Source organism: Mytilus edulis, chromosome 2, assembly GCF_963676685.1.
Source record: "Mytilus edulis chromosome 2, xbMytEdul2.2, whole genome shotgun sequence".
Taxonomy (NCBI): Eukaryota; Metazoa; Mollusca; class Bivalvia; order Mytilida; family Mytilidae; genus Mytilus; species Mytilus edulis.
This window is the reverse complement of record NC_092345.1, coordinates 94242878-94387056: the sequence shown is the minus strand read 5'-3', so window position 1 is coordinate 94387056 and position 144179 is coordinate 94242878. Positions and strand designations below refer to the sequence as shown.

Below are 144179 nucleotides of genomic sequence, written 5' to 3'. Positions count from 1 at the left end.
CTGTTATTTACATGAGATACAATCAGAACAATATGAATAGTTATCAAAGGTACCAGGATTATAATTATACCCCCGCTTTAAAAAAAAAGGGGGGGGTATACTGTTTTACCTCTGTTTAATACGCCAGACGCGCGTTTCGTCTACATAAGACTCATCAGTGACGCTCAGATCAAAACAGTTAAAATGCCAAACAAATACAAAGTTGAAGAGCATTGAGGACCCAAAAATTCCTAAAAGTTGTGCCAAATACGGCTAAGGTAATCTACTCCTGGGCGTAAGAAAATCCTTAGTTTTTCGAAAAATTAAAAGTTTTGTAAACAGAAAATTTATAGAAATGACCAATTAATTGATATTCATGTCAACACCGAAGTGCTGACTACTGGGCTGGTGATACCCTCGGGGACGAAACGTCCACCAGCAGTGGCATCGACCCAGTGGTGTAAATAGTTATCAAAGGTACCAGGATTATAATTATACCCCCGCTTTAAAAAAAAAGGGGGGTATACTGTTTTACCTCTGTTTAATACGCCAGACGCGCGTTTCGTCTACATAAGACTCATCAGTGACGCTCAGATCAAAACAGTTAAAATGTCATACAAATACAATGTTGAAGAGCATTGAGGACCCAAAAATTCCTAAAAGTTGTGCCAAATACGGCTAAGGTAATCTACTCCTGGGCGTAAGAAAATCCTTAGTTTTTCGAAAAATTAAAAGTTTTGTAAACAGAAAATTTATAGAAATGACCAATTAATTGATATTCATGTCAACACCGAAGTGCTGACTACTGGGCTGGTGATACCCTCGGGGACGAAACGTCCACCAGCAGTGGCATCGACCCAGTGGTGTAAATAGTTATCAGAGGTACCAGGATTATAATTATACCCCCGCTTTAAAAAAAAAAAAAGGGGGGTATACTGTTTTACCTCTGTTTAATACGCCAGACGCGCGTTTCGTCTACATAAGACTCATCAGTGACGCTCAGATCAAAACAGTTAAAATGCCAAACAAATACAAAGTTGAAGAGCATTGAGGACCCAAAAATTCCTAAAAGTTGTGCCAAATACGGCTAAGGTAATCTACTCCTGGGCGTAAGAAAATCCTTAGTTTTTCGAAAAATTAAAAGTTTTGTAAACAGAAATTTTATAGAAATGACCAATTAATTGATATTCATGTCAACACCGAAGTGCTGACTACTGGGCTGGTGATACCCTCCATCAATCAAATCAAATGCACTGTATTGTCATTAAAAATTAACAATATGTTTTGTCGTAGTATAAATTTAAACAAACAATGAAAAGCTAGAGTACAAAATAATGTAAATGTTGGATTAACAATATTTCAATGCTCAATAACCACGTTACAATAAGACCTCTGCCCTCAGTTATACTGATCTGTTAAAATACTGGACTGCAATATGAGCGTAAATGCACTCTGTGGTCGTGAACAAGATGGTCATTAAATGACTTCATGATATGTTCCTTATATCGGAACTACAATCCCGTCCGCTTTTCCCGAACATGACCTGCCAAATAAGACTTATAACCGGGTTTGTACTAAATCGAGTAAGTTTTTCGTCGCGAATTTTTTCTTACATTTTCATGAGAATTTCATGGTCAACACAATTGTTAACCTCAACGCATATAATGTCCAAGTTTCAAGATTTAATTCATCACAAAGTAATTAATTAAAAAGCTGCTAGGCCAGATTGAACCCTGTTGTTCGAAATATCGTCATCGGCCGTATGGAGGCTTGAATTTCCCAACGTGAAGAATCTACATGTGAAACAAGATCTGCTTACCTTTCCGAGCGCATGAGATAATCCCCGGTGTTTGGTGATGTTCATGTAGCTCAGTCTTGAGTTTTCTATGTTGTGTTTTGTGTACTCTGTCTGTCGCAAAGAATCATTTCCAATACTTGGAATGTGCAAGTTCTTTAATTTCAAATGAAGTTGCATAACAATATGAATATAGATATACAGATAGGAGAATATCTGTATTTGAAATACAGTGGTATTCAATATGCAGGTTTCACTATATTCTTTGCAGGCTTTGTCCATAGAAACAATAGTTTCCAAAATAAATGAATGTGTAAACTGTTTTAACAATGTCATGAAATACTGAAGTGAGATATATATGCAATGAATAATATATGATTTTTTCCAGGCTACAATACAAAATAACATAATTCCATGTAGATTCCTTCAGAAAATGCATAAGTTAGCTCACCTAAAATGGCAATTTAAACCAATTAGAAATCAAGCATGAATAATCTACACTTGTAAAAATATTAATATTGTAAAGTTATAATATTATAAATTTGTTTTTTTGAAAGAAACTCACATAGTTATCTACATTCTTGCATCAGGTTTTGCTAACTTGATTGAATTTCTGGACCTTAGGTTCTCTGTTTTTCACAATCCAAGATGGCGAAAGACACCCATATCACCTTAAATTCGATAAAAGAAAGATGAAAGATACAAAAGGAACATACAAACTAACAAATCGAAAATAAACTTCATGACAAACGAAAAAAAATACCCGAGGACAAACAATTTTTGAACACAAACAGAACATTTAAAACTTAAGACTGATGAAATATATGTAAATATCATTAAAAAAAAAACACAAAAAAAACCCTGGATCATGTGAGGTGCTCCGTAAGAGTAAGCTGATACTGCTCGATTTGCTCATGTGAATACACACATTAAACCGATGACAAGTGTAATCCTGTAGGTCACATTCGGAGAAAAGAGAACGACAAGGTTGGTACACACCATTTTCCGTTCATGCATAAGCAAAACGTCTAAATACCAAATTCATTGGATGCTGGATGTATACCAATTGACATTTTAGTATTTGATGGTTGATTTTTGTACTAGTGTTATTTACTTTGGACTATCATTCAGTAATTGTAATTTCTACCATATCTGTACTTTTTGTTGTTGCGATGTATAAGTACCCTGCAACAGCTTGTCTGTGTTTTTGTTAGATGTTTTATTTTGTGCTTAGCATCGATCTGAGAAGTTCAGCCCTTTTCAACTGATTTGTATAGTTTTATCTTTTGTTGTACTGTTACTCCAAAATCCCAGGATAGAAGGAGGGTTCGGCACCTATTGTTGTTAAATATTGCAAAGAGTTGTCTTATTCGCAATGGCTTCACATCTTCTTTTCATATTGAAGACAATAACCAAAATTAACTAAAAACAATGAGACAAATAAGTATTTTATGGTACAGACAAATATCCATATGAGGCTATGACCAATGTTACCTTTTCTTTACGACTGGTTTGCACTTATTCAAATGACAGTTCTTTTTATACTTCACAAACGCAGGAAAAAGAGAGCAACATGTGCGAGAATTTTAAAACCATACTGGATGAAACAAAGACAGCAGATATCCAGGATTTTATAATGAAACTGCGTAAGTAATCATTAGAAAGCTAGGACCATAAAATTTTAAGCTGAAAAATATTACGGCTCATTATTTCCATTCAAAAAGAACTCTTAATATGATTTAACGTTGCTTTACTGAATGAATTCAAATAACAATTTCATTCAAAGAAAAAAAGTATTTGAATTTCTCTCGCTATGTCCAAAAAATCAAAACAATATATTTTCTGTACTTTTTCTCTTGACTTACTCGTAAATGTACTTATCGATACAATTCTTCATTTCTGTTAAATCCTGGTATTCAAGGTGGGAATTTTGTCTAGAAAAAGTGTTTCTTGTCAGCATTCTGTTTCAAGAACTATTCTAAATTCAATTTGTACTGATATCCAGAAATTTCAAGTGATACAATGTTTAAATAACTCATTTATTTGTATTACAAAAGTAAGTTTTATTTGTTAACAAGTGGTGGACTACCGAATCGTTTAGACATGTTTATATTATATATGCACTTCAATGCATACTCGAAATGCAAAGCAGAGGTTGTTGTTGTTTATTTCTTATACTTTATTTTAATATTAAAGATTCCAGTTAAAGTTATGAAGTTGATTGCCTCAATTTTATACTATTCAAAAATGAAAAGAAACTCTCAGTTTGGATGAATTTTCCGAAATGCAAAACATATATTAAACAAGTTAAAATGAAATAGTCTTCTTCAACTTTTAACAGGTAAGTTATAAACTTTAAATTAGAGTTAAAAGTTATGAATTTTTTCATAACCGTGATTTCCTCAATTTTATACTGTTCAAAAATGGAAAGAAACACACAGTTTGGATGAGATTTTCGAAATGCAAAACATATATTTAATAAGTTCAAATAAAATAGTCATCTTCAATTTATTTTGTTTTAAACTATAAATTCCGGAATATAAAACTTAAAATATAAATCTTGTGACTCACAAAAAGTGCATATGATCTTTTTCGCCGCGAATTTTTGCTTACATTTTCATGAGAATTTTATGGTCAACACAATTGTTAACCTCAACGCATATAATGTCCAAGTTTCAAGATTTAAGTCATCACAAAGCAAAAAGCTGCTAGGCCAAGGTTGGACCCTGTTGTTCGAAATATCGAAAGTGAAGAAGAAGAAAATAAAATGCTAACCAGAGCACAATTTTACTACTTTGGAACAGATTCCAGCAGACTTTCTGTACGAAGCACCGAAAGAAGTAGACGACATCGCCTAACGACTTCAGAACAAGATTGGCACAACTGGGTATTTCATCTACGGAATCCAACTGTTGCCGCATCAGCCACTGTAATTTGAATACTAGGAGTAGGAAGAATCAGCGCACACACAGTCCATAATCGACTGCGACAACATAGCATTAAACTCCGAAGACCGTATTTTGGACATGTTTTGAGACCGTCACACAGACAGAATAGAGATGGTACAATAGATTAAATGGCTGGACATAATCTGGTTAAGTGTTGAATTGGATCGAAGAACTCGTGTCTACCGGCTCATTAATTTAAGTTTTTCTTCCTCTTGCGTCCAAGAAGTTGACAGTAAAAACGAAGTAAGTACATGTTCTGTGTAATGTTACGGCTCAAAGGTACAGAGACGAAATGCTTCAACCTCATCATATGCATGTGATTAACCGACATATGAGGTTATTCGAGCAGGACGATGCTAGGCCTCACACAGAGAGAAAAACAATGGACTATCGTTCAGGATACTGAGCTGAATAACACCAATGTGATAATTTGGCCTTCGAAATCACCGGCCACGAATCCTACTGTGAGAGCATCTCTTAGACCAACTGGATACATTAGTGCACCAGTGTCAACCCAAGCTTAAGACCCTTGATCAACTGCGACAAATGCTGCAAAAGGAATGAAGTTCAATTCCACTCAACAGTATTTAAACATTGATAGCATCCAAACAAAGGAGATGCGTAGCATTCTAAGTAGCGAGAAGTGGTTTTACACGATACTAACTTTGGAGGCGCCGGCACAAACTTAAATTGTGATAAATTGAATTTTTTCATCAATCTCACTGGAATTGACTGTCCTCTTTGCAATCAAGCACGTTTTAAGTGAATATCTCTTTTAGCCTACCACTGTTTGAAAGTCATAAATCGATTGAGCGAAAACAAATCCGGGTAACAAACTAAATACGAGGGAAACAAATAAATTATAAGAGGGAAAATACGATACAATGAAACACAAAAACCGACAACACACAATACGAACAATAAGATAGCAACTGCCATTTTCCTGATTTGGTACAGGACATGTTGAAAAATAAGGTGTGTCGAACATGGTTTTGTGACTATCCAAACCTCATGCTTTTATGGTAATGTTTACTATAATATTAGATTACGACATTACATGAAAGGAATACAGTACAAATGAATGCACGAACATTCAGGACAGAGAAACACAAAAATAAACAATACAATACTGTAAACAATAGTACATTTCGACATGCTAACCGCAAAATAAAAATCTACACGTAAAACAACATAGGACAGCACACAAAAACAGCATATGATTTTCTTCTTTTGTAGAGTATAAAACAAATAAGAATGTTGCCTAAAATGTAAAAAAAAAACAAAAAAAAAAAAACGTAACGTAACGTAACGAGGACATACATATGGACAAAAAAATCAAAACTCTGTATTTATCTATACATTATTTATGTGTCATGAAAATCTTATTATGTCACTAGGCTTGGAATAGGAAAATACATTTAACTAATTGTTTTCTCGTTTCTTTAATTGTATATGTACGAACTAATATGTCAACCTATTATGCATTCAAAAGACTTGCCTGTACTGTATCATTTGCGTTAAAAATCTTGAATAGGACGCCAATTTAAATGGAATTTACTTGATTAAGTTTGATTATTATGACAATTTTAATGTGAAAACAAGTTAAATACATTGCCTATTTAACTTGTTATTTTTTTTCAATTAATATCAAAGACAAGTCTGAAATACCATGCAATACGAATTTAAACAGCTAATACGTCTTCTGCTAGTAAAGAAGTCAACGTTATATTTTGATTTTGCAGCAACTTTAGCAAAGGAGATAGAATTAAACCTTAACGTTTTTGGACGAAGCAATCTCCAAACATTAGAGGAAGAAACTTCAGAAGAAAACGGTATACTTTTGATATGTCATAGCACACAATTTTTTGTTTCAACATGTTCTTCTAATTTGTAAAAAAACGTTTGTTTCTTCTGCTCCAAGTCAAATCTTATAGTGGTAGATTTTGTACTCGACTTTATTCATTTTATCTCTAAACCATTCTAAATTGGTTTCATTTTTTATTTGAAATTACTCGAATGGAGTCAACAGCAGCTTGACCGTCTGAACTTGTAATCACTCATCTAAACCATTTTATAGAGGTTGGACAACAGCCGACATCAGTGTGATCCCTACTTGACTCGAGTTAAAGATAACCGACCAATGCCGAACCCTATTCGAAAATAAACTGACTGTCATATTGATGTAATGGATTATCATAAACAATTTGATTTAGTATAAAATAGTTTAAAACTATGTTTTTTAATGATTATGTAGTTCTCTTCCCCCCCCCCCCCCCCCCCCTAAAAAAGCATGAACATTATGAATTGTTAACTCAAAAGGTATAATATATAAACTCATCATAGATACATGGATTCAAATTTTATATATATTTCGTTCTAATGGTCATTAATTTTTGTGAGTTACACAATCAAGATTGATTAAATAGAAATGACCTTGTCGAGTATGATGAAGAATGTTCGACTAAGGTTTACACCATTGGTCGAGAATGATATAACTATTATTACTTGCTTCTACTTCCCGAAAAATTATTTAAAACAGTAGAAATTATTTTTGTTTTCAATAGCATGAACATAAGAATTTACTAATATTGTTCCCTACAAGTTGTTTCAAGACATATTAAAAAAACATGATGCGTCGTAAAGCAATTACCAATCAATCAATATTGAAAAAACACATATTTCAGGAAAGTCCAATAGCGAAAAAATATGTAGCATCTGTTTTTGTCGAGACTACTTGTCATAGAAAGATCGACATAGGGATTGTGACCCGGTGGCGGCGTTAGCTAACTTCTTAAAAGCTTAATGTTTCAGAAGATGGAAGACCTTGATGCTTCATACTTTGTATAAGTATGCCTCATGATACGAAGTTTCTGTCAGTCACATGTCCAATGTCCTTGACCTCATTTTCATGGTTCAGTGACTACTTGAAAAAAAAAGTTAAGATTTTTTGTAATGTTAAATTCTCTCTTATTATAAGTAATAGGATAATTATATTTGGTAAGTGTGAACCTTGCAAGGTCCTCATATCCTTGAGACTACTTGAAAAAAAATTTGTAAGGGTTCCGCGGAACCCAGTGTCTCGCCTACTTTTGCTGTAAATCGCAGGCTTAACAAAAATAAGGAAAAAAATCAATAAAAATATTCCTCTTGATACTATCTTTTGATTGTAAGAAGCTTCTGTCCAAGTTTGGTAAAAATCCAGGATAGTTTATGAATCTAATAAATGTTTTAAAAACTTTAACTGCAGACTGTATGTAATGTTAACTGGAAGAAAAACTAAGTCCATTTATAAGTAAAATACAGATACACAGGTACAAAATATTAACAAAATTTCCTTCTAGATACTAGCTTTCGATCATAAACAAGCTTCTGTCCAAGTTTGGTACAAATTTAAAATAGTATAAGAAATTAAGTTATTAATTTTTTTTTAAATTTTAACCACAGAGTGCATGAATGTGTTGTTTCCTGGCAGAAAATCTAAGTCCATTTAAAAGTAAAATACGGAAAAAATGGATTTATTTTTTTACAAAATTTACTTCTGGATACTATCTTATAATCATAAACAAGCTTCTGTCCAAGTTTGGTGCAAACCCAGGATAGTTTGAGAAAGTTATTAAAATTTTAAAAACTTTAACCACAGAGTGAATGTAATGTTTCCCCGCAGAAAAACTAAGTCCATTTATAAGTAAAATACAGAAAAAAGGAATTTTATTTTTGCAAACTTTACTTCTGGATACTATCTTATGATCATAAACAAGCTTCTGTCCATGTTTGGTAGAAATCCAGTATAGTTTAAGAAAGTAATTCTAATTTTAAAAACTTTAACCACAGAGTGAATGTAATGTTTCCCCGCAGAAAAACTAAGTCCATTTATATATAAAATACAGAAAAAATGGAATTTTATTTTTACAAACTTTACTTCTGGATACTATCTTATGATCATAAACAAGCTTCTGTCCAAGTTTGGTAGAAATCCAGTATAGTTTAAGAAAGTTATTCAAATTTCAAAAACTTTAACCACAGAGTGAATATTTGTGGACGCCGCCGACGACGACACCGACGACGACGGAATGTAGGATCACTTAGTCTCGCTTTTTCGACTAAAGTCGAAGGCTCGACAAAAAGTAAAGGTTTTTTGTAATGTTAAATTCTCTCTTATTATAAGTAATAGGATAGTTATATTTGGTATGTTTGTACCTTGCAAGATCCTCACTTGACCTCGACCTCATTTCATGGATCGGTGAACAAGGTTAGTTTTTGGTGGTCAAGTCCATATCTCAGATACTATAAGCAATAGGTCTAGTATATTCAGTGTATGAAAGGACTGTAAGGTGTACATGTCCAACTGGCAGGTGTCATCTGACCTTGACCTCATTTTCATGGTTCAGTGGTTATATTTAAGTTTTTGTGATTTGGTCTGTTTTTCTTATAATGTATGCAATAGGTCTACTATATTTGGTGTATCGAATGATTGTAAGGTGTACATGCCTAGCTGGCAGGTGCCATCTGACCTTGACCTCATTTGCATGGTTCAGTGGTTAAAGTATAGTTTTTGAGGTGTTTTTTTCTAATACTATATGCAATAGGTCAACTGTATTTGGTGTATGGAAATATTTTATATGTCAGTCACACAGGTTTTATTTGACCTTGACCTCATTTTCATGGTTCATTGCTCAGTGTTAAGTTTAAACTATGAGCAATAGGTCAACTATATATGTTGTATTGGAGAATTGCTAGCTGTACATGTCTGCCTGGCATTGTTCGTCTGACTTTGACCTCATTTTCATGTTTCATTGGTCAATGTTTAGTTTTCATGGTTAATGTTAAGTTTATGTGACAGTTTTATATTTAGGACTATCAACATAAAATCAATGATTAGTAAAAAAAATAAGAAGGCGAGACATTTCGGCATGTACACTCTTGTTATTAATAAAGAATCATTTAAATACTTATTTGCTTGAAGTTAAAAATTTTGATACTATCTTGCAATGTCTTAAAGAACATGCATGTAAAGAACTTTTATTATAATTTTATATTAAAAACATATAGTTTACATTTGAACTAAGTCTTAGTCATAAAAAATTATTAATCTTACTAATGATAGAACCCAGGTGCGTATCTAGCAATTTTTAAACGAGCAACGCAAGATAAAAAAATGTGGTCCAGTCATATGTCTCTATTATGAAGCATTGATCGTAAAAAAAGGGGATTCCAAATCCTTCCAAGGAAGGCCCCCAAAAAGGGAGGTTCTTAAAATGCGATCTGAATTTTTGTCCAGTCGTTGGGTTTTTAATGCAGACACATCTATCCCTAAGCGTGTCCAAATATGAAAGTTTGTTAAATGTTGAGTAGAGGAGAGAGGGGGACTTTTTTTTATTTCAAACTGTAAAATATAAAATAAATTTATGATTACCTTCATTTAACTGATACATGTAAGTACTTTGGTTAATACTATTGCCTTTCTATTAAGTCTCTTCTGCCAAATCCATCGCCTGACTCAAAATACCACCCGTCTTATACCCGTCTTTATTGACAACTGCATACAAGGAACATGATGTATTTTTGTAATAAGGATGCACGATACGGCAAACGTTGACCTGCTACTCACTCGTAAAAGTATGAACGAAGATCGTCAAAGTAAGGTTACTAGTTGGGTTTCGTCTTTTTGTTTTCTACTTAATCATGGTTTGATCTAATTGTCAATAACAATGCTATCCGTTCTTTTTCATTTCATATTCGATATTAACGAATATAGGCCTTAGCATCGGGTGTAAATTAGCTATACACATCGGGGAAAATCTTGTACTAAGTTAGGAATATGACAGTTGTTATCGAATAGTCCGTTTCAATGTATGTTGGAGTTTCTGGTTTCAGGGTTTCTGTTGATCCGTTGTTTTAAAGTTACAACAGATGTGGTCCCTCAATTTAAGTTTGAAACCCGAATTTGTTTTTTCTCAAACGAATTTCGGTATACTACTGTTGCATTTATTGACTGGTTTATAGTGTTATTCATATTTAATTGAAACAATTTCCAAGGCTTTTGTAAGATTTTCGTGAAAGTTGTTTACTGCTATCACGGGGGATACGGGGGATATTGTTTCATATTAACTTGATAAACAAAGTGTAATTTACATCTACATTACTTTACTGAATCGGTTGTAATTTGGTTTGTTTTTGGTTTGATATTTGTGTCCATGCTGATAATCTAACATAGCCAATCTTTCACCCTCATTTCAAATGGTAGACACCATAAGGGCCGTAATAGGAATGGTAGTCTACGACTGAAATTGCTCAATGTGCGTTGTTTTCTCTTTTAAGTGTTGTGAGAGTACTGTGGTATGGATGTTTTCAATTCGTTGATGCTCTTTTGTGATTATGATTTCTGACTTCCTTTTGAAATTGCCCGCCTACCATACATTATATTAATTTGCATGATTAAAGGTATAATGGATTTAACTATTACAACGATGGATTAAAACATCTGTAAGAAAATTGAAAAACAAAATATACAAAAAATACGTCAATTGCGTCTTTTGTTCCATTTTATTACAACACATTGATATATTTCGTTCCATGATAATATAACAAACTAGTTCAATTGTCACAATTAAAGATGCAGTAAATATTTCTATTAACCAGATAAAAAGGATGTGTATGTACCTGTATTATTACATCTGAAGGTACCAACCAAATGGAGCAGAGGTAGAATTAAAGATGCAGTCAAAGCGATGCGGTTACATGGAACATGTGACATGGCTATTAACATCAAAGCTGTTTCGGCTGACGACCTTAACATTGTTGCTGAAATATTAAGAAAAACTCTAGAAGACGATAAAAAATTAGGAGGTGAAATTGAAAAGTTCATTGGAAGTATTTTGTCAGATTCTGAAATCAATGGACATGAATCTGACATGGTTGTTATTGATATGGCAATAGCAAATAAGGATGGTAATTATTGTATTTTGTTTTTAATTCAATACAATTCATTTTCCCATCAATATTAAAATGTTGTAACTTTTTTACACTGTAAACTATATATGTAATTTATCTTACAGTGCTTATCCAGTGACCTTTGGGGTATCACAATAGCAATGGCCAAAACAGTTTACCAAATTGCAGTTAGATTTCTTCTCCAACTAACTGATCAACTGGTAAAATGTTTTAGCAGATTGCTCAAGTGAAATGTTGTCAGTATGAAGTGAGTGCTGTGAAATCAAAAGTAATACTTACCATCCAGATCCAGTTAGTTGATATCTTTGTCATTTGTTTCAAACACAAAAATGACTTACTATAGTATGAGTCACTGAATAAGAAGGTCTAATTTTGAAATGGAAACTTCTATCATAAATAGATTTTATAAATAAATAGTTCAAACCCTTGTTTTGTAGATGTATATTTTATAGCTTTGTCTTCTAAGACAAAGTTATTGTGTAATTATAATTCGTATAATATTTTCTATACAAATTACTGATCTGCTGGCATTAACGGGAAATAATTTTTTTTGAGTTATTGTACACTAAACAATTAATCAATGATACCTGGCTTCTGATTTTGCCTACAATTTTTTTCAAAATTTTAATCATCTTAAAAATAAATTCCATTGTTTCTTTTCAAAACAGAGGATAAAAGTTTAATAATCATTAAAGTAATGTTACAAATAAATTAAATGAGGAAAGTTGATATTTGTCAGACAAAAATTGTGACAACATTTTGCTGATTTTCAGTTATGTAAATTATTTCCCTTTAATGGTAGCAGATAAGTAATTTCTTTAGAAAAAAAATTTCAAATTACTATTATGCACTAATCTGTTGTTGGAAAACGGAGCTATAAATTATAGACTTACACAACAATGTTTTCAACTATTTATTTATAAAATCTATTTATGATAGAAGTTTCCATGTCAAAATTAGACCTTCTTATTCAGTGACTCATACTATAGTAAGTCATTTTTGTGTTTGAAACAAATGACAAAGATATCAACTAACTGGATCTGGATGGTAAGTATTACTTTTGATTTTACAGCACTCACTTCATACTAACAACATTTCACTTGAGCAATCTGCTAAAATATTTTACCAGTTGATCAGTTAGTTGGAGAAGAAATCTAACTGCAATTTGGTAAACACTTTTGGCCATTGCTATTGTGATACCCCAAAGGTCACTGGATAAGCACAGTAATATAACACAAAAGTCAAACACACCTATCAAAGTATTACATTTTTAAAGATCTTTAATAAGTACCAACAGATACAACAAGTTAAGTAACTACATGTATATATTTTGAACATTTTCTCTATTTTTGATTAAGTTGCAATCGCTAAACATAACCAAATTATTTGTAGTCACAAATCGGACCCGGTTATTATATATTTCATCTTTAAAGCGTATTACACCTTTTTTATGTATCAGTTTTTTTATTTATTGTTTCTAACATTTAAACAAAACACTATATTTACTTTTAGTGAACAATTAAAGGTCTCTATAATCATATATTTCTGATCAATGTGATGGTTTCAAAAATTGTACTAATTTTCCTAGTTTTCGAATTTTCAATAAGGATCCAAAAACTATATTATTGCAGAATATGATTTCCTTTAAATGCATGTTGTTAAAAAGTTAGATCATATTTTTCTATTGCAGAATTATTTAATGTTTCAATTGTACTTTTGTCAATATTTCTACTTGGTAAATCTTAAACAAAAAGCCTCAATGAATATGTTTATTTAGTTTAGATGTTAGATTAAAATGTTTTATAACCTACGAAAGACGACATCAAACTTTTTACAATATCATATTATAATAGAAAAAAAAGGATATTGGGTATCCATCTATGTCGCAAAATCAGTACATGCACATTAAAAAGAAAAAACACAAGCACAAGAACAGCGCTTTTATTGCTGTTCTTCATATCAAAGTCAGAATGAGACCCCAACACCGATATAATGCATGTTATAGTATATTCCTTTTTAATAATTAGTTATCAAAGGTACCAGGATTATAATTTAATACACCAGACTCGCGTTTCGTCTACATAAGACTCATCAGTGACGCTCAGATCAATATAATTGTAAAGCCAAACAAGTACAAATTTGAAGAGCATTGAAGACCCAAAATTCCAAAAAAGTTGTGCCAAATACAGCTAAGGTATTCCATTCCTGGGATAAGAACATCCTTAGTTTTTCGAAAAATTCAATGTTTTGTAACAGGAAATGTTAAAAAATAAGTCTGTTTAAAGGTTTTGTTAGCTTTTGAGGTGATTGCCGACATTTTTGTGCTTTGTAAATAATATCACCATAAAAGATTGAATAGGAAATACCTGAACGTAACAAGTTGGTTTATATTTACGAATGATGTCCTTGTACCGTTGATAAAATTAGGTAAATGTTTTGACTAGTTTGTGATATCAAAAACCCTGGTGTTATGATTTTTCAGTATTTCATAGATTTTTTTCGTTATATATATATATATATGTATATGAAAATTTATTTAGACGGATTGCAGTGATCGCTTTAACATACGTTTTGACTGGCGATGAGAAAATGCTTTTCAATAATTTCTTATTTTGTCAGATTCAATATCACAGGAAGAACGCCTAAGGCATGAAAACCAGTTTCATCAGATTGAAGTTCAATTTCTTCGAAAATTTCAACTAATAAGGCCAGCATCGTATGTTACAGCTATGAGGGACTGTGTGGTCACCAACAACATGATTGTGGTAATCAATTGTGACAATGATAATCTAGCAATCTACGATATGGATATCCCCGATGACCCCCAATATATCAAACTATCAAATAAACCATCTGGTGTGGTAACAATACAGGGTGATGATGTCGGAGTGTCTTTCAACCATGGTAAATGTTATATTGAGATTATCGACATCAAGAAACAACAGGTGAAGAAAACTGTCCACATTAATGGGATTGGGAAAATGTCATTTCAAGATGAAATACTTTATGTCGTTATCGATGGTAAAACGATAAAAGGGGTGAATCTTAACGGTAAGGAAGTCGTATCTTTCAGTTGTTCCCTCCCAGATATCACCAATTTTACTACTGATAAAGACAGATTGTTTCTAACGTATTCATGGACAAATGAACTACAATGTTGGAGTTTGAGTAATATGTCGATCATTTGGACGTTCAAAAATGAGAAAATGAGCCGACCATCACATGTTGTAATAGATGCGAACCATAATGTATACGTGACTGGTCAGGGTTCAAAAAATGTCTTAATAATATCCCCTGGTGGACAATTACACAAGGAAGTATTAACATTGAGTCAAACTAAAAAACATAATTTAATGTTTCCGATAACGATACATTATGATGAATCAAACAATAGTATATTAGCATTTAAAGATTTTAATGATACTGCAGTTTTATACAAAATAAGAAATTCAATATGTGGAAACAATGATGTAAATATGTAAAATTGGCATACTCCGACTTGTATGCGAATAAAACAAACCATTCATGATATCAAATCATTGTTGATAATAATGATTGTTCTTGCCATCAATAAAAATGGTCAAGCAAACTAAAAGAATATAAAATGTTTGCATTAAAAAAACAATATTATTATTATTTAATATCAGCTTGAAACACCTTAGTGGACAGGAATATCATGATAAAACAATCAATATCGGTGTACCTTGTATGCAACACTACAGGTTGCACTTCTGAAAGTATAGAAATTGCAATTTCCAGTAGGAACTCCCTTTACGGGTATGAATGTGATACTTTTACTATGAAGTTTCGTAAAATATTTTATCTTAGAACAGAATGTTTATATGCACTGTATTTTCATTATCAAAAGGAAAAAAATAGGGCTGTGTGGTATATTTTCAACTTTTATATGCCCCGAACTTCTAAGAGTTAAAACGTGTATACAATTATGTACTACCCTTACTTTTACCTTCACAGCGGGTCTCCCTCAGATTTCAATTTTCACCGGTACCATGTGTTTTTATAATGGTAACATTCCCAAGTTATGTCTCCATGAGATGAAACAAAGATATCATATCTTGGAACCCTAATGTAAACAAAACACGTTCTCTCGCAATGATACTTATTTATCAATATTACAGCCTGAACGAAATGCATATACTCTAACTTTTCTTTTACAGTAAATTTTAAACCTTCACCCCTGTTTTTCATTTTTTTAAGAAAAGTGGAAAGACCTAATTATAGCCTTTGTATGAGGTCTTTGGCTGATATTAATAAACCTTGGGCTGATAATACATCTGATATGAAAAATTCCAAGTAATAATCTGACAATATTGACCTTAAAGAAGTGTATTGACTGAAGAGTCCGAGGTCGATATACTTCTTTTGGTCGATATATTCTGCATTGACCTCATATGATAGGCTCTTTTTGTTATATTATTAATTTTTGACCATATTTGTATCAAAATTGTCGTTTGATTTTGTTGGAAATTTATAGATATCATATTGTCTCCTAGACAATAGCAACATATTAGCCTTGCTATTTCATTAATTATTAAACATCTTATGTATTTGAAGATTTTTTTCTCCAAATTATCGATCATAAATATTTTTTAATAAAACTTAACAATATCATGATAGTTATCAAAGGTACAAGGATTATGAAATTATTATTAAATTCATTACACGACGTCACAAAGTATATCGGTTTTTAGATATTCTAAAAATAACCGTGCAATATGTCTTTTGCTATCCGCCGTTTTCTGTCTACCTTCGAAAATATAGTTTAACATGTTACTATCCCTGAACGAATCAAATAAGTTAAGATATACGAATTAGATATCTGTTCCCAGATTGCATCTATGACAATTGATGAAAAATTATGATTGTCATAGTTCAACCAGACTTGAGACTTTTAAAGAAGTTCTAGTATTTATTGCACTAAAGGCTTTTCTTTTTATCAAAGCATTGAACGGTATTCTGTCCATCCATACATGGTATTGGTCATGTTTAAAGGAAAATCGTCTATGGAGGAATAAGGATTCCGAAGTTATGCAGGTCCATACATGGTATTGATCATGTTTACCGGAAAATCATCTAAGGAGGAATAAGGATTCCGAAGTTATGCAGGTCCATACATTGTATTGGTCATGTTAACGGGAAAATCGTCTAAGAACTAAGGATTCCGAAGTTATGCAGGTCCATACATGGTATTGATCATGTTTACAGGAAAATCGTCTAAGAACTAAGGATTCCGAAGTTATGCAGGTCCATACATGGTATTGGTCATGTTTACCGGAAAATCATCTAAGGAGGAATAAGGATTCCGAAGTTATGCAGGTCCATACATGGTATTGATCATGTTTACCGGAAAATCGTCTAAGGCGGAATAAGGATTCCGAAGTTATGCAGGTCTATACATAGTATTGGTCATGTTTACAGGAAAATCGTCTAAGAACTAAGGATTCCGAAGTTATGCAGGTCCATACATGGTATTGATCATGTTTACAGGAAAATCGTCTAAGGAGGAATAAGGATTCCAAAGTTATGCAGGTCCATACATGGTATTGGTCATGTTTACGGGAAAATCGTCTAAGGAGGAATAAGGATTCCGACGTTATGTAGGTCCATACATGGTATTGATCATGTTTACAGAAAAATCGTCTAAGAACTAAGGATTCCGAAGTTATGCAGGTCCATACATGGTATTGGTCATGTTTACAGGAAAATCGTCTAAAAACTAATGATTCCGAAGTTATGCAGGTCCATACATTTTTTTGGTCATGTTTACAGGAAAATCGTCTATGGAGGAATAAGGATTCCGAGGTTATGCTGGTCCATACATGATATTGGTCATGTTTACTGGAAAATCGTCTTAGGAGGAATAAGGATTCCGAAATTATGCAGGTCCATACATGGTATTGATCATGCTAACAGGAAAATCGTCTAAGGAGGAATAAGGATTCCGAAGTTATGCAGGTCCATACATGGTATTGATAATGTTAACCGGAAAATCGTCTAAGAAGGAATAAGGATTCCGAAGTTATGCAGGTCCATACATGGTATTGATCATGTTTAAAGGAAAATCGTTTAAGAACTAAGGATTCCGAAGTTATGCAGGTCCATACATGGTATTGATCATGTTTACAGGGAAATCGTCTAAGAACTAAGGATTCCGAAGTTATGCAGGTCCATACATGGTATTGGTCATGTTTACCGGAAAATCGTCTAAGGAGGAATAAGGATTCCGAAGTTATGCAGGTCCATACATGGTATTGATCATGTTTACCGGAAAATCGTCTAAGGAGGAATAAGGATTCCGAAGTTATGCAGGTCTATACATAGTATTGGTCATGTTTACAGGAAAATCGTCTAAGAACTAAGGATTCCGAAGTTATGCAGGTCCATACATGGTATTGATCATGTTTACAGGAAAATCGTCTAAGGAGGAATAAGGATTCCGAAGTTATGCAGGTCCATACATGGTATTGGTCATGTTTACGGGAAAATCGTCTAAGGAGGAATAAGGATTCCGAAGTTATGTAGATCCATACATGGTATTGATCATGTTTACAGGAAAATCGTCTAAGGAGGAATAAGGATTCCGAAGTTATGCAGGTCCATACATGGTATTGGTCATGTTTACAGGAAAATCGTCTAAAAACTAAGGATTCCGAAGTTATGCAGGTCCATACATGGTATTGATCATGTTTACAGGAAAATCCTCTAAGGAGGAATAAGGATTCCGAAGTTATGCAGGTCCATACATGGTATTGGTCATGTTTACGGGAAAATCGTCTAAGGAGGAATAAGGATTCCGAAGTTATGTAGGTCCATACATGGTATTGATAATGTTAACCGGAAAATCGTCTAAGAAGGAATAAGGATTCCGAAGTTATGCAGGTCCATACATGGTATTGATCATGTTTAAAGGAAAATCGTTTAAAAACTAAGGATTCCGAAGTTATGCAGGTCCATACATTGTATTGGTCATGTTTACGGGAAAATCGTCTAAGGAGGAATAAGGATTCCGAAGTTATGTAGGTCCATACATGGTATTGATCATGTTTACAGGAAAATCGTCTAAGAACTAAGGATTCCGAAGTTATGCAGGTCCATACATGGTATTGGTCATGTTTAGCGGAAAATCGTCTAAGGAGAGTAAGGATTCCGAAGTTATGCAGGTCCATACATGGTATTGATCATGTTTACAGGAAAATCGTCTAAGAACTAAGGATTCCGAAGTTATGCAGGTCCATACATGGTAGTGGTCATGTTTACAGGAAAATCGTCTAAAAACTAATGATTCCGAAGTTATGCAGGTCCATACATTTTATTGGTCATGTTTACAGGAAAATCGTCTATGGAGGAATAAGGATTCCGAGGTTATGCAGGTCCATTCATGGTATTGGTCATGTTTACAGGAAAATCGTCTAAGAACTAAGGATTCCGAAGTTATGTAGGTCCATACATGGTATTGATCATGTTTACAGGAAAATCGTCTAAGAACTAAGGATTCCGAAGTTATGCAGGTCCATACATGGTATTGGTCATGTTTACAGGAAAATCGTCTATGGAGTAATAAGGATTCCGAGGTTATGCAGGTCCATACATGGTATTGATCATGTTTACACGAAAATCGTCTAAGGAGGAATAAGGATTCTGAAGTTATACAGGTCCATACATGGTATTGGTCATGCTTACAGGAAAATCGTCTAAGGAGGAATAAGGATTCCGAAGTTATGCAGGTCCATACATGGTATTGGTCATGTTTACAGGAAAATCGTCTAAGAACGTAGGATTGCGAAGTTATTCAGGCCCATACATGGTATTGGTCATGTTTACTGGAAAATCGTCTTAGGAGGAATAAGGATTCCGAAGTTATGCAGGTCTATACAAAGTATTGGTCATGTTTACTGGAAAATCGTCTAAGGAGGAATAAGGATTCTGAAGTTATGCAGGTCCATACATGGTATTGGTCATGTTTACTGGAAAATCGTCTTAGGAGGAATAAGGATTCCGAAGTTATTCAGGCCCATACATGGTATTGGTCATGTTTACTGGAAAATCGTCTTAGGAGGAATAAGGATTCTGAAGTTATACAGGTCCATACATGGTATTGGTCATGTTTACAGGAAAATCGTCTAAGGAGGAATAAGGATTCTGAAGTTATGCAGGTCCATACATTGTATTGGTCATGCTTACAGGAAAATCGTCTAAGGAGGAATAAGGATTCCGAAGTTATGCAGGTCCATACATGGTATTGATCATGTTTACAGGAAAATCGTCTAAGAACTAAGGATTCCGAAGTTATGCAGGTCCATACATGTTATTGGTCATGTTTACAGGAAAATCGTCTAAAAACTAATGATTCCGAAGTTATGCAGGTCCATACATTTTATTGGTCATGTTTACAGGAAAATCGTCTATGGAGGAATAAGGATTCCGAGGTTATGCAGGTCCATTCATGGTATTGGTCATGTTTACAGGAAAATCGTCTAAGAGTTAAGGATTCCGAAGTTATGTAGGTCCATACATGGTATTGATCATGTTTACAGGAAAATCGTCTAAGAACTAAGGATTCCGAAGTTATGCAGGTCCATACATGGTATTGGTCATGTTTACAGGAAAATCGTCTATGGAGTAATAAGGATTCCGAGGTTATGCAGGTCCATACATGGTATTGATCATGTTTACACGAAAATCGTCTAAGGAGGAATAAGGATTCTGAAGTTATACAGGTCCATACATGGTATTGGTCATGCTTACAGGAAAATCGTCTAAGGAGGAATAAGGATTCCGAAGTTATGCAGGTCCATACATGGTATTGGTCATGTTTACAGGAAAATCGTCTAAGAACGTAGGATTGCGAAGTTATTCAGGCCTATACATGGTATTGGTCATGTTTACTGGAAAATCGTCTTAGGAGGAATAAGGATTCCGAAGTTATGCAGGTCTATACAAAGTATTGGTCATGTTTACTGGAAAATCGTCTAATGAGGAATAAGGATTCTGAAGTTATGCAGGTCCATACATGGTATTGGTCATGTTTACTGGAAAATCGTCTTAGGAGGAATAAGGATTCCGAAGTTATTCAGGCCCATACATGGTATTGGTCATGTTTACTGGAAAATCGTCTTAGGAGGAATAAGGATTCTGAAGTTATACAGGTCCATACATGGTATTGGTCATGTTTACAGGAAAATCGTCTAAGGAGGAATAAGGATTCTGAAGTTATGCAGGTCCATACATTGTATTGGTCATGCTTACAGGAAAATCGTCTAAGGAGGAATAAGGATTCCGAAGTTATGCAGGTCCATACATGGTATTGATCATGTTTACAGGAAAATCGTCTAAGAACTAAGGATTCCGAAGTTATGCAGGTCCATACATGGTATTGGTCATGTTTACAGGAAAATCGTCTAAAAACTAATGATTCCGAAGTTATGCAGGTCCATACATTTTATTGGTCATGTTTACAGGAAAATCGTCTATGGAGGAATAAGGATTCCGAGGTTATGCAGGTCCATACATGGTATTGGTCATGTTTACAGGAAAATCGTCTAAGAACTAAGGATTCCGAAGTTATGTAGGTCCATACATGGTATTGATCATGTTTACAGAAAAATCGTCTAAGAACTAAGAATTCCGAAGTTATGCAGGTCCATACATGGTATTGATCATGTTTACAGGAAAATCGTCTAAGGAGGAATAAGGATTCTGAAATTATACAGGTCCATACATGGTATTGGTCATGCTTACAGGAAAATCGTCTAAGGAGGAATAAGGATTCCGAAGTTATGCAGGTCCATACATGGTATTGGTCATGTTTACAGGAAAATCGTCTAAGAACTTAGGATTGCGAAGTTATTCAGGCCCATACATGGTATTGGTCATGTTTACTGGAAAATCGTCTTAGGAGGAATAAGGATTCCGAAGTTATGCAGGTCTATACATAGTATTGGTCATGTTTACTGGAAAATCGTCTAAGGAGGAATAAGGATTCTGAAGTTATGCAGGTCCATATATTGTATTGGTCATGCTTACAGGAAAATCGTCTAAGGAGGAATAAGGATTCCGAAGTTATACAGGTCCATACATGGTATTGGTCATGTTTACTGGAAAATCGTCTTAGGAGGAATAAGGATTCCGAAGTTATTCAGGCCCATACATGGTATTGGTCATGTTTACTGGAAAATCGTCTTAGGAGGAATAAGGATTCTGAAGTTATACAGGTCCATACATGGTATTGGTCATGTTTACAGGAAAATCGTCTAAGGAGGAATAAGGATTCTGAAGTTATGCAGGTCCATACATTGTATTGGTCATGCTTACAGGAAAATCGTCTAAGGAGGAATAAGGATTCCGAAGTTATACAGGTCCATACATGGTATTGGTCATGTTTACGGGGAAATCGTCAAAGAATTAAGGATTCTGAAGTTATGCAGGTCCATACATGGTATTGGTCATGTCTACTGGAAAATCATTTAAGAACTAAGATTTCCGAAAACACTAGTGATAATTGTTATCATGTCATGTCATGTAAATGACATTAAGTTTTAGCCTTACCTTGGCATTATTTATTTGGCAAAATGTGTATCTTCAAAAAACATTAACATTGTGCACTTATCAAAAGAAAAATCAATAAAAAAAAAGTACCTGAAAATTCTAAATCCAAATAATTTAAGAACCACTTAGGGCATAGAGTTTGTCGTAATTGCAACAAAGCTGATCAAAGCAATTAACCTTAATAGATTTTGTTATGTCAAGATTGATGATCGATTTCTCCTTTATCAGTATTGTACATTTTTTGATACTACACAATTGACATGGTTGTTGTAGCATCAAAGTCATTGTCATGGAAGAACACATCATATTGGATTTAGCAATGGGTTATGGAATACCAATTTTGCATAGCATAGACATAAAACTCAAAGCTGGGGGACACCTGACCCTTCCTTAAGCGGAGATGTTAGAAAATACTGAGGATGCCATGAATAAGACTTTGAAGACGTTTTAGAAGGTAAACAGCACTAAATAGAACATTGCATGAGCTTTTCTTTCAAGATGATAATTCCAGAAGTGGTCAATAACTATTTTAGAGCTTACTTTGAAATTTTTTGCTATTTACAGTTTATCTCTATCTAATATTATTTTCAAGATAATACATGTAACAACAAGAGTGCACACACTGAAATGTCTCGCCTTCTTTACTAATCATTGATATTATGTTGATAGTCCTAAGTATATAGCTTTATTACAACTGTCACATATTAACATTAACCAAGATAGCTAAACAAAGACCAATGAACCATGAAAATGAGGTCAAGGTCAGATGAACCATGCCAGGCAGACATATACAGCTAACAAAGCTTCCATACAACAAATATAGTTGACCTATTACTTAAAGTTAAAGAAAAATAGACCAAAACACATAAACTTAACACTGTGCAATGAACCGTGCAATTGAGGTCATGGTCAAATAAAACCTGCGGGACTGACATAAAGATCATAATATATTTCCATACACCAAATATAGTTGACCTTTGGCATATAATATTAGATAAAAAGACCAAAACTTAAAAACTTAACTTTGACCACTGAACCATGAAAATGAGGTCAAGGTCAGATGACATCTGCCCGCTGGACATGTACACCTTACTATCATTCCATACAACAAATATAGTAGACCTATTGCATAAAGTATGAGAAAAACAGACCAAAACACAAAAACTTAACTATAACCACTGGACCATGAAAATGAGGTCAACGTCAGATGACACCTGTCAGTTGGACATGTACACCTTCTAGTCCTTCCATACACCAAATGTACTAGCCCTATTGCTTACAGTATCTGAGATATGGACTTGACCACCAAAACTTAACCTTGTTCACTGATCCATGAAATGAGGTCGAGGTCAAGTGAAAAATGTCTGACGGGCATGAGGACCTTGCAAGGTACGCACATACCAAATATAGCTTTCCTATTATTTATAATAAGAGAGAATTCAACATTACAAAAATTCTGAACTTATTTTCAAGTGGTCACTGAACCATGAAAATGAGGTCAAGGACATTGGACATTTGACTGACGGAAACTTCGTAACATGAGGCATCTATATACAAAGTATGAAGCATCCAGGTCTTTCACCTTCTAAAATATAAACCTTTTAAGAAGTTAGTTAACGCAGCCGCTGCCGTAGCCGCCGCCGCCACCTCGGCCGCCAGATCACTATCCCTATATCTAGCTTTCTGCAACAAAAGTTGCAGGCTCGACAAAAACTGCAAAATTTTCTTAAATTTTCCATTTAGGGGCAGCAACACAACAACAGGTTGTCTGATGCATCTGAAAAAGTCAAAACAGATATGTCTTGACCTGATAAACATTTAAACCCAATGTCAGATTTGCTCAAAAACTGCATTTTACCCTAATATTCTATTTAGCAATTGCGGCCATCTTGGTTGATGGCCAGGGTCATCAGATACATTTTTTAAACTAGATACCCTAAGGATGATATAGGCCAAGTTTGGTGATTTTTGGCAAAGCAGTTTTAGAGGAGAGTATTTTTGTAAAAGTTAATGGACAATTGAAAACAGACAACAAGTGATGAGAAAAGCTCACTTGGCCCTTTTGGGCCAGGTGTGCTAAAAAGGCTAAATAATAGAAAAACAACAAACATTTTTATTTTTACAGAACTTTATCTGTCAAACCAAATCTTACTCTCTCTACAAAACATACAAAATGACTGCCATGATTTAAGTACAATGATAAACATAATTATAGTACTAATCTCATTATTCTGACTTTTTTAGACTGTTTAAAATAATTAAGACAACTAAATAAGTTAATTCAATTTGTATGGCTCTTTCACAAAATGTTTACAATACTGAATTGTTAAATTGCTTGAAGAGGCAATTGTATGATATTTCTATAGTCATATGAGGAGAATCAGATAGAAACTGACCTTATGCAAATGAATATCAATACATCTGTTAACTTATTTCGAGATGAAAAAAACTCTATACAAAGTCTGTAACTGTTTGGAAATTAAGCCGATAAAACCGATCAAAGTCTTATAATGCACATGTATACAATGTCATGGCACTTGCACAAAATTTATTTTTATCCTACACAGCTCATATTCTAAGATGTTTTGTGAAAAGGCCTGCCATCTTATGAAAGTTTAGAAAGAATGACTTTAAAATGATACAGATCTTTATTAAATAAGAATGATTAAAAACTTTACAGCTGTTACCTCTGACCATTATATAAATAACACATAGTTGAGAGGGTGATAGAGTAGAATTTGGTACCCTGAGAAAACATTGTCAACCACGGCGAAGCCAAGGTTGACAATGCTTTTTCTCGAGGTAAATATATGTGTTATTTAATTTATTATACTGAATGTCCTATTTTTATTGTCTTTTACAGATAAAATTTATTTAAAAAGTATTTTCTAGGGACATGACGTACATAACAACGTTATGGGTATCAGAACAATCAACAGAAGTGAAGCAAGATGTTTTATTTCTTTTATTTTGAGTCAAATAATAGAATCTGAGCTAAAATGTAAAACTTGAGCATTGTCTTTAATAACTTGATGTAAATTCACTGCATTGCCCTATAAATTATCGATTTTGATTGGTATGGACGAGAAGGTGACATTCAAAACAAATGTTACCCTCTCAGCCATGTGATAGAGTAAATTAACACCCTCGTATTAGCCAATTAAAATATGGCATTTTAATGTGAAGTATAATAATATAAAATGACACTTTGTTTATGCTCAAAAGATTTTTTTATCAAGGGTTCAGTGGCTATTTTCATGCATATTCAAAACAAGAAGGAAATTAACAATATATCAAATAGGTAGGTTCTGGAAAGTGGATTGACTTGCTGGAATTGTCCTAAAAAAAGAGAGTATGTAGGGTGAGAGCATATATTTGGTCACAATAGGTATCTGAAGGACCCATAAACAGTTGTTGTTTTAAGGGTTCTTTAACATGCATGAAGCATAGGATTCCAAAAATGAGACATCAGATTTAGCAAACTCATCAGATTCACACGACAACTTCACAGAAGTAAAAACATGTATTGTTTATCATGCCTAGATGGTTTGCACAATCACATACTGTACTTTGACAGTCTAAAGCTGTGATCGATTTTTATTTTCATAAAAGAAGGTATGATGCCATATTTTCTATTTTCTAGAAAATAAATACTAGTATTATAAAATGTTAACCATCTATCAAATCTCCTAAATCAATTTGTAATTCCTTTTGATTTCCATGACATTAAAATGAAATATTTCCAAATACAATAGATGAAGAAAACTGAGGATCATTATTTAGTGTTTGATGAATAATTTGATTAACAACAGCTGAAATTTAAGAACACTTGAAATAGTTGGCATTTGAACAACATTTAACTGACATTCTGGCTTTATCAAGTGTTTTCCCAACCAATTACAGTAGTCTGAATTTTCACCCAATTCCAGCATAGATAAAGTTATGAAGCAAATTGTCAGAATGACCTTCTTGAGATAAAAAGCAATATGTTGTCCTGTTCTACCTTAATTTTAAAACAAACAACTTTTTTTTAGTTTAGTGTTAAAATAAAGAACTTCCTTATTGATTTTTATGTAAATTCAATAAGGGTTTGGATCATTCATTCAAACAAACATCTATCACACTGCAACAATATAATTATACATATGTACATAACAAAAACAAGGAGTATTTTAATGGAGGCAAACATTGTTAATTGTGTATATACAAAACTAAATGAATAACAAGGAATGTTAAACTATTCCAATATGGTTAGAACAGTTAGGAACATCATTAATTTGATAACTGTATTTGTTGATTAAATCAAGTATAAATGCAAGCGGAAACTGACATCACTAATGGACAAAGTAAAATGTCAAAATATCTGTAATACTATATCTAAAAAGTTAACACTACAAATATATAGCATAACTTGATGCATTTATCAAAATTATTTTTTTATAAAAGATGTACATTTTTGCATTATAATTCATGTGTGTATGAAAGTTCAGATTATATAACTGATAAATGCAGAAGAAAAAAATCCATGAAATATGTACATCTATTTTGTAGTACTTATATGCACATCCTCTTTAGAAGGCATAATCAAGAAATCAATGAGAGTAAAAAATCAAAATAGTAGTTGCAATTTTCTTCCTGTAGATGTGTCTGTTATTGTTCAATTAATTGTTCTAGCAGGAGATGCACATTAAAGCTGTTTGTACTGTTAGAACCATATAGTTAATCCCTGTTGGTCAAACAGAAAATTCTTTGAAACTGAATTGATGTTTAAACAACATCATCTGAGTTCTAGTGATTCTACTTGCCTGACACTAGCAGACAATGTTAATTCAAGATATCAGTTCTGTACTGTCTTGAATAGCATACTGATGTAAAACTAAAAACTAAATAATAAAGTTAAACTAGAACTTTCGGTGAACTCACAAGAGAATACCACCTCCCCACAAAACTATTACATGTAGCATTCTGAAGTTAGTAAATATGATTATCTCCCCTTAATAGTTTTGCTATGATTATATACCTCTATGCCGGTCTATGGTCAACTTCAGAGCTATAACTTTCTGTTCACTTTTTTTAAAACCACTTTTGGCAGAACCTGTTACAGTAACTTTACAAGGACAGATCTCATATTTTATCTGTGTTTAACCTTTAAACAAAAAGTGAATATTCCATGACTTTATAGGCATTATTTTGTCTCCTGCTTCATTGTTTTCAATGCGATTTTGAAATAGGTATTGGCTTATTGTTAATATAATACAGAGTACTTGGTTCTTAAAACATTACCTGTATATTCACTGTACAACAGTAATTAGTAACATCTAACTGTCGGTAAGTATCAATATTATACAAGCAATCACAATTTCGTCAGTAAGCACTTATTTGTACAATTATTACACAAAAATCAACATTATGTTAAACAATAAACAAAACAAATAAGAAACAAAAACATCAACAATTACAACTGAAACCACACAAGTGTTAACCATTTTTATTGCAAGTGATCAATTAGACTGTTAGTTGTCTTTAAAATAACAAGTATGTTGAAACAAAAATTCCTGAGGCAGATCAAATGTAAGAAAGCAAACATCAGTTGTTTTATAAGAGCAGTATTAATTATATTTTTTTACAACTGTATAAATTGATTTAGATCAAAGAACAAATTACACTGACCAGTTGCAGTAAATTGGTTGATACCTGTTTGTCTTAGTTTGTAAACAACTTTGGCTACTATCAAACAAAAAAACTGGAAGATTGCTAGTCACTCCACATCACTACTACACATCTGTATCTTGTTTTGAACCAACAGTTTTAGAAGTTTTTTCCGCACTGATTGTGGTAGAAACTTCTGATTGGCTCTTTTGAGAGTCTGCATTTGATTGGTTTATATTGTCAGTTGTTGAGCAAGCTCCTAATAGACTAGTAAGTTGCTGATCATTTGTTGATTTTTTATTTGGCATGGCCTTATTTTGACTTTCCACTTTATATGTCTTTGAATCTGTATATGTTTGTTTATATTTTTCTAGTTCTTCTTTAGATCTTCGTATCCATGGTGATTCTAAACACTGGTGATCCTGAAAAAAATCATAAAATAAAAAGGCTTTTCATCAAAATTAACAATAGATGTATGATGAACTGCTATAATATCATTACATGTATCATGTCATACTGCTACATTAATTTGAATTTTATATAGATATAGAAAGATGTGGTAAAAGTGCCAATAAGACAACTCTCCATCCAAGTCACAATTTATAAAAGTAAATCATTATAGGTCAAGGTAAAGGGCTTCAACACAGAGCTTTGGCTCACACCGAACAGCAAGCTATAAAGGGCCCCAAAAATTACTAGTGTAAAACCATTTGTAGTCTTTTGCAAGTTTTAAATTCTTCTGATCAGTAATCACTTCAGATTCAGTTCAGCAGCTGAGTTGACAATGAAATGCATTTGTTTAGATAGCATCCAATTTATCAAGAGTTATTATTCATGGGCATTTTTGTTTATATAATTTACAGCCAAATTATTTTGTTTCTGGCAGATAATTGTCTCATTGGCATCATATCTTTATATTCCTTTTCCTAATATGGTAGAGAATACTTCTTGTTTTTTAAGGCTGAAATGGTTAAATATCATTGATTGGTTCTGAGAAAGGAACCAATAGACATTCTGGTAAAAATCAATATATTTTTTAAACATTATGATAATCACATATGTCCAGTCAAACCTAGTTTGAACCTCAAACTAATTGCAACAGAAAATGTTTAAGTTCTAATTTATAGCATTAAACCAAAAATATACACAGAAACAAAGTCCCATAAAATCTAACTGGAGGAAGCTAAAATTTTGCATTTTTAATTTTTTATGGAGATTAACATTGGAAAGGGAGATAACTCTCCAAAAATGAGTCTTTTTTTTGTCAGTTTTTGGTTGATTTTTTAAAAATTCATGTAAAATTTGATACGTTGATGGGGTTATAAGTTCTTATTTGATTATATTATATAATCTTCTGCTCATGAAATGTACAAAACTGAAGTGTTATGGGTATTTTATTTTTTTTTATAAAAAAGCAAATGTGGTATGATTGCCAAAGAGACAACTTTCCACAAGAGACCAAAATGACACAGATATTAACAACTGTAGGTCACCGTACGGCCTTCAACAATGAGCCCAGCCCATACCACATAGTCAGCTATAAAAGGCCTTGATAAGACAATGTTAAACAATTCATACGAGAAAACTAATGGCCTTATTTATATAAAAAAATGAACGAAAAACAAATATGTAACACATAAACAAGCGACAACCACTGAATTACAGGCTCCTGACTTGGGACAGGCACATACATAATTAATGTGGCTGAGGTTAAACATGTTAGTGGGATCCCAACCCTCCCCCTAACCTGGGACAGTGGTATAACAGTACAACATAAGAACGAACTATAAAAATCAGTTGAAAAAGGCTTAACTCATCAGATGGACAAAAATACAAGTGGAAGTGGCCTTGCACATTTTTTATTTAAGAAATTACAAATTTATGGCTTTGTTCAGCATCTACCTTGTTTAAAGAAACTTTAAACCACAAAAAGAAAAATACATGTTTAATTTTTTTTTTCAATTTGAGATTCTTTACCTTGATATGCTGAAAAATCTAATAAATGGTCAACTAATGAATTATGAAATCTGGGTTGTAGCTTGATAAAAGATATTCTGTTGAATAGAAGCAGTAAAGTTACAATTTTGTATCATTTTTTATTGATATTTCTGCCTATTTGCAGAGTTATCTCCCATACTAATGAAAATCTCCATAAGAATGTTAAAATCATGATTTTTTCCTTAAGTTAGATTTTATAGGACTATTTTCTGTGTACATTTGGGGTATAAGATTAAAACTTAACAAGAATGTGTCCCTAGTACACGGATGCCCCACTTGCACTATAATTTTCCATGTTCAGTGAACCATAAAAATGGGGTAAAGTTTCTAATTTGGCATTAAAATTAGAAAGATCTTATCATAGGGAACATGTGTATTAAGTTTCAAGTTGATTGGACTTCAACTTCATCAAAAACTATCTTGACCAAAAACTTTATCCTGAAACTCGCACTATCATTTCCTATGTTCAGTGGACCATCAAATTGAGGTCAAAAATCTAATTTAGCATTAAAATTTGAAAGATCATACCATAAGGAACATGTGTACTAAGTTTCAAGTTAATTGGACTTCAACTTTATCAAAAAACTACCTTGACCAAAAACTTGAACCTGAAGCTGGACAGATGGACGAACTAACGGGCGACGAACAGAATAACGAACAAACGAACGGAAGCACAGACCAGAAAACATAATGCCCTTCTACTATCGTAGGTGGGGCCAAAAAATCTTCTGTTGCAATTAATTCAATAATAAGGTCAAATTTATGCTAGATTGACCGGTATCTGTTTGTCATACTGACATTTCTAAAAGATAGTGCAAGAAAAATAAAAGAACACTTACATACCAGCCTCTCCTGATATACCAGGTGGCTTGTGTCATTGGCTGTCGATCCTGGACTGGAGATTGTATCATCATCAAACTCACTAATCTGATTATAGTCTGGGGGTGGGGGCAGGTTACCATCAGGGGGCGATTCCTGGGTATCAGACTGGACGTTTTGTGCAGGACCAAGTTGTGTTCGTAATATATCCAATATCATAGCAATATCTGAACACATCTTGTTCTCTAGTCGACTTAGTTGTCTGTAAAGATTAAAATAGAAATAATAGAATTTTTTTTCTAAATATGTTCTCTAATCTGATTAGAAGTTAACAAAAAATGAAAATGTAAAAAAAAAAACAGAATAAAAGGCTATTGTCAAGATCTTACCTGGCCAAATGTATATATGTTACAGTGAATTTGTATAATCAGTGATTATGTAGAATCCCTGAAATTTTCAGGGATTATGTAGAATCACTGGCTAGTTTAGGGATTATATATAATCACTAAAATTTTCAGGGATTATGTAGAATCACTAGAAAAAATGTTAGGGATTATACATAATAACTAAAATGAAGAAATACTTCTACTTATAAAGAAAATGAATAAAAGCCAAAAAATTTATTCTATAAAATTATATTAAAACATCAATATAAACATTTACTGTAACATATTAAGAACAATATATCAAAATAATAATCCCATTTAAAATAAATATTCTAGGCACAATATATTAAAATGTTAAATGCAATATATTAAAATAATATGCGTCCCATCTGTTTCTATCACAATATCCACTTTTCAAAAAAATCCTTTTCCTTCACATATCGAATCAAACTTTTCTACACGCCTAAGAAAAATAAAGTGTTCAGTAAAGCCATCTCAAGGTATCCCGAAAAAAAAGGGAATGAGCAACCTTGAACCTGTTCAAGCAAAATACCATGTTTTGTGGCCATGCAATATTCTTTTTCAGACTTTTTGTGAACAATTGCCAATGATTATGTTTTTTGGGTTTCCCTTTTCTTTTTTCCCTGTGGAATTGCTATGAGAATATTACACCAAATACCAGCTTCCTCTAAATTTTGTTCTATTTATCAATCCTTAGTTTTGCCTGTTTTATCATCATGACATTTAGATGCGTAAGTTCTCGCAGTTGAATTTTCTTGTTCATTTGACAAAAAAAAATAAGCAAAACTATTTCATCTGGCAAGTAATATGAAGGAAAAAAATAATGATTTGTCTATAATATTTATTTTTTAACAAACAAAGGATCCTTACATTATTGATAATCCCTGAAATCATATTAGGGAATATGTAGAATAATTATTAAAATGTTCAGTGATTATGTAAAATCACTGGTCATATTCAGGGATTATACATAATTACTAATGATTTCAGTGATTCTACATATTCCCTGAAAAATCAGGGATTCTACATAATCCCTGATTATACAAATTCACTGTAACATATATACATTTACAAAACAGTATAATTTCCATGATTAAACATGTAAGAAAAGTCTGACCCATAAGTTTTTTTTTAAATATATATTCCTGCTAATTTACTTTAAATGCTGGATAAATAATTGGTTAAAATAATCCAAAATATCACTATAAATTAAGGGTATATAGAGGGCTTTTACCTTGTCAATTCATCAAGCCTTCTTTCCACATCTTGGGGACTTGTATGTCCTCCTCCTGTCTGAAACACCTCTGATGCTGGAATAAACTGTTGTCCACCCTGACATTCCTCAAACTGGGAGTGTGTGGAAGGACTGGAAACAGGAAGTGTCATGGACGAGGTGGACTTTGGCACACTGGAACTAGAGGTCACTCTCCTCTGTAAAGGAAATATATATATAGGTTAGAAAGGGAAGCTGAGGATGTTACCGATGATATCAATTACTTTTATTATGATGAAAGGATTATTAAAAATTGAGGGATAGATGGGTAAAAAACTGTAACAGCTGTAACGTTGTAGCATGGGTTACAACAGTCACAAGTGGCACTCTTCAAGCATCATGCATACAAAAGTTATTCATCCTCCTCTACATGAAGTTTGACAAAGTCCTTACTTAGTAAACAGCCACAAAAGAAGTGGTAACTTTTTTTTTTCAGAATAAAAAACAGATGGAAGCTCAAATCTGTTTTAAAGTTAAACTGGAAAAAGTTGGACTCTTTCTTATTAAAGTCACAATGCCAACATTTTACAGATGGCAAAATGGAACCACTTATGTGTGGCACATTTTTTAAAAGATAGTGTTGCACATTGTTTGAAGCTTGTATTTGATGCATTGAAGGAAAGACAGACATTCCTTTTTCAGGCTGTGTGTAATTACCTGGGTATCAGAACTTTGACTATGTTCCTGTATTGCATTGGTATCAGAACTTTGACTATGTTCCTGTATTACCTGGGTATCAGAACTTTGACTATGTTCCTGTATTACCTGTGTATCAGACCTTTGACTATGTTCCTGTATTACCTGGGTATCAGAACTTTGACTATGTTCCTGTATTACCTGGGTATCAGAACTTTGACCATGTTCCTGTATTACATGGGTATCAGAACTTTGACTATGTTCCTGTATTACATGGGTATCAACACTTTGACTATGTTACTGTATTACCTTGGAATCAACACTTTGACTATGTTCCTGTATTACCTGCATATCAACACTTTGACTATGTTCCTGTATTACCTGCATATCAACACTTTGACTATGTTCCTGTATTACCTGGGTATCAGAACTTTGACTATGTTCCTGTATTACCTGGGTATCAGACCTTTGACTATGTTCCTGTATTACCTGGGTATCAGAACTTTGACTATGTTCCTGTATTACCTGGGTATCAGAACTTTGACTATGTTCCTGTATTACCTGGGTATCAGAACTTTGACTATGTTCCTGTATTACCTGGGTATCAGAACTTTGACTATCTTCCTGTATTACCTGGTTATCAGAACTGACTATCTTCCTGTATTACCTGGGTATCAGAACATTGACTATGTTCCTGTATTACCTGCGTATCAGAACTTTGACTATGTTCCTGTATTACCTGCATATCAACACTTTGACTATGTTCCTGTATTACCTGGGTATCAGAACTTTGACTATGTTCCTGTATTACCTGGTTATCAGAACTCTGACTATGTTCCTGTATTACCTGGGTATCAGAACATTGACTATGTTCCTGTATTACCTGCATATCAGAACTTTGACTATGTTCCTGTATTACCTGCATATCAACACTTTGACTATGTTCCTGTATTACCTGGGTATCAGAACATTGAATATGTTCCTGTATTACCTGGGTATCAGAACTTTGACTATGCTCCTGTATTACCTGGGTATCAGAACATTGACTATGTTCCTGTATTACCTGCGTATCAGAACTTTGACTATGTTCCTGTAACAATGGAGTAGCATCTTGGTCATTCTGTTTGCCTTGGTGTTCATATCTCCCTGTTACAGCATTTACTAAACTGTTAACATTGGCAAAAGCTCCTACAATGAAAAATAAGATCAATTTCAATTAAGTAAATTGTATAGTTTTTATATAAAGAATATTTACAAAACAATACCTGTCTTTTGTTATTTTTTTTCGACTGGGAATTTATTGTTGATGACATACCTATGATATTCTTTGATGTAAGACTTGATTTCATACTGTGTATAGAATGCAAAATTTTAAACGATATCAGATAACTCACAAATTTATTTATAAGTATTAATGCGACTGGATTACAGGTTTCTCTTGTAAGTCTCAGAATCAGACAGGAGTTAATACATGTTAAACAGAAAACGGTTTATCCTTACATTAATTTAACTTCAGAGTGTATGATAGTGCACTATTATAACATTTGTTCTCGTTTCCTTTACCTGTTCAGGTATTTCAAGATATAATTTGGATAAAATGCACTAGAAATTAAAAATTTAGTGGAGATAACTGTAATTTGTTATCATTCTAACAAAAAGTTATCTAGATATTTCTTTAATTACCAGACACACAGAAACAAAATAGATCTATATTTCTAACTCAGGATGAAGGTTGGCTTCAAATTGGATGGTTAGGTTATCTATTCTTTTTTCAGCCATGTTTTGAAATTCTTCTAAATTGTTGATTCTTCCATAGATGGACACTTAATATATTGCAATTCATTCAAATTATGCTGACCCATTTGGTCTTTGTTTAATCAAATCAAACTGTTCAACTTGTCAGTCATGTTGTAAAAGTAAGAAGTGCAAAGTGAAAATGCAATTTTATATTCCAATTTGCAAATTGGGTCCGTATTTCAAATGAACTTCAATAATAGGAAATAAATGATAGCAACAAAGTAACAGTAATCAACTAACAAAAAAACAATAGTTTTTACATAAACATGTATTTCTGAATTTAAGGCATGTCACAACTAAAAAGCAAATACATACAATTATAAGCTAAAAAAGGTAAATTAAATTTTCTAAAAAAAAATCAAAATGACAAGGAGCTTAAAATTAACCAAATTTATAAAAAATATAATATATAAATTAGCTCATATAGATATGATATAAATCTCATCATGAATAAAAGTACATACCAACAAGAGATGAACCAAACCCTGAAGGTCGTTTACGTTCTTCCTTGGATTCAAAGTCATCAAACTTTGCAGGCGTGATATCTTGTCCAGCTTTGGCGGGTGAGAATTCTAAAATTCCTACTCCACTTTCTCTGATGTCTTCATCACTCGATTCAAATGACATTGACATCGTAGGTCCATCCTCTTGACTTTTATGTCGCCGTAATCTTTTAGCCCGAGAAGGTCGGAATTTATATTCTGTTTCATCTATATTATAAATTAGATAATTTGTGAATAATTAACTAAAATTTTATTTTATAAAAATAAGTTTTAAGGCTTTTTGAAGTACATTTGCTATGCATAAATTGCCTAGCTAATAATAAAAATATAAAGAGAAAATGTATTTTTCAGTCAACTTTTCTAAAAACTGTTACAAATAATGGAAAAATTGGACCAAAAGTGACATTACAACTCAAATATTGTATATTAAAGGTGTCAATACTTTGTAACATATGATAATAAATTTAAAATATAAGCTTCCAAAGAATGGAAAGATATATCAATAGCATCTTACTATTGTAACTAGAAGGTTGTTGAGGTTGAAAGAATTTTGTCGCATTGTTGAAGGTCTTTACGTTTACAAACTAATTCATAAATCAACATAGGTCAAATTGTTATAAAAAGTAGTTATCTGAACAAATTGAATATCTTTGAGTCTTGCTTTTACATTCATCAGTCAACCCAATAAGGAACTCTATTAAGACTTGTATGAACCACTTCTATCAATTAAGTTAGTCAAATCTAAAAGTAAACCCTGCTCATTGCTCATTGTTGAAGGCAGTACAGTGACCTATAGTTGTTAATTTCTGTGTCATGTTGGTCTCTTGTGGAGAGTTCTCTCTTTGGTAATCATACCACATCTTCTTTTTTATACCTATACATCTACAATATGGCATTCAAGGGAGATAACTTGCTTATAAACTTTTGTTACCTTGAGATCCTGAGGACGAATGGAAAGACTTGTTAGCTCTTCGATAACGAAGTGTTGGCCTTCGCTGATTTTCACTGTCTGTACGAACAACCAACTCTTGCTAAGAATAGATTATATTTATATGTAAAAAGAATGGTTAATTATGGAAGAGTTATAAAAATTCATTTTCAAGTAAGAATTAATTATGTCCTTTAAATTTAGTTTAGGACAAGTCATTTATGTTTTTGTAAATTGTTTTGTTATACTGTATAGCAGGTTATTTTCGCAGGGTGTAAATTTTGGCTTATTTTCATGGATAGAACAAAATCGGTAAAATAGATTCCCCCAAATTAAAAGTGTTCATGCAAAGGTATTGATAAATGTTTTGAATCCGCCAAAATTATAACCACCAAAATATTTTGTATACCTTATTCAATGAAAATCGTGAAAATAACCTGCTATACAGTATATCAGGCCGTTAGTTAACCCAATTGAAGAATTGTTATTTATTTTTCATGTTGAGCCTTTTACAGCCGACTACAATATGTTTTTTTCTCATTGTTGAAGGTCATATGCTTGCCTATAATAACTTAAATCCATTTCATTTGAATTAGGATCAGTTAACATTATATACTCTAGGTAGTTGAAACCTTGAAAATTTCCATCGCTTGGATCAAATCATATAATCTGATGTTCAGTGGTTGTCGTCTGTTTTTTGATTTTATATAGATTAGACTGGTTTTTTTCCCCATTTGAATGGTTTTGCACAAGTAATTTTTGGGCCCTTTATAGCTTGCTTTTCGGTGTGAGCCAAGGCTCCGTGTTGAAGGCCGCACATTGACCTATAATGGTTTATTTTATGAATTGTAACTTGGATGGAGAGTTGTCTCATTGGCACTCATACTACATCTTCCTATGTTTATATAAGAGATGTGTATGATTGTTCTGCAGATTACTAATTGTTACTAAATAACCTGCACCTTTTGAAACTGTCAATTAAATCAAGGAACTACTTTATTAAGTATCAAAAGCTAAGTAGTGTGGTGGAATCTTTGTATTTCTTTCTCTTCATTGTAAATGGTTTAAACCAGATCACTTTGAATTTACAAATAAAGTAAAATACTTTATTCAGAACAAAGTTTTCTTTTTATCTTCAAAATAAATGTAAACATATATCAATACTTACATCACGGAGGTCAAATGTGACCTCTAAATTCTTGATAAAAAAATCTGAAAACTCTGGATACATATCTAGAATTTCTAGGAGATCATCCCGATGAATTTTATGTAAATCACAGTAAGTCAAGGCACGAACATTACAACTAGACTTCCCTACATTCTTATGTCTACAAATATTTTCTCCGAATACATCATCTTTTCCTGAAATGATAATTTAAACTTATAAATGTTGTATCATATGAAATTATTTAAAATCAGAAAACATTATAGAGTAATTTCTATGTAAACAAAAACCAGTATTGTATGCATCAAATTATTCACACATTTAAGTGAGGAGTACTTGAATCTTTACTACTACTAGAACACACCCGTGTTATCGCGGGTCTGTGGCTGAATTAAAGAATATAACTATGCGTAAGCCTTATTTTAGTATTGGTATTGTCATCTGATAAAGTCATGCCGATTATAAGATGCACAATTTTCTCTGCTTTCAACATCTTTCTGTTTGAACCCGTCGACCTGGAACTTATCAATTATTGGTATTATTAATTTTATTTGGAAAACAAAAGTCCTTGAAAAGGAGTATTTTTTAATCAACAGCATTGTCCTTAATGAGTTAAAAAACCAGTATTGTATGCATCAAATTAATAGTTGAATTCTTTGATTCGCTGTTTTACGTCATTCCGGCTAACAAATTGAAAACTGTACATGCTGTACCTATACGCCTTATTTTAAGTCCAGAATTATATTATTCGTATTGTCATCTTAGAAAGTCATACTGATTAAAATACTACAATCGGGAACAATGTGACAATGATTGAATTTAGTAGTGTCAACCCTGTGATTACGACCCGTGTATATAGCAAAATCCTAAATACAGCGTTTGGTGGTGTGGAACGTACAGATAAGGTAATAGGTAACAGGTGAATATACTATCGGTATCGGATTCGACCCGGAACTTCTTAATTATTGGCGATATTAGATATGTGGGAAACAAAGGGGTCTGGAGTGGTGTAATTTTTTAATCAACAGCATTGTACTATATTAGTCAGATATAAAGTTGAATTCTTTGATTCATCGCTTTTACGTGATGACGGCTGATAAATTGGACCTCAGAATTTTAGTATTATAGATATCTTAGTTCAGGTTATACAACTTAACATAGATTTTAATGATTGTCATATCTGAGTTACTAATCAGCAGAAAACATCATGGTTATATCCTTTAAAGCTGTATTTGAGTAAATAGTACTCAATAACAAGAAAGTAAAACCTGAGGAGGCAACAACACAGTTACAACACTTTGAACACCTTTATGTAATTCGTCATAATTTACTCCAACACCCAAATATGTAAAAAAAAAAAAAAAAAAAAAAGGTTTTGATGTATTCTAGCACATCTCCTTTTATTCATAGTATGGTGCCATTGCTTTAAACTCAATCTATCACTAGACCAGATGCTCCGCAGGGCACAGCTTTATACGACCACAGAGGTTGAACCCTGAACGGTTGGGGCACGTATGGACACAACATTCAAGCTGGATTCAGCTCTAAATTTGGATTGTGATTGAATAGTTGACACAGCATAGGTTTCGGACACAGCATGAATGTGGTCTAATGAACTTAAAATATTTTTTTTGCCTTTTAACAATTCACTTTGCTGTTGAATATTAATCCTCTCAAAAAAATGTTCGAAGAAATTTTCTTTTTATTTATGAAATCTGAAAAATTTACCCCCCCATTTTTTTTTTCACATCCCCCTTTCCCTTTTTCCAAAACTGATCTCAATTCAAATTTCTAATGGAGTTTGCAACAATAACTACTCATTTAAATACATCATAAAATATTAAAATGCAGCAAAGGGTGCTTGTTATCACTGAATGGTAAAGATTGTTTTAATTTATCAGTTGGTAGTAAAAGTGAATATAAATTGTATATTGTATAAAACAATGATTCAAGTTGATTCAACTACTATTCTGGACAAAAAAAGATAACTCCAATCAATTGAAAATTTCTTGCTATTGCACAATATTGTGCAATTAGATATTTCTTGCAATTGCGCAATACTGTGCAATTGAAAATATTTGCTATTGCACAATACTGTGCAATTGAAGATTTCTTGCTATTGCTGAATACTGTGCAATTGAAAATTTCTTGCTATTGCACAATACTTAATATAACAATTTTGGATCCTGATTTGAACCAACTTGAAAACTGGGCCCATAATAAAAAATCTAAGTACATGTTTAGATTCAGCATATCAAAAAAGCCCAAGAATTCAATTTTTGTTAAAATCAATTTTTGACCCTTTGGACCTTAATGTAGACCAATTTGAAAACGGGACCAAAAATTAAGAATCTACATACACAGTTAGATTCGGCATATCAAAGAACCCCAATTATTCAATTTTTTATGAAATCAAACAAAGTTAAATTTTGGACCCTTTGGGCCCCTTATTCCTAAACTGTTGGGACCAAAACTCCCAAAATCAAACCCAACCTTCCTTTTATGGTCATAAACCTTGTGTTTAAATTTCATAGATTTCTATTTACTTATACTAAAGTTATGGTGCGAAAACCAAGAATAATGCTTACATAGGCCCTTTTTTGGCCCCTAATTCCTAAACTGTTCAGACCTCAACTACCAAAATCAATCCCAACCTTCCTTTTGTGGTCATTAACCTTGTGTTTGAATTCCATTGATTTCTATTTACTTATACTAAAGTTATTGTGGGAAAACCAAGAATAATGCTTATTTGGGCCCTTTTTTGGCCCCTAATTCCTAAACTATTTGAACTAAAACTCCCAAAATCAATCCCAACCTTCCTTTTATGGTCATAAACCTTGTGTTTAAATTTCATAGATTTCTATTTACTTATACTAAAGTTATGGTGCGAAAACCAAGAATAATGCTTACATAGGCCCTTTTTTGGCCCCTAATTCCTAAACTGTTCAGACCTCAACTACCAAAATCAATCCCAACCTTCCTTTTGTGGTCATTAACCTTGTGTTTGAATTCCATTGATTTCTATTTACTTATACTAAAGTTATTGTGGGAAAACCAAGAATAATGCTTATTTGGGCCCTTTTTTGGCCCCTAATTCCTAAACTATTTGAACTAAAACTCCCAAAATCAATCCCAACCTTCCTTTTGTGGTCATAAACCTTGTGTCAAAATTTCATAGATTTGTATTTACTTAAACTATAGTTATAGTGCGAAAACCAATAAAATGCTTATTTGGGCCCTTTTTGGCCCCTTATTCCTAAAATGTTGGGACCAAAACTCCCAAAATCAATCCAAACCTTCCTTTTGTGGTCATAAACCTTGTGTTAAAATTTCATAGATTTCTATTCACTTTAACTAAAGTTAGAGTGTGAAAACTAAAAGTATTCGGACAACGACCACAACGACGACGACGCAGACGACGACGCCAACGTGATACCAATATACGACCAAAAAATTTTCAATTTTGCAGTCGTATAAAAACCTGTAGTTATCATCAGCAATCCTGCTTTACCAAAGATGTAAGTTTTTTCTTTCACCTCATCATTTATTTTGCACCCAAGTAAATCAGCCTAAAAAGCCTCAATATGGTTTTAATTAAACATTGTTTAATAAAGTATTGGCTCCATAACCCATGTAAAGCCATCCAAAAAAAGCCTTATTCTCTATATATAAAACCAGTAAATCTACCTAAGGGAGTAAGGGAATTATAGTCTTTATCTTGCCAGTGTCTAAACTGTCTACAAGATAAATGTACCATTAGTTAGTATATTTTAGAGTACACCATCTTGTAATTTTCTATTACCTAAAATAGCTACTACTATATCCTCTCTAAGTATTTCTATAGAGCCTCTAGATATAAAGTACATTGCTGTTAAGACATCTCCTCTGTGTACTAGGGTGTCCCCTGGTGGTACATGGGTAGTCTTAAACTTCATTGATAAAGCTCTCAAACAACCAGGACTGGCTCCTACAAAACAGAAAGGAAAACTTAGTATTACATGTGAACATAGAAATTCTTCATTTTTTTCAGTAGAACTTGTTTATTCTTTTTGCTAACCATTACCACTACTGGGGGTGTTTAACAACCTTGACTACCTCCAAGGGTCTTGCACGGTCATTATAATATAATGGTTACTATTCTCAATGTTTTATTCCAAGTCTCAGGTAAATTCATGACATTACTTATCATGCATATATATCTAGAAATCTTATCTATGTTAGTTTTTTGGGGATATTTTTTTTCTCTCAAACAAAGGTTTTTTAATCTGAGTAAAATTAGTCAGGAACCCAAAAAAATTTGACTTATATTTACTTAAACACTGTAACTGCTTATATGAAGAAATTTTTAGAATACTTTGATTTTCATGACCTAATTTTGACTATCAATGGATCCCTTACCTACATCAATTCATCTTCCTTAAGGTGGTATGGGTGTCTTCCACCATCTTGGATGTAAAAAACAGAGAACCTTAGGTCCAGATTTTCTATCAAGTTACTAAAATTTATTGCAGAAATGCAGATATTTTTATGTGGATTTTTATTTAAAAGGACCAATTTATAAGAATATAACTTATAAATATTATTATTCCATATTAGTATTATTTTAGTAGGTTTCTCTATATGAATTGGCATATAAAAAAGCATATTATTCACCTGAGAAAGTGTTATTCACCGCGCTAAACATCACACACTTTTACATGCAACGTTATAGTAAAATGTTTCATGTAAAAAAAAATTTGGTATATGTTTGTCATTAAATACATTTTCTTCTCTCGGAATATGGAATAAAACGATTACTGTCTTTTGTTTCGGTAAATATTATACAATTACTGTCTTTTGATGAGGTAAATATGCGGTTTTATTGACTTTTGAAAAACTGATATTCACTGAGGCCGACGGCCGAAGTGAATATCAGTTTTTCAAAAGTCAATTAAACCCCATATTTATCGAATCAAAAGACAGTAATTGTTTTATTCCATATTCAGAGAAGAAAATGAATTTAATCACAAACATATACCAAAACAAATTTGACATGAAACATTTTACCATAACGTTGCATGAAAAAGCGCGTGACGTTTAGCGCGGTGAATAACACTTTCCCAGGTGAATATGCTTTTTTATTCAAAATCCAATTCGTATAGAGAAACCTACTAAAATAATACTAATATGGAATAAGAGGTTTAATTGACTTTTGAAAAACTGATATTCACTTCGGCCATCGGCCTCAGTGAATATCATTTTTTCAAAAGTCAATAAAACTGCATATTTACCTTATCAAAAGACAGTAATTGTATAATATTGTTACAAGTGTAGATTATTTAGATTGTTATTAAATTATTAATTTTTAAACTGGCATTTTAAGTGGAGGTAACTCTAAAACAGTCCTTTTTCTGAAGGAATCTACGTGGAATTTTCCTATTTTATATTTTAGCCGGGAAAAAACGTACGGTGACCCTATCTTTTCTTTTGATATTCTCAAAGCATTGTCTGAAAGCTATCTTTTCCTAATTTATTTTACAATTCTATCATTTTGTTTAGTTTCTAATCACAAAATGGTGTTTTTTCCTGTATAATCTATACAAAATGTGTCATTTTGTCACAACCTGTAGCTTGAGAAAATGCGGGGTGACCCATCATTTTTATTATATTTTTGAACATATATCAATAGATACTACGTTTTGGCAAAGTATGAACAAATTCTATCATTTTTATTTTAGACTCCCATACCACCTTAAGGGGGTTTGCAAGTATAAATCGAATTTTGTTTTAAATATAGGATATTGCTATTTTTTTCTATAAATGAACTTTATCACATACTTAATAGAAAAATAAAATAAAAACATGGTGTCACCGTTCATCTAAGCTCACACTCTGCCTTCGAAAGAAACATGAATTTTTCTTAAAGTACTTTTTTTCTGTTGAAATAATAGGAGAAAAAGAGGTAATATCGAAATAAAAAAAGAACTTAATTAAAGAAATCGCTTAAATTTTGCTATTTTTTAGATTAAGTACAGCTTATTTGAAAATAATAATAAAAAATATAGGTCACAGATGAGTTAAATAAGATATTTTAATTTTAATGCCAAAACATGGCATTTTTGCACCAAAGGGAGATAATTTTGAGCTTTTACAATGATATAAACATTTTAAAAGTCATCTAGGGTCAAAACGAACCGATTTTTTGGGGGGTTGATTTTTGAACCATTTCAATAAGTAACAACGGTGTGTTCTCATTTCGCCTTAGCTGTGAATTCCAGGTAAAAAAGGTAAAAAATATACTAAGGCCAGATGGGAGTTGAACTAAGGCGATATGTGAATTTAGACTGTTTAGATAACAAGAATGTGTCCAAAGTACACGGATGTCCTCCTCGCACTATCCTTTTCCATGTTCCATGGACCGTGAAATTGGGTAATTATCTAATTTGGCTTTAAAATTAGAAAGAACATATCATAAGCAACAAGTGTACTAAGTTTCAAGTTGATTGGACTTCAGCTTCATCAAAAACTACCTTGACCAAAAACTTTAACCTGAAACTCCCACTTTCATTTTCTATGTTCAGTGGACCGTGAAATTGGGGTCAAAAGTCTAATTTGGCTTAAAAATTAGAAAGATCATCTCATAAGCAACAAGTGTACTAAGTTTCAAGTTGATTGGACTTCAGCTTCATCAAAAACTACCTTGACCAAAAACTTTAACCTGGACGGACGGACAGACGAACAGAGCCACAGACCAGAAAACATAATGCCCCTCTACTATCGTAGGTGGGGCATAAAAATATTAAATAAACAACCTCTGTGTTTTTATAGCATTTTAACAACATTTAATTATGGAATTGTTTCTCTTGAATTATTATTTTTAATAAAAGTGACATTTTTTATGATCTTAAAAGAAAAAAATCCACAATAAAACATGAGTCAGTAGGAAAGTTGCTTCTTTTATGCTTAAGTTTAATATAAGTTTCAATAGTATAAATTTTATGCAATTAGAAAGTTCTTAATAATCAGTCAATTATCCTTACATTGTGCAACACAAAGAGTTAAAAAAGAAAGAAAAAAGTGTATTCCCACAAACTTGTTTACATATATTACAGAAACTTTAATAAGATAAATAAAATAATATTTTTTTAAAAATTGTGTTATAATTATTATATATAATAAAGATAATACATGAAAAAATACAAAAAAAAAGAAGATGTGGTATAATTGCCAATGAGACAACTCTCCGCAAGAGACCAAAATGATACAGATATCAACAACTATAGGTCAACATACAGGCTTAAACAATGAGCAAAGCCCATACAGTATGGTCAACTGTAAAAGGCCCCGAAATGACAATGTAAAACAATTCAAACGAGAAAACTAACGGCCTCATTTATGTACATATAATGAATGAAAAAGAAATATGTAACGCATAAACAAACGACAACCACTGAATTGCATGGTATACTATGACTTGACTTCTTCAAGCTTGGTCCAAATTATATAAGATTCTTCGATCTCCTGGAAAACATCGCCAACCAACATATTAACCTCAGTATGGTGATGCAGCATCTTACATCCTCAAACTTGCCAACTAAATGAACGATGAACATTCAAATGTGTACATCAGTGCCTTGTTTTCAACAATATGAACTGTATGGAAATAATTCTTATGTTATATGTATTAGTGCTTTTTGCTCATGCTATTATTTATAACCTGTACATTTTCTATCTTAGTATGCAAATTTAGAATTTGGGTTTGAATTCAGTGCTGATTCAGAGATGAAATATTTGTAAGATAGTATGATATTTGTCTTTTATTTATTCATTGAAATATGAAATATTCATATACAATTTGTCATATCTAATAAGACTTTATTTACAAAATATAACACATGAGTAAAAAAATCAGAAAAAGAAGAGCAGCTATAAAAAAGAATTATTTAAAAAGTGGGACACCAAACATAAATAATATTTCATGGTAGAATTTGACATCAAAATAACAAATAATAATTATTGCAATACAAACAAAACATAACTTAATTACAATGTTTACAGAAGCTCCCATTTCGCCTTAGTTAATTCTTATGTACCTAAAAATTTGTACTAAGGCAAACTGGGATTAATTTATATAATTATTTTGACAGCTAAGGCGAAATGAAAATAAGCCGTAACAACTAATAGTGTAATAAATAAAACTTATAATGAAAAAAAGGTTTAAAATTTGACTGAATTTTTTTCCCCTCGAGCCTCCTTAAATTCAATATCTTTTACTTTTCTCCCTTTTAAAATAAAATTCTGCTTTGTATACCTACCTTTAAATGCTGGGCAATTACTGATTAAATTTTTATTTAGATGTAAACATATATCTGCTTGTAAACATTCAGGGAAACTCTTTAACACCTGCAAAAGATACAATTTATAAGTACATTGAAACCAGTTTTACAAGACCACAAAAACGTGTTCTCATAAGTCAGATGGTTTTTCAATACAGGTTCAATCTATATGAAATGGACTACAGAGGGACATTAAATTAATGGTCTAACAACACAGGTTTCTGCTTAATACAGGTGGTCTCTAAAACAGGTTTGTAAAGATAATTCTCAAAAAGGCCACACATACATGTACAATAATTAATATCAAAACTTCAAAAGTTCAATTGATCATAAAGAAACCCAATTGTTTTTCAAGAAACCTTTGTGCATAAAAGAAATAAATTAACTGGCCATACATGTGTTCTACAAAAGTTATGTGCAGATCAAAAAAAAAAATTTGAATATTTTCTTATCATACCTATTCATGTATATATATAAAGTTTATGCACATGGAAAGACAATTGAATACTTAATCTATATACCAATACACAGATGTAATAAAAATAGTTTCTCTAGGTAGAAATCAATACATTTGATATGAATGCTCAATGCAAGATGGAATCAAATTTCCAACACTGCTTTTTCACAGCAATTATAAATATCTTTATTGTATAAGTCTCATTCACAAATCAGGATTATAGACTAACAACTGAAGCACGATTACAAGAGATCAGAGACATGGAAGGATCAAATTTTACAAAATACTTTTTAATCAGCACACTGTTTGGGAACTATACATTGATTATTTTAATTAACAGTTTTAATCAATTAGCATAGTCACAGCAGAATTTATTCTTGAACATCACAAGTCTTTGTCTTATTTTATATTATACTAGAACACACCCGTGATATCGCGGGTTCGTGACTGAATTAAAGTATATAACTATGCGTAAGCCTTATTTTAGTAATGGTATTGTCATCTGATAAAGTCATGCTGATTATAAGATTAACAGTTTTCTCTGCTTTCAAAATCTTTCTGTTTGAACCCGTCGACCTGGAACTTATTAATTATTGGTAATATTAATTATTTGGAAAACAAAACGGCCTGGAATGGAGTATTTTTTAATCAACAGCTTTGCCTATATGAGTTACATGTATCAATAAAGTTGAATTCTTTGATTCTCTGTTTTAAGTCATTCCGGCTAACAAATTGAAAACTGTACCTATACGCCTTATTTTCGGTCCAGATTTTTAGTATTCCTATTGTAATCTTAGACAGTCATACTCATTAAAATACTACAATAGGGAACAATGTGACAATGATTGAATTTAGTAGTGTCAACCCTGTGATTATGACCGTGTATATAGCAAAATCCTAAATACACCGTTTAGTGGTGCGCCAGTCAGATGCGGAACGTACAGATAAGGTAATAGGTAACAGGTGAATATACTATTGGTATAGGTATCAGATTCGACCCGGAACTTGATAATTATTGGCAATATTCATTATATGGAAAACAAAATGGTCTGGAGTGGTGTAATTTTTAATCAACATCATTGTCCTATATTAGCTATATATATAAAGTTGAATTCTTTGATTTGTCGTTTTTTCCCCATGACGGCTGACAAATTGGACCTCATTATTTTAGTATTATAGATATGCTAAACATTTACAATTATGATATTAGCCTTTCTGGCCTTTTTCTTTTTAAATGTCAACCTCTATCTCAAATTCTTTAAATTCCTTTAAATAGTAAGATTTTTTTATGCATTAGTCAAGACTTTCTTACAAACAGTTCTGATTTCTAAATAAGACATTTACATTAGATTTTTTTTTTAAATAAATGATGAATGTGTGCATGGTTCACATATGCCTCTGTTTGAAAATAAACAGAAAATTAAGCAGTTTTAGAAAGGGACATAACTTGAGAACAGAGAAAGTGATGCCACCCAAATTCATTCTTAATCTGTGGTAATAAGCTTTTTTTTACAAGTTTCATGATATTTGGTTGAGGTAAACTAAAGATAGTGAAAGAGAAACCAATTTCTTGACAACAAACAGACAAGGGTAAATCTTAATGCCCCCATCACCTAGAAGGTATGAGATGGTCATTTAATGGTCACCTTAAGTTTTTTGCAATTTACCATCCCAAATTCTAGAAAGAAAAAAAAACCAATCAAATAGATTTTATCATCAAAGTGAGAAATTTAACAAGTTTGTTGACCATTATGGAATAACTGTTTCCTGATGTCCTAACTACAATACCCTTCCCTTTTCACGAATGTGACCTAACTAATAAGACCATCAACTGGAGTTGTAATCACATAAGTAACATACGTGTGCCACATGTGGAGCAGGATTGGCTTACCCTTCCAGAGCCCTGAGATCACCTCGGTTATTGGTGCGGTTAGTGTTGCTTAAGTCTTTAGTTTTCTATGTTGTGCCTTGTGTAATATTATTTGTCTGTTTGTCTTTTTATTTTTTAGCCATGGCGTTGTCAGTTTATTTTCAATTTATGAGTTTGACTGTCCCTGTAGCTGGTATCTTTCGCTCCTCTAATAAATTTAAACAATTGTAAAAATATAAAATACTGTTTTTCCCAAGGGTTATACTAATTAATAATTCATTTGATCTTGTTTCATGTAGCATCCATCCCTAACCAAAAGTAAATGACATTGGTAATAACTATTTAAGTTATATAACAAGCTCATATTAAATTAGATACAAAATCAATCTGTAGAAATAATGATATTTTATCTGGAGAATGGGTGTTTGTTATCTTGTTTATAATTGTAGGCATTTTTCTTAGTGATTATTTTTTTCCTGTCTTATATATAATAATCAACAGGAAATTTTGATCTTTATTATTAACAGCCTTATCTGTAATGGCAGGGTTATTTGTTTTCCCTTGCAGTTTTCCACTGACTATAAATAAAGGGAGTTAAGTAGGTGTTTTTACTGGCTAATCCAGGATAACTCTCAGTGCCTGACTGATTAATATTTGTTTTGTACCTCCACTTTTGTTATTTACCTATATTTTGCTACTGTGGGTTCAAAATTATTTGTTGGATACTAATTTTCTTGAATTTCAGTGCTACAGGAGAACCATATATTTAAATGTTCAACAAATTACAAATTGTATAAAAGAATGTTAGCAAACTTTGCCGAATCAATGAAATTAAATATGCATGAAAATGCAAGTTTTCCTCAAACCAAGACTTGGTACCCATGAAAATAAATGAATCCCCAGTACTAGTTTTTGGCCTTGTCAATACAATCTTTTTCACACTCCACTACCTAGTAACTGACAAAGACAATGTTTTTTAATGAAATTGACTACCCAATAGGGTCTTTCACGGTCTGTAGCTGGTTGACTTACCATATTCATATCAATACCATTTGTATATGACCAAGCATGTTGGAAATATTCCTCTAACCTCTGTCGTAATGGGTTGGGAATTTGATGAAAACGTATAAATTCTTTGATTCGAATCATTTGTATATGGTATCTGGATGTACCAGAATATAGTCTCTGAATAATTGCTGAAACATTACCAAAGATACTGGCATACATCAAAGCTGAAAAATAAAATTATTAAGGAATCATTTTATATTTAAACATACATGAAGAACTTGTATTATGATTAATGGATACATACATCAATGCTAAAAAAATTAATAACTGATTTATTTTAACGCTCTCAAATATTCAAATATTTCTGAGACAAGTCAGGAAATTAAGCATTCTATTCATGACATTAAGATGGACACACCATTTGTATTATTATCCTATTGATACCATATCTGCTGCACATCTTAAAACTCAAACTTATTTTAATTTTATTATAACGAATAACAAAAACTAGAGGCTCTCAAGAGCCTGTGTCGCTCACCTTGGTCTATGTGCATATTACACAATGGACACAGATAAATTCATGACAAAATTGTGTTTTGGTGATGGTGATGTGTTTGTACATCTTACTTTACTGAACATTCTTGCTGCTTAAAATTATATCTATCTATAATGAACTTGGCCCAGTAGTTTCAGTGGAAAATGTTAGTAAAAATTTACAAATTTTATGAAAATTGTTAAAAATTGACTATAAAGGACAATAACTCCTTAGGGGGTCAATTGACCATTTCGCTCATGTTCACTTATTTGTAAATCTTCCTTTGTTGAACATTATTGCTGTTTACAGTTTATCTCTATCTATAATAATATCCAAGATAATAACCAAAAACAGCAAAATTTCCTTAAAATTACCAATTCAGGGGCAGCAACCAAACAACGGGATGTCTGATTCATCTGAAAATTTCAGGGCAGATAGATCTTGACCTGATGAACAATTTTACCCCTGTCAGATTTGCTCTAAATGCATTGGTTTTTGAGTTATAAGCCAAAAACTGCATTTTACCCCTATGTTCTATTTTTAGCCATGGCGGCCATCTTGATTGGATGGCCAGGTCATAAGACACATTTTTTAAACTAGATACCCCAAAGATGATTGTGGCCAAGTTTGGATAATTTGGCCCAGTAGTTTCAGAGGAGAAGATTTTTGTAAAAGTTGACGCTGGACGCCAAGTGATGAGAAAAGCTCACTTGGCCCTTTGGGCCAGGTGAGCTAAAAAAGGGATGTCAGATATATTCTACATATAATATCTTAATGTTTTGTTTGGTGAAATTAACACCAAGTCATATCAAACTACATTGTATTCACTATTATTTATTGGATACTTATTTTTGTGGATTACATGGGTACCGGTGAACCACAAATTCAAAATTTCAACAAATTTTCTATAGGCTTGTATGCTTGCAGATTTAGGCAAAACCATGAAATAAAATATCTATGAAAATGTAAGATTTACTCGATCCACAAAATTAATGAATCCACAGCAGCCATTTAAAATTCATCTTAACCAAATCTTTCAAACTATACAGAATGGAGAATTTAAAACAAATTTACATATAACAAAAACACTTTAATACAGGAAAACAAATGCCATTCAAATGTCTGCAGTTATTTTTCAAATGTGATGTTATTTTAGATATTTATACACCTAAAGCCATAAATATGGTACTGTAAAAGCAGAAACTTTCATGGAGGATTTAATATTGTTTATTTCGTGGAAAGAATGTATCCACAAAATATATTAAAAACCCCGAGAAAATTTAACCAACACACCATTTACTGGAAACCATGTAATTAAATCCCATTGAAATCTTATATAGAGACAAAACCACGAAATTTTAACACGAAAATTAATGTTTCTACAGTATATTAATACTTACATCCAATCAACATAATAATTATGGAAAAAATCTTTTCAGAATTAGTATTTGGTGACACATTTCCGAATCCCACACTAGTCAAACTACTGAATGTAAAGTATAATGCTGTCACATATTTAGATTTTATCGTGGGTCCTCCTGTGTCGTTGACGTAATATTGATGAGTCTGTTCTGCTAGTTCGTCTAACCAGCCTATTTTCGGACTTTCTAAATGAGGTCGTTCTACATTGCCTATTGCATACCAAATGCATGCTAACCAATGAGCAATTAGAGCAAATATTGCCATAAGTAACATAAGAACTGCTGCACCATACTCAGAGTATCGGTCAAGTTTACGAGCCACACGGACCAAACGTAACAATCTTGCTGTTTTCAACAGTCCAATTAATGTTGTTGTCTGGAAATAAAAGGAAATAACATAAAGCATTTAACACAACAAAATGCAAAATGCATGTGGTTATAATTCATACATGATTGATACCGACAAGCTGTTAATCAAAAATACATGACTTATATGTTAAGGATTACAAAAATATATTTGGAGCTCAATGGCCAGGATATACTAGGTAGTTGATTGAAATCTATCAGTACAGATCAAAGACTTCAAGTATTAATCAAGTTATATGAATAAATGATAAGGAACAGATAATCTCTATATCTAATAGGAGTACATCAGTTTCTTGTTAGAGTCTGCTGTTTTACCAATTGTGAACTCCATTTTTTTGGCAAGATCTCAGATACAAGACATTAACATTAATCCCATTCAAATAATTATAATCTTTACATGGTAATGACTTTTTTTGGTAATTTGAAATATTGATCAAATTTGAGTTTATGGGTAAATTCTGAGTATTTATATCTTCACTTCTTTTTTTCCCAACTGATAGAGTTAACAAGGGGACTCATTGAAGTATACACAGCATATTTTGACATTACTTCATTGAAAAGGTGCATTTTATGTCAGAATCTGGTCAGTGGTTGCGATTGTGTTTTCATGTTATATTTTGTTTATTCAGATTTGGGAATTTTTTTATTATAGTTGATTTTAGTGTTGAGACAGCATTAACTAAACATCAATCAATCAAACATAAGGTTTGACTTTTTGCAGCTTGTCTAGACTCAGCATAATTAAGAGACCTGAGTAATGGTATGGATGTTGGTCTCCTTAAAGGTTGCATCTATATACAAGGTATGAAGCGCCAATGTTAAAGCCTTCAATGGTTTATACTGTCCCCACCAGATTAGCATCCCTATGTATCACATTCAATTTCTGTTACTTTTTTTGCAGGCAAGAATAAGATGCCATAGAATGAGAAACAGTATCAACTCCCCTTAACATTAAAACCCTTAATATGTTTGACCACATCAATAAAAGGCCTAAAGCAGGGCCATATAAATACAGATTGATTTATCCCACATTTCAATATTACCAAGCATCAAACTTACCTCATCTGTTTCTGAACCAAATAATAACAAATCAAATGGAATGGCAGCAACAACGTCAATTAAAAACCATCCTTTAAAATAATGTACAGCAATCTTCCCAGGATGGCTTACTACTTCATCATTTTTGTTTACATATGTTGTACGAAAATTTATCAAAATATCCACAATAAACATAATATCCACAATCAAGTCTATTATTGTCAATGGATCAGAATAACGTTCTTGAACTGACTGATCTTTATTTCGCTTCTCTTCACTCAACAGAAAAGCTGCAACGTATGGAGTAAAAATGGCGGTATATATCACAAGTAATAGAATTATCCAGTCCCATACAGCTTTGAATGGGGAATAATGTAAAATTGTACATTTGGGTATTCGTGGAGCTTGAAGTTTGTATTCTGGCAAAACATCTGCACCAAGAGACAAGACCTGTAATACATCAAAAAATATATTACATACTAGACATTGTTTAAGTTCCAACAACAATATGTATCCTTACAAAAAAAGCAGCATCATACCAAATATTAAATAATTTTTTTAAAATTGCTGAGTTACAAAAATGAGTGACCATAAATTATTCTAAGGTCAATAGAATGCATGTACGTTTTCATCAGGGTGCGCTTTATATTCAGGTGCATTTTATGTGAGCCTTATTTAGGGGTGCGTTTTATTTTCCAGAAAGTAACTTTATTAAAATTTGTACACTCTAAATCAGTGTCATTCAACCATGAAATTGAGGTCACATTGTTCATTAGACTCACCATGTCACCATCTGGAATAGGTTATATACTGATATTGGTATCAAAATGTACTTCAAACTATATTTGAACCTATAAAGCTAAAAATTAGTCATTATGTGCAGTCATGTACCCATACTCTAAACAAAATTAGGCCATACCGACACCCAAACTTTATACAAAAAGGGGCCATGCAATGAATTGTTTACCCTGCTTTTACAAGAAGTACCAAGGATAGATGAATATAAATACCCCTTTCATACTATTCATGAAGACATTATCTGAGAATGAAAACTCTGCAAGATTAAACTTTCAGCTAATGTGTGCTGAATGAAACCTAAAATACTATCCGGTATATCTTAATAGATTTAGCTTGTTGGTCAAAAGTTTTATGAAAATGAGTTTCTATAAACAATAAATATATCAATATAAAATCATATAAAGCAAATTTCTATAATTAATAGTTATTGTTTTCCAGGCACTGGCTTACAATTCATCCATTACTGTCCTCTGACAGAAACAACATGATACATTAATGTGAAGCAACGTGTTATTGTTATTGTAATTTGCCATAGAAATATCTGATAAAATAAATCTGTCAATGGTCATTTTATAACAATACAAATTGGGTTTGACAGCTGATTCTATTTCTTTACAGTCTTATTTTATCCATTAGTTGGTACATCATTCTTAAATCAATGCTACATATCACATTTTATAGTCAAAGAGTTAATTGTGCAATGTTTATTCCATTCTCATATTAGTCATAAACAGAACTTGCATATTCCATATATTCCAAAATGTCATGATTATTCTATATTCAACACTGGATCATCAAACAACATAAAGGCCTCAATGGTTGAGTGGTGTAATTAATCTACAGTGATCATTAGCCTTTTTTTAATACTAAGTTTAAACTCTGATCCTAGCAAGGTGTGTTTGACTCAAATCTTAATTGATTAGGATTGTAAGATCTCATGCAAAGATCAGTGGTTCTCTTACAGGTGATCTGACTTTCTTAGACCAATTCAGATAGGCCCACCGACTTCTAATGGTTATCAAAACAAATTATTAACAACTGCAAAACTATAATTTAAGGAGCCTGAAAACTAATGATTGTGGGGACTCCCTGAACTACGAACTATGAAAAGAGGTCAAGGTCAAGTAAATTCTGAAACACATATGTACAGCTTAAAAAAGTTCTATTATAGATAAATTTTAGGTAACTTCATTCAGAAAGACAGCAATATTTAATATCAGCAGTTTAGTCGTTTGAATTCACATTCAGTAGCATGGAACATTCTTAGATATAGTACTGTTTATTTTTGTTTTGCTGGATAGTTAAATTCTTTCCTGTTCCTGCATTGAGTCAAGATGGAATCATTGCTTTAACTGTCTTTAAGTTTATTTGCATGTTCTTTGTCAGTTGGAGAATTGAGAGTTGACCGCAGATCTATGAAGTCTAATAAAAGAGAGGTGAAGGTCAGGTGAATCCTGTCTGGCAGACAAGTTAACCTTACACATTAATTCAAAAAGCCAAATATAGCTGACAAAATACTCAAACTGACTCAGAATCTGACCTATGTGGAAACACTTTTATCACTTTGAAGAATGATATCATACTATATCTCCTTTTCTTATACTAACCTCCAAAACTGAGCATTTACAATCGACCCATGAAATAGGTCAGATGACACCTGCTATACAGACATGTACACCTTTCAATCATTCCTTACACAAAATGAAATTGACCTATTACATATAGTGAATATCTGAAATTAGGACTAAACTATGGAATCTTAGCATTGACCAATGACCAATGAACATAATGTCATGGTCAGTTGATACCTGTCAGACAGACAGGAAGACCTTAAAATCATTCCATACAGGAAATACAAAATGACCTATTGCTTATAGTATCTGAGATACATCATACATGTAAAGGTATCAAATTCTAAAATGCCTGTTTTGTTATCTTTGCAAAACCTATCCTATTGCAAATTTGAAATATTAAAACATAAAAAAAAAAATTAGCAAAACATTTCTGCATATATAGTACCTGATATTTTGGGTTATTTCACCAATAGGCAATACGTTTTGATATGGTCGGTAAAGAGCTTGATCAGTGCTTCAAAATTGGGGTTTGTCTATCATCATAAAATCAATGGAAACTTAAGTAATAATCTAGAAAATGTTATGACTTTGCATATATGATTGATAAATATAGCTTTGTATGCTAAAGTGCACTGCCATGGCCTTGTTTCTGAGGAGTAGGAATATGCTGACTGTCCATGTTTATTTTTCTGTTGTTATGAAATCTTACACTGTATGACTTATAATATTTCTTTGATTGTTCTGCAAATGATTTATTGGAAAATAACTATTAAAGTTTCTTTGAACCCTGCTTATACATGGTTTCTATTTCAGACACATTATGAAAAACCTTACAATTTTAAATTAATCATCCATATTTGCTACAATGAAATGCCAAGTGCATAAAAACACTTTTCATGATTTACAAAGAAAAAAATGATTAACTGTTGACTTTGACAATACCTTGCACATACAGCTATTAATCAACGATAAAAGACAAACAAATATGATGCTATTGACATTTATATTAAATATATCTCTTCCAAGAAATAGCAAACAATTATGTCATCAATATTATCTATTATAGTTTTAATCTGAAGTTACTTGACAGTAGCAATATAAAGGCATTGCAGTTAAAGTGCTCCCTGTTAGGGACGACATCAAAAGATCGATGAAGGATAACAAACTTAAATCAAATAGTTTGGGGGTGGGGGGGTTGAAATTCTGCAAGTTTTGTATATCTAAAATCGATTTTTACATATATCCCTATTGGTAAATCAATTTTTCCCAAATTAAGTTAAGGGGGGGGGGGGGGGGTTCAGTGAAAAAACTATGTGAATTAAGTTTTTTATCCTACATTGAACTTTTGATGTCGTCCCTTATCATATAATTCATTTACCAAATTACAATTTTTCATATCAAACAAAAATTGTAATCTAAAATAAGATGTCAACAATTCTTTGTTGTACATTAATCCCCCCCCCCCCCCCACCCACCCACTATTGTTTCCATATTTGTAATAATAATATAAGGGAAACAAAGTAAATGTTATGGTTCTTAAGAAATCAGACAATTACTTGCAATTTAAACTAACACTATTATAAGCCATGTTGAACAGGTTAACTGGTAGCCACTGTAGGGAAAAAAACTAATAACCAAAATATTCAGCCTATATTTGGTTATGAATGGTTTCTGAGGAAAAGACATTTTTAAATCTTAGGATAACTATAAACAATGACAATCAATGAGTATGAGTAATAGATTAAATAGTCAATCAGGTCATTCAAGCTTGAAATCAAATGATAAACTAAGAAACATGCTCATTGAACTATGAATAAAAGGTCAACAATAAAAGACATGATAGACAAATAATTAAGCCAATAACATAGGGCTCTCTAAACAAGATATGAATTATGAAGCTCTCCTACCTTCTAAAATATGAAGCTTTGAACGTAAAGCTAAAGGATGTCATAATTGAAATTTGGTGTTTTAAGCCACTTTTAAGCACCGTAATTTAGGCTATTTCTTGGAGGCCAGTTTTTATTGGTGGAGGAAGCTGGAGTGTCTGGGGAAAACCATCGACCTTTGATAGTAAAACTGACAATCCAAGTCAATTAAGATTGGAGTCGAGTGCACCTGCACAAGCAGGGTTAAGGGCATACGATACAGTTATAGGGGAGGTAATGACATTGCTAATGTAAATTGTTATTTTCGCTACGTCAAACTGTGACTTATCAGGAAAAATTTCAGTTTTCTACAGATTTTTATCATTCAAACTAATTTAACTTGAAAACAAGTTCATGGACCCCTCTTTTTTAAAATGCCATTTGGTTTGATTACGCGAGCAGATTATGTGTGCTAATTTTCATGAAACTATAAATAGTGCATTTTTTTTAAAATTGAAAAATATACCGCAAAAAATGATGTTTTCTTCTACATTCATGAACATTTGATAAATATGAGATATTTCTGAATATAAAATGTATAAATATTTCTAATACTTATAATATCAGAAATTACAAATTATTTAACAAAAAACAATTTGTGTTTATCTTTTAAAACAAAAAAGTTATGTCTTTCTTTCGAAAGAAAAAATACGGCCACAAATCCAAATTCTGAGCAAATATACAAAATTTCGACCTTATTTTACTCAAAAAGTAGCACATGAAGGTATATTTTTTATTACATATTTGATTTAATCAGGTAAAAAATAGTCTATATGGAAATTTTTATCAAAAGGTAAATACGGGATAAAAACTGTATTGTATGCCCTTAAATCACAACCTCAGTGTTGACTGACTTGTAGTAACAACTTAGACCACTTCGGCACCGAGGCCCTCTAAGGCTGTCATAACCATCAATAGATTATTAAAGCATCCCTTAGATCTCACATAGTTTATGTATCCTTTAATTAAGGTATTTATGAAAAAGTCTTATTTGTCCAAAGGCACAAAAAGTGGACTCCTCTTCAAAACATTAATTGCTACTTAGTCGAAGCAAAAAGATGTAGTTTCCCATAACATGGGCATAACTCTGATAAAACAAGATTTAATACACAATGATTTATTTTAAAACTATACCTTATCATTGTGAATAAAACCATGATATTAAATGTTATTAAAATATCTCCAGAAATATTTAAAGGTCAAGAGCACATACAAAAACTTTTTGATATCACTTATATGTCCAAGTTTCAACTATATTATATTGGCAAAGGGAAACAACTTCTTTAAAAGATAGTTTTAACAGAACAAAATTTTGTTATCGACAAAAACACCATGTATTCTATTTGAATACAACTTTCTAAGGTAGAAAAAATTAGAATCTAAATAATTTCCAACTTAAACATCAGTCAAATAATCATATTTTTTGAGTTATTGAAACCTAACCATGACAACTCACCTCAGTAATGGCAGATCGGCGACGGCCATATCTCTTGGTTCTCACAGCAGTTTTTGCAAGTTTGTGATCCTGCTTATAAAACCCACTTCCGAAATAATCCAACATTGGTGTAACTTGGTAATTGTCAAAACTAACATTTACCATGGAAACACTTTTTTTAATGCCAATAATCTTAATTTTATTTCATTGCCTGATAGGAGGTTTCTTTATACATTTGTAACTTCATTTTCTATAATTCCAAGCTAAGTAGAATTAAATGCTTTAAATGTGAAAATTTTCAATAACATTTCTGTTAAAATATCAAGGCATACATCCCAATAAATGTACCAGTATAGACTAAACATTTATAATAAACCACACGAAACCATCAAAAACAGAAGCTGAAAAACAGCAATATTATAATTGGTCTCGAGAGTTTAATGAAAGGACATATTATTGAATTTTCAATCATCAGTCCCTTAGTCTTAGTAACATTTAAGTTACACGATTGTTTGATTTTAAGGCTGCCTTACAGGAAATTAGAATATACTGATTGAATGTTGAAGTTACTCCCGTAACTCTACCGGTATAACAATTAATTCCACAGTCACCTGTAGCTATACCTGGATAATAATTAATTAAAGTCACATGATTCTCACATGATGCTTATCTTCATTCTAGGACACTTTCCTCTCGTAAATCTCAACAGCAATGCACAATTTTTTTTTAATTATTAACACGGAGACAAAAATCGGTGAAAATCGAACTTAAATTACAACAAATTTAAAATAAAACTGTTTTTCATTAATCCTCACTTTATGATGAACTTGATTTATGCACCTTCCGTTCTTTTTTTTATTCCTAATTTCATCAAAGAATACTTTTAAACAATTAAATATTTCAAGATGACTCCTCCTTTTGTAGTTTTCATGATCTATGAAATGATGCCGTAATAGCAGTATATCCAATTAGTCGGATAATATTGATGTTTCTCATCACAAATAAAAACTATAATTTGTAAAATTGCTCCTCCTGCCTATCATCATACAGCTGTATATATAATCATATACTGCAGAGTTGGATTCGTAATTAATTAGAATTTCTTATCATCTAAAGACTGTCAAATTAGGAGATGAAGTACTAATAATAGAATAATCTTGGCATCAAATAAGAATATAAAATAGTATTCTGCCTTTACATGTACGTTCACGATTAACCTCTCCTTTTGTTAAAGGATATTATCAAACATAGATGAGACATTGATCAAGTACGGATCTGTTAGAACAGTTGTCAATCGAATCGTGGATCAGTTAATCTCCGACTAATACCCAGGTGTATCATTCTCTGTCTAAGATCATACTCCAATATATACAAACAAAGCATGAAATCGTATAGTCATAAAACCACTCGGTTTAAATTCAATAATAACTTTAAATTGATCTAATGGATTTTCTTTTCTCTGTTTTTGTTTCTTCAAATTGGTAAAAATTTAAAAACTAAGGATGGATTTAATAGTTATGAATACAAATTTGAAAAGCAAATGTAACAGCAACCTTACAAAACAGCAACAAACAACGGAGCACATTTATAATCATCAGAACAATGGTCTCCACAAGAGGTCATATTTTTTTCAAACCAAGAGCAAAAGTCCTAAAAAGGTCCAGAAAAATTATATCAAGTAAAATAAAGGTAAAAACAATCTTCACATCAGTTGCCTTCCCGTTTCCTAAATAATTAACTGTAATTCTGTGAAGGAGTATTTTCATCAGATATTATCTAGTTTTTAACACTACATTTGATCTATAATTCACTGAGTAGGGATATGAAATACATTATCTAAACATGGAGTCCAATAAGGTAAATATTAATCAAAATGAACTCATTATAAACATAATCATATATGCTTTGAAAAAAATATATTCCAATAACTTTCCTTCTTATTTCATCAATAAAATAATAACTCAAGCTGTGAATATCTAATCAAATTCGCCATATACTAATTAGGAGTTCAGAAATTAAGTTGTTCAATACAAGTTCAAAAATTGAGTTCGATTTCTTATGAAGGTTAATGCCTGTTTTATTAAAGGCACATATCTGATTTGAAACTTTTCCAATCTAAATAAGATAGCTACACACAGATTTTCACATAACAAAAAAATCAGAGGTTTTGTGGTATAACTGAAAATGAGACAATTATCTACCAGAAACCAAAGGATTAGGATGCAAACATGATAGGTCACTGTACATCCTCAACAATGAGCAAAATAACCCACTGTATAGTAATGCATTTGTGTTTTCTGGTTCATTCTGCCTTTTGATAATGCAAACTATTTTTTCACTTATGTTCGGGGGTGGTGTGGCAGGCGTACATGCCCCCCTCCCTAAAATTTGCAAAGCATGGGTTAACTTCAACTTATTTGAGAATCAGAAGAGACCATTCCATCTTTTTTAATATTCACAGTATATAAAACAGTCAGTCAGAACGACCTCCGAAAATCAAGAAAAGTAAAAACAGTTATTATGAAAGGACAATTAAAAATCACGGCGATAAGTAGAAATTTTCGTTTGCAAAATCTAATACTAGTATTGGTCAAGTGAGCTGTTGTGATCGGTCTCGTCTCACTTTGATTCCATCGGTCCGCCCTTCTATCTGTTAACTCTTCACATTTCCATCGTCTTAACCAAGTTTGTCAGGGCTTGTGTTATGGAGTGTTAAAGTAATTCTTAAGGCAGCAACCATTTGATTTTCGGGGGGGGGGGCTATGGTTTTTTTTTCTGTACACACTTTTTTTTCGCCTGCGGCAAAAACAATCTATTTTTTTCGCGACAAGTCCAAAACAATTTTTTTCTTTCAATTTTAGCATTACATATAGTGGCAGCTGAGGGGGTAACAAACAATTTTTTTTCGAGAATTCAAAACAAATTTTTTTTTTCCCCAAAAACTGGAAAAAACTTTTTTTTTCCAAAAAAAAACCATAGAACCCCCCAGAACATCAAATGGTTGCTGCCTAAGAGAACCGGTTTCATTTCACTTTATTGAAACCATGTACAATTGGCTTAGACACATTGACAATCTGCAAACAGGGGCTATTTATTTTTGTGATGTTTCTGTATTTTTTTTTGTCACAACTACCAGCACCATGTCTTTCAAGGATTGGTTTATTAACTGATATTGCTATATAAATCATTTTACAACAAGTGCTGGTGTCTTAATTGTAGATTGGTTTGCATAGGAACACATATTTGAATTCACCATTTCATTCATTATTTGATCCCAATATTTGACCACAGTTACTTATTTCTTCATACAAATTCATCTCAATATACTGTGTAAAGATTGTGCAAACAGTTGTCTTATAGTATATTTGTAACAGATCTTAGGACCAAGTAAAATACTACTACATGGAAAGGATATTGTACTTTTTTATTGGTTCAAAAAATTAAAAATAACAGTTTAAAATGAATATTTCATACTGGTTTTAAGCTAGTAAATTTCTTTTTTTCTGTGTAATTGGATTGCTGTCTTATTATATAACATATACCCAAAATCTCCTTTCATTAATATTAGATTTGACAGCATATAAACAAGCACAAATTAATATTCTGTCACAGTATTCAGCTTCATTGAGAGCTATAATGAATTGACAGTTATGACTGAAACAGCCATTGTTGTTGCCAATTAATGGTAATGATGAGCATGGGATCAATAGTGGCATCAATTATGACCATCTTTACTCATTAATATTAATGAGTATTAGCTTCTAAAAAAGCTTTCACAAGTTAAGATTAATAACAAAAATTGGTATTTGATAAATAAAAATTAAAAAAAACTTAAGAGTATCTGAGAATGAAGTTTCCTCTCTTATTCCAGACAGTGCATTATCTTCATGGGTGTCAAAGTTCATTAAATTGATTGATCAATTGTTGGTGTTTTAACTTCACTTTTAAGCGCCACATTTAAGCTATTTCGGGGCGGTCAATTTTTATTGGTGGAGGTAGTCCAAATAATTATGACATCTTGAAAGGCTATTATATTTTTTTTTCCTTGACGCCTTACATCGACAGGAAGGCGTCAAAGTAAACATTTAACCTTCCAAGACATCATAATTATTTGGACTAGGGTGAAGGAAGCTGGAGTGTCATGAAAAAAACACCAACCTCACTAGAAAAACTGACAATCCTAGTCAGTTAAGATTGAAGACAAGTGCATCTGCATGAGGTCAAGATTGTTAAAAACTCCCCAGGTATTTAACTCTCTCGACCCCTTCCTTTTGGAGAAGGTCATTTAAGTCACCTGGTAAATAGAAGATGCCAAGGGGGTTATCAAATTCTGTAAAGAAATGAAAATCTGACCAAACCAAAAAAAGAAAAAAGATGAGAAGATAAACAAGTCCACAAAGCAAAAGATTCAGTGACAGAAATCCCACTAAAACCAGGGGGGATCTTAGTGTATATTTACAAGGCACTGATTTAATGAAATAAGACCAGAAATAAACCAGATTTGATTTTATATGACATATATATTGAACTAACATTACATTATGAGTACTTATGAACAATCACTGTATTTGGGTAAAGTTATTTCACTAGTTTCATGTATATGTCTCCCACAACACAACATAGAAGTCTGTATTCCATGAGACATCTCTGAAATAGAGCAATGCCTTTTAAATTATCCAAGCTGATCTTGGATATCAGTCACCCACTTTTCAAATATACAAGAGCTCAGACAATTACAATATTTTATATTTGTCTTATTTTACATCTAAACAGTCTTCCACATTTTCTATAAATTCAGGTTTAACCTCTCGGACATCCAAAGAATTTAATTAAGTCTAGAAATCCATTCCATGTCAAAGATCGACTGAAATCTTAATCAATCTTCCAAAGAGCATCAAAATGATCATACAATTGTTGTTCCTACGACACAATCATATCAAGCACTGCCAAATAGTACAAACTAATTGAAGTCGACAAATAACCTCTATTGCACTGATGAAGATTTGGTAATCAGATGTATCACTGTGTACATTCTGGTATTTAGTTGGATCTTATTGCTATAGATTATTGTATCAATAAATCAATCAAACTACTTAAGTTAGAAGTTTCTTGAAGTTCCTAAGTTTGTCATTGTGGCAGCATAAAACAAGAATGGGTCTAAAGTACATGGATGTCCTACATTTGTCTATGTCCATTGGGCCGTGAAATTGGGGTCAAAATTCAAATTTTGATAACAATTAGAAAGATCATATCATAAGGAACATGTGCACTAAGTTCCAAGTTGATTGGACTTCAACTTCATCAAAAACTACCTTCACCAAAAACTTCAACCTGAAGCAGGGCAGATAGACGTAAGGATGAATGGAAGGAAGAACGAAGTATCAGAAGTACGAATGAACAGACGCACAGACCGAAACACATAATGTTCCCCCAAGTAGGACATAAATGAAAGAAACCATGCTTGAGGACATTTGTGCATAATGGAACACAATTTTTTATCAAATTCAAAACACACCTGCTAAAAATTCATCTTACATTACATGGTAAATAGGGGTGGATTCCAATTCTATTAAATGGATTGTAAATTTAGATGTAACATAAATGGACACTAATTATCTAGACACTGGCGACATCAGTTCTATACCAAAAGACAGTCTACTATGGTACAGAGGGTGTGGGTATCTATTCCCATACACATTCTACAATTCTGAAAGGTACAAATGACCTCAGTTCTATACCCAAATAGTCTACTAGGGTACTGATAGCATGATTATCTCTTTCCAAAGACAATCTTCTAAAATGATAGCATGAGTACTATCTCTACACAAAGAAAGTTGATTATGGTAATGTTAGCATGAATATCTCTTCCCAAAGAGTCATGATTTGATTTACTGTTTGCTTAATGTATAGTGGCAAATATCTCATGTATATTCAAGGCAAAAACAAATTTTACAGTAATCAGTTAGGTAGGATCAGCAGTGGTAAATATTGGTCCGTTGGGTCAGGGATAGGGACAGAAATGTTTCCTTGCAACAAGCATATATACTTCTGAAACCTTGCATCAATTAAACAAATCAATGCAAAGGATGTTTAGCATGTATTACAGTACCAATTTTGCTGCACTAGGTATCAATTTCAAAAATTAATGTCTCTTCATTTTTGCTCATGACTAAAAATCCAAAACATAAAATATAAACTTTCAAGTGCTGATCAAACAAAAACATACAAGAATGTGTCCACAGTACATGGATGTCCAACTAAAACTATCATGTACTATGTTCAGTGGACCGTGAAATTGAGGTAAACACTATAATTTGGCATTAAAATTAGAAAAAAAGAATATAATTGGTTAAGAGCAACCTTGTGGAGACCCTGTATATTCCATATTAGGTTAGTTAGGTTCCATATTAGCTGAGAAGGGGAGTTGTGTCCCTTTATACAAACAACATGGTTGCAAGAAAAAAATCTTAAAGGTTTCAACAGACGATTAAATGGATAATGAACAATTGAAATTAATTCCATACAACTAATTTAAAGCTAACAAGTTGTAATTGTTGGCATTTGTTTTTGAATAGACCTATTGAAGTTGGTTCATGATACTAACAGTATTGAAGACCTAATCACTTTTATAGGCCACTAGTCTAAATATCACATATTAAGGTAATAGTTGATAAGATAAATTCATTACATAGTGTGCTAGTGACCTAATACGATATATATGGGGTCAGTAAATTCCATATGGGGATCGAGCTTCGCTCTCACCCCATATGGAATTTACTGACCCCATATATATTCTAACCAAAGATAGTTATATATTAATACAGCCAAATGGACTCCAGCTCAGTTTGGGACTTACTGCTGGATGGCAGAAGTCCATATATCCATATTTCTATACACACATTTACACTTCAGGTTCATAGAAAAGGAGGCAGTATTTCTGAATGGAAATATGAGCGAACAGTAACCCATATAGAACCTAAACAAAGAGAATACATACCAAAGTTACACTTATGTACAGTAACCCATATAGAACCTAAACAAAGAGAATACATACCAAAGTTACACTTATGTACAGTAACAGATATAGAACCTAAACAAAGAGAATACATACCAAAGTTACACTTATGTACAGTAACAGATATAGAACCTAAACAAAGAGAATACATACCAAAGTTACACTTATGTACAGTAACAGATATAGAACCTAAACAAAGAGAATACATACCAAAGTTACACTTATGTACAGTAACAGATATAGAACCTAAACAAAGAGAATACATACCAAAGTTACACTTATGTACATTGTATATTGTTTATTGATATTGCCTGCAGTATTTTTATTGAAGAAAATTGTAAACATTTTGATCTTTCTGAGATTTATAAGGTAGAGCCAATACATTCTTCCTTAAAGAACCGACTGTAGAAAACAAAGCTATAAATTGAGCTGTGATTACACTTTGTACCAACTTTGGTTCATGCCAGTGTCAGCTTATTGTTTTATCTAAGAGTGAGAAATACCCTATAGGGAATATAGAAGATAATAAACCTTCACAATATCTGACAAGTATATCCAAATCAATTCACTAAAACTAAGTTAAGTATTGTCAATAAAAGGATGCTTAGATGTTCACCATCACTTTCTCATACACTTATCACTCACACTTTACACAAGTACAAAAACTCTGTGATTTTTTTGGTAATTTTCTAATGCTTAATATCTTAAATTAGCAAGGTAGAAGTGGTCGGGATTTTTTTTTTAATAGAGGATATATTCAGCCTCATCCATAAATATTCCTAATGATCTCTAAATCTCTTAGGCATATTTGTCTACAAAACAATCAATGTTTGCTAGAATAATTGAAAACAATAAACTATAACAGTTTATATCCACAGTAAAGTGATAAGTTAGGTGCAGTATTCTTGTCAGACATTCATTGAATATAAAATCTTTACAATTAAAGTGTCATTTTAGTCCAACTTAATTTACATTAAAACTTAATAAAAAGAATCTAATCATATATATACACATTTAATCAGATTCATTTCTCAGAATTCACACCAATGGGAAATAACATTTTATAGGAATAACAATTCATCCCAATCTTTTATCAAATATTCATGCATTTATAATTACAAATAATAGCTTGATGATGACATTAATTCCCATCTCGTTTAAAACCATTCAAAGAGATAATGTTAAATTCTAGACAGGAGTAAATTTTATCTATAATTGGTAATGTTTCAAAACAAGTAGGAGTAGGGAAGGAATGATTAAACATTTCATTTAATATAATTATGCAAATTTCTTATGTTTTGGTGAGTGGGAGGACTTAAGTTATCAAAGAAAGTCATTAAACAAATGAGAAGATACTGAGCTTCAAATATCTTATTTTACAAATGGATCTTGCATAGATTTTCTCTACCAATTTACATTTGATAAATACTACCAATGGTGAATGCAATGGAAAATCTGCAATATATAACATCATATACAATTTGGTTCTACTCATTACTCTTAACAATATTATTGCCATAAAACACTACATGTATAAATTGTTTCCCTCCTTTATTCCATTTTCAATTATAAACCAATCACCATGGATGATGATTACAATCAAGTTTAATTTCAAAGTGGGTTCAGACTAGATATATAATTAATTTACATTGGTAATATCAAATAGATAGGTTTGGCTTGGTGATCCTCATTAACAAATTTAAATGTCAGCAGCCACTGGTACTCTTTGGATTATTTTAAAGGTCAATGAACTCTGAAACTGATGTCAAGTTCAATTGAAAACCTGCTTGATGAGCATGTACATGCAACAAATTTAGAGACAAAATACTTCTAATTTAATCTAATCATGTGTAATGACTGAAATATGGTGGAAATGAGGTAATGTGCACAATGATTAATGTGATATCTCAAAACATTTGATTTGAGAAATAACAAGATATTTAGGCACATTTGACTGTAACAGTAGAAAAAATGGGGAATTGAGGCTTAACATTAAAGGCCATTACATAAACTAATAAGACCAATACTATAAATGTGAAATATTGTGCTGTTGTGAAAATCTGGACCTGCAGTGTACCATGTTGTATTGAAAAAAAATCCTTCAGTGCTCAAAATATTGCCAATTGCTCAAGCTAAAGTTTTTTGATTGTCATATGTGCTACCAATTCAAATACACCAATATATATATATATATGAAAGTTCCTGTGGTTATATTAACAAAATCATCAAGGGATACTGATTTGAAACTTTACTCAGCACTATAACAATATGAATAAAGTGTTAGTTTACATAAAAAAATAAGGATAAAAGGAATTACCCAAATTTAAGAACATCACAACTGACAGCATGAACAACCCAACAAACAACAGATAAAACAAACCAACAAACAACTACCTATCACAACAGACATAAACAACCACCAAAAAAACAACACAAACCAGCAACAAACAACTGACTAGCACAACATACAACATAAACCAACCATCCAACAACACAAACCACCAACAAACAACATCAAACCAACAAACACAACAGACTAGCACAACAGACAACATAAACCAACCATCCAACCAACACAAACCACCAACAAACAACAGACAACAAAAATCACCAACAAACCACCAAACACAACTGACTAGCACAACAGACAACATAAACAACCACCAAAAAACAACACAAACCAGCAACAAACAACTGACTAGCACACCATACAACATAAACCAACCATCCAACAACACAAACCACCAACAAACAACATCAAACCAACAAACACAACAGACTAGCACAACAGACAACATAAACCAACCAACAAACAACAGACAATATAAGCCATTAACATACAACATAAACCACCAACAAACAACAGCAAACACAAACCACCAGCAAACAACTAGCTAGCACAACAGACAACACAAACCACCAACAAACAACAGCAAACACAAACAAACAACAAACAACAGCAAACACAAACCAACAGCAAACAACTGACTAGTACACCAGACAACATAAACCATCAACAAAGAACAGACAATATAAACCACCAATAAACAACATTAACCACCAATAAACAACAGACTGGCACTAATCACCAACAAACAACTGACTAGCACAACAGACAACATAAACCACCAACAACAGACAACACAAACAATCAACTGACTAGCACACCAGACAATTTTTTTCAACAAACAATCAAACAACACAAACAACTGACTAGTACAACAGACAACATAAACCAACCATCCAACAACACAAACAACCAAAATCACCACCAAACACAACAGACTAGCACAACAGACAACATAAACCACCAACAAACTCCTGACTGGCACAACAGCAAACACAAACCACCAACAAACAACAGACAACATAAACCACCAACAAAGAACAGACAACATAAACCACAACAAACAACAGCAAACACAAACCACCAACAAACAACAGACAACATAAACCACCAACAAACAATAGACAACATAAACCACCAACAAACAACAAACTGTCATAGATGTAAACACACTATAAAAGTTCAGTACAGTGAAGCTACCAACAGAATGACCATTTACTTGGACAAGAAAATAAAAGGTGGCATATAAATTGGAAAGTAGGTTTCAAAATGTGCTATCAATACCAACAATAAGTAGGAAATAGTGTACTAAAATATTTTGTAACTATGTGTCTAAAATTTCAAAAAATGGATTTTTAAAATATGTATTACAAAAAAAAACAGTAATAAAAATGTGTTTAAATGGTTGATTGGTGTGATCTCTTACCTTCCTTTTGATCTATAAACAGAACGAACTCATCAGTAGGTGTGTATAAAAGACTTTTTCATTTCCTTAATTAACATATGTATACTCATTGTACTACTCAATTCATTCTATTTATAATTTAATACTGATTTTTTGCCTATACCTGAGTCTATTACCTGATATAATTGTAAGTAATATACATTAAATGATTATGGACAAGCAAATATAGAAATAAAGGAGATGTGGTATGATTGTCATTGACTATCCACTAGAGTTCAAATAATGTGCCTGTATGAGGGAAGGTCATTGAACAGCCTTGAAAATAAACAAAACTTGTACCATGTAGTCAGCTGCCAACTTGTAAGGATATAACATAACAGTTCTAATTCATTTCCAGTCCAATCAAGATATTTAACAATTTCCTAAATTTGGCCATTCAAAACAGTAACATAAACTTTTCAAAAATGTCCATGGCGACTGTACAGTATTGACTATTGATTTTAATAGCAGACAAAAACAATTTTATTTAAACCAGCTTAATTTTACGATCACCTAAAATACTTAAAACAAACTAAAAGTATTCCCAAAGTAAACCCATGTATTCAACATTTCTGGGGTGAAAATGGAAATTTTCAATTCTATTATCAATAGTGAGTAAAGTAAGCTTGCTTGTCCCTGAAGATTTCATTAACAGCTAAGGATTATTAAGAAAAACTCCCAATTCCAAATGACTACTTTCATAGAAGTTTATTGCCACACACATGGTTTATGGTGTAAGTATTGGGTTTCTAAACTTACATGTATATATCGACCTGTTAGTCAAATGGGTTTTGTTAAAATATACTTTTTCGCTCTTTTGGTCTTTTTGGAAAATGTTGTTTGTGCTGTGTTTAGACCCTTCTACAACTAAATTTGTTTAACATGCACACATATAATAATTGCTGTTTTTATCCAACGCAATCATAGTTTTGAACGATGTTTTCCATTCAGACTTGTCTTATATAATAAATATATAATTATGGGAATATCAGAATCTATATCTATTCTCCCCTCCATTTTTAAATTAATTAGGTAACCACTATCTAATAAGAGAGAATGGTTCCTGTAAATCTTGACACGTCTCATTGACTACAAGTTTTAATCAACTGATATAGACCATCAAATCAAATCTACTATGTCTTCTCCAATCTGGCAAATATCAGGACTTGTCTTAAATTAGATTCAACAGAGTGCTCAAACACTTTAAAAAAAAACGTATTCAATGTTCAAACTAATCTTTATAAGTTCTCATTGTTTTCCCTTATACTGTTTCATTTATTTTCATATGTACTATTTAATTATTTTCGTGGATTAAGGAAAACTTGCTTATTCGTCGATATCTAATTTCGTGGTTTTGCCAAATTCTGCGTACAAGCCTATGTAAAATATGACATTGGTTGAAGATTTACTTTGTTGGTTCACTTGTTAACACTAAATCCACAAACATTGGTATCCAACAAATGATAATGAATCCACAGTATTTTAATTCTACTGGTTCAGGTATCACACAAAATATATCTAATCATTTATAAAATTGAAGATAACGTATTTCAATAGCCTGAATGGTGTATTGTGAGTACATGTACATGTATTATATATATCCCTTATTAGGTATATATCCAACTTACATCAAGCTATTTTGGTTAATGCAAAATGATAGCGTTCATTAATTTAGAAGTATTTGTTTTAGGAATCTGACTCTTTAGGACAAAGCATGATAACTGTAGACTATTTATTTACATTAGGTGACATCAAAGTGTAAATGAACCTGTTTAACTTGTATATACATTACACATCACTTCATATTCATGTGGAAGGCAAGGAGTCAATTAACAATCACATTGAATCTTATATACAGAGTAGGAAGTCACATATAAACAGGCTCATGGATATGTTACTAAACAAACACTCTGGTAATAAAGAATGATAATTAGAATGTCTGTATCTTAATATATTAATTGACTAGCATTGTTTTGAAACAAAACAAACTTATCTATTCTGCCCTCCATTTTTAGATTAATTAGTTAACCACTAACTAATAAAAGAAAATGGTTCCTGTAAATCTTGACACGTTTTAATCAACTGATCTAGACCATCAAATCAAATCTACTAGGTCTTCTCCAATTTGGCAAATATCAGGACTTGTCTTAAATTAGATTCAACAGAGTGCTCAAAAGCTTAAATAAACATATTCAAAGTTCAAACTGATCTTTATAAGATCTCATTGTTTTCCCTTATATTTTAATTCTACTGGTTCAGGTATCACAGAAAATATATCATTATTTTATTAAACATTTTTGAAATTGAAGATAACGTATTTTAAGGGGTCTCGCGGGTATAAAAATTTCTGAAAAAATTTAAACATTTTTTTTTTCATTACAAATCTTATTTCTTACTTTATTAGTTGTTACTTCATCATATAGTACAAAAATCATTCAAAAAAAATCAAATCATTTTGGCCCCAGATGACTTTTAAAATGTATATATCATTGAAAAAGCTCCAAATTATCTCCCTTTGGTTCAAAAATGCCATTTTTTAGCATTAAAATTGAAATATCTTTTTTAACTCATCGGTGACCTATATTTTTATTTTTTTTTCAAATAAGCTGTACTTAAACTCAACTATTGTAAAATTTGAGAGATTTCTGTAATTCAGTTCTTTTATTATTTCAATATTATCTTTATTTCACCTTTTAGTTCAACAGAAAAAAAGTTACTTTACAAAAATGTATGCTTCTTTCGATGGCATATTGTGAGCTTAAATGAATGGTGAATTTATTTAATTTTTCTATTAAGTATAAGATAAAGCTCATTTATAGAAAAATATAACGAAATCCTATATTAAAAAAAAAATTGGATTTATACCGGCGAGCCCTCTTAATAACCGTAATTGTATTTTGTATCACAAAGTACATGTTAATGTACTATATATACATATATCTCTTATTATTGGGTCTCATTTGGGTCAAAGCATGATGCAGGATTGCCAATTTTTTGTAAGCGTGACTAATGAAAGTAAAATTATTGTGCCATGAAAATGGGAAATGAAGTTTAGCGGGACATGGGAAATTTTTAAGCAATAACTATATATTGTTTTTGAGATACAGCGGGACATGTGAACCCCCCCCCCCCCCCCCCCCCCCCTCATTTTTTGGTACAAAAAACAAAATATCACTAAAATAAAATTTTGAATCAAAACCAAAAAGTATACAGATCTTAAGATTAATATAACAAATAAGTGTGAAAAGTTTTAAGCAATAATCATAAATAGTTTTTGAGATACCACGTGACATGTAAAAAAAAAACTCCGCCTTTTTTTTTACAAAATACTCAATAACTCAAAAATGAAATTTTGAATCATCACAAAAAAGTATACAGTTCTTAAGATAAATATAACTAAGAAGTGTGTAAAGTTTTAAGCAATTATCAAAAATCGTTTTTGAGATACGGTGTGACATGTGAAAAAAACATACCCCTGTTTTAGTTACAAAGTGCTGTAACTCAAAAAGTTTAAATCTTATTTTCACCAAAAAGTATATAGATCATTTGACCATCATATGATAAAACTATAATAAGTTTCATGAAATTTGGATAAGTCGTTCTCATGTTACGGTGCGACATGTTTACGCCGAACAGACAGACAGACGCAGGACATTTGTATACCATAATACGTCCCTTCAAAATTTTGACGGGGGTATTAAATAGAGAATTGCTTACGTACATAGTGTAAGCGGGATATGAGAATCTGACAAAACAGTAAGCAGGTTCCGGGATCAGAACCCCCCCAATGAGACCCCATATTAAGCATCCAACTTACGGGTACATCAAGCTATTTTGAGTAATGCAAAATAATAACGTTCACATTAATTTAGAAGTGTTTGTTTCAGGAATCTGACTCTTAAGGACAAAGCATGATAACTGTAGACATTCTATTTACATTAAAACATCATAGTGTAAATGAACCTGTTTAACTTGTATATACATTACACATCACTATACATATTCCTGTAGAAGGCAAGGAGTCAATTAACAATCACACTGAATCTTATATACTGAGGAAGTAGTAACTTATAAACAGCAACATGTTACCAAACAAACAGTCACTTATAAACAGTCACATGTTACCAAACAAACAGTCACATGTTACCAAACAAACAGTCACATGTTACCAAACAAACAGTCACATGTTACCAAACAAACAGTCACATGGATATGTTACTAAACCAATACTAAAGATGTTTGTATCTTATATATTAACTAGCATTGTTTTGAAACAAAGCAAACTTTATTGTATTAAATTGCAATAAATGGTAAGTTTACTTTAATAATAGAGACACAGCAGTCCTTGTATCGTTTTCACAATTTTATACACACATTTTTTTTGGTTAGTGTTTGGGATCTAAAAGACACATATTTTTTCAAATACTTGAAAACTTTAACATGAAGAATATCTAAAAAAAAAAAATGAATTGGTCAACACTTTTTTCTATATATATATATTAACTTAAATAAAGGGATTATAAAATTTACAAAAAAATGTATTCTAAATTAAAGTTTTCATATCAATAACAACATCAACACATTTCTATCTTGTAATTTTTTTTAAACCGGAATATACAACACTAGGTTGTGAAAATGTTGTCATAGTTACACGAAATAGCTCATATCTGCATAATTACCATATAATTAATCTATAAACCAAACAAGTCTGCCGGTCATTTATAACATTTATAACTGGTTATGATACCAACCTTATAGGGAAATCTAAAGTCAAGTCACTACCTAAATCCACTTTCAGAATTTCAATGATTTGAAGATGGAATAAAAATTTAGAATGGAAATCAGGGAATGTGTCAAAGAGACAACAACCTAACAAAAGAACAGAAAACAGTCCAAGGACAGCAATGGGGGTTAACACACCAATAAATCCAACACCCAGAGGTTGGGTTAAGCTGGTCCCTACACAAAAAGTGTACAATGATTTTTAATACTATTGCAAACAATGTTTATATGGTTACTGAAAGCTTACAGCACCTAAAGCCTGACAAGCATTCATAATAATATATTATTACTAATCTTAATTTTTAGATTAACTGTCTTCTTAATTTTCCAACATGAATATATAAGGTCTGTAAACATGGTAAAGTTTTTTAAATATTCAACAAACTTAAAAGTAAATAAAATAGTCCAGTGAAACTAATAAGCACTCTAAAATAACCAGAGAAATCAAATTTATCTACTTGTAATAAAATAAAAGTTGTAGATAAACCATCACACATTAGAGCTAAATGCACACTTCATAAAAATGTTTATCAAGGTCAAACAGAGGTTATTTTTCATTAATTAACTTTCCATGCTTATCAAGATATCCTGGATTTTTAATGGTTACGGTGCAGTCCAGTGTATCCGCACACCGAATCCTTATGACTTCACTTTTTTAAACTGATAAAACCAATAATCGGATAATATCGTACAAATTCATAACATACATTGGCTAGAGGTATAGGGGGACGGTTGAGATCTCATAAACATGTTTAACCCCCCCCACAATTTTGCGCTTGTCCCAAATCAGAAGCCTCTGGTGTTTGTTAGTCTTGTTTGATTTTTAATTTTAGTTTCTTGTGTATAATTCCGAGTTTAGTATGACGTCCATTATCACTGTACTAGTATACATATTTTTTAAGGGGTCAGCTGAAGGACGCCTACGAGTGCGGGAGTTTCTCGCTATATTGAAGACCCATTGGTGGCCTTCGGCTGTTGTCTGCTCTATTGTCGGGTTATTGTCGCTTTGACACATTCCCCATTTCCTTTCTCAATTTTATTTTATTTCATAAAATCTTCTGTATGTATGGATTTCACCCTTAGGATTTTGTGTATAGGTTGTCCAAAATAAGTGAAAACCATGTTTTGAGAGTTACTCAAATGTCCAGTGATTTCGCAGATGCCTTCTAAAAATAACTTATTTTTAAGAAAAGGGAAGATTTTATACTATGAAATATAGTTGAATTTGAACCAAACAGACTGCTATGGATGCAGAGTAAAATTTATTTCAATCTGATACAAATTTTACTTTAACGAAATAAATTTAATCTGATGATGTTATATTTTGTTATTAAAATTGGCTAAATATGGTTAATCATTAGATTACAGTTAATATTTAATTCTTGAACTTATCAATTTTAATCTCTTTGGAAGACTAACAATTACAAGAAAGATTCTATATGTGTTACATTGCTCTTGAACTTATCAATTTTAATCTCTTCTTTCCCTTCAGAAGACTAACAATTACAAGAAAGATTCTATATGTGTTACATTGCTCTTGAACTTATCAATTTTAATCTCTTCTGTCCCTTCAGAAGACTAACAATTACAAGAAAGATTCTATATGTGTTACATTGCGGATATAACGAAATCAGGTAATGCGAGATGTCACCTGCCGGACACCAGGGACCCACTGTATGCCTCCTTTTTAATTTGGTTTATGATTAAAGTAGAAATACATGTTTTTAAATCACATCAATTTAAACACAATACAAGATTGTCTTATTGTTATGTATATGTATGGTCGCATGTTGTTTTGTAGTTAAGTCATGTGAGTTGTGTCCCTTTGTATAATGATGCATATTTTTCATGTGATGGTATCTGTCTCTGTGTCTCCCCTCCCCCCAATGTATGTAATATTATGATAACAAGAGTGCACACGCTGAAATGTCTCGCCTTCTTTACTTATCATTGATATTATGTTGATAGTCCTAAGTATAAAGATTTATTAAAGACTGTCACATAAACTTAACATTAACCAAGATAACAAAACAAAGACCAATGAACCATGAAAAACAGAGAGAAAACCCCATTACTGTACTTGCCTAACTGCTAACCAAAAATGAAATTATTCTGTATTACCTGAGAAAAGTGTAATGGATATGTTTTTAAGGACAAATGTACAAATGGACTAATAGATGAATGGATAAAGAGACAGACAAAAAAGGTGAATGCAACATATCTTCCACCTAATTAAAGAGGGTTTGGAGGATAATAATAATAATAAAGAATTCAAATCTATGTAGTTCATATATGACATATTCTTCCTTTGTACACTTATTTGAAAAAATAAATTAATGAAAACCAATTTAGTGCTTTTACCTCATTAAAACTGACAAGTGAAATATCAATGGTTTTACTTTTTTTCTGTACTCTGTGCATTGGAACAATGGGTTTGTGACATTGGTATATTTCTCACAACTGAATTTGATTTCTCAAAATAACTTAAATAAAGAAAATTAAAGAAAATCTACTGACTAGTTAAATCAATCCCAAAGTGTGTTTATTCTAAACTGTGTGTATTCCAGATAAAAAAAATCATAGATATTATAAATCTTTAAAAAGAAACATGCAATTTCCTTACCATTTCAATTTGGTCCTTGACAGAAAATTTCTGTAAGTACAATAAGGTATTTAGAGTTATCTCCCATAGATTCTCACTATCAAATCATCTGGAGTTATCTCCCATAGATTCTCACTACTAATCATCTAGAGTTATCTCCCATAGATTCTCACTGACAGATCATCTAGAGTTGTCTGTCTTTGGGCACATCTCTTTTTTCAATTTTAACACATATATATCACAAACTATTAGCAATCTAACTCTAATTCTTACAAGCAATTATCAGTACTGAGTAGATGACACATTATCAGCAATCACTGTTCCTATTTGTCATCAATATGGCCATGCAATATTTAGATGATTTACATGATTAAAACATTGCTAAGATAAATAATTTTGTTACAATGTAAAAGATGAAACATAAAATATTAAGAGCACAGTAACTTAATTAAAGGTTGACTGGATTTGAGGGGATAACAGAAGATGACAGTGAGTTATAAGACATGTTTAAGCCAAAAAATCAATTATATAGAATAAACAATGATCACATACAACTGCACTGTAATACACAGACTTCTTTTTTTCAAAAATATGACAACAGGAGAAACAAAAAAGTTAATCTTTCAAAAAAATACATGCATGCACAACTTGACAGAAACACTTAAAAGAATATAAGAAAATACCCTGACAAAAGCAAGGAACACATGCAAACAAACAATAATGTAAACAAACAAAAGCTTGGGCTGTGAAATTTAGGTGATCCAAAATAGTTAGCATACCAGTTTCTAATAAAACTTTATCATTCAAATACTGGTGAATCTAAGCCAAATGATGAAAAGATCAATTTCAAACTCGTTTAAGGCTCCACTAGTGTACTAATGTAGTAGCAATTGGTTCTTAACAATAATTTTCAGAAATTCTTTCTTTTGTTCTTCAATCTTAACAATGACCAATTATAATAAATTTGAAGACGAGATCCCAACTTTAATTTCAATAAATTGGGAATGTGTCCATTGGACACAGATGATGCCCCCGCTTGCATATCAAAAATAAAGTTATAAAGAAACAAAACTGAAGAACAGTAAAAGTGATGATACCCAAAGTTGTACTTGATCTGAGTTTTGTGGATATAAGTATTGTATACAAGTTTTGTAATATTTGGTTGAGGCAAACTAAAGTTTCAGCATTTTTTCTATTTGTAAAAGGGCATTATAAGTTTAGAACGGCAGATAAAAGCTTCAAACTAACCATTCAAAAACCAGCTAATCAAGTATATTTTATTTTAATTTGATCCTAAATTTTCTTCAGAAACAAAATCAGGTAAAAGACTTAAGAATTGACCAGAGGTAGCAAGGGAGACAATAAATCATACTGGTATTTTGAGGACAGGTGAGGTTAATATTTATAGTATTTTTTTAATTAAGCAGTCTACATCATTGGTTTCTCTAACAATGAAGATGATAGCAAACATGACATACAAGACAACAACCTACAAGATATCACTATGACAACACTCTGCAAGATATCACTATGACAACAACCTGCAAGATATCATTAAGACAACAACCTACAAAATATCACTATGACAACAACCAACAAGATATCATTAAGGCGACAACCTGCAAATTATCATTATCAAAACAACCTACCTGAGCAACTTTTTCTGATACATTATGCTTCATATTTTGAACATTTGGCAAGAAAATTCCTTTGGCACTTGGGATACTCCCATCAGGATCAGGCATTTTGTTCATATTGTCTGCAGTGGCATTCCCTAAACTATCATTCACTTGTTTGGCACGATTTTTGATCAGTTCAGAATCACTTGAAGCTTGAATTATCATACTAGATTTGACATGGTTTCCAATTCCTAAACAAATAAAAAGCAAATGATCTCCATTATCTATGTCAGACTATAATAAAATATTGTGTGAATGTGAACCTGAATCTGCCATCATATTACTACTTATCCTATGGAAATAATTTCTATTGTTATGCTAAAACATGATTTTTAGACATATGTGAAACATACTTTTGTTCATATATATGAAATGACCATACATTGTCATGAAATATAAAATATAATTAAACAATTATAAGAGCATTACCATCACCAATAAATAAAGAATCAAATAATAAATCCTAGCAATACAACAAAGGTAAGACTTCAAAACATCTTTTTTCCTCCCAAAGATGCAGTTTATACAAAATGTGCAAAGTAAAAAAAAAAGCAAGTGAAAGCAGGTAAATAAATTGAAGATATATTTTCCCCTAATTTTGATGAGTCCAGTGTGGTGCCCCGCCCCAGTTTACAAAAGGACACAACTCAAGAAGGTAAAAGTGACACCAGCAAAATTTAAACTAGATTTATGCTTGGCTGTAATAGGTATTGCAAATATATTTTTATAACATTTGTTTGACGCAAATTAAGCTAGAGAATGGAAACATGATCAGATATCAAATTGACAATTCAACATAACATCATCAGACAAGCCTTCTTTGCACGTTAAAGACACCCTTGTAGATTTCGAAAAAGAGTAGGCTAATGCTGCTACAAGGCAGAACTCGCACCCACAAAGTGGAAAGGAATTAATATAAGTTGCAAAACTTGTTTCCCAATCCACTGTAAATAAATATGTTTAAACTAAGCCTTCTTTGTGCCTACAAAGAAAATATATCATGTTAATATTAAACAACTAGATAAACCTAAATCTACCAGTATATACATGTAGTCAGTCTGAAGCTATTGGACTGATTATATTTGTATGTTAGTCTTTAAAGTCTTTTAAGGATTTAAGGAATATTGTTACTGTGTTTGAAGAGTTGCCACTATTAATTGAGGATTACAGTTTTACTGGGAACATAGGACAGAGCCAGTTAAATGGACATTTGAGGCTGTCAAGTCTAAAATTGATGAATGCCCCTCTTCATTACTGATAATATTCTAATGCAATACTCCTAACAGGTTCAACACTTAACAACTTGGGTTGTGCAATGTTTTTGACATAAAATTCCAACTATCAACCACAGAATTGATAGCAGATATAATCATTGTAAATAGCTTTTCCTACAATGTTTTCTAATCAAAGTGCTTGTAAGCACTGAAGGGTAAAGATTGGTTTAGTTTTTCAGTAAAGTTAAACATTGCTTTGTTAAAACATTGGTTGAAGTTGATTCTATGGACAAAGGAAGATAACTTTAAATTAACAGATTTCTTTAACAATGACATTATTGATATTTTAAGACATTAGATAACTACACCTTGTACAGGTTATGTAATTGTCATGACAAGTATACCATCATAATGAACTTGAATATTTAAGTATATATTTCATAGATAGGATGTTTAGAATGTAATGATCAAATTGCACTATATTTTTGGTGTATCTCAAAAGTAGTGATCAGCCTTGGAAGATTTAGAATCATGTCAGTACCATAGGGTTTTGATTGCATTTCATGCAAATTTTAACCCAAAAAACCATGCCCAGAAGAAAGGATTATCACTTAGAAATTTGGGATGTTAATATCATTCTTCTTAAAGCTGTTGGTATTGTTTTAAATACCAATATTATTTTTTTCTGCACTCCCATTTTTGTGTTTTCTCTGTGGTTTAAGTTATTTTACTGATTGCAATCAATGGAGTGTGCATATATTGTATTTATACAAGAGTGACATGCTGAAAAGTCACTTTTGTTTTTATCCTTACTGAATACATGTAATTATAATGAGGTCAAGGTCGGGTGAAACCTGTCAAACAGAACCTGCCATTTTCTGTATGTGCCTATCCCAAGTCAGGAGCCTGTAATTCAGAGGTGGTCATTTGTTGCTGTGTTATATATTTGTTTTTCATTCTTTATTTTGTACATAAATTAGGCTGTTTGAAATGATTTTACATTTGTCATTTCGGGGCCTTTAATAGCTGACTATGTGGCATGACTTTGCTTATTGTTGAAGGCTGTACAGTGACCTATAATTGTTAATTTCTGTGTCATTTTGGTCTCTTCTGAAGAGTTGTATCAATCGCATTCAAACCACATCCACCTTTTTTTTATACACCTTACAATCCTTCTGTACACCATATAGGTTGACCTTTTGATTATGGTATCTGAAAAACTGAAAAAACATGAAAACTTAACATTGACCAATGAACCATGAACATGAGGTCAAGGTGATATGAACCTAGCCAGACAGAAATGTACACCTTATAAGAGGGCATTTCACAAGACAAAAAAAAATCTATCTATTTTTTTAAAGCAGTCACGGAATCATGAAAATGAGACCAAGAACAATGGACATTTAACAGACGGACATTTCATAATATAAGGTTTCTGCATACAAAGTATTGAGCATCCAGGTCTTCTACCTTCTGAAATATAAACCATCATACAAATAGAGAGAAACAAAATCCGACAAAGAAATATAGGTCTGCCACTAAATGGTGTTCTTGGTGGATTCAGCTGAACTCAGTAAACATTCTTTTCAACTATAATTTTGGCTTCTCACCTAGTGATTACCTTCTTTTACGTTATTATTTGCATTATCAGAATATATGCTTCAGGGGTAGGATAAAGTCCATCTGCATATATTTTTTTGGCTAGGACCCAAATTTTGGCAAGTGCTAAAGCAGAGACAATCAAAGTGCTTGTAAGCACTGAATGGTAAAGATTGCTCTTTAAATTGTCAATGGGAAGTAAAATTAAATATTGCATTGTATAAAGCATTGTTTGTAGTTGATTCAACTGCAGTTCTTGACAAAGGAAGATAACACCAATTTTTAAAAGATGACTTTAATAATGACATCATCAATATTTTTAGAACATATATTAGATTACTACACCTTGCAACCTTGTGTATCGCAAAGGTAGTGATAAACCTTGGAAGATTTTGATATCAAGTCAGTCTAATAAGGTTGTGATTGCATTGCATGCAATATTTACCCCAAAAATGGAAGTCTTAAAAAGATAACTTGGAGAATTCCAGATATCTGTAGACCAGTCATTTATAAATAAAAAAAAAGTTTTTACTTTCAAGAAAGTTAAAATAATAAATCAAATACATCATTATTTATACAGCATTAAAAATTCAATATGTTTGCAAAGTTTGTAAAGGTTATAAGAAATTTGTGTGAACAGAACTTGCAGAAAAGACGTATACAATTGAAAGAAAACTGTTTGAGCAGGTTTAAATAAAATTCCATGCAAGCTGTGAACATATTATTTAACATTTATAAGAGTTCATTCAGGAAAGGGCTTGAAGTTAATTTACATTTAAAGTTGTTAGCCCTCAAACAAAATAATCTGTTCCATTTGAAGTTAGTTATGTATGTTCATGGCTAACTTTTCTCAACTTTGCTGCACTTTAGAATCGTCTAATAGTCAGTATGTATATCAGCGGTACCAGCTAGCCTGTTTAGTTAATATGCTATTCATAGATTAGAAAATAAGTATTAGCTTCTGTGAACTTAATTAATTAAAAGCTAAGGGTAAAAGGACACCATGTTTTCTAGGTGAAGGTCACTATTTAAAGGTCAAAGACAGTTTTAAACATGTACATGCTGCAGAATTAGATTAATCTAGTTGTATATGTTAATCATGTGTAGGTGCAAAGATGATGGGACTCACTTGACCCTATTGTCTGGGCTCGAGGTCGTATCTCTGGAGATGAACCTGTAATAATATTCAAACTTTATATATATAAATGTATAGATGCCTTGATGAGAGCTAAATCAAAATTTCTTCCTTCAAGAATGTTTGCCTGTAAGTTTGAAGAAATGGCGGTCTTTATTCTGAGATGTTTTTCTATTGGATATCAACTAATAAGAAAAGTAAACAAAATGTACATTGTAATATATTGTCAAAATACTGCAAAAGTACAAAAAGGTATTCAACCACTTACGTGAGAATATAAAACTGGCATAACATAAAATAATTCTTCCCATTTCTACTTAAATATTTTTTTTAATATTTTAAAAATGATAATTTTACCAAATAAAAATTCAAATCCAATATTACAGTTTTATTTAAACTCAGTGTACAGTAACATGCCAAATTAAAGTTTATAAGATTTATTGCATATATATTAATTATGAGATAAAAATCTTTTCTCAAAAGTTATCTTAGACTTCACCATGATAGGCTAATTTTAAGAAAGAAAAAAAAATCTGATTTAAGACTGACTTTGCAGTCTAATATCAACTAGAACTCAAAACTGGCAAATTGAAGCTAAAAAAACAGTCTTCAATTATTTTTTTCAGTTGTATTATATCAAAATTATACCATCACATAACAAATTATTTCAAATATCATATTGCACAAGTTTATTTTTTTGTTTATTACATTTTTGTGTTTGTTATAAAAAGTACATTAATATTGTCGATAATATTACAAGATTATGTTGTGTATAATCTCATGTGTTAGAATTCAATGAATATCAATATCTGTAATCTTCTCATTACATTTAGTAATGTATTAGAATAACATTTAAGTTTAGATACTATTACAACTAGTGATTAACAAATAATCTATGACAGTCTAATTCATAATTAATCTACTCTCATTAATTATTCCCACTGCTATTACCTTTCTCATAAATGGATTCCCAATCTGAAAGTTCTGAAATAAGATGGGAAGAGTCATTGAGTTATTTCCCTTTCATTAGCAAAAAAAAAAGCAAAAATGCCTACCACTCTTTAGAGTTGAGAAAAATGGAATACATGTGTAGAATTATGATTTATCAAACATTAATAAATGTATTTCTATATTTAATCTATTCAGAATGTCTCAAAGTTTGTTGCTACAGTTGAAATTGAATATCTATGGTCTTGTTACTGAACTACTACATTACAAATATCTCTTGAATTCCCTTTTGATAGTGATTATTTTTGCTGATTTGAAACCTATTTCTAAATTAGAATCCTCTTCAATTTGTCTATTTCCTGTAGCAATCCTAATTGGCTTTTTGTAGAACAATATGGACAATGCCTAAAATTCATTAAGTATTAAGCTGCAAAATAAATGTTTTGAACTTTTGAGAAAAACTAAATGTGGTTACGTTTAATTCCAAGATTGCTCAACTATCAAATTAATAAAGGAGAATTAAATGAGATTTAGGTGACAATACTAACCACCACTGTTATCACTGGTTCTATCTAGATCATTTTGTTTCTGTGTCTCTATACCCTCCAAAGAAGAAGCTCGTCTAATGAATCCTTGACTAGCCTTTTCTGCCTCCATTACATCAAGAATACAGCCATCCACTGGTCTGTGTCGTAGGGGTGGAGAGTTGATAGGGAAATCAGGGCCAGGCACTGGTAGTTGATTAAGCGGCATATTTTCTTCTTCAGGAATGGGTGGGTTCTCAGGGTCAGGTGACTTATCTGAGACTTTAACTTTTGTTCTAAGTTCTCTACGTATTGATGGTAAACGTAATCTAAAGCTTTTGTGGCGATCTATCAAAAAACAAAAATCAAAATATCTACTTTGCCTTCTCAAAATGGTAATTCATAGAAAAATAAGTAAAAGAGCAATGCAATATCTTTCTGTTTAGAATTACTTTGGAGCTATTTACTCAAAGATAATATGGGGCTCAGTGACTCGAGTGGCCTAGGTAGTTCATCTAATGTATCACTATAAAAATAAAAAGATGTGTTATGATTGCCAATGAGACAACTCTCCAAATGAGACCAAGAAATAAACAATGTATAGGTCACTGTTAAACAACCAGAGCATGTCAACACTGAGGTAGTGAGTTTGAATATTAATTGACTACGATTGCTAATCCATTTTCCTTCATAAGATTGATGATTCTTTCCAGACACTGCTTACTGTTCGGTATGAGCCAAGGCTCTGTGTTGAAGACAGTACTTTGACCCATTATTTTTTACTTTTACAAATTGTGACTTGGATGGAGAGTTGTCTCATTGGCACTCATACTACATCTTATATCTACTCAAACTTCCTCTACCAATAAAAACTGGCTGCCACAATATAGCCAAAAGTGTTGAAGGGGGGGGGGGGGGGGGGGGCTTAACACAACCAATCAATCATAACGTAAACCCTTTGAATTCCCACATTTTTTTTGTCCTATCACCCAAAAAAAACTGTGAAAGTCAAATCACAACAGATGACTGTAAATACAATTTCTTATTCAATTTTTTTTTAAAGAGTTTTGAATGGATCATTTTAAAAGTGACGACAGAGTTTCAATACACTTATTTTCAAAAATAAATCAATTAACAATAATTTTTATATATGTTGAATTAAAACTTTATAAGATTTATTTCCATATAGATGCCATGTTTACTGAAATCTGTATTCCCCCTTGACAATAACAATGTATTTTTTTTTAATTAATGAAACCAGACCTCTGCAGAAATGAAAATTTAAAAGTTCAATTCTGTCTCCAATGTTATTTTACACTTAATGCATTGGTTTTTTGGTGTATCAATCACAAAATTTCCCATGTGGATATGTTTTTCTTCTTTAAGGCAGCCATACAAACCAATGATAGTCTAATTGAGAATTTTAACATCACAAAAACAACATCAGACATCAATAAGTGTCTGTAAGTTTGTATTTCCTATTTATCAGTACTACTGAAGCTGCTTATATAAGGTTTTAGATTAAAAAATAGTTAAAACAAATTATCAACCAAAGCAAAACCAAACAAAAATATAAGGTCATCATATTTGTTATTCATAATTGTCAACACTATAATGGAACTTTTATCTATTTTGACTAAATAGACCCCAATAAACCTGCTTTAGAAAACCTCGGTAATTAAGAAGCACAATGTAAGCTTTCCGAAAATTGACTGAGGAATTACTTTTGTTTGAAGTACTACAATTCTTGCAAGTATCAAAATCAGCAAAAATAGTCCATTGCAAAACCAATATTTTTACAATATGAAAAATCAAATAATGGCATCACAGCTGCCTATAATTGCTCAAATAAACTTCATTTGAACTTTGGTGGATAGTTGTCTCATTGGCAATCATACCACATCTCCTTTTTTCATAGTCTGTATATCCTATGATATTTTGGCTGAAGTCATATTGTATTTAATAAACTCCAATGATATAATAACCACTGTTACTTACTGTTTCTGAAGGTTGAAACATCCACAGAATGAGTTCTGTTGGAGTTAGAAGTGATGTCCTCATAGTTTATAATAAACATTATAACTTCACCATGCTCATTCTTGACAGGGGCTATGAGGACACTACATACAAACTTTGTTCCTAAAAATAAAAAATTTAAAAAAAATCATTTCAATCAAAGGTGTCAAAATAACTAAACATATAACAAGAGTGTACACACTATCATGTAGTCTTGAGTGCAAATGCAATGAAATTTCCTATACTAGAATAATAAATATTTCCTAGGGTCATATAAATTGACAAATAAATCTGGCAGAAATTGTGCATGCGAGAGAGCATGTGCACTACAATTTCCCATATGATTAATATTTATAAGGGGCATAACTCAAATAAACCTATGATATGAGTTTCATAAAAATATGGCAAGTATTGTACACATGAGAGTTCTTACAATGCAATTTCCCATATACATTTCCATGTAGCATAAATCATGAAAAAAAGTTGGTCAACACTGACTTCCAAACCTACCAAAGATATTGTTGATATAGACCTATGATATAAGTTTTACTAAAATGTGGCAAGGATTATACAAGTGAGAGTTCTAACAAGACCAGACAGACACCCAGTTTTTCTACGTCTCCAAACAACCTGTTCCTGATTTGCAATACAATGTATAACAATGTCATATTGCAAATAAGATATGTTACATTATAACAAAACATGCATTGTTCAGTAGTTATCTTTTGTTGATGTTGTTCTTTTAAAAGTGTTTCTCGTTTTTTATATAGATTAGACCGTTGATTTTCCCGTTTGAATGATTTTATACAAGTCATTTTTGGGACCTTTTATAGCTTACTGTGCAGTGTGAGCCAAGGCTCCGTGTTGAAGACTGTACATTCACCTATAATGGTTTACTCTTTACATATTGTGACTTGGATGGAGAGATATCTAATTGGCACTCATACCACATCTTCTTATATCTATTGAATAATAACCAGAAATAATATACTGTTTACACTAACATATGTCTTGCCTGATTTTAGCAGTATATAATGTAAAGGTTGAAATCAAAATTGCCTTACTTAAAAATAAACTTTAAAACATATTGAACCATGACTGAGTTATGTCAATGCTAATACAACTGCATCCCAAATACTGAATTATTGTCAGAGGTTCTCCTTAAATGTGTAAAAAGTCAAGTCTATCATGCCTGAGATGGGGCAAAGCCAAATTATCTCCAAGAAAAGGAGATGTGCTATTGCTATTACAATTGCATATCAAATATCTTTCACTACACCTTAGCTGTTCTCCTTGACCTAAAGGTTTCTCATTGTTGAAGGCTGTACAGTTTACTTTAATTGCTAAAATCCATCCACTTCATATGAACTCTAATCATACTAATCGCAGACCTCAACATATAAAATATGCAAGTTTCAAAGTCAAAAGACCAAGACTGTGCGGTGGGGCCAAAGAAACAGCATGCCTAAGTTTGGTCTCCAAATCTCCATCAAAGCCAGACAAAAACAACTTTCTACATTGAAACATTGGGAACTTTGATTGACTTATTGTAACGCATCACTGCTGTTTCACTTTAGAATGACAAATCAAAGCTATAGCCTACTACTGTACTGACAATCTGTAAAATGTCAGTCAATTGACTTCAGTCAAACATCCAGTCACAAATATACACTTTAAATGTTATACATGTAGTGATAAATCTAAAACAATCATTGATTTTTGGTAGGACTGATAATACAAAAGCAGGTCCATCTTCTCCAATTTCAATTGATTTTGAAATTGTCTTGAAGATGCTAAATGGATTGATGTGAACTTTAATTGCACCATTACATAACTTTCAATCAATAAACTTCCAAAGCATTTCAACTTCAAGTTGTTTAATAACAAGTGAACAAGAAAGATACAATCAGGAAAAACAATAACAAAGAGAACTTGATTACAAAGACAAATAAATTCAAAGGGACACAAATGTGAAAATGTCAATATCATCCAACAGATCATACATTAATAGTAGTGAGTATTCATGTCATGAAGTCTAACCGAATTATTCCTTACTCAATCCATCATTTAAATTATTTCAACAATATTGTCCTATAAATGTACATGGAAAATGTGTTTCTAGACTTTCATCCAACAACAATTTGTTTTAATCAAGATTCCTTTCATATCGCTACTTCAATCCATAAACAAATCATCTTAGCTTTTATGCTTTTCAGGAAATGGTGAAAACATAACAAAATAGTCTCTCAAGACAAAATACAACATCGAATTTACCAGAACAATTACAGGGGGAAATTTGACTAAAACATTTGTATATCTATTTGATATTATGCAGTAACATTACACAGATTTCAGTGAATCACAATGGTTTCCCCAATAGAGATACTCCAAGTTAAGTGAAGGTGTTATTAGATCACTGATTTCAGATTTTCAGTAATCATCTTCAAACCTCAATGAATGCTTAATGACCTTCTATTGATTCCTAATCATTATGGTGTGTTTGTTCTTTTACCTAAAAAAGAGGTCACATTGATTCTAAACAAGTGGTGGGTGGACCAAGGATCTGAACCAAATTCCTATATAAACCAATAATTAAATAGAGCAAACACTCCGATGTGGTGTAAGGACAAAGGAACAGAACCAAATTCCTAAATAAACTAATAATAAAATAGAACAGAGACTCAAATGGCTGGGTTGCAAATGGCTAGAACAATGGAAAACCACAGAAATACAACCAAAAGACAAACTAGGGGCTTTAAAGAGCCTGTGTCGCTCACCTTGGTCTATGTGCATATTAAACAAAGGACACCTGTAGATGGATTCATGACAAAATTGTGTTTTGGTGATGGTGATGTGTTTGTAGATCTTACTTTACTGAACATTATTGATGCTTACAATTATCTCTATCTATAATGAACTTGACCTAGTAGTTTCAGTGGAAATTATTTTGTAAAAATTCACAAAATTTATGAAAATTGTTAAAAATTGATTATAAAGGGCAATAACTCCTTAAGGGGTCAATTGGCCATTTTGGTCATGTTTTGACTTATTTGTAGGTCTTACTTTGCTGTACATTATTGCTGTTTGCAGTGTGTCTCTATCTATAATAGTATTCAAGATAATAACCAAAAACATAAAATTTCTTTAAAAATTACCAATTGGGGGCAGCAATTATATTCAAGATAATAACCAAAAGCTGAAAAAAAATCTTAAAATTACCATTTCAGGGGCAGCAATCGAACAAAGGGTTGCCTGAATGGTCTGAAAATTTAAGGGCAGTTAGATCTTGACCTAATGAACAAATTTGTTTGTGAAAGATTTGCTTGAAATGCATTGGGTTTAGATATATGAGCCAAAAATGTACTATTATTAGCCATGTCCACCATCTTGGTTCGCGGGCGGGGTCATCAGACACAATTTTTAAACTACCTACCCTAATGATGATTGTTTACAACTTTGGTTAAATTCATCTTAGTAGTTTCAGAGAAGATTTTTTGGAAAAGCTAACAAAAAATATTCCTTAACAATTCAATTAAATTTTTTTTTTCGTCAGATTAATTTTACACTGAAGATTTTTTGTGAAAAGGGCTACTGATCTTTGGACAACATATTGCCATGTTGCTTGTGCTAGGGGCTGTCTTAAACTTGCAGAGAGGTGAGAGTTATTTTTTCCCAATTTGAGACCCTCACTGTGACTTTGAGATGAAGAACTGCAAGAAAAGAGCTGTTCCTTTGTTTGTTGTGGGTTTTGTTGTTGTTGTTGTGCTTGTACTGATTTTGTGTCATAGATAGATACCCCATCCTTTGTTTTTCTATTGTAAGAATGTTACAGTTTAAAGTTTTTAAAAGGTATTTTCCAGATCACAATAGGGAGATCTAATGTTAGCTTTAAATGAAGAGTTGCAACCTAACTGACTTTATGATTTGAAGGCAACATAGTTAATAAATTAAAACAACAAGAGTGCACACGCTGAAATGTCTCACCTTCTTAACAAATCATTGATATTATGTTGATAGTCCTAAACATAAAGCTTTATTACACCTGTCACATAAACTTAACATTAACCAAGAAAACTAAATATTGACCGGTGAACCATGAAAATGAGGTTATGATCAGATTACCATGCCAGACAGGCATGTGCAGCTAACAATTCCTCCATACAACACATATAGTTGACCTATTGCTTATAGTTTAAGAAAAACAAACCAAAACATGAAAACTTAACTTTGACCACTGAACCATGAAATAAGATCAAGGTTAGATGACACCTGACAGTTGGACATGTACACCTTACAATCATTTCATACACCAAATACAGTAGACCTATTGCATACAGTATAAGAAAAAAAGACCAAAACACAAAAACTAAACTATAACCACTGAACCATGAAAATGAGGTCAAGGTCAGATGACACCTGCCAGTTGGACATATACACCTTACAGTCTTCCATACACCAAATATACTAGACCTATTGCTTATAGTATCTGAGATATGGATTTGACCACCAAAACTTAACCTTGTTCAATGATCAATGAAATGAGGTCGAGGTCAAGTGAAAACTGTCTGATGGGCATGAGAACCTTGCAAGGTATGCACATACCAAAAATAGTTATCCTATTACTTGTAATAAGAGAGAATTTAACATTACAAAAAATCATATCTTTTTTTCAAGTAGTCACAGAACCATGAAAATGGGGTCAAGGACATTGGACATGTGACGGACAGAAACTTTGTAACATGAGGCATCCATATACAAAGTAAGAAGCATCAAGGTCTTCCACCTTCAAAAATTATAAGCTTTTAAGCAGTTAGCTAACGCCACTGCTGCTGGATCACTATCCCTATGTCGAGCTTTCTGCAACAAAAGTTGCAGGCTCAACAAAAATGCACATGGTTCAACTATATGAAAATAATAAAAGAGAACATGGATCTTTTATTATGGGGTCTCTGATATTTATTATTTTACAATGAACAAGCCTCTTTTTTACTTGAATTTTTACTGGGATAGTGAAAAGAAGGAGAGGTAAATGATTTGGGTTTATAAAATGCATATAGGTTATCCACATAAAAATTGAGATAGAAATAATTAATTTTTGAGTAAAAACATAAATGACATTAGAACTCTTTTTTGTTAATATTAATCCTATAGGCTGCAGAAGAAAATCTGTTCACTGGTCCAAATGTTTTGCTACATATATGAGAGGGGTTTCCTTAAAATCAAGTGACCAAAAGAGGTATTTTACAGATCTGTTTAATTCATTATTATCTAATGCAACAATCTCATCAGGGAAGCTGTATGCATAGGGGTTTATTAGCTGACCTTATTTTTCACCACTAGAGGTGTTCTCCAAATTTTATAAAATCTACATAAATTTGAGATTATTTTTTATAAATAATTGTGGTACATTATATTTCTGTTAAGTTCAAAAAATATAATTAACCTCTTCAAAGCTAACATCTGCTTAAAACATTGTTAAAAAAAATCGTGTGCACCAACATTTTATCATGCTAATACAACATATAGTTACTAGGGTAATGCAACAATGTGATAGTTGCTGTACCACGGTGTACATTTGAGTCCCTCTAGATCATTTAATTCTTTATACTTAGTTCATTTCAATTGACCAGATTTTACTTTTGACATTTAAAATCTTAATATTCCTAAGAAAATCCTCAACTGCTTGAATCCAATAAAAGTAATTTACAACAACAGTTCTTAAGAACTGTCAAATAAAACAGTAAAAATCAGGGAATATCAAGTAAAGCAAGATAAATGAACTTTCCGTTATCCTCTAAACCACGAGCATTAGTACTGAGACAAAAACACTGACAAATATAAATAACTATTTAACAAAATGACTTGGGGATAATCACTAAATCTTGGTTCTAGTTAGATTGGTGTGAGTTTGCTAATGTTTCACTTGGGGTTAATAAATAGCAGCTCTTTTGCATATTTCATTTTCTTCACATAAATCTATCTACAAGTGTATTATAAATAGTTTCTGTACTGGTTGATTTACAGTGCTGGGAACTTGACAAACCTAAGATATTGATCAAATATCAATCATTCATCGTAGGAGCGAAAAATTTATATTGAATATTATCATAGATGTTTGGCTCTCGACCATCTGACATGATCCTATTCAAATAATTTTCTATTTGTATTAGGGGAGAAGATTAAAGGTGCTATTCAAATACCATACAAAACATACTGTTACTGAATGTAGACAACAATCACTATCAAGAAAATTTGCATAATGAAATCGAAAAAACACGGCAATTCAATAACAGTAAATGAATATTGGACCAGAGTTTCCAAATTGTACTTATTTTTTTACTAAACAAATTTCAGTAACCTTTCAGTATGGATAGACATATTATACTGAAAGACAAAAAAAAAGAAAACAATTTATTTGAAGAAATTGTGTCCAGATGGAATCAGAAGAAATTGCAATTCAATAATACCAAATGTTATTGGAAATTGTGTAAAAGGTTGAAATTACTCTTTACTTGGAGGGAAAAAATAGAGTTTTGTAATCAAATTCTAGTGTGAAATTGACCAATAAACTATTTTCTAATTTAATAAAATGTTCAGATTGAAAATCTTCTTTACATCAATTCCAAGGAAAGACAACAACACCATTATGACATTTAAGTCAATCTTTTATACAAATTATATTAAAATCCAGAGTAAATCAATTTGAGTGCAGCAGTAATTGAAAAGGTTGTGTTACACGAAATTTTCCAATAAAAGTATGTATGAGACAGTAATTTCATTTTGAGCTTTATATTATTAAGGTCTATGCATAGAATTTAATAGAAAGTTCAGAATAAAGAAGGTAAATAATGCATTTCATTACTCTAAACAAATGTTACAAAACCCAGTTGCTTACATCCATGTGGACTCAACCTTATTTAGGTGAATAGTTGTCTCATTGGCAATCATACCACATCTCCTTATGTTTTACCAGTAAAAGATAAACAAGTCTACAGATGCTCTAATATTTAAAATTGACTAGAATTACTGGGCAAAGTCAAAACAAATATTATTTCTTATTCTTTAAGGTCTATGAAGCTTGATTGTTAACATTATATACCAAGGTACGACATGTTTTAACAATTAAATCCATATAAGACTTCTTTTACTTGATGTTGATATTTGGGTTTTAAGGTAACTTAGGATTGATATTTGTATGCAAGGACATGTTTTAACAATTAAATCCATCTAAGACTTCTTTTACTTAATGTTGATATTTGGGTTTTAAGGTAACTTAGGTTTGATATTTGTATGCAAGGACATGTTTTAACAATTAAATCCATATAAGACTTCTTATACTTAATGTTGATATTTGGGTTTTAAGGTAACTTAGGATTGATATTTGTATGCAAGGACATGTTTTATCAATTAAATCCATATAAGACATCTTATACTTAATGTTGATATTTGGGTTTTAAGGTAACTTAGGATTGATATTTGTATGCAAGGACATGTTTTAACAATTAAATCCATATAAGACTTCTTTTACTTAATGTTGATATTTGGGTTTTAAGGTAACTTAGGTTTGATATTTGTATGCAAGGACATGTTTTAACAATTAAATCCATATAAGACTTCTTTTACTTAATGTTGATATTTGGGTTTTAAGGTAACTTAGGTTTGATATTTGTATGCAAGGACATGTTTTAACAATTAAATCCATATAAGACTTCTTTTACTTGATGTTGATATTTGGGTTTTAAGGTAACTTAGGATTGATATTTGTATGCAAGGACATGTTTTAACAATTAAATCCATATAAGACTTCTTTTACTTGATGTTGATATTTGGGTTTTAAGGTAACTTAGGATTGATATTTGTATGCAAGGACATGTTTTATCAATTAAATCCATATAAGACTTCTTTTACTTAATGTTGATATTTGGGTTTTAAGGTAACTTAGGTTTGATATTTGTATGCAAGGACATGTTTTAACAATTAAATCCATATAAGACTTCTTTTACTTGATGTTGATATTTGGGTTTTAAGGTAACTTAGGTTTGATATTTGTATGCAAGGACATGTTTTATCAATTAAATCCATATAAGACTTCTTATACTTGATGTTGATATTTGGGTTTTAAGGTAACTTAGGTTTGATATTTGTATGCAAGGACATGTTTTAACAATTAAATCCATATAAGACATCTTTTACTTAATGTTGATATTTGGGTTTTAAGGTAACTTAGGTTTGATATTTGTATGCAAGGACATGTTTTATCAATTAAATCCATATAAGACTTCTTTTACTTGATGTTGATATTTGGGTTTTAAGGTAACTTAGGATTGATATTTGTATGCAAGGACATGTTTTAACAATTAAATCCATATAAGACATCTTATACTTAATGTTGATATTTGGGTTTTAAGGTAACTTAGGATTGATATTTGTATGCAAGGACATGTTTTAACAATTAAATCCATATAAGACTTCTTTTACTTGATGTTGATATTTGGGTTTTAAGGTAACTTAGGATTGATATTTGTATGCAAGGACATGTTTTAACAATTAAATCCATATAAGACATCTTATACTTGATGTTGATATTTGGGTTTTAAGGTAACTTAGGTTTGATATTTGTATGCAAGGACATGTTTTATCAATTAAATCCATATAAGACATCTTATACTTGATGTTGATATTTGGGTTTTAAGGTAACTTAGGATTGATATTTGTATGCAAGGACATGTTTTAACAATTAAATCCATATAAGACATCTTATACTTAATGTTGATATTTGGGTTTTAAGGTAACTTAGGATTGATATTTGTATGCAAGGACATGTTTTAACAATTAAATCCATATAAGACATCTTATACTTAATGTTGATATTTGGGTTTTAAGGTAACTTAGGATTGATATTTGTATGCAAGGACATGTTACGGGTGCGGGAATTCTCGCTACATTGAAGACCCATTGGTTGCCTTCGGCTGTTGTTTGCTCTATGGTCGGGTGGTTGTCGCTTTGACATATTCACCATTTCCTTTCTCAATTTCAAGGACATGTTTTAACAATTAAATCCATATAAGACATCTTATACTTAATGTTGATATTTGGGTTTTAAGGTAACTTAGGATTGATATTTGTATGCAAGGACATGTTTTAACAATTAAATCCATATAAGACTTCTTTTACTTAATGTTGATATTTGGGTTTTAAGGTAACTTAGGATTGATATTTGTATGCAAGGACATGTTTTATCAATTAAATCCATTTAAGACATCTTTTACTTGATGTTGATATTTGGGTTTTAAGGTAACTTAGGATTGATATTTGTATGCAAGGACATGTTTTATCAATTAAATCCATATAAGACTTCTTATACTTGATGTTGATATTTGGGTTTTAAGGTAACTTAGGTTTGATATTTGTATGCAAGGACATGTTTTAACAATTAAATCCATATAAGACTTCTTTTACTTAATGTTGATATTTGGGTTTTAAGGTAACTTAGGTTTGATATTTGTATGCAAGGACATGTTTTAACAATTAAATCCATATAAGACATCTTTTACTTAATGTTGATATTTGGGTTTTAAGGTAACTTAGGTTTGATATTTGTATGCAAGGACATGTTTTAACAATTAAATCCATATAAGACATCTTATACTTAATGTTGATATTTGGGTTTTAAGGTAACTTAGGATTGATATTTGTATGCAAGGACATGTTTTAACAATTAAATCCATATAAGACATCTTTTACTTGATGTTGATATTTGGGTTTTAAGGTAACTTAGGATTGATATTTGTATGCAAGGACATGTTTTAACAATTAAATCCATATAAGACATCTTATACTTAATGTTGATATTTGGGTTTTAAGGTAACTTAGGTTTGATATTTGTATGCAAGGACATGTTTTAACAATTAAATCCATATAAGACATCTTTTACTTAATGTTGATATTTGGGTTTTAAGGTAACTTAGGTTTGATATTTGTATGCAAGGACATGTTTTAACAATTAAATCCATATAAGACTTCTTATACTTGATGTTGATATTTGGGTTTTAAGGTAACTTAGGATTGATATTTGTATGCAAGAACATGTTTTAACAATTAAATCCATATAAGACTTCTTTTACTTGATGTTGATATTTGGGTTTTAAGGTAACTTAGGTTTGATATTTGTATGCAAGGACATGTTTTAACAATTAAATCCATATAAGACTTCTTATACTTAATGCTGATATTTGGGTTTTAAGGTAACTTAGGATTGATATTTGTATGCAAGGACATGTTTTAACAATTAAATCCATATAAGACTTCTTTTACTTAATGTTGATATTTGGGTTTTAAGGTAACTTAGGTTTGATATTTGTATGCAAGGACATGTTTTAACAATTAAATCCATATAAGACTTCTTATACTTGATGTTGATATTTGGGTTTTAAGTTAACTTAGGATTGATATTTGTATGCAAGGACATGTTTTAACAATTAAATCCATATAAGACATCTTATACTTGATGTTGATATTTGGGTTTTAAGTTAACTTAGGATTGATATTTGTATGCAAGGACATGTTTTAACAATTAAATCCATTTCAGACTTCTTTTACTTGATGTTGATATTTGGGTTTTAAGGTAACTTAGGATTGATATTTGTATGCAAGGACATGTTTTAACAATTAAATCCATTTAAGACTTCTTATACTTGATGTTGATATTTGGGTTTTAAGGTAACTTAGGTTTGATATTTGTATGCAAGGACATGTTTTAACAATTAAATCCATATAAGACTTCTTATACTTAATGTTGATATTTGGGTTTTAAGGTAACTTAGGATTGATATTTGTATGCAAGGACATGTTTTAACAATTAAATCCATATAAGACTTCTTTTACTTAATGTTGATATTTGGGTTTTAAGGTAACTTAGGTTTGATATTTGTATGCAAGGACATGTTTTAACAATTAAATCCATATAAGACTTCTGTTGTTTGCTCTATGGTCGGGTGGTTGTCGCTTTGACATATTCACCATTTCCTTTCTCAATTTTATTTAACAATTAAATCCATATAAGACTTCTTTTACTTAATGTTGATATTTGGGTTTTAAGGTAACTTAGGTTTGATATTTGTATGCAAGGACATGTTTTAACAATTAAATCCATATAAGACTTCTTATACTTAATGTTGATATTTGGGTTTTAAGGTAACTTAGGATTGATATTTGTATGCAAGGACATGTTTTATCAATTAAATCCATATAAGACTTCTTATACTTGATGTTGATATTTGGGTTTTAAGGTAACTTAGGTTTGATATTTGTATGCAAGGACATGTTTTAACAATTAAATCCATATAAGACTTCTTTTACTTGATGTTGATATTTGGGTTTTAAGGTAACTTAGGTTTGATATTTGTATGCAAGGACATGTTTTAACAATTAAATCCATATAAGACATCTTTTACTTGATGTTGATATTTGGGTTTTAAGGTAACTTAGGATTGATATTTGTATGCAAGGACATGTTTTAACAATTAAATCCATATAAGACATCTTTTACTTGATGTTGATATTTGGGTTTTAAGGTAACTTAGGTTTGATATTTGTATGCAAGGACATGTTTTAACAATTAAATCCATTTAAGACATCTTTTACTTGATGTTGATATTTGGGTTTTAAGGTAACTTAGGTTTGATATTTGTATGCAAGGACATGTTTTAACAATTAAATCCATATAAGACATCTTTTACTTGATGTTGATATTTGGGTTTTAAGGTAACTTAGGATTGATATTTGTATGCAAGGACATGTTTTAACAATTAAATCCATATAAGACATCTTTTACTTGATGTTGATATTTGGGTTTTAAGGTAACTTAGGTTTGATATTTGTATGCAAGGACATGTTTTAACAATTAAATCCATATAAGACATCTTTTACTTGATGTTGATATTTGGGTTTTAAGGTAACTTAGGTTTGATATTTGTATGCAAGGACATGTTTTAACAATTAAATCCATATAAGACATCTTATACTTGATGTTGATATTTGGGTTTTAAGGTAACTTAGGTTTGATATTTGTATGCAAGGACATGTTTTAACAATTAAATCCATATAAGACATCTTTTACTTGATGTTGATATTTGGGTTTTAAGGTAACTTAGGTTTGATATTTGTATGCAAGGACATGTTTTAACAATTAAATCCATATAAGACATCTTATACTTGATGTTGATATTTGGGTTTTAAGGTAACTTAGGTTTGATATTTGTATGCAAGGACATGTTTTAACAATTAAATCCATATAAGACATCTTATACTTGATGTTGATATTTGGGTTTTAAGGTAACTTAGGTTTGATATTTGTATGCAAGGACATGTTTTAACAATTAAATCCATATAAGACATCTTTTACTTAATGTTGATATTTGGGTTTTAAGGTAACTTAGGTTTGATATTTGTATGCAAGGACATGTTTTAACAATTAAATCCATATAAGACATCTTTTACTTGATGTTGATATTTGGGTTTTAAGGTAACTTAGGTTTGATATTTGTATGCAAGGACATGTTTTAACAATTAAATCCATTTAAGACATCTTTTACTTGATGTTGATATTTGGGTTTTAAGGTAACTTAGGTTTGATATTTGTATGCAAGGACATGTTTTAACAATTAAATCCATATAAGACATCTTATACTTGATGTTGATATTTGGGTTTTAAGGTAACTTAGGTTTGATATTTGTATGCAAGGACATGTTTTAACAATTAAATCCATATAAGACATCTTTTACTTGATGTTGATATTTGGGTTTTAAGGTAACTTAGGATTGATATTTGTATGCAAGGACATGTTTTAACAATTAAATCCATATAAGACATCTTTTACTTGATGTTGATATTTGGGTTTTAAGGTAACTTAGGTTTGATATTTGTATGCAAGGACATGTTTTAACAATTAAATCCATTTAAGACATCTTTTACTTGATGTTGATATTTGGGTTTTAAGGTAACTTAGGTTTGATATTTGTATGCAAGGACATGTTTTAACAATTAAATCCATATAAGACATCTTTTACTTGATGTTGATATTTGGGTTTTAAGGTAACTTAGGATTGATATTTGTATGCAAGGACATGTTTTATCAATTAAATCCATATAAGACTTTTTTACTTAATGTTGATATTTGGGTTTTAAGGTAACTTAGGTTTGATATTTGTATGCAAGGACATGTTTTAACAATTAAATCCATTTAAGACATCTTTTACTTAATGTTGATATTTGGGTTTTAAGGTAACTTAGGTTTGATATTTGTATGCAAGGACATGTTTTAACAATTAAATCCATATAAGACATCTTATACTTAATGTTGATATTTGGGTTTTAAGTTAACTTAGGATTGATATTTGTATGCAAGGACATGTTTTAACAATTAAATCCATATAAGACTTCTTATACTTGATGCTGATATTTGGGTTTTAAGGTAACTTAGGTTTGATATTTGTATGCAAGGACATGTTTTAACAATTAAATCCATATAAGACATCTTATACTTAATGCTGATATTTGGGTTTTAAGGTAACTTAGGATTGATATTTGTATGCAAGGACATGTTTTAACAATTAAATCCATATAAGACATCTTTTACTTAATGTTGATATTTGGGTTTTAAGGTAACTTAGGATTGATATTTGTATGCAAGGACATGTTTTAACAATTAAATCCATATAAGACATCTTTTACTTAATGTTGATATTTGGGTTTTAAGGTAACTTAGGTTTGATATTTGTATGCAAGGACATGTTTTAACAATTAAATCCATATAAGACTTCTTTTACTTAATGTTGATATTTGGGTTTTAAGGTAACTTAGGTTTGATATTTGTATGCAAGGACATGTTTTAACAATTAAATCCATATAAGACATCTTTTACTTGATGTTGATATTTGGGTTTTAAGGTAACTTAGGATTGATATTTGTATGCAAGGACATGTTTTATCAATTAAATCCATATAAGACTTCTTTTACTTAATGTTGATATTTGGGTTTTAAGGTAACTTAGGTTTGATATTTGTATGCAAGGACATGTTTTAACAATTAAATCCATATAAGACATCTTTTACTTGATGTTGATATTTGGGTTTTAAGGTAACTTAGGTTTGATATTTGTATGCAAGGACATGTTTTAACAATTAAATCCATATAAGACATCTTATACTTGATGTTGATATTTGGGTTTTAAGGTAACTTAGGTTTGATATTTGTATGCAAGGACATGTTTTAACAATTAAATCCATATAAGACATCTTTTACTTGATGTTGATATTTGGGTTTTAAGGTAACTTAGGATTGATATTTGTATGCAAGGACATGTTTTAACAATTAAATCCATATAAGACATCTTTTACTTGATGTTGATATTTGGGTTTTAAGGTAACTTAGGTTTGATATTTGTATGCAAGGACATGTTTTAACAATTAAATCCATTTAAGACATCTTTTACTTGATGTTGATATTTGGGTTTTAAGGTAACTTAGGTTTGATATTTGTATGCAAGGACATGTTTTAACAATTAAATCCATATAAGACATCTTTTACTTGATGTTGATATTTGGGTTTTAAGGTAACTTAGGATTGATATTTGTATGCAAGGACATGTTTTATCAATTAAATCCATATAAGACTTCTTTTACTTAATGTTGATATTTGGGTTTTAAGGTAACTTAGGTTTGATATTTGTATGCAAGGACATGTTTTAACAATTAAATCCATTTAAGACATCTTTTACTTAATGTTGATATTTGGGTTTTAAGGTAACTTAGGATTGATATTTGTATGCAAGGACATGTTTTAACAATTAAATCCATATAAGACTTCTTATACTTGATGCTGATATTTGGGTTTTAAGGTAACTTAGGATTGATATTTGTATGCAAGGACATGTTTTAACAATTAAATCCATATAAGACTTCTTTTACTTAATGTTGATATTTGGGTTTTAAGGTAACTTAGGTTTGATATTTGTATGCAAGGACATGTTTTAACAATTAAATCCATATAAGACTTCTTATACTTAATGTTGATATTTGGGTTTTAAGGTAACTTAGGATTGATATTTGTATGCAAGGACATGTTTTAACAATTAAATCCATATAAGACTTCTTTTACTTGATGTTGATATTTGGGTTTTAAGGTAACTTAGGATTGATATTTGTATGCAAGGACATGTTTTAACAATTAAATCCATATAAGACATCTTATACTTAATGTTGATATTTGGGTTTTAAGGTAACTTAGGATTGATATTTGTATGCAAGGACATGTTTTAACAATTAAATCCATATAAGACTTCTTTTACTTGATGTTGATATTTGGGTTTTAAGGTAACTTAGGATTGATATTTGTATGCAAGGACATGTTTTAACAATTAAATCCATATAAGACATCTTATACTTAATGTTGATATTTGGGTTTTAAGGTAACTTAGGATTGATATTTGTATGCAAGGACATGTTTTAACAATTAAATCCATATAAGACTTCTTTTACTTGATGTTGATATTTGGGTTTTAAGGTAACTTAGGATTGATATTTGTATGCAAGGACATGTTTTATCAATTAAATCCATATAAGACTTCTTTTACTTAATGTTGATATTTGGGTTTTAAGGTAACTTAGGTTTGATATTTGTATGCAAGGACATGTTTTAACAATTAAATCCATATAAGACTTCTTATACTTGATGTTGATATTTGGGTTTTAAGGTAACTTAGGTTTGATATTTGTATGCAAGGACATGTTTTAACAATTAAATCCATATAAGACATCTTATACTTGATGTTGATATTTGGGTTTTAAGGTAACTTAGGTTTGATATTTGTATGCAAGGACATGTTTTAACAATTAAATCCATATAAGACTTCTTTTACTTAATGTTGATATTTGGGTTTTAAGGTAACTTAGGTTTGATATTTGTATGCAAGGACATGTTTTAACAATTAAATCCATATAAGACTTCTTATACTTAATGTTGATATTTGGGTTTTAAGGTAACTTAGGATTGATATTTGTATGCAAGGACATGTTTTAACAATTAAATCCATATAAGACATCTTATACTTGATGTTGATATTTGGGTTTTAAGGTAACTTAGGATTGATATTTGTATGCAAGGACATGTTTTATCAATTAAATCCATATAAGACTTCTTATACTTGATGTTGATATTTGGGTTTTAAGGTAACTTAGGATTGATATTTCTATGCAAGGACATGTTTTAACAATTAAATCCATATAAGACATCTTTTACTTAATGTTGATATTTGGGTTTTAAGGTAACTTAGGATTGATATTTGTATGCAAGGACATGTTTTAACAATTAAATCCATATAAGACTTCTTATACTTGATGTTGATATTTGGGTTTTAAGGTAACTTAGGTTTGATATTTGTATGCAAGGACATGTTTTAACAATTAAATCCATTTAAGATTTCTTTTACTTAATGTTGATATTTGGGTTTTAAGGTAACTTAGGATTGATATTTGTATGCAAGGACATGTTTTATCAATTAAATCCATATAAGACTTCTTATACTTAATGTTGATATTTGGGTTTTAAGTTAACTTAGGATTGATATTTGTATGCAAGGACATGTTTTAACAATTAAATCCATATAAGACTTCTTTTACTTGATGTTGATATTTGGGTTTTAAGGTAACTTAGGATTGATATTTGTATGCAAGGACATGTTTTAACAATTAAATCCATATAAGACATCTTTTACTTGATGTTGATATTTGGGTTTTAAGGTAACTTAGGATTGATATTTGTATGCAAGGACATGTTTTAACAATTAAATCCATATAAGACTTCTTATACTTAATGTTGATATTTGGGTTTTAAGGTAACTTAGGTTTGATATTTGTATGCAAGGACATGTTTTAACAATTAAATCCATATAAGACTTCTTTTACTTGATGTTGATATTTGGGTTTTAAGGTAACTTAGGATTGATATTTGTATGCAAGGACATGTTTTAACAATTAAATCCATATAAGACTTCTTTTACTTGATGTTGATATTTGGGTTTTAAGTTAACTTAGGATTGATATTTGTATGCAAGGACATGTTTTAACAATTAAATCCATATAAGACTTCTTTTACTTGATGTTGATATTTGGGTTTTAAGGTAACTTAGGATTGATATTTGTATGCAAGGACATGTTTTAACAATTAAATCCATATAAGACATCTTATACTTAATGTTGATATTTGGGTTTTAAGGTAACTTAGGTTTGATATTTGTATGCAAGGACATGTTTTAACAATTAAATCCATTTAAGACTTCTTTTACTTAATGTTGATATTTGGGTTTTAAGTTAACTTAGGATTGATATTTGTATGCAAGGACATGTTTTAACAATTAAATCCATATAAGACTTCTTTTACTTGATGTTGATATTTGGGTTTTAAGGTAACTTAGGTTTGATATTTGTATGCAAGGACATGTTTTAACAATTAAATCCATATAAGACATCTTATACTTGATGTTGATATTTGGGTTTTAAGGTAACTTAGGTTTGATATTTGTATGCAAGGACATGTTTTAACAATTAAATCCATTTAAGACATCTTTTACTTGATGTTGATATTTGGGTTTTAAGGTAACTTAGGTTTGATATTTGTATGCAAGGACATGTTTTAACAATTAAATCCATATAAGACTTCTTTTACTTGATGTTGATATTTGGGTTTTAAGGTAACTTAGGATTGATATTTGTATGCAAGGACATGTTTTAACAATTAAATCCATTTAAGACTTCTTTTACTTAATGTTGATATTTGGGTTTTAAGTTAACTTAGGATTGATATTTGTATGCAAGGACATGTTTTAACAATTAAATCCATATAAGACTTCTTATACTTAATGTTGATATTTGGGTTTTAAGGTAACTTAGGATTGATATTTGTATGCAAGGACATGTTTTAACAATTAAATCCATATAAGACTTCTTTTACTTGATGTTGATATTTGGGTTTTAAGGTAACTTAGGATTGATATTTGTATGCAAGGACATGTTTTATCAATTAAATCCATATAAGACATCTTATACTTGATGTTGATATTTGGGTTTTAAGGTAACTTAGGTTTGATATTTGTATGCAAGGACATGTTTTAACAATTAAATCCATTTAAGACATCTTTTACTTGATGTTGATATTTGGGTTTTAAGTTAACTTAGGATTGATATTTGTATGCAAGGACATGTTTTAACAATTAAATCCATTTAAGACATCTTTTACTTGATGTTGATATTTGGGTTTTAAGGTAACTTAGGATTGATATTTGTATGCAAGGACATGTTTTAACAATTAAATCCATATAAGACTTCTTTTACTTGATGTTGATATTTGGGTTTTAAGGTAACTTAGGTTTGATATTTGTATGCAAGGACATGTTTTATCAATTAAATCCATATAAGACTTCTTTTACTTGATGTTGCTATTTGGGTTTTAAGTTAACTTAGGATTGATATTTGTATGCAAGGACATGTTTTAACAATTAAATCCATATAAGACTTCTTTTACTTGATGTTGATATTTGGGTTTTAAGGTAACTTAGGATTGATATTTGTATGCAAGGACATGTTTTAACAATTAAATCCATATAAGACTTCTTTTACTTAATGTTGATATTTGGGTTTTAAGGTAACTTAGGTTTGATATTTGTATGCAAGGACATGTTTTATCATTTAAATCCATATAAGACTTCTTTTACTTAATGTTGATATTTGGGTTTTAAGGTAACTTAGGATTGATATTTGTATGCAAGGACATGTTTTAACAATTAAATCCATATAAGACTTCTTTTACTTAATGTTGATATTTGGGTTTTAAGGTAACTTAGGATTGATATTTGTATGCAAGGACATGTTTTATCAATTAAATCCATATAAGACTTCTTTTACTTAATGTTGATATTTGGGTTTTAAGGTAACTTAGGATTGATATTTGTATGCAAGGACATGTTTTATCAATTAAATCCATATAAGACTTCTTTTACTTAATGTTGATATTTGGGTTTTAAGGTAACTTAGGATTGATATTTGTATGCAAGGACATGTTTTAACAATTAAATCCATATAAGACATCTTATACTTAATGTTGATATTTGGGTTTTAAGGTAACTTAGGATTGATATTTGTATGCAAGGACATGTTTTAACAATTAAATCCATATAAGACATCTTATACTTAATGTTGATATTTGGGTTTTAAGGTAACTTAGGTTTGATATTTGTATGCAAGGACATGTTTTAACAATTAAATCCATATAAGACATCTTATACTTAATGTTGATATTTGGGTTTTAAGGTAACTTAGGTTTGATATTTGTATGCAAGGACATGTTTTAACAATTAAATCCATATGAGACATCTTATACTTGATGTTGATATTTGGGTTTTAAGGTAACTTAGGATTGATATTTCTATGCAAGGACATGTTTTAACAATTAAATCCATATAAGACATCTTTTACTTAATGTTGATATTTGGGTTTTAAGGTAACTTAGGATTGATATTTGTATGCAAGGACATGTTTTAACAATTAAATCCATATAAGACTTCTTATACTTGATGTTGATATTTGGGTTTTAAGGTAACTTAGGTTTGATATTTGTATGCAAGGACATGTTTTAACAATTAAATCCATTTAAGATTTCTTTTACTTAATGTTGATATTTGGGTTTTAAGGTAACTTAGGATTGATATTTGTATGCAAGGACATGTTTTATCAATTAAATCCATATAAGACTTCTTATACTTAATGTTGATATTTGGGTTTTAAGTTAACTTAGGATTGATATTTGTATGCAAGGACATGTTTTAACAATTAAATCCATATAAGACTTCTTTTACTTGATGTTGATATTTGGGTTTTAAGGTAACTTAGGATTGATATTTGTATGCAAGGACATGTTTTAACAATTAAATCCATATAAGACATCTTTTACTTGATGTTGATATTTGGGTTTTAAGGTAACTTAGGATTGATATTTGTATGCAAGGACATGTTTTAACAATTAAATCCATATAAGACTTCTTATACTTAATGTTGATATTTGGGTTTTAAGGTAACTTAGGTTTGATATTTGTATGCAAGGACATGTTTTAACAATTAAATCCATATAAGACTTCTTTTACTTGATGTTGATATTTGGGTTTTAAGGTAACTTAGGATTGATATTTGTATGCAAGGACATGTTTTAACAATTAAATCCATATAAGACTTCTTTTACTTGATGTTGATATTTGGGTTTTAAGTTAACTTAGGATTGATATTTGTATGCAAGGACATGTTTTAACAATTAAATCCATATAAGACTTCTTTTACTTGATGTTGATATTTGGGTTTTAAGGTAACTTAGGATTGATATTTGTATGCAAGGACATGTTTTAACAATTAAATCCATATAAGACATCTTATACTTAATGTTGATATTTGGGTTTTAAGGTAACTTAGGTTTGATATTTGTATGCAAGGACATGTTTTAACAATTAAATCCATTTAAGACTTCTTTTACTTAATGTTGATATTTGGGTTTTAAGTTAACTTAGGATTGATATTTGTATGCAAGGACATGTTTTAACAATTAAATCCATATAAGACTTCTTTTACTTGATGTTGATATTTGGGTTTTAAGGTAACTTAGGTTTGATATTTGTATGCAAGGACATGTTTTAACAATTAAATCCATATAAGACATCTTATACTTGATGTTGATATTTGGGTTTTAAGGTAACTTAGGTTTGATATTTGTATGCAAGGACATGTTTTAACAATTAAATCCATTTAAGACATCTTTTACTTGATGTTGATATTTGGGTTTTAAGGTAACTTAGGTTTGATATTTGTATGCAAGGACATGTTTTAACAATTAAATCCATATAAGACTTCTTTTACTTGATGTTGATATTTGGGTTTTAAGGTAACTTAGGATTGATATTTGTATGCAAGGACATGTTTTAACAATTAAATCCATTTAAGACTTCTTTTACTTAATGTTGATATTTGGGTTTTAAGTTAACTTAGGATTGATATTTGTATGCAAGGACATGTTTTAACAATTAAATCCATATAAGACTTCTTATACTTAATGTTGATATTTGGGTTTTAAGGTAACTTAGGATTGATATTTGTATGCAAGGACATGTTTTAACAATTAAATCCATATAAGACTTCTTTTACTTGATGTTGATATTTGGGTTTTAAGGTAACTTAGGATTGATATTTGTATGCAAGGACATGTTTTATCAATTAAATCCATATAAGACATCTTATACTTGATGTTGATATTTGGGTTTTAAGGTAACTTAGGTTTGATATTTGTATGCAAGGACATGTTTTAACAATTAAATCCATTTAAGACATCTTTTACTTGATGTTGATATTTGGGTTTTAAGTTAACTTAGGATTGATATTTGTATGCAAGGACATGTTTTAACAATTAAATCCATTTAAGACATCTTTTACTTGATGTTGATATTTGGGTTTTAAGGTAACTTAGGATTGATATTTGTATGCAAGGACATGTTTTAACAATTAAATCCATATAAGACTTCTTTTACTTGATGTTGATATTTGGGTTTTAAGGTAACTTAGGTTTGATATTTGTATGCAAGGACATGTTTTAACAATTAAATCCATTTAAGACATCTTTTACTTGATGTTGATATTTGGGTTTTAAGTTAACTTAGGATTGATATTTGTATGCAAGGACATGTTTTAACAATTAAATCCATATAAGACTTCTTTTACTTGATGTTGATATTTGGGTTTTAAGGTAACTTAGGTTTGATATTTGTATGCAAGGACATGTTTTAACAATTAAATCCATTTAAGACATCTTTTACTTGATGTTGATATTTGGGTTTTAAGGTAACTTAGGTTTGATATTTGTATGCAAGGACATGTTTTATCAATTAAATCCATATAAGACATCTTATACTTAATGTTGATATTTGGGTTTTAAGGTAACTTAGGATTGATATTTGTATGCAAGGACATGTTTTAACAATTAAATCCATATAAGACTTCTTTTACTTGATGTTGATATTTGGGTTTTAAGGTAACTTAGGATTGATATTTGTATGCAAGGACATGTTTTATCAATTAAATCCATATAAGACTTCTTTTACTTGATGTTGCTATTTGGGTTTTAAGTTAACTTAGGATTGATATTTGTATGCAAGGACATGTTTTAACAATTAAATCCATATAAGACTTCTTTTACTTGATGTTGATATTTGGGTTTTAAGGTAACTTAGGATTGATATTTGTATGCAAGGACATGTTTTAACAATTAAATCCATATAAGACTTCTTTTACTTAATGTTGATATTTGGGTTTTAAGGTAACTTAGGTTTGATATTTGTATGCAAGGACATGTTTTATCATTTAAATCCATATAAGACTTCTTTTACTTAATGTTGATATTTGGGTTTTAAGGTAACTTAGGATTGATATTTGTATGCAAGGACATGTTTTAACAATTAAATCCATATAAGACTTCTTTTACTTAATGTTGATATTTGGGTTTTAAGGTAACTTAGGATTGATATTTGTATGCAAGGACATGTTTTATCAATTAAATCCATATAAGACTTCTTTTACTTAATGTTGATATTTGGGTTTTAAGGTAACTTAGGATTGATATTTGTATGCAAGGACATGTTTTATCAATTAAATCCATATAAGACTTCTTTTACTTAATGTTGATATTTGGGTTTTAAGGTAACTTAGGATTGATATTTGTATGCAAGGACATGTTTTAACAATTAAATCCATATAAGACATCTTATACTTAATGTTGATATTTGGGTTTTAAGGTAACTTAGGATTGATATTTGTATGCAAGGACATGTTTTAACAATTAAATCCATATAAGACATCTTATACTTAATGTTGATATTTGGGTTTTAAGGTAACTTAGGTTTGATATTTGTATGCAAGGACATGTTTTAACAATTAAATCCATATAAGACATCTTATACTTAATGTTGATATTTGGGTTTTAAGGTAACTTAGGTTTGATATTTGTATGCAAGGACATGTTTTAACAATTAAATCCATATGAGACTTCTTTAACTTGATGTTGATATTTGGGTTTTAAGGTAACTTAGGTTTGATATTTGTATGCAAGATGGAGCCATTCATAATAACAAAATATTTGTTGCTGATGTTTGTTGGTTCCTTGCCTGGTTAGCAAATATCAAATGTGCAGAGGTCTTCAAAATTATCAATGATTTGGTCAATGTTAACTAACTTACTGAATATTGTTTTTTAGTTTGAATAAACAAATATTTTCAACAGGAGATCATGTGAGTGGTATCTCCATATTATAGGGAAAACGGTACTATTTATTCTGCCATAGGCGACAATACTAACATTTTCTAATTTTAACACTTTTTATAATAAAAACCTGGATAAAACAGTTATGTGTGGTGTTAGTACTTTATTACTCTATTTTAAAAATTGAAGCCAAATAGTATCATGACCAATTTCCAACGGAGCTTGTTTATGTTATCCATGCCCACCGTCATTTTGCAGCAAATTTATAAAATTTTGAAAGCCTTTTCGAATAATTCTCTAGAAAATATTTCAATAGGTTTTAAAATTTATATTGTAAATATAAACACTGCAGTTATTCATAGATAAATTAAAAAAAATATTGTACCCTTACATCCAATCACGGTGCTCCTAAGTTGACTTCCTTCACCTGTCTTGGGTACACAAAAGGCCAACCTAATGCTAGGAAAATGTAATACTACCGTTTTCCCTATAATCAAATATTGAAACTAAAATGGCAGCATTGAATAACTATCTGTACATTGAAAACTTTTTTGTGAACTAACAGGTGTTCAAAATCCATGGCAATAAGTTGTACCATTGCTCATACAAATGCATACCAAATGTCATTGACTTAACATACGTTGGTCTTCACTGACCTAATCACAAAGTTTATCAATTGTTGTAAACAGCATGCCTAAGTCTCACTTCTGGGATTTACTGGAAGGTCAGACACAAGTTGACAGATGCTGATAAGTCTCCCATCAAACACCAATAATTCAGCAATTTATTCACTTAGAATTAGAATATGAAGTTTTGAAGAATTTATAAAATAAATTAATTAGTAAGCTAAGTGGCATTTTAATTACTTAATGAATCCTTACCAAGAGAATTCCCTTCTTTTTTGTAGTAAAGAATTTCCACTTGTTTTTCTTCTGTGCCTTGTAAAGCATCTTTAATCTGTAATATTCCCAGTGAACCAGTAAGGGGACCATGTAAGAAATCACAAATACAAGATTTCTGCATAACCTCCGCTCGTGAATATCCAGTAAGTTCACAAAATCCATCATTGCAGAATATAATTGGTGAAGTTTCAATCTGAGCATTGGCAATCACAAACTTTCGATCTAAAATCAGAAAAATAAGACATGTTTAAATTTCAGCAGTATAGATATCAAAACAAGAGGTTCTCAGCAGCCTGAAACTTTCACCCCCAGATTCATAGTCTTGTAACAACCCCTCAGCAGCCTGAAACTTTCACCCCCAGATTCATAGTCTTGTCACAACTCCATGGTAAAGCATTCAGGGCTATCAAGGATATTGAAAGTCAAACAGAATCCCTCAATTAAAGATTTCTGATTCCATATTATAAATACAAATATCTTTTAGGAAGACTGCACGCAATTTATTCATTCTTAATTTATGCAATTCATAAAATGAGAGACTGTTGAAATTCGAAGTATCTCAACCAGTATGGTAGAATGTCAATTGTTTAATTTAAGGCCAGGTATAAAGTGGCATCTTGATATCTTTTTTTTTGTTAACCCTAGTAGTAAGACTGAATTCACAATGGTGTATATTCCAACTATTTTATATATATGAAATCTATCTAAAAAATTCAATACTTCATGTACTTTAGTGAAATTTGATAAAAGTATGTGTACTTTGGCAGACCTTAAACTGTTATGCAGACATGTATTGTTTTACCACTTATTGACAAAAACAAATTGATCAACAAGAAGACTGACCACTCATTAGAAATATATTTTGTAACTTAAACAACAACCAACCTCTAATTGACATTCCAATGATGTTTAACTATAATTGACTGTGAAACTATCAAGCAAATTACTCATTACAGGTATAATTACTTTACATTGCTAACTGTGTATTCAATATCTAAATATCCATTAAATGATTGATTGATAAACACTACCTTAGTGGAATTTTGAATAAAATCATTCCATACAACACATATTGTTGATCTTATACTAAAAGTTTCTGAGGAACAGATCTATTTACACAAACATAATGACCAATGAACCATGAAAATAAGGTTAAGGTCAAATGAACTCTGATAGACAGACATGTACATCTTACAATCAGTCCATACCATATAGCTGACTTATTGCTTATCATGAGTTTCTGAAAAACAGACCTGATCACAAAATCCTTAAAAAAGTCCTTAAATATTAAATGAGGTTAAAGGGTGTTCAATTTTATTACACAAGGATTTTACAACTCTTTGTTCTATTCTCTGTTGTAATGACCTTTGAGGATGCTCTAGTTTTGTTATCATAGGCGGATCCAGAGAGGGCCTGGGGGCTCTAGCCTCCCCTTTAAAGTTTTGTGGGATTAATTAATTTGGTTGATTATTTAGGGTATCACTGAAATATGACTGGAGTGGACCCTCCCCCTTAAGGTCAGTCAGAGGGCCCCCTTACATAAAGTTCTGGATCGGCCACTGGTTATAATGATACACTCCTTCACAATTTGTTGTCACAACCTTGCAAGCAAAGCATGGACACAGGGTCTGTATTTCAAACAAACTGGATAACATTAGGTATAAACATCTTTTCAATCTACTAATTTCACAAACTATAATATCATCTCCTTAACTAATCATAATATGAAAGTAAAATACTCATTAATTATATAGGACACAAACAAATTGATTGATGATTGTTAGAGTGCTGCCCTCTGGTATCAAGTAGAGTTGAATTACCGCACTAACCTCAGCTAGTTTCAATACTGTGATAAACATATTTTTGTTTGAATTCTTAGTTCATAAAACCTACCACACACAATAAAGGTTTCTAAATGAGTTTTTTCCAATGAACAAATAAACACATCTTTTTCTTGATATTTTTTTCTGTCATATATGTAAACACATCATAGGGTAGGCTTAATAAAACAGATGTCAGAATTCCATACTCAATAAAACTCTTCATTAGACTACTAGCATAAACAAACAATAGGTAAGGTAGCTGATTAAATAAACACACAAACTTAAAGGGTTCTTGCAGGTGAATTCAACATTTCAAAGAGATCTGTAAATGTTTGCATGCTCAATCTTCCTTAACTGTACCTTAATATTGTATATGACAGCTTTAAGCTTTTAGTATCATTGATTAGCAAAGTGTTCTAAACTGCATGGTAAATAACCTCATTCTTATAATATGAGAACTGAGTTAGAAAGCATTTTTTTCTATATGCTATAAAAAATCAAGGCTCAGTAGAACCTGTTTGCTCACATGCTATTTGAGCCTAATGGTCACTATTAAGCAAAAAACCTTTGAGGGGCCTTTAAAATTTGGTAGCAACACTAGTTTGCAGATTTTCTTTGTGGAATTTTCTTTTCTGTTTTAAAATTAACACCTATTAAACTAGAATTATAAATTGCAACTTGAAGTGATGGTTCTCATCAATACTGAAATTTAGAAGGACTGTTCATTCATTATTTCTGTTAAATTTTACTTTCAAAGGTTTCATCCACAGTAAAACAGACAAAAAATATTTTTTTCAATAATATACAAAACATTCATTTCATTATTCCTGTTAAATTTGACATTGAAAGGTTCAGAAGATGTATACATATCATCAAAGTCAACAGAAATCTTAGGCGGATCCAGGAGTGCCTGAAGCGTGACTGCCCCCTCCCCTTAACAGGACACATGCTCTCATACTGGTAATTGCAAAAGACAAGATCACAGAATTTTAACACAATACCAGTGTTGACCATAAGAGAAATTGTGTAATTAACTCCTGAGAATTGGTTATTGCTTGATAAATCAACTGGTTATTTAATTCAAATATTAAAAATAAACTCACTAAAGGCTTGTTTATTATTCAATTAAAACTAAAATAACTTCAGTTGATGTCAAGCAATAACCAATTCTCACTCTTTATGAAACCTTAAATTTTCATCTGACATAAAAAAAAAAAAAAAAATGTAAGCAAAGCAAAATTTTCTCACAAAAGTCTGGCCCTATACACCTCATGTACTTCAGATAAAATTACATAATTTAATTTTAATTTTCACATGTTGTAATCTCATTCATTTTCAATCACTTGACTTTATATAACATGTATAATAAGCAGAGCGGAAGAACAATATCTTTAAAAATATTTTACAGTAGAAAATGACAGAATATTGGCGTAATCCTTTTCATAGGTCATAAATCAGATCAAATATGCTGTAATTAGACAACACTTTGATTGCTGCATAGCTCTGCACTGGTACCTTTAATTAAATTGAAGATCCAACCTTTGATAGTTACACATAAGAACTAATATCATTTGATTCCCTACAATCTGATAACAAATGATTTTATCAGGATTTTCACTGCAGTTTTCTGGTATCTCAAACGTAATGTACTGGATGGTGTAAACAAAGATCTTATGATTAAAGATGCATGAAATGAAAGATCATAGCAGAAACTTTCTCCAACAGCCAATCATAACATTTGCAAAAGGATACACTTGATCATTCACTGATTAACATACCAGAAACATACAATTATCTATGCCATTCAGTGTCTTCCAGTAGTATACAAAAAGAATAACTTTTTTCTGAAGAAAAAGGTTATAAATGGAATATTCAATTTGTAATATCTAACCATCCAGAACTATTAATGCATACTTCTGACAACTGACAATATGACCTTGGATTCTGACAATTTCAAAAGGACAAAAACCTGATTTGTTTGTATCATGCATCCAATGATGTTTTCCCTAAGTAACAAAATGCTTCACTGAGCACTGCCTGATACCACCAGTGGTTGAACCCTGAACAGTTGGGGCAAATTAGGACACAATATTCAAGCTTGACACTTTTTGAATTTGGATTGTGATCAAATTTTTAATATAGGTTTCTGACAGAAAATAAATGTGGTCAAAGATCTTACAATCCCTTAAAATATTTTGAGAAAATCCCCCGACCCCCATAGCTTTATTAAACCTCCATTGGAGCAATTACCCCGAAACTCAATCCAAGCCTTTCCTTTGTAGTATGGAAACTTGTTGTACAATGTCAGAGAGATCCATACACTTACACACAAGTTATTGTCTCTCAACTTAAGAAAATGCTTGTTTTTGGCCCCTTTTTGGCCATTAATTCCTAAACTGTTGGCCCCTTTACTCTTAAAATGAATAGCAACCTTCTACTTGTGGTATTAAACATTGTTGAACAATTTCAGAGCAATCAAAATACTTATACACTAGTTATTATCCTGAAACTAGAAAAAATGCTTGTTTTGGGCCCCTTTTGGACCCCTAATTCATAAACGGTTGGAACTATCATCCCAAAAATCAATCTCAATCTTCCTTTAGTGGTATTGAACCTTCTTAAATATTGTCATTGAGATCTATTAACTCAAACTAAAATTATTGTCTGGAAACTAATGTGTCTACGGAAGACATTCAATGATGCAGACGACCACGACATCATACCAACGATCCAAAAAAAGTTTTTTGCGTTCAAATAAAAAGTGAATATATTACAAAATAAAATACAACTTTTATTTGTTACTAAGTTTCTCAACTTCTTTTTCAATAGGTTCATACATGTAATTGAAAGAAAGCTGTTTCCAGTATTTCTACTAAAATGAATGAACAAAGAGATAGCATTAGGGAATAGCAGCTAAAACTCTTGAGCATTCAAAATGGAACTATTAATCAGAATGATAGAGCTAAGCAAACAGAGAAGTTACACTGTATCCTTTCTGTTCCATTATAAGTGAGTAAATGTGTTCACAGACTTCTCTTGTTGTCACCGGTAACAATCACATGATGGATTATCATAAGTTTGTTATAAGCATGGAATTGAATATAATACTTCCATGGTACATTAGTGAGACAGAAAAAAACATTCACAATCAAAACTTGCTAGAAAATCAATCTAACAAATCGTGCTGTAATCTTGACTTTTGACCTTTTGACCTCAAATCCAATAGGGAAACTTCCTTCCCTCATGGTACAAAGACATTTCGGTTCAAATGAACATTATAATGGTACAAAATTTGGAAACATGTGGAAATAAAAAAATGTCAATATTACAGTCTATCAATAGTTGCTGTGACTTGACATTTGACCTTTAATATGACCCCAAAAAAATCCAATGAGAACATGATATCATAAAGCATACTTCAGTCGTGAAAAACAAGCAACTTTTAAAGCAGAAACCATTCATTTGTAAACCCAAATAAAGTTCTTGCTACTGATCTATCATACAATTGTTTGATGTTGAAACCAACTTTACTCAGGGGAAACATCTTGATTCAGGAAAACCAACCTCAAATTTACCAGAGTTCCATCTAAGTAATTTGGTTTCAAAACTTCAAAAATTGAAATAAAATAACCACTTGTTTGAAAACTGGTTTACATCTCAAATATTTTACGACGCTTGCTTTATATCTGCTTAAAATTATGGAGAAAACATATGACCAAATAAGCTGCACGAACTATTAAAATAAAACACTATGGTGATAAGTATAGATAAATGGTCAAGTTGTAACATAAGATAATTATCCATTGATCAGTATATCTGTCCTATAAGTCATGATAACTACCAAGACATTGGTATAATTTTCTCTCCAACATATTATTTAGGCTCAAGTTTACACATCAGTAATTTGCTTAAGTTAATTTGATATCAAATATGAGTTTGATTTGCAAGGCATTTTACTATAACTTTTGAAATACATAAAATTTGAGAAAGATAAAATTTTAGGTAATACAGTTGGTTTATTTTTCCTTCACAGCACTATTGGCTATTCTGTGGCAGTTAGTTTTTATGAGTGGAGAGATTTGGTGGTGGAAAATGTATCTCTTATGATTTTTTGATGATTTGCAGACAATCTTTAAACTACCAGTTTTTGTTCTTTCTACTATATGACGTCATCAGGTATGGTCATCATTTTTTCATGGTTCCACTATAGAAATTTCAGAGGAAAGCATGAAAACTCATTTTTTCATGGTTTCACTATAGAAATTTCAGAGGAAACTCATTTTTTCATGGTTCCACTATAGAAATTTCAGAGGAAAGCATGAAAACTCATTTTTTCATGGTTCCACTATAGAAATTTCAGAGGAAAGCATGAAAACTCATTTTTTCATGGTTCCACTATTGAAATATCAGAGGAAAGCATGAAAACTTAACGACATAATGGAATTTTGACCAATGAAGAACTGAGATCAAACAAGCCACATGCTGATTAAATAAAAATAATCAACAGATCAGGAAAAGAAGAAATCCAGTAAAAATGAGAGAAATATTAATACACGGACGAAAAAAATAATTTGCTTCAGTTAGGTTAGTTTGAGTCCTAACATGGACTGAATTTAAATCTTGATTAATTTTATATGACATCTATACATCAAGAAATGCAATCAACACAGATTTACAAAAAAATTATACAATTCTTTGTTTAGTAAATATTTTATCCCATGATATTTTCATTACCAATACAAATATTCACTTAAATACAATTTTAGTTGCTGAAACAGGAAGTTCATAACCAATCAAGCATGATTTGACATGCTCAACGAACAATACATGAACCAATCAGATTTTACATATATTACTTGTAATTAACACCCTTAAGTTTCCTAATCTAAATGGATCAATGTCATATGCTTTTTACAATAAATACTCCTATCTAAAAATCTTCTATAGAAGAAGTTATCAGAAATTCAAAAGTCATTAAAGCATGACTGAATGAGTCTTAATTACTTTCTGCTTGAGAAACCTATTAAAATTCATGACTTTAAATAATGCAAAAGCTAGCATACTATATTAAAGACATATTAAACACATTTCGTGATACACATTCACAACATATCATTTACCCAAACAGTTAACTGTACAGGGGTGTGTACAGCCATTTAAAAAAAGGGGGGGTCTCAACCCAGGATAAAGGGGGAGTTCCAACTATATGTCCCCATTCAAATGCATTGATCGTCTGAAATAAAAGGGGGTTCCAAGCTCCAGAACCACCCCTCTGGCTACGACACTGCTGTATTTTCCAAATTGTTTTGGGGAACACAGTATAAGGGGGAAATTTAAAGTCATATATGCTGCTGCTGATGTTGTTCAGAGATGCATGGAAGCAAGTGTAACTGTAACAAAATTATAACAATATATAATAATGGCTATCTGTATGAATTGGAAAAAAAAAATACTTCACTTTTGGAATTGACAGTGTGTTTTATTAAAAAAAAAAAAATCCTGTTCTATACAGAAAAAAAGTTGTATGAATGAATATCAAACTATTTTTATGAAGATTAAATGAAGACAGTGATTAACATGAGGAGTTCAATGGAAAAAAAACGTTTAACTTGTAAAAAATATAAATTCAGAGGTTAAAATAGTCAACAATTCTGTAATATATCCTTTGTTGTGTAGCTTCAAGTATTTCAACAAGACAGTGTCAAAATAAGGAGATTTTTGCATAATTGACAATGAGACAATTATCCATTGATCAAAAGGACAAAATTATAAAATCACAGGTCATTGCTGGCCTTCAACAATAAGCAAAATCCATATCATATAGTAATTGGTTTGACCTGCAAAAATCTAGGATCTAAGAATTTTTTTATTCTAAAGTAAAATTGGCAACTTTTGAGAGTATTTCAACATGAAATAATTTGTTTATATTGACAATAAGGAAGTAATCCAAATCATGTTACCATTTTCAACAGTATGGTGAGCCTAACAATAGCCTATTTTTTCAAGTAAAATTAAATGAAACAGAAAAAGTATTTGCATTCTCATCTGAAAATAACATCCTGAATGGATAATTTAGAAAACAACATGTTCAAATATCTATTAATTAACAGATCTGTCAGTCTTCATAACGGCTCGTTAACAAACCTCATATAATATCTAACTGAATGAGTAATCAATCGATCTGTAACAAAGGAAACACCATTATCAATATGTCTTTTCTCAAGAAGAGGGAGTGTTAAATGGAAGAACAGACTTACTTGTGTAAATTGTTAATTTACACATTCTCAAGTCTACAATAACAAAGTTCTTCTAATCTCATAAATTACCTGCAGAACAGGAGTACCTTGAAAAATTACTAATCAATAGTAACCAAACCATCAAATCTAATTGTAAAGAAATATTTTCCGCTATACTTATGGTATTTTGTTAACATGAAATGTTGTGAAAAAAATCTTTTTTGTTTCAGATATCCATTGTGCACATTACCGGTAGTTATGTTTGATCTGTATCATTTAGAACACCACAATTTAATTAAGCATAGATCTCTAAATTCTAGAGACAAATGTTCACAATAACTCATTTTTGTTTAGGGGCTAGCAAGCTGAAGTCTGCCTCTTGGATGAGGAATTTTCTAGCTGTGTTGAAGACCCATTGGTAGCCTTCCACTGTTTTTTACTCTTTAGTTTGGTTGTTGTCTCTAATAATTGGCACATTTCCATTTCCATTCTCAATTCTAAGCTAAATTTTATTTTCCTGGTCCTAAATATTGAAAAATAAAATGATAGGAGAGATAGAAATTAAGTTAGACAAAAATTTGACTTAAAACACTGGTGGAAAGATGGAAAGAATTGTATACATTATTTCAATTTTATATTTTTTCCCCCCATTGAAATGGAAAAATTGGAAAAGGGGACTGTAGAAAAGATAAATGAAATATAATCTTCTTCTAGCTAGAATGAAGTATAATGATCATATAGATGATAGTTTGACATGTTTTATCATTTGATTTTGCCATTTGATTAGGGACTATCTGTTTTGAATTTTTCTCAGAGTTTAGTATTTTTGTGATTTCACTTTTAATTGAACTCAAATTATTTTACAGTAACATTGAAAAAAGCAATACAACCCTGTGTATAAATTCCTTTTCACTGACATCTCATATATATTCTCAGTTAAATAAAACTGTTAATAAAGTGGTGTGTTTCTTAGGCTCACTTATTTAAACTTAAATTTTTAATACAATCTCACAAGTATACATGTATATATATATATATATGAATTATTCCTAAAAAGAAGAAGAAAAAAACACTTTTGTCTATCAAGTGTGTTCCTTCTTTGAATGACATCTATTCTACTATTAAACAATCTAAAATCTGTCCAAGATTCATATAATACTTATTTTCAAAGAAAATTTTCATATAAGGGCTTGAAGATGGGTGATTAATTAATCATAAAACAACACATTGAAAAAGAATGCTCAAATAATGAAAGAAAAAATAACAAACATGATTTTGTTTTCTGTTCAAAAGGTTCATTTAATATTCTGCCTGATTAAATTTCTAACTGGTGATCAGGTCCTAACAACTTAGCTGTCATTCTGTATTTATATTTCTTCTAAAGAGCCAAGATGTAGTTTGGCCTTAGGTTGCATATTCATGGTTAAAATATTGTGATATTTGTCAACTGTTATATTATATTCATCAATATTTCAATCAAATCTGTCACTGTCCGGAACATTTTACGGCATTTTATTTTTCATTAGTGAAGGGAGATTAGCTACGATCTGGATTCTGTATGCAAGCGATAACAAATGCAATTATGAACTTCTCATAGAACAAGTCATTAAAAATCATATTGAAAATGCTTTTTGGCTTTTTAATGTTTCTCAGAATAAAGGAATTTATTGCTAATATACTAATTGCTAACCATGCAATTTCCACTCAACATATCTTTAAGATCCACTTGGACAAAAAGATAAGTTTGGCTCAGTAAGGTTCATTTGAAATTAAAAGTTGAAGCTTCCAACTTAAAGGAATAAGAAAAGGCCTATGAGAACCAAGGACTGCCTTCTTTTGGGAATTTATAAATGTTATCATCTCTGGCATGGTCACTATTAATCAAAGATTTCATCCCGTTAAATATTTTCATCAACATTCAACTGCTATTATAATACCCCCAAAAAGTCTTTTTCAAAATCTATCAATGAACCATAACTTTGCAAGTTCCTCTACTTGTTTCAAAATACTAATAATACTTTTCTCTCTTATACAATCCAATGTAATATAATTTTCAGGACTTGCACATAGGAAATGAAAAAATTGATACATCATTTGCTGTCTTGTGACATCTTTTGCCATAATTAAATAAATCTATCGTTATATTAAGCCAATTCTTAATAAGAATTTCCAATATTAAGTTGTATTTCTATCAATAATCTGTCCACGGAAGTTTTTCAATGAAAATACAATTAAGTTTGTCACTCGACAGCCTGCATTGAGCACTGAAATCAAAATGTAGATGTATGGTATCAAATTAACTATATCTTTCTGTCGCCAAAATCGAACAAATTGTGATTGTATTTTTCCATAAAAGTCAATTTAAGCCTAAAACACCCTCAACTAATTCCTACGAGAATAAGAATAGGAAGGGAAATTCAATATCTGAGACATAAAAACTATGAATACAGATTGGAATCAAACTACCAACAGCATCAAGACATCCAATATATGTACCTCATGCACCATGAAAAAGAAAATATTTTACATGTATGTTTTTATTTAAGACCATTAGTGATCTCTATAAGTCTGCATTTGTCTCTTTTGCTTGTTTAGGTACTGTTCTTGGTTTGTTGTTTAATTTACCTTTACCCTACAACTCCTTCTATTCATGTAAAAACAAGATGTACTATAAAGCCAATGTTCACTCATCCACCTTCTTGTGGTGGGATTTAATGAACTTACATATCCTATCTTTGGGGTGGGGTTAAATGAACAATCATAGAACAAATCTTATACAAACAGTTTCATATCTCTTTTCCTTTTCTAGAGATTTATCCCAAAACTTTTGTGTGGCTTCTAAGATAGTAGAAATCACATCCTTAAAGGCTTATTTTTTTACAGTTAAGAAACCTCAGACTTACTCACATGACGTAAGATTTCTCTTGTCGTATCTATATAACCCAAAATCCTTTACTTCATTTATGGCTTCATAAACCCAAGGACAACATTACATTAAAAGATCGACAGAAATATCTCCAAAAAATGTTAACAGAATATTTGAACAAGATGTCTCTATACAAAAGAACATTTTTATAGCCATATGACTTAATCAATGTATTAATGATCTCTATAGGAATTAACCAGTAAACCTACTTAATTGACCAATTAGAGTAGACGGCTAAACTAAGACCATGTTATAAATTAGCTTCAAAACATTGCTGAATAACATAAAATGTATTTGCCAAGTAAATAGTACAAAGGCACTGTAATATATAGCCTTTTTCATTATTTATATCAAAATTTCTAGAAATTACGTGATCATAATATGCTGTAAGAAGTATATATTCTAACAAAAAAAAGAAGGGTCAATTTCCCCTTAATAAATTTCACACCAGGGTCATTTTCAAAGTTTTGCCAATTTTTACTCATTATAGAAAGCACCACAGCTTCATGTATGCGCAATGAATGCACACAATAATTTCTTAATTTACAGTATGTGACATACTATACTTCTAGACTCACAAAAGGCAACTATACCTCTCTTGTGATCAGATCAGAACATTAGCAGTTAAAACTTATTGGTGTTCTATAGAACAAAATATCTTAATCGATGAAAAAAAAGATAAACTCAATCTAAAATTTCAGTAAAAATTAACCATGATTGTTGATTCCAAACAGTATAATTATTTTAAAAAATTTAAATTCATTTTGACTTTTTAAACTTGAAATTCTAATATTTTGGTTGTGAATTTATATTAAGTTAATTAATTTTTCAGTGAACCTATTCATTAAGTTAGCATATTATTAGCAATTTTAACATAGTCAAACAAAATATGCTCCAAAATTGTAATAGATCCTACAATAAAACACTGAATCAAGAGATTGATTTTTTTACCATACACCTTATTGCTATTTGTCCGCCATTACTGGACATCCCAAAGGTTCCCTTAAAATGTTGACGTCGTAATAGAAAATGTCTGACATCACAAAGGAAAAGTGATTGTTGTATGACTTCAATAGTTCAAAGTGTTACTGATTCTCAAATAGCGATAAGGTCTATTTAAAATTTTGGAAATGTCTGTTGATATGCAAACAAAAAAACTTAAAATAAATGTGTGATACATGCATTCATTTTGAACATGCTACATGCTAAAACATGCAAAAATAACCAGCAGCAATTCTCCACTGATGATAGAACTCCAACAGAAAATCAACCCATACAAAAATGACATACTTTATATTTGGATAATAGCAAGCACCATTTTGTCTAGTTACATTAATCACTATGCATATTTAGGAAAAACATTTTTGAAACAAAAGTCTGTGACAAATAGACAATTAACCCTTACTGAATCAATCATGTGCCTCTTACATTAGGTATTAACCCTGATCTAAGAATAGACTTTAATATAAATGCTATGCTTAGTTAAGAGTACATACAATATCAAGCACAGAAAAGATACTCAATTTGGCTTTTTGATCAGATGCAATTTAATGTGAAGCATAATACAGACACTTAAGGACCAAATTGACTCTTCATCTATATTTTACCTATGTCAAATCTTAAGCCATAATCAGCCAACCTGTTGATATAATTATTCCCAGTCACCTAACATACTGTTAACTTTGACAATAGACTGATTATTAGACTCCCTAAGATGGAGGTTCAGTGCAGTTCCAATTGGTATGGCAAGCCGTTTTACTATTTATTAGAATTTCAAGATATCTCATTTAATATATAAGATATCTCATTTACTATATAAGATATCTCATTTAATATATAAGATATCTTATATAATTTTATTTTTCTAAGAAATCTTATATATTATATGAGATATCTTATATAGTCTTATATTGTTTATAAGATATCTTATATAGTCTTATATTGTTTATAAGATATCTAATATAGTCTTATATTGTTTATAAGATATCTTATATAGTCTTATATTAGACCGTTGGTTTTCCCGTTTGAATGGTTTTACACTAGTAATTTTGGGGCCCTTTATAGCTTGTTGTTCCGTGTTTGAGCCAAGTCTCTGTGTTGAAGGCCGTACGTTGACCTATAATGGTTTACTTTTATAAATTGTTATTTGGATATAGAGTTGTCTCATTGGCACTCACACCACATCTTCCTATATCTATTATATTGTTTATAAGATATCTTATATAGTTTCAAAGATATCTTATATTGTTTATAAGATATCTTACATAGATATAGGAAGATGTGGTGTGAGTGCCAATGAGACAACTCTCCATACAAATAACAATTTAAAAAGTAAACCATTATAGGTTAAAGTACGGCCTTCAACACGAAGCCTTGGCTCACACCGAACAACAAGCTATAAAGGGCCCCAAAATTACTAGTGTAAAACCATTCAAACGGGAAAACCAACGGTCTAATCTATATAGTTTATAAGATATCTCATATTTTATAAGATATGTTATATATTTTTTAAGATATCAAATATAGAAAATTATATGAGATATCTTAAAAACTATATAAGATATTTCATAAACTATATAAGATATCTTATAAACTGTATAAAATATATAATAAAACTACACAAGATGTCTATAAAGTTTATAAGATATCTTGAAGTTAGAATAAATAGCAAAACGGCTTGCCATAAATTAGCCAAATGGTTTGAGATAAGACAGTTTTTTTTATTACAAACCAATGGATGGCAGACAAGGTTTGCCAAGTGATTAAACAAGAACACTCATTTTCCCTTTTGGCCAGGTGAGCTAATAAAATGATTAAATGTTTTCTAATTCTTGTACATTCTAAATGTCTGTTAAATAAATATTTGTCTGACATTCAAAGAAAATAGCTTTCGTTAATAAAATAATTGATTTTCATTTATATTTAGTGTCAAATGAAACAATATCTTAATTAAAAATAAATTAAGTAAACAACGCAGCAGTTTAATTTTCAATAATCTTTTGTTATACAGCTTAAATTACACGTTAGTCAGATCTGGAGCATACATTACTTTGTGTGCATCTGTAAATTGAATAATTTTAATAGTACATACACATGGTTATTGTACAGGGTCCATAATACTGAAATTAGTAGTTTTTGCATATAGTTGATACAGGGCAAAAAGCAGGCATTTCTAGATATCAATGTTATTGACAGACAATAAAATTGAGAATCTAAATTGGGAATATGTCAAAGAGACAACAACCCGAACAAGAGTATTTTTAGAAGGAACTCAAACAAAGTATAACAATGCAGCCCAAATTAAAATCATATCATTTGAGACTAAAATAAAACTTAGTTCAAATTAAATTAAACTTTTGAAATTTCTCCAAATCTGCAAAATTTTAATTTATAAACAACTGGAAGGTTTAGCTAGCTATAAAACTAATTTCAACTCACTTTTTTCTTCAGAAATGCCTGTCGCAAGTCAGGAATAAGACAGTTAGTTTTTCTCTCCTTTCTTGGTAAAGATAACATTTGATTTTGTCAGAATTTAGGAACTTTCCTGTTTATAAATTCATTTTGGAGTTTTCTATTTTTGTTATATTTATTATAACCTTGATTTTATGTAATTAAACAAAACATAAAAGTTTTGCTTAATATATTTACATGTGTTATGATACATGCATTAAGTATTTTTAATATGAGAAAATAAAACACAATATTAACAGTCTTAATATAGACTGATTAATTGTATATATAAAACATTACCCTTCACCAAAAGTGCAACATTGAACAAGGCTTAAAACATGTTCGTTCATTGTTAATTTAATTTTAATTACTATATAGATATAGGAAGATGTGGTGTGAGTGCCAATGAGACAACTCTCCATCCAAATAACAATTTATAAAAGTAAACCATTATAGGTCAATGTATGGCCTTCATGTATATATACACCCCCTTCTTTACTAGCTTCAATGACTTAGAAATGTAAACATCTACTACTGAAACAACATTTTCACTGAACTAGTACAAGTTTTTTATTTAGTAGTCAGCTGAGGCCCACCTCCGTTTGGATGATTATCACACTGCATGGAAGACCCATTGGTGACCTTTGTCTGTTATCTGCTCTATGGTCGGGTTCTTGTCTCTTTGACAAATTCCCCATTTCCGTTCTCAATTTTATAAGACTTAGTTGACACCATGAGCAATTCCCACCTGGTCTTCAGAAAAATGATCTGCTATAGCCTGTTATTGCATACTTTTACTTATACTAACGCACTCACTCGTAAAACAGAAAATTGTGTTCCTAGCAAAAAGGGCACTGACAAAAAAATCAGATTACAGCTGTATAAAAAATTGGTAATAATTTATAAAAGCAGTCAACTATGAAATTTCTAATAAATATTCTGCAAAATGCAATATTGTGTTTCATGCCTGAGATGAGCAGGATTGGTCCAGCCAATTGCCTTACCAACCTAACTAAATTTACTCTATCTTATGGATACAAATATGGGAGGAAGAAATTAGTTCTTTTCAATACTGCATTATTCTGAACACCATGGCTCTGAAATATTTTTAATGAACAATATTTATATAGCTTATACCAACTGTTACCCATGTAATAGGGTAGCTATCATGCTGACATTTCAAACTTTGTAAACTAAGTCAATTTTTAACCATATTATCAATGCTTTACAATAGTATTATGTTACACAATACATTTCAAAAACTTTGTTCTTTTTTAAAATTTATACAACATGTGTTTTAACTATTACATACATTATGAAAAATTCAATAAATTTCTTTTGTTTACGGAAGCAGGGGTTATGGATTTTCTTCCTACAGAACTATAAATTTGAAGGTCACCCACCAAGATGTACACCAAATCTGCATATATGCATTGAATAGAATGACAGCTGGTTAACAATATGATAAATGAGTCTTCCATCTCCCCCTAATGAATGTATGTCATTTTTAATCCACCATTTTTGTTAGATTACAATTTAAATGTCAAATATTTTCAGCTTGGATCAATGGCAAGTCTAGATGTCACTTTTTCAAGTTTTAAATACAAGTGCATTTCCTTAAATAAACATGATAAAAGTAATAAAACGCACTATGATTTCCAGTAATATAACTGGTGAGAAAAAGAATTTCTTCAGATAACCAAACTGACTAATAAATTGCAAAACCAAATGCAAGAAATAATACTAATACTATAACCATGCAGTACATATAAATTTAAGTCAATAACAGAAAGAAAGAAAACAATAGAAAAACAATAAGGCCAAATATTAGGTGATTGTGTTCAGTACCTGAGAAAAATAAAGGGGAATGTTAATTGGGCAGAGACTGACAGGTGAATGCAATATAGCACTGGCATTGATTTAATTTTCATAAACATGTACCAACTTTTACAATAACCAATATCAAAAACAAAATAAACACTAAATATCTAGTTAACCATTATATTTTTGCCTTTACTGAGATGGAAATGAGGATTCTCAGTTGCGGTATATGTTACATAAAAAACTAACTTATCCAATCTACTTTCCTTGGAGACCTATAAAAAGCCATCTGTGCAGACATCTGAACAAAAACATGTATGATAAAACTCCACTACTTCTGATATTTCAATTAACCAACATAGCCTAGTAAACTTGTTATTTACTTTACATCATTGTAACCAATTGATCTAACATAAAATATAAAGAAAAGCCTATATAGGCCAATTTCTATACAAACTTGGTCAAGTACTTTTCAACATCTGTGTACTGACAATACATGATAGTATTTAATCTTTATCAATACTTTTGGTCAAGAAATGTTTTTATACTTTCATTATTCATGATGATTTTAACTCAACATATATATTAAATGGATTTTGTAGATCATTATATTCTTTGCTACAAAGGAGCCATTATGATACAGCAGTTTTAACAAGAAATATTAAATGGCAAGAAGTTGCTTTATCAGTATCTGTCTTTATTTTAAAGAATTGCCATGAAAATTTGTTATCATTTGAGGAAAAAGATTGAAACATCAACATGTCAAACAAACAGAATATATTTGTTTTGATTTAAGATAGTATAAATTTATCATCTTAGCAAAGGTTTGTCTTTAATACTTTGTTATCTTCCCTGGGTACAGATATGTGTTTTAAATTTGGGTTGGTACTATGGAAGCAACCAGTTGCTTTTATGTTATTTTAAGAGAATATAATGCTCTTTGCACAATGATTAATGACCGCTTGAAATAACTTTTTGGAATGAATTACTTACAAAGTCAATTTTTTGTCCCTACGCCTAAGCCTATTTCAGTGGCTGTTCAATGTCTTGCCTTCAAACATGACAAACCAACTTTGCAGTTCCTAGATATTTGATGTCTTTTTTAAGTGTAAGAATCCTTCCACAAAATTTTAAGCACTGGTAGAGGGGATTAATTGCAAACAATGATTAATCAGTCTATATATAGAAACATAAGAGATAGTATTCTAATCAAACTATATCTTATATTCTGGTATAAAGCTTATGTGTAATCCATGATTTGGAAGCTGACAGTGTGGATTATTTCTCAGAGTTTGTATAGACTAAATTGCAGTAGAAAATGATCTTGCATTTCCTCTTCACTGCATTGTTTAGTCCCAGTAGTGTCTGTCTTGTTCAGCTTTGTATAGCAAATTTCACAAGATATGCCTTTCAGATTGATAACCTCAGGCATCTAGGACATGTGATTGATGTACTTTTTGTGCAATTGATATATGCCTTTGAAATTATGTAATGAATGGTTTTGTCTAATGTATGTCAATATGTCAGCTACCTTGCCATCTAATTTGTCTCCCAGTACATTGCTGTCCTCAGGTGTAGGAGGCTGCCGATTTGATTAGATATTTAATCACATAAATTACTTTCAGATTGGACTTTTTTACTTTTCCACAAAAAGGATGCCATTTAAAAGTGCAAAAACTGGTCAACACAGAGTCAGAACAATGTGTCCATATAGGGTGGAAATGTAGTATCTGGCAAATTACTTGAAAATCACTGACTATCATTTATCTTGCTCTGTACTTTTCATATGATTGGTTGGTCTGGTTATATGGCTATGCTTTACAGAATACATGTTCTTATCCATCAAGGATGACATTCAACTTTTCTCACTACTGTTAACAACTCGTGTACTTATTTGGACAAATTAATTTTTTAGTTCCTTACTGTTTTCAAATTTAAGTCCTATATCACTTGGCATTATATTTTTAACTTAACATTTGGTGAACTGTTCGTAATACCTTGTTTTAGGTTGCATTTCTCATCAATCGTACGGCGTGTGCATATGCTTTTTTATGCAACATCTACGGACATGTTTTATATAGGTTTTCATTTTTAAATACTGTGTCAAATCAATAATCCAAAAATATAACCATTTATTAATTTTTGCTATGTTCATAAGTAAATAACATAAAAAGAACTATATAATTACTGATGCTAAAAATACTTTATCACTGAAGTATTGTTTAATTACTTTTTATTGACACTTCCATACTATCAGAATAAAATGCTTCATATAATGGTTATAAAAAATTCAAGATGTCAGATCAATAAAGTACCAGAATACATTAATTATAACATAAACTGTAAACACTAAAGATGTTATCTTTAGACTGATTGTACATTTTAACTGCAGTGCTTATTTTACCCATTAGCTTTTGAAGTTTCAACGTTTTAATTACATATAAATTTATGTACAAAATGTATTAAAAAAACAGAAACTTTCTCATTATCTAAGGTCAAGAGCCATCTTAATTCATGTACAATATAATTTAAAATTGTGTTCTCTTCTATATTAACAAGTGAAACTGCGAGCTACTGCTCACTGATGATACCCCCGCCGCAAGTGGATAATATTAATAGTGTAAAAATATGCAAGTGTTCGGTAAACAGGAAGTTGTCGAGTGATGAATCTGAAAACACATCACACGGTATAGCTGACTTATAAGAATCCTGAAACCAAATTTCAGAAATCCTTGTATTGTAGTTCCTGAGAAAAATGTGACGAAAATTTTCAACTTAGCTATCATGTGTAAAATCAGACAAGTGTTCGGTAAACAGGAAGTTGTCAAGTGATGAATCTGAAAACGCATCACACGGTATAGCTGACTTATATAAATCCTGAAACCAAATTTCAGAAATCCTTGTATTGTAGTTCCTGAGAAAAATGTGACGAAAATTTTCAACTTGGCTATCATGTGTAAAATCATACAAGTGTTCAGTAAACAGGAAGTTGTCGATTGATGAATCTGAAAACGCATCACACAGTATAGCTGACTTATATAAATCCTGAAACCAAATTTCAGAAATCCTTGTATTGTAGTTCCTGAGAAAAATGTGACGAAAATTTTCAACTTGGCTATCATGTGTAAAATCATACAAGTGTTCAGTAAACAGGAAGTTGTCAAGTGATGAATCTGAAAACGCATCACACGGTATGGCTGACATATATGAATGTTGATACCAAATTACAGAAAGGGTGGATGTGTAGTTCCTGAGAAAAATGTGACGAAAGTTTCATGGGACGGACTGACTGACGGACTGATGGACGGACGGACTGACAGACAGAGGTAAAACAGTATACCCCCCTTTTTTTAAAGCGGGGGTATAAGTATAATTATTTGATATTTGGCAAATGTAAATATTCTTACTCTTGGTACTTTGGGAAAGAAATATAATGGCTTATTGAATAACACTCATCAGAACTGATACTTTATAATTAACTCTTGACTGTAGAATTTCCAAAACTTGTAAATTTATATAATGAATTGTCACTACATGACATCCATGTAATATTGAATATTGACTGTGTGTCCAGTGTTACTCAGGGAACAAATAAAACATATTAAAGCTATGAAGCTTTCCTTTAAAAAAGAAAGTAATTTAACATACATTGCATATAAAAGAGGGGGGTTGGAGGGGTCCTGATCCTGAAATCCTGGGCTTAAAAACATGAAATCCAGAGGTTCCTAATTTAAAAAAAAATAAATCCTGACATCCCGAAATTCGAAAAAAGCATTACAGGATCCCGAAAGGATCAATCCTGAAATCCCGAGCTTAAAAACACCTGATCCAGATGTCCCGAAAAAGGTCCTGTCCCCCTCTTAAAAATGTTATTTCATATAAAATCTACAGAATTTGGCCAATATGAATAAAGAAAATATATGTCAATTGAACAGAAAACTAACAACACAAAGAAAACTGTTAACATATATGTATGGATATCTCTTGCTTGCTTTAAAGCAAAATCCCAAAAGTGTAATTCAATACCTGTTAATTATTACTGCATGTATATTGATGTGGATATCCTTTTCATGTACTTTCCAATATTTTTGTCATTAATCAAATTATTAATGGTTTTCTTTTAAAAAAAAATAGATTTATGTTCTGCAATGAACCTTCTTAGAAAATTTAACATTAAGTTCTGAGGGCTAAACTGTAGTGGTGGGATATTGTAATCTGTTTTACCACAGTCTTATTTACTATTCAAATCATAAATTCAATTTGAAAATACAGATTAAAGACTGCTATAGATTTCCTTAGAGAGACCTGTGCAATGTTTAAACACATTTATTTAGAGTAATTCAAAGTAAAAGTTTTTCTTTAAGCTCTTAATTTCTAAAGAGAAACTTAAAATAAACACAGAAATAGCAATGTCTAACCACTGACCTTGGATCCCCATTAACAAGTCTAGTCGATTAGATTATCAACTAAACAAATAATATCCTGTCATTTTTCAAGGATTTATCAATAAAGGATGACTGCACTTGCAGGAACTCTATAGTAAATATATCATTTAATCAAAAATCATCTCTATAGCAAGAAAAATTACCAACATTGCTTTCTTCAAAGAATCACAATATTTATGACTAAATACAGTAAAGAATAAAAATACACTGTCATATAAGGGTCCATTTCATCTAAAATTTACTATAACTGAAATGCCATCTAACTTTCGAATAAGTAATAATGTCTAATTAACTTGTACCTGTTACTGAAATACAACAGATCTCCAATGTATACTATTGACTATGTGACATGAACCAGAAACTGCAAAAGCAAAGCTCTCAAATGAGTACTAATGTCTAAGTGACAATTACCAGTAACTGAAATACCACAACTCTCATGTGTAGGACTATAAAGTGATATAAAACAGTTACTGAAATAACAAAGCTCTCCAATGAGTACTAAAATCAAAGTGACATGAACCAGTAACTGAAATACCACAAAAAGAAAAAGAGGGACAAAAGATACCAAAGGGACAGTCAAACTCATAAATCTAAAAACAAACTGACAACGCCATGGCTAAAAATGAAAAAGACAAACAGACAAACAATAGTACACATAGCACAACATAGAAAACTAAAGAATAAACAACACGAACCCCACAACTCTCCTGTGTAGGACTATAAAGTGATATAAAACAGTTACTGAAATAGCACAGCTCTCCAATGAATATATGTAATTGTTCTAATGTCTAAGTGACATGTTCCAGTAGCAGATTGTATACTCATGACTTAATGAAATGTACATAATGTATCAATAACTAAAACAGTACAGCTCACCATTATATACTTATGACTAAGTGATATGACCATTATATACTTATGACTTACAGCTCACCATTATATACTTATGACTTACAGCTCACCATTATATACTTATGACTAAGTGGTATGACCACAATGTACTAGTAACTGAAACAGTACAGCTCACCATTATATACTTATGACTAAGTGATATGACCACAATGTACTAGTAACTGAAACAGTACAGCTCACCATTATATACTTATGACTAAGTGATATGACCACAATGTACTAGTAACTGTAATAGTACAGCTCACCATTATATACTTATGACTAAGTGATATGACCACAATGTACTAGTAACAGAAACAGTACAGCTCACCATTATATACTTAGGACTAAGTGATATGACCACAATGTACTAGTAATAGAAACAGTACAGCTCACCATTATATACTTATGACTAAGTGATATGACCACAATGTACTAGTAACAGAAACAGTACAGCTCACCATTATATACTTATGACTAAGTGATATGACCACAATGTACTAGTAACAGAAACAGTACAGCTCACCATTATATACTTATGACTAAGTGATATGACCACAATGTACTAGTAACAGAAATAGCACATCACTCAATGTATACTAATCACTTAGTAACATGTACCAGTAACTTATATGGCAAAACTCTCCAATATAAACAAATGACCAAGAAACATTTTCCAGAAACTGAAAAATGCACAGAACTCTCCGAGGTTTATTAATGACTTCGTGACATGAACCAGAAACTGCAATACCACATCCCTCTAATGTGTACTAATGACTAAGGGACATGACACAGTAATTACATAAATAGCACAAGAAACTGTATCAGCGCATCTCTCCAATGTATACTAATGACTAAGTAACATGAACTGCAATAGCACAAATCTAAATTGGATACTAATGACTAAGTAACATGTACCAGAAACTGCAATAGCACTTCTCTTCATTTGTACTAATTACTAAGTGACTGTAAGCTAAATAACTGAGTAACTGAAATAGCAAACCTCTCCGATAAATGCAAATGACTAAGTAACACATACCAGAAACTGCAACAGAGCAGCTCAAAAATGTATACTAGTACTAATGACTTAGAAGTTACTTTTACCAGAAACTGAAATACCACAGCTCTCCAAAGAATACCAATTACTGAATGACATACAACAGTTACTGAAATACCACAGCTCTCAAATGCAGTAGAAATGACTAAGTAACTTTTACCAGTAACTGAAAAAGCCAAGCTCTCCAATGTATACCAATGACTGAATGACTTGAAACAGTACCTGAAATACCACAGCTCTCCAATGCATACCAATGACTGAATGACTTGAAAAAGTACCTGAAATACCACAGCTCTCCAATGTATACCAATGACTGAATGACTTGAAACAGTACCTGGAATACCACAGCTAACCATTGTATACCAATGACTGAATGACTTGAAACAGTACCTGAAATAACACAGCTAACCATTGTATACCAATGACTGAATGACTTGAAACAGTACCTGAAATAACACAGCTTACCATTGTATACCAATGACTGAATGACTTGAAACAGTACCTGAAATACCACAGCTAACCAATGTATACCAATGACTGAATGACTTGAAACAGTACCTGAAATAACACAGCTAACCATTGTATACCAATGACTGAATGACTTGAAACAGTACTTGAAATAACACAGCTAACCATTGTATAGCAATGACTAAATGACTTACAACATTTACTGAAATACCACAGCTAACCATTGTATAATGATGACTATTAAGTGATATTAAACAGTAACTGAAATATCACAGCTCCCAAAGTATACTTCTGATTAAGTGACATACAACTGAAATAGCAGAACTCTCCAAAATATATAATGACGAAATGACATGTACCAGAAACTGAAATAGCAAAGCTCTCAAAAGTGTACTAACGACTAATTACACATTTTTCATAGTAATCGCCTAGCTGATATGACATATAAATCTTGCAACTCAAGTAGCTTACTTACACTTTTAAAAATAACTGGGCCAGTGAAAGAAGGGTTAAGGAGTACACTATGATGTTAGCTTACCTAACTGAGTAAGTCACAGTACAATATTATGTTGACTTACCTTAAACAAGGTTAGTGAAAGAGGGTTAAGGGGTACAATATAATGTTGACTTACCTTAAACCAGGTTAGTGAAAGAGGGTTAAGGAGTACAATATAATATTGACTTCCCTGGCCGGGTTAGTGAAAGAGGGTTAAGGAGTACAATATAATGTTGACTTCCCTGGCCGGGTTAGTGAAAGAGGGTTAAGGAGTACAATATAATATTGACTTCCCTGGCCGGGTTAGTGAAAGAGGGTTAAGGAGTACAATATAATGTTGACTTCCCTAGCCGGGTTAGTGAAAGAGGGTTAAGGAGTACAGTATAATGTTGACTTTACTAAATCACTTTTAATAATCACAGCTATTACTGTAACTTTTTTCACAAAACTCAGCTTGTCATACATAATCTGCTCATTAACAATGAAATTATTTTGTCATAAAAACCACTTTACAAATATCTAACTCAAGTAACACAGACCCTGCTAATTGCTTTAGCATTCCACATAAATGTTTATAAAGCTGTTTCTGTATCTTTTGTGTCTGTATAATTAGCATCACACCTGACTTATGACAGGGATAGATGTAAGAAGATTTTGAATCCTACTGCAATCAATTTCAACTAGGTATGAAATATATTTTAATGTACCTTGCCAAGACCACCTGCTGATCATGATTTGCTATAGTTTTTTTTAAACATAATTTCATACATTGTTGAAAGTTATGCACAGCAATAAAATATTCTGGTATTGTAAAAAGAGAAGGGTAAATGATTAAAGGAGCCAGGTTTTATAATAACAATCTCCTGACTCAATCTTTCAATTATGATTGTCTTGAACTGAGATAATTGTCATCTAACAGGATACAGAACATGGTCTATATAAGTAGGCCTTTCTGTCACATTCAACTAAAGATGAAATTACAGATACTCTTCTTAGAAGAGAAATAATTAATTTAGAAAAATGCCAAAATTTTATGAAAAAATGATCTAATATGTTATACAGGGTTGTCATGTAAATTGTGTATTCAATTGTTTATTTTCATGTTAGATTGTCATACACAGAAATTTTCCCTTTATCTTACTACAGTTGTCAACTTATGTGCAACCGTTATGCACACCATATGTGTTCAATGCTCTTGTTACCCATTTTAACAGACAGGTTAAATAGCAATGTCAATTGTGTCCACATATGACAAAATTAATGTTTCACAATACATATAAACTAAATTACATAATAGACTTTGTAGCTAGTGCAAATTCAAAAGAAAATAAGCCTTTTATATCTACCTAAAATTATTGAGAGGCAGATTCAGGATTTTGAATTTCAGGGTGGGCATGAATAATAAACATGTTCCAGGGACTCAAAATATCACCCCTTGGGTCAAGATTCTCCTAATTGCATGTGGAATTACTCATTTCACATAAATTTCCTTTTTTCTTCTCTATTTCAAATTTCTATTATACTTGCAACCTGTGATTTGGCAATTTTAAGGAGGGTACATTGTCAAGGTGTAGAAATTTCTAACTAACATTAGCTACAAAAATGTATACATGTATATAGTTCCAAATGGAGAACATATTTTTGGAACATGAATTTGAATTCCACTGGACTTAATATCAGAGTAATTAACTGTGGTTGACAGAACAAAGTTTCCATATGAAGTTCTATTAGAAGGAACACATATATATGCATCTTCCCTAGCCAAGAAGAGAGCGGGAGTGGATCGTAACCATTGGCTAGTGAAGATGATATATATGTTGACAGCATGCATGCCTAAGTCGGCACACATACATCTGTCCATGTGTCACAAAATAAAAGTTCCTTCATAATGTAAGTTCCAAAAGGAAAATTTTTTCTGATATATTATTTCCACAGGAATAAATATTACAGTATATGTTCCTAAAGGAATAAATGGTATAGAATATTTGTTCCGTCAGGAATAGATATTATGACAATGTTTATAACAAAGTTTCCATTGGAACTTCTGTTAGGCGGAACAAATATATGCTGACACGTGTTCTTTTATGAGCGTTTATCAGTATTCACAATTTTCCCCTCTTAGTATTAGAAAACCTTGAGATGCACTGAATTCATCAGCATCCATATAGGTAGTCTTCCATTTGATAAACATTAGTAAAAATATATATACATGTAGTGGGAGTACACCAGACACCTGTAATATTATATCTCTCAACAGGTTTGAAACATATTGATCTCATCTGTCTACATATATTATCAGGATAGTAATAGTAGGAAAAATGAAGAAATATAAATAAGCAAAATTCATTTACCACACTTAGAACTGCTTCATTTTTACTAGCTGTCGAATGGTAGATTGTGATAATTTTTGACAATATACCGACCATATTTCTACCATTTTACAGGATATATCAAAAATAAATATTCAGATCTTCAAAAAGGTAATTAAATTCTACAATCGCTTTTATAAAACATAAAAAGTACTCTGATGAATAAATGTGCATGAATATATTATATATAACATGCTTTTTTTGTCTGAGACGGAACATTTTTTTTTTTTAGAGTTTTGATGCTTCATCAATCATTTTTTCAAAATCTAAAATTTTAAGGTATTGGGGTAATTATGATTTATAAAATATTTTTTTGTCATCTGCTTGACCACAATTGTGGATTCGAATAATTTTTAAGAAAAAATAGTCCTATCCCCCTTTTTTTGAAGTTTAAAAGTCGTTCTGTACAACAATATGTGATTAAACCTGTAATTGAGTGGACCATGTCATATGAAACTAAAGTGTTTGCTTATTTTACCATCTTCTGTAGTGATGAAAACAATGAATCAATTAAATTGTTGTATCTGTAAACTTGATATCTCTATGTACTAGAACCTCGTTGGAAAGGGGAAGGAAACCAAAGATTCGATTTAATTTTCTGTGTGGGATGGCTCTCGGACGTCTCTTTGACAGAGACTCAACTTTTCAACTTAATCTTTTTAATATTTTTGGTTATGAAAATTATAAATCTTCTTCATATATTAGATAAACGCCGCCAAATATACTCACATAAACCTATTAACCTCGAGCGCACCTGGGCGGATTTATATTTGGACACTTATGATCCTCACTTATTAAAAAGAAACTGCAAATACAGCAATGCATATTTTACTTTTGTTGTCATAATTCTTCGATACAGTGTCGAATGGAAGAGGATTTGAGAGTTATATCTACAAATTAATTACTTTCTTAATCTACTGATTACTCTATATTTATAAGCGGGTTTATGTTATCTTGCATCGGCAAGAAAATCGAGTTTAAAAACTCAACCCGAGTGGTATTTCTAATCACAGTTACTTAAAATTATGCTTCTAAATGACTTGTAACATATTTTGGTCTATCAAAGGAATACCGTGTGTTCATCTCATTTTATTTTGTGAGTGTGTAGATAGATGTTTTTTGTGTTCTGTTAAATTGTTCCTTTTAAAATTGTTACACGATGATGACTGCTGTACCCATATTTTGACTATTTTATTTATTATGTCTGTTTAGTTCACGCTTCATTGTAAATATAACAGAATTTGATGAAACTGTCATCAAAGTGAGAGGTTTGGCGCTTTAAAACCTCTTGTCCATTCGTTTTCGATGTGTTTTGTCATTTGATTTTGCCATGTGATTATGGACTTTCCGATTGGATTTCCTCTGAGTTCAGTATTTTTGTGATTTTACTTTTTTCGTTATAGGATGCTGTCAGTGTGTCATTGAAATCCTTTTGGTAACACCTTTAAAACTTGGCAAACCATAAATCACAAACCGTAGGTTATATAACTTATACCAACGATTTGTCTTACTATATAAATCCTTGCTTATACTGATACCACATATCAGATCATATTAATTTTTTTTTATCATTTTCTGTTTATAAATTTTCTCTTGAAAATGTTGCTACCATGTTCCGTAAATTCAACGAAAACGAATACGCCACTAGGAAACTTAACAAAGCTTTTCACACGGTTACTTGGGTAAGCATTTTGGAGTAAGAGCAAAGTATCGTCCTTTCCGGAGTCAGTATAATGTACAGTGGCGGATCCAGGGGGGGGGGTTCCGGGGGTGCGCACCCCCCTTTATTTTTGCCGATCAATGCATTTGTATCGGGACATATGTTTTGCACCCCCCCCCCCCTTTGCCCTGGGTTAGCACCCCCCCCCCCCCCTTTCGAAAATTCCTGCATCCGCCCCTGAATGTAGTATCGGTAACTACATTGTGAGATTGAAAATATATAATGGTTTCTTCATGCCGACTGTGAACAAGCATGTTAAAAATTCAACTCAGATCATCAGTTTTGCATAAATCAAGGTTAGGATATGCATATCGTATTAACTAGTTATTGTGCTTATATATTTGCGACTGGGCATTAAATGCTACACAATCATTATCAACTTCCAGCACTCTGAAATGAATGTAACATTTTTTTGGTTAACTTTTCTTTCTTACAAAAATAAAGAGAATAAACCACAGAAAATGTTAACTCTTTTATTTAATAGAATGAAATTTAAAACAGTGTGGCTGTGGCCATTGATTGACACATTAAACTCATCCATTGACTGGGACAATTTAGGTGAACGTTTGTATGTAACGACCACTGCTCACTATGTACTTTTTAAAGACACTTAAACTATGGGGTCACCAAAGGTTCTCAACACCTGAATAAAGTAATTCGAAAAATTAATCAGAAATAACACGATGTTTTGATTTATATCAATTATATAAATCAAAACATAAAGGTTATTCCTGATTAATTTTTCGAATTATTTTATAATTAAAGGTGTTATGAAACCTTTGGTGACCCCACAGTTTAAATGTCTATCGTAGGTACGTCGTGAACAGTGGTCCTTACATACAAACGTTCACGTAAATTGTCCAAGTCAATGGATGAATTTAATGTGTCAATCAATGGCCACAGCCACACTGTTTTGAATTTCATTCTATAAGGAGATGTGTATTACATGCCAATAAGATAACGAGTTTGTTACAGCGGAGGAGTATTAAGTTATACCCTTGTCTGTCTGTTCGTCCGTATTTCCAAAAATTAGTTTCTGCCCCTTAATTTAGTTTGCTTCTACCAAATGTTATAAAAATGCTTATTACCACCAAACACAGATCAAGTTTGAATACTGGTGAGCGTTGAAGAGAGTGGAAGAAACTAGAGTCGTTATAGTAAATCTTAACTAGGACTAAAATTTAGTGTAATAGTTCTAGATCTTAGTTAAGTATTATTTGTTTTGAGTGGAAGAAACTAGAGTCGTTAGAAGAGTAAATCTCAACTAGGACTAAAATTTAGTGTAATAGTTCTAGATCTCAGTTAAGTATTATTTGTTTTGAGTGGAAGAAACTAGAGTCGTTAGAAGAGTAAATCTCAACTAGGACTAAAATTTAGTGTAATAGTTCTAGATCTCAGTTAAGTATTATTTGTTTTGAGTGGAAGAAACTAGAGTCGTTAGAAGAGTAAATCTCAACTAGGACTAAAATTTAGTGTAATAGTTCTAGATCTCAGTTAAGTATTATTTGTTTTGAGTGGAAGAAACTAGAGTCGTTAGAAGAGTAAATCTCAACTAGGACTAAAATTTAGTGTGATAGTTCTAGATCTCAGTTAAGTATTATTTGTTTTGAGTGGAAGAAACTAGAGTCGTTAGAAGAGTAAATTAGGACTAAAATTTAGTGTAATAGTTCTAGATCTCAGTTAAGTATTATTTGTTTTGAGTGGAAGAAACTAGAGTCGTTAGAAGAGTAAATCTCAACTAGGACTAAAATTTAGTGTAATAGTTCTAGATCTCAGTTAAGTATTATTTGTTTTGAGTGGAAGAAACTAGAGTCGTTAGAAGAGTAAATCTCAACTTGGACTAAAATTTACTAACGGTGTGATAGTTCTAGATCTCAGTTAAGTATTATTTGTTTTGAGTGGAAGAAACTAGAGTCGTTAGAAGAGTAAATCTCAACTAGGACTAAAATTTAGTGTAATAGTTCTAGATCTCAGTTAAGTATTATTTGTTTTGAGTGGAAGAAACTAGAGTCGTTAGAAGAGTAAATCTCAACTAGGACTAAAATTTAGTGTAATAGTTCTAGATCTCAGTTAAGTATTATTTGTTTTGAGTGTTGTTAATTATTTTCGACTTATCACGGTAATGATACGTGTTTTCTTCATTCAACCTTATATCTACACGGGGAATTCCTGCCCATGTATAGCGCACGGTATTTTAGATTAACACTTTTTCATCTCCGCTATATTTACCATTAAATATGAATCAAACGACTCCATTTTACGACACTTGGTTGCGTAACATGGAAGATTCAATCTTCATTGTCACGCACGTCGACCGGAGGATTCTTTTCTTTAATCGATCCTTTTAACTAACTTTGGTGAAATTGCAAGGGATTAGACAATTTATTACTTTTAGAGAAATAAAACTATAAAATGTAGCATAAAACAGACATCATTGGTTCATGGGTGCAGATTTGAACGGCACCCGATTCAAGCACAGACCTGAAAAGCAGCATCATATATGGTGCAATTTGTTGTCATTGACAAAGAAAATTATAGGTTATTATGCATTAACTTTGACTGAAAGTCAGTTCTTTATTCTCTGAAAAATATTAGCAACATTCCAATCTTTATTCGAGCGTCGGCACCATACCTGCCAACTGTCACTATTTGCGGGGGATTTTTCCCATGGAGGCTCCCAAATTGAAATTTTGAAAGAGCAATTTTGTCCACAATTTTAAACAAAACAGTTAATTTTACAATGACTGTTGGCTTATAAAAGCATGAAGAAGCCAAAAAACAACATTAAAATGTATTTGAAGGCCTCCTTGAAGTTTTTTTTTTTTAGAAATATGACAGCCATCTTGAACTCAAAACCCCCATGGGCATTTTGAAAAGTCGGCAGGTATGGTCGGCACCCTTGTTGGCAACAATTACTTCTATGAAACAATTTAACGAGAAAAACATGTCTACCTGAAAATATATTTCAATTTTTCTTTTCTTTATAATTGTTAATTTCAAAGAATCTAATTAAAATACAGATCCCATGTATAGGCTTTAGTTATCCTAATACGTAAACGGATTGTTCTTGAAACCGAAACGTGGACACATGCATGGTTCTTATTTCAATCTGCTTAGGGTTTTTCAATTTGTAAACCGAAACGAGCCATAACTTATTTTTGTTTTTGTGATCACAATCATTTAATTTATCCGAACGTTTCCACATTAAATAAATCTTGATTCAAAAAACGTTTTGGTAGCAAACACAATATTGAAGCACTCTCATTTGATGCCAACAAAAACAAAGAACTTTACAAAAGTCAGTAAAAGTATGGTATACACGAACGAACATACGTCATATCTGGAAAAGATAGTTCATTTGAGGTTACAATAACTCTTCTTGTTTTACTTGCGTAATTTGTGATTTTCAGTTATAACCTATAATACCAAAAGCTTTAAATATAAAATGGAACTATGATAGATTGCCGGGCTGTAATCAACAGTAAGCACAATATACAAAGAATTGTATAAACCATTTATTTGGCATTGTAGGAACTTTTTCGTCAAATTATTTGTTCTGGCGACCCAATAAGCGGCTAAGCGATGTGTCGGAGACATTTGTTAACCTCTTACCATCATTCAAGTCTTAACTAAAACCAATATAAAACATTCAATACTGAATTACTAACACTTTGTCTGGATAATATTGCTCAATTAGGAGAAGAAAATTTACGTCGTCGCAAGAATGTCGAGGGTGAACATGTCAAACTAGATACCAATACATTGTTCAGCATAATTCTAATCCACCCAAGCAGTGATTCCTCAAGTCGAAAATAGATTTGTTTGCCGTAAAACGATCACTTTTCTTTAAAAAAAATCACTTATTTTCGCTTATAAAATTGTAATGATAACATTTTTAAAACGGTATACTGGCAAAATACCTCGATATATCTGCGCTTTCAATATACAATTAACCAAGTTCGACAGAACGAGGTTCGACTGTAACATAGATAATTGACAAAATGCCTCTTACTGGACCACTGTGATTTTTTTTCAGTGCCTTGGCCAGTATTGAATACACTGTTTGAATGGATCCTGTTTTAAAAGTTTTGTCATCGTCCTTACTATGCAAAGATTTTTTTTTGGTAGAGTATTGACCAAGAAAGTTACTATAACAATTGATTTTCGCCAACGATAGAGAAAGGTGAAGAGGGGTCATTTGTATTCTCCTTACAATAATTCAGATTAAAGCCAAGAGAATTTAGTTCTAATCGACCAGGAAAGTATATTCGAAATTAATTCTTTCTATTATATCTTTAAATGAAAATAGTCATGAGATAACTTCAAAGAAGAATTGTCTGTTTAAAGTAATCTAAAAATAATCTCTAGAACACTCTTTCAGTTAAGTATTTTTTTTATAGAATAGTATCTCAAAATTTTCAGAGATAATTTAAAATTCGTTAAAACATAAAACAATAGGTATACGTTTTTACATAAACATAACAGATAAACATTCAATTTGTTGGAGCTTTGTTGATTTTTTAAGAAGACATTCACATTTGTCAGCTCGACTCCTTTCAGAAGCGGATTTTTGGGTCCCGCGAGGACCTCACCCTCCATGTGGAGCTACATATTTTGTAATTACGCATATTTTCTAACTGTACTATTATAAAGTTTTTCCTTTTTTACATGATTTTCTCCTATACTTGGTTTGTCAGTGTCTCACCCCTTTTTCAAAATCCTGGACCCGCACAAGAGCTATATAAGGTGGCACGGTAGTATATTTCCTGGCCCATAAGGGATAATGATAGCCTTTTTAGAATTTTCACCACTTTCTAACACTGCAAAAAATTCTACATTCACAGTTAACTGAAGTACTTTCATTTTACTATTCAGAAATGAATTTGAATATGTATCATGACCGTTTACTTTTTTTGCTATTTTTAAAAACCTAAGGCCACTAGTACTTTTAGGTCTTTTATGGTGTAGTGAATAACAAATTTTAAAAAATTCTCAAAAATTCATTTTCATCTGTATGTAAAATTATTTCATATTTTTCTACACCTGATTCATCCCTCAGTTTGGGAAAGTATGTTCAGGTGATACTGTATTTTTTGTCCAATCACACTATTTAGATACATTAACCTGGGTACACAAAAGAGCAACCTAAATTCTGAAATGCAAATACTACCGTGCCACCTTAAACTACGGTCTCTCGCGGAGAGTTGTCTCATTGGCAATCATACAACATCGTCCTATTTGTATATGGTTTAAAATAGCCATATTAAAATGTGTCCTAATAAAATTTACAATGATAATTTAGGCAAAAAATATATACGTAGGATGCACGTAAATTTTGGGTACGTAGGGAAACAGGAAACATTTTTCTATATATATATTGGGTTTTTTTTTTGCCTTATCGTGAAACAGGGAAAATATATTGAAACAAAAGTTGTCATATCGCTTATGATTATGATCAGAGGAGCGTTTTTGCAGTTACTATATGCTTTTCGTGTACAATCATCATGTATGGAATATATTCATAAACATTCAAAACAAATGCAAAATCAAAATTGCTTTATTAATTCAACACCTGGATTTTGAACTGTATTATATAAACAAAAAGATTTCCTTGAAGTAACATAATCACAAGAGTGGTCTATATAAGTCATACCAATTAACCTATAGTTTTAATCAATGTGTGGGGTCGGTCTCTTTTTCGCGTTTATATTATAACTGTTACTCTCAAAGTGAAATGAAAAGTGTATTTTCTTATGCTATCTCTAAAACGTTGTTTTTTTTCAGATAGTAATATAAGAATAAGAAGTCTTTTATAACCAGATTTCAGCTTATCTAGATTTTGTTTAGTATCATGCATACTGTCTGTGTCTATACGTCAAGTAATATGCAACTTATTAAACACTAAAACATTAAATATAAATAAGCAATACGATCTCTATCATGATAAAAATATTGTGTATGTTCGATTCCCTTGATTAAACGTTGTGTATACTATATCTACTTACTTTGATCGTCGAATTTTCTAATGATAGTATCAATAAAGATATTAGGAGGGGCGACATGTCCGCGTCGAACTGGCATTTTAAAAATCCTTTATTTCAACCCATTTTATAAAAGTCCATTAAAAGAATCTGCTTTAATTATCGCTTCTCTAACCACAGTAAATTCCATAAGCAGGTCTTCTACAGTCTAACATGCCAAACAAAACGTTACATGTCGAGAAATTAATTTGCATCAATGTTCGTTTATTCACTCCTTTCAATGTATCGACCCGATCTATAGATCATCAATGTTAACCACATAACACAGAATGTAAATAGTCAACATCCGCCAATAGACAGCATCTGCAGCCGGAATTACTCCGCAAGCTTCTAAATCGAACATGTGGTTTAATGTTTACCTTTCTAGGCACAAGTGCGAAAATCGAAGATACATTATTTTATTTATTGACAAAAGTCATTAAATTATATTGTCTTTGTTAGGTAGGAGAAACTCAAATTTCCAATAAATGTTATTTATTCTAAAAATTATTTTAGTCTCTATATATTGGTTTTCCTTTTGTTTATTTACTAATCGTCGGTGACAGAAACTTGTGATTATTTTCTTAAAAGGTGTTTTCAATTATCCTAGGACAATCTAAAGGTGTTCGCAATCATTCGAGGAAGGCGAGTACCTAACTTAGATTAATTTAACAAAAAATGAATCCCTGATATCTTATTTGCAGTGAATATGTAAGTATAGCATACAGTCGTGATACGTTATGCCAAACAAATC

At 31.3% G+C, this 144179-nt stretch overlaps 2 protein-coding genes across 13 annotated transcripts in view; one reads left to right on the top strand and one right to left on the bottom strand.

Annotated features, from left to right (window-relative positions):
- Nucleotides 1-15298, top strand: part of LOC139513514 (uncharacterized) — a 17029-nt gene extending 1731 nt beyond the window's left edge. Inside the window, exons 2-5 of the mRNA XM_071302109.1 lie at nt 3333-3420; nt 6465-6554; nt 11362-11670; nt 14293-15298. Of these exons, the coding sequence (XP_071158210.1) occupies nt 3333-3420; nt 6465-6554; nt 11362-11670; nt 14293-15155 (1350 nt within the window). The 3' untranslated portion in view covers nt 15156-15298. The remainder of the gene's footprint in view (nt 1-3332; nt 3421-6464; nt 6555-11361; nt 11671-14292) is intronic.
- Nucleotides 15299-24349: 9051 nt separating this feature from the next.
- Nucleotides 24350-143723, bottom strand: LOC139513492 (voltage-gated inwardly rectifying potassium channel KCNH6-like). 12 transcript variants are annotated; one of them, XM_071302048.1, is made up of 20 exons: nt 143411-143717; nt 109683-109925; nt 85444-85584; nt 83470-83793; nt 82925-82957; nt 81968-82012; nt 77996-78216; nt 76368-76397; nt 52446-52874; nt 51000-51396; nt 49089-49288; nt 45709-45796; nt 41217-41381; nt 37418-37611; nt 36253-36352; nt 35283-35528; nt 34085-34209; nt 32347-32543; nt 30730-30967; nt 24350-28310 (listed from the first exon to the last, which is right to left on the bottom strand). In XM_071302048.1, exons 1-20 carry the CDS (start codon nt 143484-143486, stop codon nt 28014-28016), a joined length of 3789 nt encoding a protein of 1262 aa, XP_071158149.1. In that variant the 5' UTR covers nt 143487-143717; the 3' UTR covers nt 24350-28013. The 12 variants fall into 12 exon arrangements, with proteins under 12 accessions (XP_071158149.1, XP_071158151.1, XP_071158153.1 ...); XM_071302055.1 differs by having other exon boundaries at nt 28228-28310; nt 30726-30967; XM_071302050.1 differs by lacking the exon at nt 76368-76397.
- Between the last annotated feature and the right edge of the window lie 456 nt (nt 143724-144179).

Bases quoted from the DNA above. Each gene is read 5' to 3' on its own strand.
- LOC139513492 (XM_071302048.1), bottom strand. From the start codon at position 143,486: ATGCCAGTTCGACGCGGACATGTCGCCCCTCCTAATATCTTTATTGAT. The intron at 82,958-83,469 runs GTTAGTATTGTC...ATCTTATTTCAG, and splicing joins AACCAGTGATAACAGTGGTG to AACTTTCAGATTGGGAATCC. The intron at 78,217-81,967 runs GTGAGTCCCATC...TTATTTGTTTAG, and splicing joins AGCCCAGACAATAGGGTCAA to GAATTGGAAACCATGTCAAA.